We start from the raw sequence: 144,179 nt of genomic DNA on the forward strand, positions 1-144,179 counted from the left end.
CAGGTGATTACAGTTCATATTAAAAGCTCATTATACCTAGAAGGAAATGTCTGCCTGTTGGGGAATGTTGACCGGTCCCCAGCGGTGACCCCAGCCTTGGACAAGCATCAGTCAATCCTGACAGCTGCTCAAGAGAGTTATATCTCCTCCTGGCCAAAGGGGGCTGTCTAACCTAGGTCCCTAAAACACCACTTAGTGAAGATTCAGCATCTTTACCCTGATGACTCAGGAGCCACAAGAGCTTCAAAAAGATTCTCCAGGAAAAATAGGCAGAGATAGCGATTTCTGAACTAGACAACACAAAGTGGGCAAGGTGAGGGGATGAAGAAGGACTTAGGTCCTTAGGGCTGGTGGTGGAAATAGGCAAAATTCTCTGCTCCACACCCATATTCACAGTTCAGTAACAAACAGCGATCTGATTGTAATTCCCAACACAAAAAGTATTCCACAGAACAACCAAAGTCTTTTCTTCCCCCCTACAACAAGACTGCTGCTGAACACGGAGCTATAAATACCTCAGCTCACAGGTACAGTTCATTGTACTACAAGATTATTCCTTTTTTAAATATCAGACTCCTCCAGCCAAAGTAAAGAGTGGTGAGAAACTGGGAATGTAACATTCGGAAATTCCTTCATATTAGCTGGATTGAACAGTGGACACATTCAAAGTGACAGGGTCAAGACAAAGTGAGAGTTGCCCAGGCTTGTTATTTACAGAGACAAGCAGAGCATCTTGGAAGCTGACAGTTTTTTCATTACTTAATCACTCCAGCTTGATCCCTCTGTTCTCTATGCAGGTCTCCAGCCAAGAGTTCCTTGTTAACTGCTTAATGTGCATCTTTAAGGAAACTTGACCATGTTTTATCTAGGAACTGTGGAAAATTTGGTTCTGCATGACTTGTTAAAGTATTTAAATGCTTTCTATCTGCCTGATAATCATGGTTCAAATAAATACAGCAGCACTGCTCACTTACTCCAGCACTTTTCAGTGAAAAATTACAAGATTGCAAAACACCAGTTGTCCTAAAACCTCCCAGCTCTAAAAACTGATGGACTGATGTAAGCAATATTAGCATCTGCATTTAATGGACACAAGGGCAGGAGTAGCCTCAGCAGCATTCCTCGCCTTGAAGGTAATGTCACTTTGAACTTCACCCTGTAAAGGAGCAGGCTGATTGGGGGAAGGGAAAAGGCTTCAGAAGAAAACGGGTGGGATTAGCAACTGGCCAACATCAAAGCCAAGATATCGGCCTGACCCAGCACCTCCATTATACACCCAGAACTGCTGTACTTTGACAAGGTTGAGCAGCTCAGCATGTTACCTACCTGCAAGTCCAACCAGGATCCAGAAAATAGGCAGCTTTCTCATCTTCTACCTTAGTCCAGTAAAGTACACCCCAAGGTTCTTGCACACCATGGGCAACCCCGTGAAACACAAAATGGTCACGATTGACTAGCTTCTGAATCGGAGCGTTCTCCCAGGGCACAGGAGAGCCAGGTTTAATTCCACCTGGGCTGCTGGCATTTCCACCTCTCCTGCTGAAGCTGTTTCACTGTGTAATGAATTCAGAGAAAAGAGGCTCAACCCTGCCCTGGCAACCAAGCGCCACTAACACTGGAGCTGCAAGTCCCCTTCCAAGGGCTGGTTGCTTTTTCACATGTAGGACTACTAGTGTTGACAGTTGCAACTGCAATGCATGTCTTCCCTTCCTGAACAGTCCCTCTTCCACCCTTTTGTTGGCCCAAAAAAATCCTGAATGAAGTCACCTTCAGCAGCAGCTGCTGTGAACGTTCCTCTGGGCAAATCAGCACATGGCTCAGAGTATCCTCCTGGGAGGGCTGAGTTCGAAACCTGGCTGTCTCAGCAGCCTAGAGCACTCCAGCCACTCGGCTGTTACAGAAGTACTCATCGTCACATCGTCCTCCAAGTAAACTTTTTTTTCTGGCTGTCTCCTGGTGATGATAAAGAATTCCGATCTGTTCTTTTGACAGAGAGACTACTGAAGGTTGTCTGAAGTACGCAGCATGGAAATCCCCTGCTCCCAGACTCCCCCAGTCAAAGCTCCAACAATACAGAGGGTCTGAAACTCACCTGTATTCAGCGTTTTCCTTTCTGCATGTTTTTTGACGTCTGAAACACCATTTCAGCTCACCAGTACCTCAGTGCTCAGTGTTCTTCTCCTCTGTATCCCATAATGAGGTACCCAACTTTCTGCACAGGAAATAGGCACCTGATCTACCTCTGCTTCAGAGTCCTTTTAAGCAACTCCATGTTCAATGGCTCTTCTCCTTATGGGGACCCTGCCCAAAACTACTAGAAATGTAAACTTCCTCAAAGAAAGGCTGTATAATACATGTAGAGTGCTCCAAACCACACAGATACTGAGCTTGACTGAGACATCACTAATACTGGAGGAACTCAAAGCTCAGCATATCTAAGCTGACAAGGCAAGTCAGCAGCAGATCTTATAGTGTTTTGCTCTAACTTTTCTGTTTCCAGGGAAGCAGCCAACATTTAAACAGCTCAAATGTTCTATCCCTGATTGTTCGAAGGCAAAAACCTCATCCCATGATTTCATAAAGCATGTCTAGCACAAGACAAGCAGATGTTACAATGAATAGTTCACAGAGAGGCATATAGCACTGAACTGGTGTAATGTAGCTTCAGTAAAGCCCTACTCACCCCTTCACAAGAGGGAATTTCAAGGATTTACTTCTACAAGACTTAATGAAAACTACTTTCTGGCATCACTATTATTTATTTGCCTGCAGAATGCCTTAGAGGTAACCTAATTCTGTCAATTGTTTGCTAAAGTTTCAGCATGGGTTTACACAGGACAATTTAGAAACCAGCTGATCAGAAGCCCAAGGAAAGTAACTTATAAATGTCTGGAGTATTGATATTATTTAAATCACTACAATGGCATCTTTAAACCATTAAACTTTCTGTGCAGGCTAAAGGGAAGATGGGCTGTAGGTAGGCAAGAGTCTTCTACCAATTTCTTTCCAAACACCATTTCCACAGATCCAGCAGCACAGAATGATCATAACAGACTTCAAAGTCACTGTAACCCCTTGTCTTGCAACAAGGCAGGATCAACACAGCAAAGATGACAGCACGAATACACACCACCTATGCACAGACACATACTGTGCTCAGATCACACGCTGAAAACAGCATCAGAAGTCCTTGTCTGAAAACAAAAATAAATGCTCAAATTCTCACAGAGTGTTTGTTTGTAAAGGCTATTAATCTGAAAATTCAACTGCTTTGGTGTTTAAGTATCTGACTCTAAGTGTTTCACATTGACTTTGAGTCTATGTACAGTCAGAAATCTTGGCGTACGAATATAGTCATGAAAACTACAAAACAAAATACATAAACTCTTCCACTCCCCGCCACACCAGCTCTTACAAATGGGCATTAAGACACTCAAAACTTCTGACATCTACTACACTAAGATAAAGAAGTAAGGAGTACGGGTGTTGCCCGGTACTTTGCTAATGTATTTCCGAGTTACGTGCTAACTGAAAGCCTGAATGATAGATGTGCCATAAATCTAATACACAGCAAGACCCGGAGACACTTTAGTAAGTGCAGGTGTGAAGGTTTTCATGAAAACTGAATGCTCCAACCACAAAGGTAGAAGCTCAGCAGCAACGGCTGTGGCCCCCTTCATAATCGGTTTTCAGCAAGTAATGTCACGGGGATTGCCAGCAGGAAAACCTTTTATGTTATTTACACTGAGATAAGACAATTTCTTCCCTCCTAGGTTTTCAGTGAGCATAAAGGCAAAGGGCTTCCCTTTAGGAATGAAAGCAAAAAAACCTTAAAATACATTGAGCGTTTAAATGTTTTGCTGAGTCAGAGTTTGTAACAGCTAATTGTTAGGAAAGTGTTTTGGAATAAACTGTGGGCAATACTATGAAACAATGCTTTTAAGAGGAATAAAGGGAAAAGGCGGAAAGTACCTATCACTTACCACACAGTCCTTTGTATTAACATGAGGTTCAAGCAAGCAAGCAATTTTTTTCTGGAGGATTTTGGAATTTGGAGAATTGTCATCTTTTAGACCACAGCCCTGTCTTCCAACTACAGTAAATAGTTCGTTCTTTCTCGTTTAGGTGTCATTTTTGTATCACCAGGGAGCAAGATTTTAAGTCACCAGCTTCTGTGCTTTTGAAGCCTTTTCTAAATTCTTTTCAACTCAACATGGCTTAGACAGGCAGAAGTGGGTGGATTAGCTTGACAGCCTGCATCCACTACTCAGTTCCAAGGTTTCAGTGCAATATGCATCTCACACGTACCAAGGCACCTGTCATAGCTCCTAAGCCCTTTGAGTCAAAGGCGTTAGCTGGTGCCAGAACACTGGAGCTTCCACCAGGGGTGAGAAAGATTTTTACATAAACAGCAAAAAACCCCAGGGTATATCTGGGCAATCCCTTTTTACTAATTAAACATTCAAATAGGATTAATGTACACAGATCGTTATTATCTGAAGAGCCTGCCATGGAAAAGAAAGGTTTATGTCTATTTATGCATACCATCATAGGGGAAAAAACCCTTTAAGCACTGATACTGGACTGGAGATCCAACTACACTTCCCATCTCTGCTTGAACATTACTGAAATCTTAGCCTAATATAGCTCTGAAACCACAAGCCCTGAAATTTGAATTGCCATTAATTTTGACTAACAGTCAGTACTTCAGGTGCTATTGAAATTAAGTTCCATCTGGGAGTGCTGACTCAAAGTCAGAGAATGACCAGTGGTTTGTACAGAACCATACCAAGGATCATATGTCCCTGTACCTATGGAAATGTACCCAAGATGAACTTCTCAATGCAATATACTTCTGTTCTTACTTCTTCTTTGTTGCTTTCTCTTTGTTTGGTGTTTTGCAATAATGTTTTTAAAGCTTCATTTTTCACATAAAGAGAAAGAAAAAGTATGATCACTAGATCTTTAAACTGTGGCCAGCAAGGATTTCTAAATTGTAATTGTTCTTAAAAAGTTTAGATAGCATTTACTGCTGCAAATGTAAATACTCAAGCCAAGAAATTAATCAGGAAAGCTTCTTGGAGTAATCTCAAATGCAAAATACACATAATTATAGGAAAAAAAAGCCAAATAAAGATCCAACTTTCTTAATTCTTGACTTCTATACAGTGCAAGTGACTAGCAGTACATTTCATCAATGCACATTTTTAATCTTCTAAACACTTGCTTAAGCAACAAGGCTTCTTTAAGAAGCAGCACTTAGTAAAGAGTCTTCTGGCAGACAAAAGCAATTACAATGAAATAGATAACTATTACTGCTGCTCACGTTGCTCTATTCTACAGTAGCATTTCATTTTTACCCATGTAAAGGGTCCCACTTCCACAACATTGAGCATAATAACAGGTTACTAAGTTTTTGGCAAAACGTAATTATTCAAAGAGTTTGTTATGTGTACAAAGTGGCTCCCTTTTCAAGACAAAACATTTCAACAACTAAATAATACTCCAATTATGTTTAACATGCAAATGCATTAATTTAAAAGGTTGCTAAAGGAGACTACAGTTTGTTGGCAACATTGAAATCCCAGAAGTAAAACAGTGTCAGTATGAACTGACACTCTGGACCCAACTTGTAAATCTCACTCATGCAGTCAGTCACATACAGCTTTCAGAAAGTATTCAAAAAATAAGACAAGATCAAGTGATTTTAAAAATCTTACAGGTTTTATAAAAATGTTATTATACATTACAAAAAGCCTTTTACCAATTAAAACTTACAAAACACTTAAAATGTCTAATAGTCTTTTAAAGAAAGATTATCTGTATTTCAATATGTACAGGTAACAGTTTATATCAAAACTTGATCAAATAGAAGACAATCCATAACTTTCATACCTATCTAATTAGACGTATGAACACTGTCAAAAAGACGTGTTTAGAAATTACTGTCCTTGTCTATAAAAATAGAAAAGAGAGATACTCTAAGTATCTCACCTGAAGACTCAAAAATTTCCAAACATAACAAGACTCAGAACACAGCAGGTTTACAATGGTAACCTAAAAACACCAATTAAAACCTCTTAAAATCAGAGAAACTAAAAACACAGAAACTATTTTTCTGAGTATTCCAGCTCAGAAGAATGATGATGTAAATTAACAGGGAAGAAGAAAAAGAAGACTGGAAAAATACCCCTGAGATAAGGCAGAAACATTATTATTTTTTCTACTTGTTTGTTTCTTTGGCTTTTTGTTACTCGCAAGCTACCACATAGGTTTGAAAGGAAATTTGTCCTGTGGTAGGTTTTAACAGTTACATCATCACCACATAGGTAGTTATTCTGACACAATACAAGTGATACAAAAAATAGCGTAAGTTGCTCTTTTTCTTCAGACTCTTCCCATTTCTGACCCCAATCCTCTATTTTTCTTTTTAACAATTTTTTAATCCTGCATAATTTTTCTCATTACCATTTCCCACATCTTCCTTTTTTTCTTGAGGGTTTTTTATAGACAAGTTCTTCAAAAGTCATGCTTTCATCTTCTACTTCATTTTCCAAGTCTCTGTCATGCACAAAGCCTATATTGAAAACAAGAAATTAATGCAGAATGGAAAACCCCAACACCTTTTCCTCTTAATAATATGACAAGCTATGTCATTGCTATTTTATATGTCAGCAATATACCTTCATGTGTGTATAATCATGTTTCAGAAGTATTGGGCTTAATATGACAATGTGCCTAAGAACTCTGCTAGGAGGCAGAGACTGCTAAGCCACTGGCTGCACTTGTAATTAATTTTTACACTGAAAATCTGTTTCTATTGTTACTGCTTTTGACTTTTTTAAGAAGTATGTCTCTCCTCTCTCAAGGTTCAGATTCAGCAGAAAATACATAAGCTTACTCACTTGAAGGACAAACTGTATTGCTGCTTGTGAGACTATGAGAGCGCTCCTGTGTAGTCTTATTAACTATATCGTTCTTGGAATAAGACGGTGTTAACACAAGACTTTATCACAATCAAATTTTCTAAAATAGAGCTACTTTAATGCTTTACATATAGTGCAATTTGTAAGCCTGATCACTTCATTGCTGCCTTTTTGTGCAACTGTTGCAATCCCACCACCTAAATATATGCTTAAACCTAAACATACCAGTAGGCACAATGAAGGCTTAAACTTGTCCTCAGAGGTCTGTGATGCAATAGACTGCATCAATGTATGTTACTTTTAGTGTGAAACCAAGTGAAATGGAAGTGAAAACAAAAGAAAACCAACTGCATATAATATTTTTCCACAGAACTCCTAAAAACAAGCTAAGGATTAGTTCTGTTAGGAAGCTAGTTTCTGAGAACTTGGATCCACACTGCCCATAAATGCACTGCTGCAGCAGAGTTAAGAAACAGCACTGTCTTATTGGTGAAGATGAAGTTAGCTTCTCTTCTGTGTCCCCCCCTCCAGGTTTCTATCCTGAAGGCTGCACTTGAACCATAGTTATGTGCACATCTGTGCGTGCCTGTGTGCGCAAACGCATGCATATTTTATGCAGGCTGGGATACACTGAGGGCCGGGGAGGAGGTTTGCTCCATTCTGGCCACCCTGTAACCAGCTGCGAGGCTCATGCTCTGTTTTAAAGAGCCACTGAGGAAGGACTGGTTAACTCATGTTTTCCAGAGTGCCCCGATGGAGGTGCCTGTTTCTTGTTGCCTAGAGGGTAAGTGAATATCCACAACACTGCTGACTTGGAGACTAAAGTGATGCTAAGAGACCGTTACGGAACAGTGATCTCTAGGGGGCACAGAAACCTGTGTAATTTGAAAACATACCTTCTTCTTTTATCCTGTGAGAGTCCATTTTCTTCAGCCACTTACGAGCCTCATCAATGGTGGCAACCAATTTGTTGGCATGTTCGGTTATTATTTCTTCAGCTGAAATGGAGCACAATTAACATTCTCTAAGAACACTAGTGGAGAGATGGACAGTGGCTAAAAGCCAAGCACAAAACCAAGTTACACAGAGCTGTGTTGTATGATGATGCTGCAAAGCAAGAAGTCTCAGCTATCAGTGATCTCACAGGCAGGCAAATTCACTACTGGGGATGAAGATGCTGTATGTATTACTTCCCATTCCAATGAACATTACTAGCACTATGAGAGGAGAAGCTCTCCATCCTTGTGCTGTCCCTTTTAAGGTATACCTGAAACTCCTGCAAACATTCTGGTTTATCTGGTTTGGGTATTAAAGTTCCTGGCTTTCATTGCCCCTCTGAAATTATATGAGTCAAAGTAAAACATGGACCCAAAACGTTGCAGCCCTTGCTTAACTGTGCCATTAAGGACCTGAAAAATGCTTGTTATAAAGTGAGGAAAAAGTAATCTCAAAGGCAAATAATTTCTGTAAACATATTTTCACTGAGTGGAAAAACAAGGTAACATTCATCAAGCAATTGTCATAACAAAATCCACTATTACCTAATTAAGCCTACTACATCTATCATATTCATCACCATCATAGTTCATTGACCCTAAAGCCAACTAAATAATAAGCAAAACTTTATGGAGTTCATCCATATGTAAAAGCTTTTCACTAGGAGTAAAGAAAAAGCTTACACATGAATACCACTATTCAGTTACAAATTTAACGTATTTCACTGATCACAGCAGATGAACATATCAAATATCACAGTTTTTCGCTACTGTCAGATATCACAGGCAAAGTGACAACTTGACAGGGTTGGTGGATTTCTACAACTAAAGCCAGTGACAGTGTTTTGATTTAAGATGTCACTTTCCCACAGCAAGTACCCCAAACAATTTTGCTCCTAGGCCACTCATTCAGTGGTTCAATTTCACTTGCAAAATCAGCATAGAATAATGCTTCAAGCTTATGAAGGGAAAAAAAAATCAAATATCAAAATATGTATCTCTTAAGTACCATAGTTTACTGGACTTCATAATACCAGGGTTGCCTTTGAGTGCCTGACACCCCACAGATTTGTAGTTAAGTATCCACTTTTATTCAGCCCTAACAAAATTACAAGTTCAAGGGCAGACTAGTCAGAGATATCCTTAACCAAAGACTCTAAGTATTCATAACACTCTAGCCCTACACATCCAAATTACTATGGCTGGCAGAACTAAGTAAGTACAAAATAGTATTCACTTTACCCATACTATCTGATGTATCACTTTGTGTTTGGAAAAGGTGAGAAAATATTTTTTAGTACTTTCAACTCTCTCGGTTCTTCTTTTCCTCAGCTACCTGAAATACCTGGACACACCTTTCCCTTGACCACATTAAGATTTTCAAATGGAACTTTGTCAGGTCTAGAAGTTTGGCCACAAATGACATACTAAATTGTTTAAAAGAAAACTGGAAAGGTCCTACCTTTAGCCCAGGCTTTTCTCTCATAGATTTCCTCTACTGCATCTGAAATCTTCTTAATATTCTCTTTGATTTTTCTCTGGCGTAAGTTGGAACCTTCTTTATATGCTAAGTAGTCTCGGGTGTAAGTCTTTTCTGTAATGGCCTCCACTACTTCCAGTCCATCATATATTATAGGATCTATCTTTCTTCTAAAAAAGTCGGCGTAGTATTTGTAGGCAATGTTATTATTTTTGTGTTCATCTGTGTTTCTGTGCTCTACATAAGCCTCACTGGCCACAGAAACTGCATTTCCTTCTGCATGCAACTTTTCTTCCCCGCTGATCTCTGTTGGTGTCACAGCTTCAGAAGTGTCTGCCTCCATGTTTTCTGACCGGCTGAAATAGTTCTCAGAGCTCTGGATAAATCTGACTCCACAGAGGTCACACTGGGTTTGGTCAATATCTGCTTTTTTGAAGATCTCTGATAAAAATTCCTCTCCTTCCATTGCAACAGGCTCAGCTTTGGAGCAGGCCTTCCTTTTCCACTTCATGCATAGAAAAACAAAATGGAAGACACGTCGCAGCTGGCGTTGAGCAGATGCTTTCTGCTCTTGCTTCTGTTGCTTGCTGAGTGCAATGACTTCCAGGGGATCCTTTTGGTCCTCTAAGCAATGAACCCTTTCAAGTTCCTTTTCTAGCTCATCAGTGTATTCTGTCTTATCCAAAGAGGTCATAAACCTGTCAAGGTTTATGGTTTCATACAGGATGCCCCGTATGGGTGGATGCCCCTGAGTGTATGCAGAGTCCCACTTCCATCGGCAGTCAACCAAGTACTCTGCATCTCGCTCTGTCAGCAGCTCTTGCAGGCCTGCAGCGATTTCTCTTACGTGTGTAGCATCACTCACTTGTTCCACAACCCTTAGCAATCTTTCAGGCACTTTAGAGGGAGAGTCTTTTCTCATTGATTTCAGCATCACCTTGATTTCAGGGAAGTGGTGGCGTAAGAGGGATCTATATCTAGAATTCTGTACCTGGTCAGCATTCAGTAACATCACTAAGCACAGCACTACGGTCCGCTCAGCCTCCCCTGAAGTTATGCAATCAGGATCCTCGAAAGCATCCAGAAGGACATTGAACTTTCCATGAACTCCACACAAAACTTCTGCTAGATAACAGAGATGAAATCTGAAATTCTGTACAGCTACATATGCATCCTTTGGTCTATACTCCTGTATAATAGAAAATGTGTCTCTAAGTTCTTTGTTATGGTCCTTGCTTCTGAACAAAAACTCCCAGTAATGAATGAGAGCAATGTAACTCTTCGGAAAGCAGAGAGTAATGTTCTTGGAGAGACGCATCAGGACAGCACAACAGAGCATATACTGGAATTCCAACAACATCACCGTGTTTCCTATGCTTGGAATCAGGTATCTTGTGCATTTCTTGACCAGGACATTCATAAAACGGAAAAAAAACCTTTTACAGTTTTCCGGGTTCTTATGAACATAGAATTGCTCAAGTGAATTTTCAAGAAGTCGAATGAAGCACAAGTGCGTTCTTCCTGCATTTTCGGCATTTTTGTCAGGCAGCAACATACCATGTCTGCCCTCTATTCCTTTGGCCCTTCCTCCTTGGCCTTTACTCTTTGGGGAGTTTTTTGCCTTTGACAACACAAAGTTTAGCTCTTTGTTATAATCGTCCTCTTCCTTAAAAAGAAGTTTCTCAAATTCCTCAGGATATCCTGAAGATAAGATGAAAACTTGCATAGCCCTTAGCCACAAGTCAGTTGATTCTCTTCTGGCTGCAGTGTCTTCATTTTTAAACTTAGATGTGATGTACTCCTTCAACACTGCTCTACAGGGTTTGGAAATAATGTTACTGAATTCCAGTATTTCTTTGCATGCCTTTGGGTTCTCAGACAGTATTCTCAAATGAAAATGATTAGGAAAAAACATTTCTAGGAGGGCTTTACATGATGCATATTTGTCAGCAGTCAAAATATCATCAAAGCTTTTGCACTGACTCAGTAGCTCTTTAGGGAAAGTGCGTGTGGCTTCCAACAGCAGTCCGTTTATTGCCACCAGATGCATTTTACACTGAAATATTGTCTTTGCTTCATGGCGCAACAAGGGCTTATGGTAATCCTCACAGGTTTTATCTTCACAGTTCAAGCCAACAATGAACTTCATACAAATACCAGGGTAATGCCTGTTCAGTAACACATGGGTGATAGAGCACAACCTGCTTAACAAGTGCTGTTTCAAAGCTGATTTTACCTCCTCTGTGCTTACTGAGAGATCACCTTTTGTCTTCCTCTCTTTTAGACTTGGCTTGTCTGGCAAAAACTTGAGAATGGGTTCAGCTTCATTTTGAGACACCTGGCAACTGTCACCTGTTGGGACAATCCCAAAATAAGCAAAGCATGACTTCACCATATCTTTCTCCGCATTGGTGGCTGCTTTCTTCAAACCCCTAACCAGACTCAGAAGAGCCATTAAGCCACGCGTTGCCATAAAGAGGATGTTCTGGTTATGAGTGCTGCAGCGAGATAATGCAAAGAGAGCTTCAACTGCACCAGCAGAGTGATTCAGAGAGAGGAACTGACAGTATGCATTGCTCAGCTTTGTGAAGTCTCCCTTCAGAGTTCCCTGCAAAAACACAGCCTCAGCAATGCCAGACTTCTGCTCAGTTTGTTCACAAAGTTCGAGGGCTTCTCTTAGGATGACCTCCAAGTCCACCAGGTCCGATTCTGAACAGCGAGTCACACCGGCACGTGCTGCAGCAAGCAAACACAATGCACGAAATTCTTTTATAGCTGTGAGGTTGGCTGCTTCCAGAGCAAACCCGTGTTGTTTCATTAACTTTGCAGCTTCTTCCTCTCGACCTTCCCTTTTCAGCAAGTCTGCTGTTTGGCGCAAGCATCCACGAGACTTCAGAAACTCAAGCTGATCCTCTATATCAAGTTTTGAGAGGACTTGCATCATTTCCTCAGTTCTGTTCATACTCAGGTACTTTGCAGCTGCTTCCAAATACAACTGATTTGCTGTACATGAGAGTTTGGAAATCATTTGTCCTTTTGTATTTAACATCTCTTCATATCTGAAATAATAGATACATCAATTTACTACCATAGATGACTAACCTAGGCAAAAAACCACTGCATTTTTAAAAAGCCCCTAAAACACTAAACAAATAGCTGCCCCCAGAAGCCCTTCCTTCAAAAAGGCCAACTATTTCAAATTATATGTCTGTCATGCGAAAAACAATCACAACATCTGAAAAGATCTAGGGAAAGAATTTAGTTACAGCATAAGGCTGTCTGAAGCAAGATCATTAAAACTTCTGGTACAAAAAAGATCACAAGGTTTATGGCATTAGTGAATCTTTCTCCACGCTGTCAAATCACTGTACTAATTATTTTAATCATATTTTGCCAGTGATAATCTTCTGTTTATTAAAGTTAGCCTCAATATAGAATGGTTGTTTACATGAACAGAAGCCAGAATGAAATAAATGTGAATTTCAATAAATTCTCCATGTACCAATATAGATAATATTATGTAAAATTTACATAAACCGGTCAGTTTAGAGAACTCTTTCAATTCTGTCATGTGGATCTACATATACTTTGCTGCTTACTGAGTGCCTGAGCAAAGTACCTGGTTGCATCTTTCAAAACATGCACTTTAAAACACTCAGTTATTAATTATTATTGGCTGACGTGAAATTATTAAGATATCTCCTAAGCCCGTCTTGCAAAAGTATTCTCTCCTGTACACTGAGAATGAGTAATTTTTTCCTGATGAGTGAGTAAATTATCATTAGCCTTTTATTATCACCTTTTTCATGATATAAGTGGGAGTGCAGATTTTTCTACCTATGCTGAAGAATTTGCATGAATGATTTGGGGTTGCTGATTTAAAAAACCGTTAGTTGGTAAGGTGACTTTAATGCTTTAACTTTTTGATCAAACTATCTCTACATATTTAATAAACTTTAATCCTTCAAAGAAAAGTTGCCATTACTAAAGGCACTTCACAAAGGATTTCAGTGAAGGTGTGTAACTGTAGGCCTTGCTAGAATTCTGACTGGTGTACATATTCTTTAAAAGTCATCAATCAATTTAGGTGTAAAGAAGGGTGTGGACAATAAATTAACCTTTTATGTAATAATGTGCTAATGAGGTCACAGGGATGGTGCCAGATGCAAAGTTTTGTCAAAAAGATACTAATAAAATCAGTTTATCAAGCACAGTGCAAGGCAGTTCTTAACTGCCCTGAGCCAGTACAGGGGGCATGGTACAGAAAAGTTCACCTCAGAGAGTGGGACCAAGAAACTGTCAGGCAGCACAAGCTGCTCATTTAAATTACTGTTCTTTGCTCTTAAGTTAGAGATTTTGAGAGACAAATAGTTCATTTGCCACAACGACTGCTGCATTATATACCATACATCTAATGGTTATAATCCTACAGAAGTCAGTGACTAACTGGCTAAATCCGTTACTATTTCACCCTTAAAAGAGAAGTACTTAATACTTCCATTAAATGTTTTTGTCATATTTACCATGAGAACCTAGTTCAGAGGGCTGGCTGAAGAAGACCTTGCGTGACTAGTAATACAGACTGGAAAAAATTCCCAGGAAAATAAAGCTAGTTACTGCTCCAGCTGTGAATACATTACAATGCTTTCACCGTGTTGTCATTACCCAAGTGAGAATTCTGACAAAGTTAACTTCATGTAAAACAAAGTCACCAGCCAAGACTCTAGTGAAAATTTTATGGTGAGCCAGCTATATTATGCTGAATCTGGAAATGGAAAAGAGAATTATATTCCAATACCATCTTGGAAGACATACCTTTCAACTGCCTTTGCTGCCTCTTCATAGAGTTCTTCCTGACAATACATTTTAATTGCCAGATCAAACTCCTCAATTTGTTCGTAACATTCAGATGCTTCTTTGTAGCACTGGCTTTTCTGATAGTAAACTGCAGCATCTTTCATCTGCAATGTAGAAGTCAGTAATGAAACTGAAGTGCTCCAAAGAGTCATAACTACAGGAACAGAAAAAATTTAGTAATTCCATCATGTAGGTGTCTCAGAGACACACACTTTGATAAAATGTAATTAAAGTATCTGAATATAATCAAACACATATTAAAGTAACTGTCCTGGTTTCAGCTGGGATAGAGTTAATTGTCTTCCTAGTAGCTGGTACAGTGCTATGTTTTGAGTTCAGCATGTGAAGAATGTTGATACCACTGATGTTTTCAGTTGTTGCTAAGTAGTGTTTAGTGTAGAGTCAAGGATTTTTCACCTTCTCATGCCTAGCCAGCAAGAAAGTTGGAGGGGCACAAGAAGCTGGCACAGGACAGAGCCAGGGCACCTGACCCAAAGTGGCCAAAGGGGCATTCCATACCATGTGATGCCACATCTAGTGTATAAACTGGGGGGAGTGGCAGGGGGGGGAATCAACGCTTGGGGACTAACTGGGTGTTGATTGGTGGGTGGTGAGCAATTGCGCTGTGCATCATTTGTACATTACAATCCTTCTATTATTGCTGTTGTCATTTTATTAGTGTTATTATCATTATTAGTTTCTTCTTTTTTGTTCTATTAAACTGTTCTTATCTCAACCCAGAAGTTTTACTCCTTTTCCCGATTTTCTCCCTCATCCCACTGGGTGGGGGGGGAGTGAGTGAGTGGCTGCGTGGTGCTTTGTTGCTGGCTGGGGTTAAACCATGACAGTAACCATCATTAAAACTGAACAGATTTAAAAAAAAACTTCAAAATATTTGTGTCCGAAAAACTAGAATGTAAAATTAAAGGTATTATACAGGATTTCCAAAGTACTTTTTATTCACCCAGCTCTGCCTGTTGTTAAAAAACACCACACACACACTTCTGTTGACTTTCAAACTTCTCAGAATCCACAGGATTAAAGTAAAACAGTTATGGATGCAGAATGGGAACCCTAACCTTGTATCTTAAGTATTTGGGAACAATTACTTTACATTCTTGTAGTGAAAATGCCCTGCAAATAAAAAATGTTAAATATCCTCATACACTTAGAAAATTGTTAGTACATTACTTAACCCTTGCAAGTTTCAAGGTTTCATTTAGATGGCTGTCATCAGTGAAGTTTCAGTATCATCAGAGTATTGAATGAAGTTACAGCTTAAGTTTCATGAAATCAGTCATTGATTAACTTTCGATTGCAAAGCAGAAATGACTGATGGTGACATCAGAGAAAAGCCAAAGAAATAAACCTTGACTGAGAAATTGCATCATTATCCTCTTCCTTCCTCTTCTGGCTGTTCTGTGACAAATGCTTCCTCTTGAACAGCCCAGCTTAAAGAGCTGTTTTAGTTCAGCTACTACCATGTCACAGAAAAGTACTATTACCTTATGCGTAGTATGAGGGGAAAAAAAGCTGTAGGAAAAGGAAAGTGGTAAGGAAAGGATAGTTTAGAGGATATAATACCTTTCCTAACTTTCTACACAGTTCTGCACAAAGCCGGAACTCCTTTGACTGAAACAGACATTTTAGTGATAGTTTTGGTTCTCCACATTCCAAGTAAGTTTTAGCCAATGTCATATATTCCATCTGTTTTTCCCTGTAGAAAGTAAGAGAAAATTACCGCTTACATCCAAATTAGCTTTAGTATCACATTATCTGTCACTGAATCCAACCAGCACTGACATCATGTGTTCCTCTTCATAAATAACCTGATGAGGTATTACCTTAGAATTAGTTATATTTTGGGCTGAAACTGTTCTGTCCAGAAGTCTGTTCCAGAATCAAACTGCTCTGGCAGTAAAAACCTTTCTTGGTTTTTTTTTTTAAATTCTCAAACTAAAGCATACTAGTGCGGTTTTGTGCTGCTTCTCTTTTCTAACTTAACTTGCTCCTTCTTCCTTTCTGCTGTTTAGCCCCAATGCCATTAAAGACAACAATCAAATTTGTTCTCAGCCTTTGTTCTATATAACTAAACAAGTCTAGCCTTTCCGGTATCATCGCAGTATGTCTATTTTCTTTCCAGACCTATTCTGAATTAATCATCCTTGAGCCTGGAGGATCAGAACTGTAGAGAGCATTTCATATCATAGAGCACGCAGGAATCTTACTTATGCTTTGTACATCAGCATTAATACACCTACTAAAAAAAAAAAAGCCACTTTCACAGCTTCATTATTACATATGTTCTGTCAACTTAACACATCCCAACATACCCAATTTCTTCCCCACAAATTTTATCCAGTTGACAAGCACCCCAGCTTACAGCCAACTGAAAAAAAGTTTTTTCAGTCCCATCAACAAACTCTCTATGATCATGAAATTTTATGAGTATCCTTATACTTCTAGCCAGGGCCACTAATATAAAACAGGTAATTAAAAAAGGTAAAACCTTGATTATCTCCAGTAATAACATTTCTCCAGACCTTCCCCCTTCTCCTTTGACTGCTAGCTTCCTCTTCTCTAGTCATTCCTTACCCACTGTGCTATCACTGCTAGTTTTTGGCCTCCCCAGCATGAACAGGAATTAATTCACTTAGGTCTAGAGTACTCGCCATAAAGTTTTTTCCTGTCCTATTTGAGACAAATCCCAAACAGTTTTTCAGCCTCTTCAGGAAACTGCAAACTTTCTCCCTTGTCAAACCCTTCAGCTATTTTGCCCAGCTGACAGCATGAACTAAATGATTCATCTCACAATCTGTCCCTTTAAAACTGCCCTTTGGTTCAGAGCTAGTTCTGCTTGTTTAATTTAGATTGACTCTAACACTAATTTTGCCTCAAAGCTCACTTTTTGTTAGCAGCTTTTCTTCCCAAATGTACAACACCATTCCTTCTTCTTTGTTAAATGAATATGCAGTGGGATTAACGGGAGTTGAGCACTGCTGATGGCATATGCTCTTCTAACTATATCTAAGAATATAAAGCTTCTTGAGGTAATGCAAATCCTGTTGCTTTTCTCTCACATAACCAGTAAGCCCTTTCAAGGGCCACATTTGGTTTGGACAGCCTATGGCATACAACTGCTTTCACTACTCCCCAAAGGGAGCAGTGCCCCAGATCCTGTTGGAGCTGTGCTAGACTTTCCAATTTCTTAAATCCCTTTTGCCACCCACAAACAAAGAGGTGAAGACACCTCGCCTGTGTGGTTCTCCGATGTCTCCAGTCCGGTCCTGCAACTGTGGTGGGAATCTTCCCCTGCACACACCCATGAGGTCTGGCACTGCAGAATGACACTCGTTCATCTGTGTTTATGCTTACCTGGGGCTGCTTTTCTTTGAGTGCACTTTGAGAACAGCATCGTGTGCCAGGGCCAGTTTTGACTTCTCAGCTGCTCCTCCCTTTTGGTAACATTTGGCTGCCACCTGGGGTGAAATCATACGCAGCATTCACACATGTGCATCCAGCCCATGGCTTATCACATAAAAGCAATACTTTATTTTACAGTCACTGTAATGGAAAATAGAAAGACTGGCAGGGTGCCTGGAAGAAGGAAAAGGTAAAACATTGCAGTGTATTTTTCAGGACAAAAAGAAAGGCTTTAAAGTCAGTCCACATGTGACTATCACAATTAGAATTTTAATTACAATGTTTTACATGGAAGTAGTTGTCCTGGTTTCAGCTGGGATAGAGTTAACTGTCTTCCTAGTAGCTGGTACAGTGCTATGTTTTGAGTTCAGTATGCGAAGAATGTTGATAACACTGATGTTTTCAGTTGTTGCTATGTAGTGTTTAGACTACAGTCAAGGATTTTTCAGCTTCTCATGCCCAGCCAAGGCACAAGAAGTTGGCACAGGACACAACCAGGGCACCTGACCCAAACTGGCCCACGGTGTATTCCATACCATCTGACGTCCCATCTAGTTTAGGAACTGGGAAGTGGGGGCAGAGGATCACTGCTCAGGGACTAGCTGGGTGTCGGTCAGCGGGTGGTGAGCAATTGCCCTGCGCATCATTTGTACATTCCAATCCTTTTATTACTACTGTTGTCATTTTATTAGTGTTATCATTATCATTAACAGTTTCTTCTTTTCTGTTCTATTAAACCGTTCTTATCTCAACCCAGGAGTTTTACTTCTTTTTCCCGATTTTCTCCCCCATCCCACTGGATGGGGGGGAGCGAGTGAGCGGCTGTGTGGTGCTTAGTTGCAGGCTGGGGTTAAACCACGACAGTAGTGAAAGCAAAATTCCTGGTAGGCTGATAGAACGAATAGCACATGCAATTTGAATGATGGCCTAAACCATTAATTGGTAAGTCACCAGGCATCTACCACATAAATTCTATTAATAAAAGTTAGGAAAACCAATGTATGCAAAGTTAAATTGAAAAGCATGGAACACTTATTCGTGCTTTTACCATACCAGGCCCTTTCTGTGATAAGCTAAAGGGAATCAGCGGGAGCTACCAAGCTCCTAGCAAGGTTTGCTTCATTATCACCTTGCTCATTCTGCAACACCATTATTTCTTTATTCTATCCATTAATTTAGTAATTGCTTCTGTTTGGAAATTGCATATTGCAAGCCACTCTTAGAACTGCCAAATTCACCAGATGATAATTTCTTCTTAATGTACCAATGATAAGCAAAGATCAGGGTTATAAAGAAAAAAGAACAGCAGATAATGCCGCTAATACATTTCAGATTTGAAGATTAAATTTTTTCAGCTGTGTGGTTTTTATCTTAACACTTTTCTGTCCATTTAGGAAACTGCCTTTTTTTTTCCAAGGGGAGATAAAGACTGTCTGTATAGTGGCAGGTGATTATTTTGATTTTTGCCTTGTTATAAATATCTATTTTCCATACAAAAAATTATATGTTGCTATCAGCAAAAATTGGAAGCTTTCCTTCTGCCATGATCAAAAAAGGCATCCAAAATTTTATTTCATAGACTCACAAAATATCTCAAGTTGGAAGGGACTCACAAGGATCATCGAGTCCAACTCCCTGCTCCTCCTTACCTAAAACTAAACCGTATGACTGAGACCATCGTCCAGATGCTCCTTGAACTCTGATAGGCTTGGTGCTGTGACCACTTCCCTGGGGACCCTTTTCCCATGACCCACCACCTTAGTGAAGAACCTTTTCCTAATGTCCAATCTGAACTTCCCCTGATGCAGCTTCATTCCATTTCCTCGTGTCCTATCACTGGTCACCAGACGGAGGAGGATCAGCACCTCCCCCTCCACTGCCCCCGCTCCCCGTAAGGAAGCTGTAGACTGCAATGAGGTCACCCCTCAGCCTTCTCTTCTCCAAGCTGAACAAACCAAGTGACCTCAGCTGCTCCGCCTAAGTCTTGCCCTTGAGAACTTTCACTATCTTCGTCACCCTCCTCTGGACACACTCTAATAGTTTAATGTCCTTATATTGAGGCACTCAAAACTGCAGGCAGTACTTGAGCTGGGGCTGCGCCAGTGGAATGTAGAGTGGGACAATCATCTCCCTTGACTGCCTAGCTACACTGTGCTTGATGCACCCCAGGACATGGCTGGTCCTTTTTGCTGCCATGCCAGGTCACACTCTTAGCTCATATTCAACTTGCCATCAACCCAAACCCCCAGATCTCTTTCCGCAGAGCTGCTCTCCAGCCTCTCGTCCCTCAATTTGTATGTATAACCAGGATTACCCCATCCCAGGTGCAGAATCTGGCACTTGCTCTTGCTAAATTTCATACAGTTCATGATTGCCCAGCTCTCTAGTCTATCCAGATCTCTCTGTAAGGCCTCTCTACCCTCGAGGGAGTCCACCACTCCTCCTAGTTTAGTATTGTTGGCAAACCTACTTAATGTACATTCAATTCCTTTGTCCAGATCATTTATAAAAACATTAAAGAGCACTGCACCTAAAATTGAGCCCTGGTGACTGGCCACCAGCCTGATATAACCCCATTTACTATAACGCTTTGAGCCTGACCCGTCAGCCAATTGCTAACCCAACATATTATGGACTTGTCTAGCTCTGTGCTGGACATTTTGTCCAGAAGGATACTGTGAGAGACAGTATCAAAAGCTTTGCTAAAATCCAAAACCACCACATCTACTAGCTTCCCTTGGTCAGCTAGATGCGTGATCTTGTCATAAAAAGAAATTAAGTTGGTTAAGTAGGACTTTCCCCTTGTGAACCTGTCCTGGCTATGACCAATGACTGCACTGTCTCTCAAGTGTTTTTCGGTAACTCCCAGAATTTTATCAGGCACTGAAGTGAGACTGAGACACCAGGGTCTTCCTTCTTACCCTTCTTGAAAATTAGGACAACATTTGCCAGCTTCCAGTCGATTGGGACCTCTCCAGACTCCTAGACTGTTGAAAAATAATGGAGACAGGTCCCGCAATAAAATCAGCCAGCTGTTTCAGTACCCTGGAATGAATCCCATTGGGACCCATAGACTTACGTGCATCCAGCTGGAGCAGCAAGTCTCAAACAAGTTCAGTCAGCTGGGAGTTTATCATCCCCCCAGTCACAGTCTTGCAACCCAGGGCTCCAGGAGTCCCAGGGCCCACCATCGGTGTTAAAGACAGAGGTGAAGAAGGCATTAAACGTCTCTGTTTTGTCTACGTCCCTATTTGTTAGGTGACTGACCTCATCAAGTAATGGACCAATGTTATCTCTGATCCTCCTTTCACTGTTAACGTATTTAAAAAAAGCCCTTTTTGTTATCCTACACAGTGCTGGCCAGCTTGAACTCTAAACAAGCTTTGGCGGCATGAATTTTCTCCCTACAGTGCCAAACAGCATCTCTGTAGTCCTCCTGTGCCACCTGTCCTTCCTTCCAATGTCCATACCACTTTCCGTTTCTGCCTAAATTCTAGAATAAGATCCCTGCTCAGCTAAGCTGGCCTTCTGCCTCACTTGCTTGACTGCTGACACTTTGGAATCGCCTGGTCCCGTGCTCTTAAGAGATGACTCTTAAAAAGTGACCAGCATTCCTAGACCTCAAGATCTTCAAAAGCAGATTCCCGGGTGACCTTACTAACTAGCTCCTTCAGCAGCCCAAAGTCTGCTCTCCCCATATCCAGGGTCAAAGTTTTGCTGGCAGTTTCTCTCCTATCACCAACAATTTGAAACTCAACTACTTTGTGGTCACTGTGACCAAGACAGCCACCAATCACCACTTTGCCCATGAGTCCCTCTCTGTTTACAAACAACAAATCTAGGAGGGCAACTTTCCTAGTTAGCTCCCTTAGTACCTGCACCATGAAGTTATCTTCAGCATGCTCCAGAAATTGCCTGCACCTGTTTGTGTCCATTGTATGGTATTCCCAGTTGCTGTCTGTCCCAAATCAATGCTGGCTTCCCAGCTGACGTCTGAGAAGTTAAAATCACGCATAAGGACAAGGGCAGTTGGTCTGGAGATATCCCTTAATTTTTTGCAGAATAATTCATTGGTGGTGTTGTCCTGACTGGGTTTTGCTTCCATTCCATTAAGTGTCATCCCATATCTGGATTGTAGTAACTACCAATTTAGGAAATAAAAGACTGTAAAATCTCTATGTTCTTTAAATAGCGAGGGAATGAAACCATCATTTTGCTACTCTTTCTGTGGTCTTCTTAGTGCTCCCTTGGTTCTTACATGCTGTTCCTTAATGTGTTTTGTACCCATCCCTAATTACTGTCCAAAAAACCATAAAAGGGCTCTGAGATCATCACCCAAATCAATATACTTCCAAGAAATGTTTTCATTTTCCTGCAGTAATGTGTAATGATATTGTCAAGCACATGGTTTAGATTCACAAATTCCAGTCAATGCCAGTTGTTGCTAATAATTGTTTTTTCCAACCATTTTTCGTTCATGCACATTAAAATGTTTTTCCCTCGTTGAACTGCAAATTTCGAAGCAGTGAATTTAAGATTACAGACAATAGGCTTGCTCTCCCTGCTTACTTCTTGCAAGTCATTTACAAGTAGTCTGTAGACACCTACACAACTACAAACCATAAACTAAGACTGCTACAGAGCAACTAAAGGTATACAGATAATTTTATAGATGCAAAGAAAAAAACAAAAAACAAACAAAAAAAAAAGGTTTCAGAATAGACAAGAACCCTTATTTCAGATAAAGATATGCTCCTACCTCCCAGAACTGATGTTTAGCATAGTAGTCTCCCTGTGCAATCCATTCTTCTGGAGTTGAAGTTTTAGCAAACATGCTGTCATCTAAGTCTAGAAGGTCAGGGGTAATCATTTTATGTTAGAATGGATAAACCACAGAAACCACTTACGTACCAAAACTAAGCATTAACATCTCATAATACTCCAAACTCTAAGAATTGTGCTCACGTCAGTAATGGTAACTATTAGTTAAATACATTTTATCCTTCTCAATCAGCACTGAAAATCAACAAATTGAGTTTGGTTTTGAAAGACCTTTAAAAATCATGCTTGTTTTTTGGACAAAACTTTGAGTAAATCCCCTGCCTCTATAGAAACCAAATTCTTTCATTTGATAAATCTCTTTTAGCTGGGATGGTTTTCCATGAACAGCCTTCATTACTATGCAGATGTGACAGATGCATTCCTCCTGTTCAAACTAAGTGAACTTTGGTCCAGGCAGATGCTCAGCAACTAGGCCTATTAGTTAACCCTATTGTGTGAGGCTATCAGTGAGAACACACCACCAAAACAAACAAAAAAAACCCAGTTTGGCTGGAGACTGGGATGGTAAGTGGCTGAAACTGTATAAACACAGCAGAAAATCTGACTACAAATCAACCACTTTATGCTATAAATATCTGCACTCATCACGGTCCTTTGAGCTCTGGCTGGCTGAGTGGCAGTGATCTCCTGTTGAGTAGGGACACCTTTCAGGTAGGGTTACACCTCGAGGCTGAGCAATCCCTTACCTGACAGCAGGCATCGACAGGTTGGTAAGTGACATTTTTGCATGCATGTAACATTTAAGATACGTATAGTAAGCTTATGTGACAATTTTTGTATTCCATACTAACTTTAAGTGTAGTTAACAGTAGAGTATTGACTGCCAATCCATCTGTACTTATTAAATATTTTACATACCTAAATTTACTGGTTAGAACTCAATAAACTAACTACTAGATCAGATCTGTCTGAATGATCTCTGACTCTTCTCCTGCGACAGCAGGAAAACTTATATTAATGAATTAGCAATGAAGTTATGTATTAACATATACAACTGACCTTTACAGACAAAAGAAATAAGACCCACTGAAACCAGTGGAAAATTGCGAGGGCAGTTATCGATGCAGAGTGTTAGAAGGACAAAGGAATTTAACCTTCTTTATTATACAGCCTAAAAGCTGAGCAGACTGTCCTGTTTGAGTCTTGTTTTAGGATAACTTTACCTTTCTTTTCATCTGCTTTGACAACCTGAACAAATTCTCTTTTGATGAAATACTTAAAAGCTGGAGCCCGTTTATCACTGTCTTCATCGAAAATCCAAAGATTGACTCTGGCCCTTGTAACGGCAGTATACAATTGCTTTAGTTCTCCATTCAGCATCTGCAGCAGAACAAAAAAAAAAAGGCAACACACTGAAATAAAATAAAATAAATGAAATGCCAGATGAGCTAAATTGTTAGAAAGAAACATACTTTGCAGTTATAAGAAAACAGCTAATATATACAGAATGTATAAGAAATAAGAAAGTATCTTTAAGTAAGCAAGTCTAAATATTAAATATGTGATTTTTCAATTACATAAACTATTGTCCAGCTAATTTGCAAGGAACTACTGCTACAGCAAATCTAGCAGCTATAGGTGTGACAGTCCTTTTTCTTTCTAATCACTTGCACATATAATTATTCATTTCTTACCATACAATCCTGAAAATATCTGACTCACTCGATTCTAAGAAGTTTCATAATTTTAAGAGTGACACCGATCCGAAACGAGACTGAAGTAATAATAAATATTGACAGGCTGATTGCTATTTGCTTTAACCACAGCTGTTCTGTAAATACACCTGTCTATTACAGATAGTTTTTGTTCTGTTATCAAATTATATTTGCAAAAAACCTCTTATCTTTCAAAATCAAGATTATATTATACAAATGTGAACAACTACCAAAAAGATAAAGCAACCTCGATAAACACAGAACTACAGGATAAAAGAATTTCTTGAAGAAATTTCCCTACTTTTAAGATTTAAGAATTTAGTTCATCCTATTCCCAGGGTTACCAAAAACTCACCTTGTACATTTCTACATTAAAAGGAGTTCTTTTCTGCATACCAGTAGCATCCTCTAAAGGCATTTCGATTAGCAATTTGCTTCCTACTTGCACATCCGAATCAGGAGTATAAGAAGAAATTATCTTCCATTCTTTACTAGCCTAAAATGTCAAGAGAATGAGGTTTACTCATATGCAGCAATCACTACTAACCACATATGCAAAATATAAGGTCTTATGTTGTGATAGACCAATGCATCCCCACAACTGAAGAAGGCTCAGAGGAAATGAGTGGGGGAAAAAAATTATCTCAGGGAAGAATGTAAAGAATAACCACCAATTTTCATCAACAAAGCTGAACTTCATCTCAACGCAAGTGGGACTCTAGGGTAACCTTTGTTTGAGATACATGTCTGTACCAGGTGGTCATCAGGTTGAATAAACAACTTTCCCTAAAATAGCTAGTAGAGAGTAATGTCCCCCTGAGCTGCCCAGACCAACGTGGGGCAAAATGAATACATGGCTCAGTCCAACAGAATGTGTAAAAACTGAGCAACAAACAAACACCTGGAAGAGTGCAACTGGCTTGAGCTGGCTTCAAGTTCTGTATTACTTCCCAGGGACTGGGGATGCCCAGCATCATGATGGTGGAGCACATAGGAACCACTAAAGGGAATCACATTTGTATTGTGATTCTGCTGTATACTGCCATTGTTATATTATGCTTGCCTTCTGATTAAGGGATACTGCTATATCACTCTTCTAAATCCAAATCACATGCAATGCCTAATATATCAAATAACTAAATTTGATATTAAACATGAAAACCTCCTTGGGTGAACTATAAATTTTCAACTTGAAGATACAACCCTACATGGCCCACCTATGGGGAAAAGGAGGAAATCAGGTTACCCTCACCATGGACGAGGTTCAAGGTTTAGTCCCAGGGCCAGGGATTCTCCTACAAACCCCAGTACTGCAACAGGCAGACTCACTGTGGGGGTACACTGATTGCTGGACCAGGCAGCTCCCTGCCAGCTTGGGGCAGGGTGAAAGGTAAATGGTGGTGGGATAATGCTCATGAGCTGCAATCTGTTGTGCTAAGATCTGCTATCTAAAACATGTTGGATTGATCTTAGCCTGTTGGTCAGGATGGGCAGCCACCAAGTCTCCTTGGCACTAGAAGACTGATGAGCTCGGTGAGTTGCAGACCAGCTGGTGCACAACTCACCAACCTCCTTGTCACTGTAGCACTAAGGAGACTTGGAGCAAGGAGGATCCAGACAAACAGAGCCAAGTGGTTGCTGTCCTTTGCCTGGTGCCCTGACAAGGCAGTTCTCTGAACAGGGACCAGATCATTCACCTTGGCAGGAAAAGGCAGCAGATTAACAAGAGGGACATTTGAGACATCATCTTTGGTTTGCAAGTCATCACCAGTGCTTGTGTAAGCCATGACGTGGTAGAGCCCATGGACAAAACAAAGGGGTTGAATCCATGGAGGTGGACCCACCAGTATCCCATACAGGCATATATTCTCACCCTCATGGTGTCCAGGCAAGAGGGCTGGTGATTCATGTGATTAATGTATTAAGGTCACTGTACAACACCAGTAATCACTAGTGCTGGTCTGAGCCAGGGAGCAGAATGGCATCTGCCAACGCACCCCCTTGGAAGAAGGCTCAGAGATGAGCAAAAACCCGCTCATGGGGAATATCTAAAAAAGCCTGGTCAGTGAATACTGGACTCTGACATGTGTACATCTGAGAAATGTCTATAGATATGCACAGACATACTTAATATATGTTAAGTGTGGTGGCAGATTGGTGGTGTGCACTCTCATGCCATGTAACAAATGCCAGCTCCTTATCACACCACTATGCAGGTTCCTGAACCCCCACAAAACTAACAACCCAGAAAATCCTAAGTATATTTTAAGTTGTTATGTTCACTTTTTCCCCTTTTTGGTATTTAATTGAAACCTGATTACATAGTGCCAAGTTTCTGAGGAAATGAAAAATACTCATAATAAGGCTGAAGCAGCTTCTTTTTTAATCTATGTAGTTCAGAGCTTTAAGCAACCTGATAGAGGTTAACTGTCTTCCTATGGGGAAAAAAATGTAGGAAACTTTTCTTGCAAAATGTATTTTGAAGTTAAGATTGCAATAAATCATCAATCAAAACATTCCTAAGCCTGTCATAGATTACAAAATAACAACCAGCTACTGGTATCATTTTGGTCAACAGCTTGCTGGGTCTTGGGGGTTTGGGTTTTTCTTGCTTTCAGATTCTTCATTCAAATCTGCTTCTTGAAACAAGACTCATTTCAAATCTCATTTTCAAGCCCAATAAAAAGAAAACCCAACACATTACAAACAGCACACAGCCACACTTGCTGTGTTTACAACAGTTCACACATTCAGCTTTTCAAAACCAGAATACCTCAGGGTGAGCTGCTTTCTTGCCTACTTGTTTAACTGCTCAAATCAACTCAGTTTCTTGGGACTCGCAGGAAAACAGAAGAATTGTATGAAAACAGTTCTCCAGGCCTGACATACTAGGTTAAAATGCTCTACACAACTCAACTCTGTTAAACTGATTTTGCTAAATTCTGATAAACGGTTCACTGTTTTTTTCTGAGTACAACTTGCATCACCAAATCCAAATCAACTTTGAGAAATCTACCATGACAGCCAGTATTGTACTATCCGCGAATCTCAGACAGATACAAGGTCATTTACCTCAAGCTCCTTCCTTCTGCCCTCATCACATAACGTACACTAAGCTCCACGAAAAGCCACCAGTAAGCTGCCCTCAGTTTTCCTGTGGTTTTCATCTGTTGAAGACCATATCTGAGACACTGTTTTGAAGGCTAGAGGCAGAGATGTTCACACTGAATGTTTAATTGCAGAGCAACTAAGTAGTGGGCATTCTCGAGTCTCTGCAGGCATGTTCAGTAAGGATGCTGCCTGCTGCCTGGCTGGGGGCGGGAGTGGGGTGAGGGGGGCTCAGTGATGCTCCAGCAACAACAGGGAGGCTGCTGTGGTTGATAGCTCTTTGCAAGGAGCCTCGAGGACCACACCCCTGGCAGGTCTGGAGTTACAGAAAACCCTGGAGAGACAGGGTCTGAGCTCCCCAGACAACCACAAAGGTGGAAAAAGGAGTACATAAGAAATACAAAACACAACACCTCCAGGAAAGAAAGTCTTCTTTATCTGAAGCCATTCTATGGGCGATGGTCTCTGCTATAGACTGTGGGACCTTCTCAAGTTTCCTGACAACTCCTGAGCTAGGCCAGAATGAGTTTTCTGGAGCTAAGTTGTGGATGGCTACAGAGCACGCTCCTCCCCTGCCTCAACCACATACACACACTATTTGATTCTAAACATAATTGTTTTACAATTTTTTGCTGATGCAAAGCAAGGGGTCTAAGGTGCTTTTTTGGGACCCAGAACTCCAGTATAAGTTAAAAAGTATGAGAGGGTGATGGAGTGTCCCTCCACCAACTGTTTTGACCTGAACAGGGAGCAGCCAGGAAGGACATGCCATAAGCTAGCGCAGTCTTGGTATGCAGCAGAAGTGTGTGTGTGTGCATGCGTGCATGAACTGCTGTGTGAATCCCAAGGCTCTCCCTTAAATTGCAATAGCCAACCTGAAGGAAAATGCAGCACTAAGGGAAGACAGTCTCAACTCATAAACCTATGAGCCCTGTTTTCTACTGTGATGCAACCACCCATCTTCAGAGGAAACAGGGAATCCTTCCCCAGCTTAAAGCCAATTAGACCACATGTAAAATCAAGACTTAAGAAAAAATGAAAAAATGCAGAAAATGGCTAAGAATTATATACCTCTGAGTCTGTGAAAAAGTTGTAAAGGAGTACATCATCAAATTCCAAGCCCTTTGCTTCATAAACTGTCAGTACAAGTGCTAAACTAAGTTCCTCGGGTATCTTCTCCTTTGCAGTTTCATTTGCCACTAATACCACCTGTCATAATATAAATTAATAAAAAGAATGTATTAGGAAGCAAAAAAAAAAAAAGGTAACAGTTGCATAGAGAAAGCATACAAACATGTCACGATAATGCAAGAGCCTTCTCAAAAACAGGCAACATTTAACTTGGACATTCCAGCACACTCCGCAAAAAAGGTCACAAAGCTGCCACTAGAAGACTGACAAATGCTGGTATGTGCAGACAGCTGTAGATCTGGTGTAAGTAAATCTGGAGTTAGAGAGGAATGGGACAGGCAACACCTGATGCAAAAAAGAACAGAAAGAGCCAGACGTGTATTAAGAAGAAACAGAAACCAACACAATAAAGGTTTCTAAGTTTAAAATGCATAATTTATCAGTGAGATACATGGGCTTAAAAAAGAAAGTTGTGGGCAGTCCATATAAAATGATGATTTAGAAATAAAGCTGGAAGAATCTGCAAAAAGCCATATACCCAAGAAAAACAAACCTGATGCGCTCCAAATTCAATGGGCTGTGTTTTCCTTTTGTTGCCCCTCAGCAGAATTGCTAGGTCACTAACACTGCAGGACTCCAAGACCGTAGGTTTCGGTCCATCAAAGAGACCGCAGTCCTTAGGAAGCCGATCAAAAGATTCTGGGAAATAATGCTGAAGCAAATCAACCACTCCAGATGCTAAATGGAGAATACCTGTAATAAGCAGAACAGAGACTTTAAACTTCAGTCTGTCTCACACACTCTCGCAAGCACACTTTTAAAAGATTTTGTTCGAATGTTGAAATCGAGAAATATCATGACAAAAACACTAATCAAGAGAAGAGAGAAGCTGTAAGGTCCACTTTGTTTCTGCCATTTTGAGTGGCCTCATTCTTGGGCCTGGAAAGACCAAAAGCATGCTAGAAAGGCTTAGCAGCATCCTCACAAAATGAAGGTCATAAATAAGAAAAGCAGAAGTAGCACACCAAATGCTGCAAAGTCTAGTGATTTAGGGATGGGACAACAGAAATGGGTACAATTATTTCAGTTTTCCTTCAAACAAATACCATCAAAACATGCAGTAAGCATGAGTGTTCAAAAAATGACAATTTAAAAATGTTCATTCTGGGTTTTCCAGTTGAGGTGTCAAAATACAGAATTTGCAAATCAGAAAAAGCTGACCATCTGATCTCTTAAAAAAATAGGCCGCTTAAAGATGCTTTGAATTGGCCAGTAAAAAACTTCAATCATTAGTGATATCTGAAGAGCCCAGGCACAGATCATAAATAAATTTGTTACTCTACCTGAATGGGACCTGTAGTTCTGGTACAACTGATATATCCTTTTCGGTTTTCTAACACGCTGCTTCTTGTTCACGGAGTTCTTGCTTGCATAATGAAACAATGACCTCAGATCACTAAAACGAAAAGCAACTCCTTTCATTATGCTCTGGGCAGTGTCACCAGTTAGAAACATGGCATTAGGATCATTGATGCATTTCATTAACAGTGCCAGCTCAGCTTGGGTGAAATCCTGTATCTCGTCACCATAAAATTCATGGATGGACCATGGCAGCTCCCTGAGCTTTAAGAGTCTTTGAGATAAATTATACAGCAAATCTTCTTCATCGAAGTAACCTCTCTGTGATCGTATCTGTTGATAAAGACAAAAGAGGTGATAGATTTCACTCCTGTCTTCTGTGAAATTCGGTGATCTCTTTCGGCCTAGCTTTTTGTACTGCTCCTCAGTAAGTTTACCTCCAGAGCAACTCAGTGCCTCAAAAGAGCCTTTCAGAAATGATTTTATTTCTTTCCAAACCAGTGCTGGATTGTACAAGCTTTTACCTTTTATCATTTTTGGCCATATTTCATTTGCAAATACATCATAAGTCACAAAAGTCCGAGGATCACTTTCCCTAGAGTACACATCTGCAGCTCCTTCATCATCACCATGTTCTGCTTCAAAATTACTTTCTTCTTCCTCATCTTGCCAATTTGGTACAACCAAGTCTTCCCGAGGACTCCAACCAACAATGATTCTTTTAAGGCTTCCATCCTCGTTTCTTGGAAAAAATGGGTCAGGCATGGATGCATCCAGTAACAGCAATAACTGCTTGGAGGTGACAAACAGAGGAAAATTTTCATCTTTAATGTCTTGTAGCTTGTGAACATTTGGCTCCAGAGGCTTGAAGTGACTGGTTACCTTGGAAGACTTGCTAAGTTCAATGAAATTTTTCTGAACCTCCTGGCACAAGACGGGATTTTTTGTCACAAAGATCTGGTGCAGGTGCTCCAGCCTGTTCAATGCTTCTGCACTACACATTTCGTCTTCTTCATGGTCATCACATGAATTCATTTCTGCACCAGCTGTGCCTGCAGGAAAATTTTCATCCTCGCTGTCCCGGTCTTGCTCGTCGCTCATCTGTTCCTCACTTGAATCATCACTGTCCTGTTTTAGTTCACTCTCTTCCTTCTCTAACCCAGCTTTTTCAACCTCACTGCACTGTCTTTGCTGCCATGTTTGCCTCTCCAGCAGAGGACCATTTGCCAAGGTGGATTTTTCCCAGTACGAATAGAATTTCTTCCAAAGCCTATACAAGCAGCAAGTCGTCTTTCCTGTCCCACTTCGCCCTATTAAAATGATTGGTTCCATGGGCTTTGGATTGAGATCAATTACTGCATACTCCAACTCCCCAACCCTGAAAGGATATTCAACAGAAGAATGTACATCATTTATAATGTTAAGCGCCATGTTAGTACTGAAGCTGTGAAATTTCATTATATTGTATTCCAACTCTGCTGCACTGGCTGGAGGGAAATACTCAGGTATGGTATGTTCTTTTGACTTTTCCGCCTCTGGGTCTTCAACATAACAACGTGGAACACGCTTCTGTGTTGTCACATTGTGGTTCTGACGTCCTTCATTTATGCCCTTGAGCTTTTTCCTCAAGATGCAGGATAAACCACGATTGTAGGAAATACATATATTATCTAAGACACGGTTCAGCTTGCAGTGGTCAAGAACAATGGCCCAAATTCTGATTATTTCCGTGTAAACTCTACCAGATTTTTCTGGAAGACATTTTCTCTGTTCTGTCTCCATGATCGTTTCCGCACTCTCGCTGCAACGAGGAGAAAAGTCAATTGCAAGTTCCCATAGCATTCTTGCACCTTTGCCCAACTTGGCTTCATACAGCTGGATATCAGCTTTCAAGTGTTTCAGTGGCTTCTGAAGGCCCCTAGTCCATTCCCCATTGCCAAGCTGCTTAATTGTCATTATAGTTTTAGTTTTCAGATAATGAGGCACACCTTTGCTGCCCAACGTCTTCAGCATTTCAGGAGTGCACTCTATTTCCCAGGTCATATTATCAAACTCCTGCACATATGCCTCAATATCCAGAATCTTCCCCTTCTCTTCCTCTGGTTCTTCCTTCTCTCCATCAGGCAGGTCCATACTAAATTCCCCTGCTCCCTTCTTTTTCTCCCAATCACCTCCTTTTCCTTCAGGATAAGCTATGCTTCCACAAGGTTGCAAGGACTCACTTCTTTCCTCTTCCAAATTAGTCTTGGCTGAAGATGGCTTTTGTACCAGAGGATGATCCTTTCTCAGGGTGTCACCCAATTTTAATTGCTGAATTAAAGCTGTGATTGCCTGCACTAGACTTTCCTGCAGCGTTAAGGGGCTATTTATTCCTTCTGTTTCCTGCTTTGCCAACTGATCTTTTTTTGTCTTTACAGAACACAGGGTTTTTAAATCATTATGCACTGCACTGCCAGATGGTGCCTTTAATGAGGACCCAGATGAAGAACGCCCTGTGCTCTTTGGCTGTGAAATCTCAGAGGCTGGAATGGGCTTAGATGTTTTAACTGACTGCCCTGCTATATCCTGCCTGTACTTCTTTTTCTCCAGTGTAGCATTATTCCAGGCAAGTAGCAGTGGGTCATTTTTTTTAATTCTATGCCTCACATCTCTTCCTAATTTGTTTTTTATATTAAAGTTAACATCAAATTTTGCCAATGACTCCATTATTCTCTTAGCCTGTTTTGAAAATCCTCTCTGAAAAACAACATGCATCACTGTATTTCCATTGTCATCTTGTATGTTTGGATTAAGATATGGAAAGTCAGAAGGTCTTGAAGCAAAGAGATCAAGCAGATAGTTCAGGATGTTTAAACCAGTGCCATCTGAAAGCAAGAGAACAAATAAAAATTAAAACAAACAAACAAACAAAAAACCCCAAACCACTTGATTTACAAGGCTGCTTTGTAGGCCAACAATTTTTGATACTTTTTTTCTGCAGCTATTAAAAGAAAATCAATTTATTTTCAAAAGAAAAGAATCTACATTTCATGTTTGTAAAACATGCTTATTTGGAATGGCTCAAAACTGAACTTTTCTAATATTCAGGGAAAACAATACAATGGCAGCAAAGTTTTAGAAATCCCTAGTGTTGCAATTGTTCCTATAGCATCAGTCAATTTTTAACCTCCAGGTGCAGACAGATTCGTTCATCTTCCAACATCAGCCCCGACTGCGACCCAAAGTAGGCTGATGACTGGTTATCTGGACAAGCAGCAGCTCTGGGTACTGCTCTGGGGTCATTTCATTCATTTTAATATGCCACCCAGAACTAATCTGCTGCAGATGACTCTGATTTACTAAAATAACCTGTGGCAAATCTCAACTATTTCCTGATATCTGAGGTCCCTAGAGCAACCTCCTACAAAATAAGATTAGTCCAATACCACCCTGGGGAGAAAAAAAGGAAAGAGATATTCTACAGCTTTCTGGATTTAATCCAGATAATGTATGTGATTTAAACCAGATAATATATGTGAAACATTTCTTTCCTAACTGTAAAATAGTGACACAACAAAATAACTGTAAAGAAATTCCACCTCAAAAACTTTACACAGTGAAAAACACTTAAGAGAAGATACTGTCATTGGACTTCTTAATCTTTTCATTTAAAATTTACAACTGGCATTATCTATGCTTTTAATCTCTCTAAAGCTACCGAATGAAATGTTTCTGCTTTAAAAATAAATAAATTCAGTATTTTTAATTATTTTAATCTTCAACTCAAAAATGCATTTTCCTTAATTTAAAATCAAACCTGACTTTGAGGCTTAGTTTGACAGTTTATCTTTATTTCTTAATTTTTTACGTAAGCCCTACAGTCCTCTCTTACTCCTTCTCTGAACAAAACTTTGCTTGATTTACAACTGAACAAAAACTGGGAAACAGATTTCAGGTGTCGTTGTAGGATTTCCTTCAAAGTCTGCTGCCATTGCTCTGCCTTTGCCTTTGTTTCTTCCTAGATCCTTCCTATTTACTTCATTCACACCTAGAATGCATTTTACCGGGTTTCAAAGAGGAGCCTTCCTTTCTACATCAGCTTGATTAAACAAGAATACATTCACAAAACAGTAACATTAGAGCTGCTTGCGTCCCTCTGGTCACCTGAGCTGCCATTAACTCTCCTCATAGTTCCAGCCACTGCAACCAGAAAGCAGAACACATCAGCTCAACAAAGACCAGTGCATACCCTCTGGCCCGCAAACTTTGGGCGCTGAGACACAGTCAGATATCCAGATCTGCTGCCTCTGCTATTACATCAGTAAACAGCAGCAGAAGGGGCAGTGGGCTAGGCAGGTAAGAAATGGGATGTTTGCAACAGCTGCTGTGAAATCACACCATGCACATATGCTGGAGCTCTCTGTGTCCTCTAGGCCTGGGCACACACAAGCCTTACCTCTATTATTTAAACAGATGGAAACTGCAGCATGCAAAGGAGTATCTCCTTGTGCAATGGAGACATTTTGAGGATCTGCACCTTTGGTCAGCAGCAAATACACTAGTTCAAAATAATTCTTTCTGAGGCATATTTGCAGTGGTATTTCAGAGTTGGTTCCAATCCCATCGGGCAGAGCTGGTGTGAAGGACATGAAAATATCAGGGGTTAAATCTAATGGGCCAGATCTGAAAACTACAGAAAGTTCTAAACAGACTAAGGTACATGTTGACTGCTGAGCAGGTGGCTTTTTTTTTTTTTTGTCAGCTTTTTACATGTATCTGTTAAAGAGTTTTTGACTAAGAAAATCTTCAGAATCTCCTCTTATCTCCTATTAAGCTGAGCAACCAGTCCTCCTGTTGTGATAGGAAGACAGAAAGGCCTGAACATATCTGCTTCAAGTCAGTCAGTCATTGACCAAAACAAGAAGCCTCCTTGCACCTCTGGCACTCACAAGGCTGCAGCAGGACTGTATGTCCATAATTTATAGCCAGCATCAAGTTATAAAATGAAATGAAAAATGCCAGAGTAATCCTAGGAATAAACCTCATGCAAAACAAGAAAAATTATGATGTCTGCACTAAAAAAAGAAACACATCTGGTCATGCCTTTGAAATCATTGAAGTAGTCAATTACTTGTAACGTAACAACAGACTGAACCCGAAGACTGTGGCTTACAGTTTCTATCAGGATTAATATTGTGGCTGAAGACAGAGAAATTAAAAAACAAAGAAACTATAAGCGAAGGAGTAACAATAATCTTTGGCCTTTTACCAACCCTGACAGCCAAATTTAATTTGAAAAACATCTTCCATCCCATGCAGCCTTATTAGCTTCCCCATGTCGCACACAGCAGATACAGTCAATGGACTGCACTCCAACAAGCTGCCGTGCTTACACATAGCCACAAAACACATGTGTTGGTATTTCTGAAACTATGTTGCTCCAAACATGCCAAATAAAATACCAGATCTTTTATAACACATTAATGTTGAACAGTTTTTCACCTCCTCGTTCAATCAAGCATCTTATGAGGTGCACTTGCTTATCCGATCTGTCACACTGTTGGATAACGTTGCCGATGTCAACATCTGAAAGACTGCAGTTTTTGAAGAGTCCTCCACCTGACGGCTTTTCCCCACTGGCTTTCCCTGTTAGCAGCAGCAAAACTTTATGCCACATTTGCTTCTCCAGCAACTGTTTTATGAAGCTGTTAGCGCAGGCATGAGAGATGTTACAAACCACCCCTTCAGGGATTTCTGCAAGACAGTCAAGACAACGTAACTCACTCAAAGCCACATAATAAAAACCATCTCACTGTAAACTAATTTCAGAATAACGAACGCAATAAATTCAAAGTACAGAGCAGCAAAATGCAACACTTGCATCTTTCCATCCTCATGCTGACAGCCAAGTAAGTTTGAACATTTTGACTCATCATACTGAATTTTTGTGCATATTCCGGTGGTTCTAAGTTCAAAACACAACAGTAAAAATAAGTAAAAGCACGTTGTTCCAGTAATACCAGCTGCAGAAACAGGGAAGAGAAGGAAGGGTAAAAGAGCAAAAACTGTATGTTAGCATCAAACACATTTTTCACAGCAATTAAGTTTTGTGAAGGGGAGAAATGGCAACTCACTGTACCTTTCACAGAAGATAGCAGTTTCAGAAATCGCTTAACTGCATCTTCCTTCAAGACATTTTTATGATATGCTCCATTTTCAAACTTGTAGAACTGGACAAACTGTTCAAGAACATCCAGGAGAGAATCTTTATCAGCTATGGCTCTGCTTTCACTCCCCCCTGCAAAACATTACAGAAACTGAAAATCCAGTCCCTTGGTGGCATGTTTTCAGGGCAAGACTTTAATACATTGCATCTCAGGGCTCCAAGAAATGTGTAGTGGCAGGTTAAAATCAGATGGCTGAAACTCTTACTGCCAAAGCCAGTCCTGTGATGGATTTCATATCCCAAAGGATATTTGATACACTCATCAAACACATTCTTTACCATAATACACTAGATTGAAAATTGTAATAGTTCACAAGTTGATCTGCATGCAGGCAGGACACTGCTGCCTTGTAGTGATATCACCATTCAGAATTTTTAGAGTAGATGAATAAAACCAGTAATGTTTTCAGCATACAGTTTTAATCAGATGTCCTGAGCTTGTCTGATTCCTCAGTGCCATTTAAGAAATACAGCCATAAAATAATTTGTCTTCTTAAAAGAAAAAAACAAAACCATAAAAACCCAACACACCAAAATGATACCTACAAGTTTAAGAGATACTGAGGTAATGGGCAATGGCAGATTTTAAATTATGTCCCCATAAATGCCCTTAAATGAAAATTGAAAGACTTGGCCTGACTCCTAAAAGCTTTGAAGAATTCAAGTACATCAAAGGCCAAATAAAACAGTAGCTTTACCTCTTAGGACAAAGAGACAGACAAGGCTGGTCATCTTTTTAGCAACAAGGATTAACCTCAGACTGTTACCCATAAAGCAGTCGCTTATTCTCCAACCTCTCATTTTGCACCAAGCCTAGAAAACTCTTGCAGGCTGTGCATTGCAAAAAAGAAAAAAAAAAAAAAAAAAAAAAAAATTGACCATAAAAGACAGGCTGAGCTACCTAGAACACCAACCTAAGCAATTACAACCGCAGGGGTATTGGTGTTAACATCCTAACTGAGAACCACTGTGCTAAAACCTTCTCCAGGGCAGAGATCTCTGCAGTGAAGGAAGAGAAACTGTGGGAATATGCTTGCCAGGAGCCATAAGGTGCAAGTACAATGAAACCCAGTGCTTTCCAGTAAACTTACATGCAATACACACATGCAGAGATGTAGCCTAAAAACTATGCTTTTTGCCAAGTTTGGTCTACCTGTGCACTCTTTTGCTCCATCTGTGCTTTGAGATTTGAATGACACAAGCAAGTTCTGGTTTAAAAAGGTTATGTTTTGGGCTAATACAGTAATGCTAATACAGGTGTTACCTTAAAGTTCTGGCTGGTTAGTGCCATGGAAAACAAGCAGATCAGGCACCAAGCCATCTCAGAAAGACTGTACTGAAGAAATGTTTTCAACATGAACAATGTCCATGCTTGGGACTTATTTTTAAACAGCAGTCTAAACCATGGCTTGAAAAGATCAGCTGCAGGATCTACCTCCTCAGTTTGTGAACCTCAAAGTCCTGCAGGAGCATCTTGCCTCGCTGGCCAATCCGTCAGTTCTCATGTGGATGCTCCCAAGAGCTTCTCCGAATGATCTCCTATGACTGGATCCTCTGCTGGAAATGTCTGTGGCCCACTACAGTCTCTTTCAGAGCTAGGATATAAGTAGCAACTGTAGTGCCATACTGCCAAGAAGGTGCATCCTACAGGGACCCTCCCAGTTCTGAGGGTAGACAGCTCCCCATCTCCTGCCCCAACTAGCATTTCTCTGACCATACTGCAGTTCAGGCAGCTCAGGCTCGCTCCATTTGTTAGGGCAGACAAAAAAACTATATAAGGGTTAGCCAGTCTTGATACTGTCACACTGGGGTGGTATTGTACAATTTTTATGTTTTCTCATTCTCATTTATTGGCATGGAAGAGGAAATTCCCATTATTTGGGCAAACACACTTGATACAGTAGTTTCCAGAACAGAAAATTATAAAAAAACAGACAAGTCGGAACCCTTTTCATAACTGACGGGCCATTATAAAAAAGCAGACTGGAAACCAGTTTATCACCCCAGTTCATGAAATTTCATATTAGCACTGGGACAATTAAGATTTGTGCCTTTCTGTATGACAACAGGTCATTTGCAAACTGCCTAGAAATATCATTAATAATTTTTAAAATGCACTTCAACATTTCCCCATATTTCAAGAGTGGAACTAAATTTTAGCTCCCCTATTTTAGTTATGAGAGGCTCTCATAGCTTTAGTTTGACAGTCTGCTCTGCTACTCTTTTCCCTTAACATGTGCAGAAGTTAAAATTTTCCAAGTAATACAGGAGTTTTAGCTGCTTATTACCGAGATAGATCAAAGATGGCTAAAACTTTGTGAACAAAGAGCTCTTACTAAAAAGTTATTTTGTTTTTTAAAAATGTCAGCAACTTTTCACTTATATTTTCATCATTTCAGAGCTTCTCTTTTTTTGTCAATATTTTTTGGTATTAAAAGCATTTCAAATGTGCCACCAATATTTTAACAAAATGTTTCATTTTCCAAAAAATAAAGTGAAGGTAAAAAGTTAAAACTGAAAAAGCATCAAAAAGAAGCAGTTTCTATGGCAGGGGGAGCCTCACGTTAAGGGTGAGAAAGAAAAACAGTGGCTTAGAGTAACTTTGGGCAACTTGTAGTTACTTATTGCATGATATACTAAGAACATCAGTTGGACAGCAGTCACCTTCAGGCAAGGATAAAATGTTCATCATTGACTGGCAGGAGATCAAGGTGACAATATGTAGCAAAAGTTACATAAAAAACACCTACTACTACCAATTACAAATAAAACAATTTTGTATCTAAAGGATAAAATTTTAAAACAGGAAAAGCACACAACCCATGTAGTACCTGTCCATTTCTCAGGGGAAGGGTGTTTCTCAATGTGATTGCTGACTGCTTTTACAGCATCGAAGTTTTTGTTCTTTTTCAAGATATCTATGACATATCTTGACCGCACATCTGGAACAGTGGGATCAACGCCAAAATTCAGGAGCATGTTCACATCTTCTGTTTGGCCTAAAACATTACATGAATAAACATTAGAGGAAGAATAATTCTCATTGTTCAGGGGTTTATGTTCTGTTTTCCTTTGTATTTTTTTACTTCCTGGCACAATTTCTAGCATAATTTTAATTAAAAAAAAAAAATCTAAATTTTTCAGCATCATAACAATGAGGTATTGTTAGGTATTTTTCCCCGAAAGAAACCCCTTCAAAAAATTTAAAAGTCTATCTTCATTATTATTAATTGGGAAATGGGAGCACAGAAACACAAAGTGACTGGGTGCCTCATGAACATCTCACCGGCCAGAGGCAGTATGTGGAATTCACTTCCTCCCTTATGCCCCAGCCCTGTTCTCCAGGCTCTAGGCAAACTGCTCTGTACATAAAGAAAAAACAAAACAAGGGATTTTGCTACTGTTTGGAAGGTGACTCAATAAACCAAAATATTTCACATATTCAGGCATGAATATACACAGCTATGCACTGAGTTTCTTTCCTATGCAACACAGAACACATGACTTTCTTGGTAATAAGCCTTATAATAAAGATACCTAGTTTGACTAATGGTAGGTACCATTGCCTTCAACAGAAACTACTATCCTCTAAAGCATTTCAAAAGTATTACAGATTATGCACAAACACAATAAATATAATAGTGATTTAAAGCCTTGACACAGTATCTAATATTCTAGAAGATGATACACTCGCTTCTTAGTATGTCACACTGTGCTACTAGGGGAAACTTTACAGCCCTGCAAGCAGCTGCCTGTACTCCCCTTGCCTCAAAGAGGCACATTTGCTATAAGCCATGCCCTCAGAACAGCTGGGAGAGCAGAGGAGCACCAAACCACCAAGTCATGCAGGAGAAGCCTGAGCAATGGTGAGCAAGTTAAGTGTCAGACCACCACCCATCCCCTAGGCACACTGCTGCAGCACACAGCCTCTGTTACTGCATGTGCCAAAGGCAAAACCTAGGTGAGGAAAAAATCATGCAGGCTAACACAAGTGCCTTGCTTTGTTTGTCTAAGCCTTACCATTCAAGCTGCTTTAGGGATTATTTTTTTGTTAACAGATGGGTGTGAGGGTTTATTTTTATATGTACATTTTTATATATTTATAAATGTACTGTATAGTTTGTATATATACACTAAATAGAAACAAATGAACTTTAATAAATACATATAAAAATATATACACTATATACAATATATGCTATATAAATATAATTATACATAAATAAACTTTTATATATATACACATACACACACACACATACACGGTCTCTCCTGGAAGTGCAGGAGTCATTTAGCAACAGATGGAACTGCTGCGAAAGATGTGTTACACCTTTCCACAAAATGAAATCATTTAGCTATAGGTTGTGCACGTTTCATTCATAGTATTGAAGAGAACCACCAGAATGTCACCGCGTTTAACGACCTAGAAGTCTGGTGTTACCTTGGCACTGATGCTTATTTCTTTTTGCCACCTAGTGGGCAGAGTAAGAATTACAAGAAAAAAAGCCAGGCCAAGTTAACATTAGAGAAATCCCACAGAAAACGTGAAGGAAAGCATTTCATTTTCCTCCTCTGACAAAGTACGCTGCTACTTAGGTTTTAAATCTTCACCTATTTAAAAAAACAGGATAGGTCTTCAGGTGGCCTACCATGATTTTAAGGGCACATCATGATTCTAAAAAATGCAGCATACTTGTGGGAAAATCATAACCAGTCAAACCAAAGAGCAAAGAAAATGGTCACAAATCAGGTATACAATTTTAAAAGGGAATTGTTGAAACGTTTAAATATTAGTTACCATTACAAAGTCTACATTCAGATAAAAGGACTTTCTCATCTTCTTCTTTTGCATGAAATAGTAAACACCAGGGGTTGAAATCTTCTTCCATTATTAATTTTTTATATGAAAACAAAACAACACACACACACACACACACAAAAAAAACCCCAACAAACCCAAAAACATATATTTACTGCGTTTCTGGGAATATTCACTGGAAGATGCCACAATATGCAGGAGGGTACACCCATCTCTGTCTTGCTGGTTGAGCCTATCCTTCAAGTCTGGCCTCTGAGTCAGTAACCACCTGAAGAGATGGTTCTTTCCTGGAATGATAAACACCCCCCACTTGTTATAAATGGTAAACAGATACAGCAGAAACAGATGCCGGTTTTTTCCCCTATGGAGTGGCAAGATGCATCTGTATAAAACCTTTTCTCAAAAACATGGAGTAGGAGAGGGAAGAAATATGTGAAAGAAATCATGGTAAGAGCCAGCTGCATTGTGGGAGACATGATCCTACGTTCTCTCTGACTTGCAGCAAGTGCAAATCTGAAGTTGACTCACGACTCCTTAGCATATATAGAAACTGTTGCTCCACACTGAGGTGGCAGGAAGAAATACTGTATTTTTGTCAAGGCTGATATATTTAGGTTACGAAAGACCCACATCAATGACACTTTCGCTTCAAACCATGGAAGAGAACAACCAGATTAGGTTTGTACCACTTTTAATATAGTGCCTTATTGGCACATGCAAGGTTATGCCCAGATGATCTGATCTCATTAGTATTTAAAAAAAATAAATTTAAAAATGCTTTAGCTGTCAGTTCTCTGATGAAGGCCACCACTGTATTATTGTAGCTGCGGACGTCACTCACTTGCTTTGATACACAGTCTGATAACAGCATGAAGCGGATACACTCCAATGGTTTCAACTTTTGCCCCAAGGGAAATTAGCCACTTGACTAACTCCGCTACTTCTTGCATCTTCTCGCCATGCCCATACAACTCAGAAGTCTGATAACAAAGAGAACAATTACAACACATTATTTTTACATACACAAAAGGCATTTATTTTTTAATCCTATTTCCATGCTTTTTATGACAAGAATCAGTGGAACAGTAACAATCAAGCCATATCCACTACAAAATGAAACATTTCTTATATAGGTAACAATTCCAGTAGAAGCTCAAAACAAACACTCTTCGCTTACGAGATGTTCAACAATCTTAAAAGAATCTTGTCCTGCTCGGAAGAGCACTGAACCTAAAATCTATTTTATAATACATTTTTCTATATTTCTTCTCTGTAATTGACTGCAACTTTCTGCCTGATGCTTTTCTATTAAATGTTACTGTATTTCAGTGCTGGATATTGTGCCTTTTAAGCTTGGATGAGGCAGCTTATGCAGGCAGTTACCCCAAAGCAAGAAAAGACTGGAGAAAATACTTGAAATTGGGAAAAGGGAGTTAAAGACTGAGGGAAGGAGGTTCAGGGAACTCAGGTAACCAAGCCCTACTCTCATCCAGCTCAGGAAGCATCTGGCATTAAGATGATAAAATGACTGCTCACACAAAGAAAAGGTGTTAAGCCTTAGGAGACAGATTTTTGGCCAAATAAATTCCTAGGTGGTTATCTGATAAAAGTATGGAATTTACAGGGGACTTCACAGACCAAGACTGAAAGCACACAGCCTGAGCAGAAGGTAGCTGAACTGAAAAAGGATGTTCTAGCAAGGACTTAACATGAAGCACAGTCTACAAGAGGTACAGTAAAGTGGGGAACTCTGGAGGTGGGCAGAGGAAGCTCAGATGGAAATTGAGACAATATGCCAGAAGGATCAGGACATGAGGGGGTGGTCGGAAACAGTGCTCAGACATAATTTCTCCATTTGTGCCAGTCATCTTTTTAAATAGCAGTCTTCACACATGCTTCCAACATCCACAAATAAGTCTTTTTTTCTAACACCTCATGCCAAATTTTGACTGGCAAGAATTACTGTTTGCGTAGTTACAAAATCAAAATACAACAAATTACAGGGAGAATGTAGTGGCAGCAGGGGAAGTTCGAGTTGTCAGAAAGCCACATTTTCTAATTTTTGCAAAAGAGAAGCAGCACTTAGGGATCTTTCATCTTGATTCTTTCAGTCTTCCGCATGTACAACAAACCCACTAGAATAGCTAAGACTGGTGGGGTCAATTGAACAACGAAGGACATACTATTTTGCAAAGGCAACCCACCTTTATCCTCCTCTCTCAATGAGGCATTTTGATTTGTTTGTCTAGAAAGGAAGATTTTTTGCAAAGACACCCTACATGTGTCCTCTACTGCATTGCCATGCTTTACTGTCAGTGTGAGGAGCACGTTGACCCCTTGCAGGACTGCTTTGTTGCTGTGCCCCAGGCCAGGCTGCTGCTAACCACGTGCAAACCATGGCAGTGGCAGTGGGCACCTTCGCTTGGGAGCTGCTTTAAACTGAGGCTCTTTTACCTTTTTCCACACCACAGTTATGCTGCCCTAGCACCACAGCCATGTCACCGCCTGGCCATGGGCCTGGCTGATCTGGGACTGAACCCCGACCCAGCCTCCCCTCCCGCAAAAAACTAAGCAAACACACAAGGGATGATGGTAGGTAGCATAAAGTCCCGTATGGGCTACTCTGCTGGCACTAACACAGCATACCTGCCTAATGATAGCCAACCAAGGCATGCTTGCATATATTCATCCACTAATTGTTCTGCTATCACTATAAACAAGCCTATGAATAGAAGTCAGTTCATTTCCTTTGCATTATCCTTTTTCAGAATTATTCCCCTCACTCTGTCAGGCACCTAACTGTAATACATTTATGGAAAAAGCCCCAACTTGAAATTATTATGACAAAAGTACTACAAGCACTGCAGCAGCCAAATGGCGAATTCTGGCATATTCCATCAATATGCCCTAAACTGTCAATTTGCCAGCCATTAAATGCCAAGCAAATGTACTGTGTAGCCTACATTTAACATCTTCTAAAGCTTCCATCAGGAAAACCACAGTGCTGTAAGAAATCCAGTATACTTCAGCATAAAGCCTAACGAAATTTCTCAATGAATGTATAACTGTATCTTTTAAAAGTAGGTTACATACAGCAGAACTACAGTTAATTAACTTACACACACAAAGAAAAGGAAGAATAAAACTGAAAAAATGTACACAGAGAAGAATTTTTTAATGATCCATAAGAAATGCTTTACTTAACTGCAGTTGAAACAGGCTGGGCATCCACTGTGGGGTAACAGACACATACATTGTGAGATGACTTTGGGAAGTTGGTATGTTACTGCTACAGACACCGGCTGCTCCTGAGTTGCAGAGCTGGCGAACTTCCAGCAGCTCCTGGCTCACAGACAGCCTCCAGCTACACCCTGGTTCCCATGGGGCCAGAGGCAATGGCTGCACACCCCTTCATGCATTCAGAGCATTTTGGTGGGATACCCACGCACAAAGGCAGGGGTTAGCAGCAGCGAGCCCTACTAGGCCACCTAGCTCACACAGTGATGTGGGCAGAACCTCTGTGGTGTACCAGTGTGTATGGCACGGCACATGCACCAGGCAGGCACAGCCAATCAGCAGCAAAGTATGAGTGAGCATGGCAGTTTCTGACAGCTGGAAGATTTTATTTTATCCTGCCAGCATAGAAAGCTTTAGAGGTTCCCAAATGCTGCAGAACACAAGGAATCACAAAATAAAGAAAAGAGCAAGTTTCAGAAAAGCAACATAAAGATCAAATTCTGCTGCCTGCAGATGCCATCATCTCAGCGATAGGCATTAGGAATTGTGGCTACTTGGTCTACGACTACATGTTTCCATCTTGCCAAAATCCTCTAAGTCATTTGGAAAGCATCAAAGCCTTTAGGGAGAAAGTTTAGCAGTTGCTGCCTAGGTATAAAGCAACCTACCAAAAATTTGAGGCATTGAGGGAAGGGAAAATTTCAACACTGCCCCCACCTCAACTCCATGTAATAATACTCAGCACCATGAAGCAGTCGAGAGACAAGCTAGCAAAGTGTAATAATATCCTATCCCCAGGGATATCATAAATTGTTCTGGCTGGAAAACATATCCAACTTAACTGATGCCAGACATTTTTCTACATTAAATTCTCAGGTTCCAAGCATGACATGAATAGCTTGCTGTACTTTAGAGGAAGATGACTTCTTTTGATCAAATTACAGGAAACATTACATTACATACAGAAGTTATGCAAATTAAAGATTTTTTAACGTTCAAATGAAAAGGGAAAAAAATAGATGATTTAACATAATCATACAAAGTCCATGTATTATTTTCCATTTTGTTTTTCTTCAGTCTGTTTTGGCTTTGCACACAAGATGGAAAATCTCTCACTAAACTCAACAGGAAGAAAAGAAATAGCCACAGGAAAAAAAAAAAAAAGGATGCTACTTTACCTCAAAGAGATTCTTCAGTGATAACTGGTTGACTCTGAGATTGGTGGGCAACTCTTTCTTCTCTGACAACAACAACAGACAAGACTGGAAAAAACCCAAACCATTAGTGACCTTATAAGCACACTTAGAAACTTTGTTTTTCACTGACTCATCAGATCTTGTAGGAAAGCAAATGAGGGCTAACAATATTTCAGATTTATTTTTTTTAAGATTGTAACAGATTACTGAATCTTCCTTTCCATTTTTCAACTGAATTAATGTAATATACAGTGGACTGTGGGAAGCTATAACTGATGAAAGCTTCCTCAGAAATAAAAACCATGTAGAAAGGTCAGGCTCTGAAATTCTCTCCCATACACCTTGCAAGTGGCCCTTCGCTTTAGGAGTGGACCTTTACGTTCATGGGGATGAGACTCCCCAGCTACACCAACATCCTGAGCACAAAGCAAGAAATGCATACTGTATCTTTTCCCATTTTCTCAGTTTCCCTAAGAACTTTTCTCCTTCAAAACCCACCTAGCTTCATCAGAGTACAAAGGAAGAACTACAGATGTCATCTACCTGGACTTCTAGAAGGCCTTTGATACAGTGCCCCACAACATTCTTAGCTCTAAATAGGAGAGACATGGGTTTGATGGATGTACTGTTGGATGGATAAGGAATTGGCTGGATGACTGCCTCCAAAGAGTTATAGTCAATGGCTCAATGTCCAAGTGGACACCAGCAACAAGTGGTGTCCCTCAAAGGTCTGTACTGGGACCAGTACTATTTAGTATCTTCATCAATGACAGACAGTGGGATTGTGTGGTGCACTCAATCACTCAGCAAGTTTGCAGATGACACCAAGCTGAGTGATGCAGTTGATGATACACTTCAGGGAAGCGATGCCATCCAGAGGGACCTTGACAGGCTTGAGGAGCAGGCCCATGAAGTTCAACAAGGCCAAGTGCAAGATCTTGCACCTGGATCAGGTCAACCCACAGTATCAATACAGGCTGGGGGATGAAGGGATTGATAGCAGCGCTGCGGAGAAGGACTTGGGGGTACTGGTGGATGAAAAGCTCAACATGAGCCAGCAATGTGCGCTCACAGCCCAGAAAGCCAACCATATCCTGGGCTGCATCAAAAGGATTGTGGCCAGCAGGTCGAGGGAGGTGATTCTCCCTCTCTACTCCGCTCTCATGAGATCCAACCTGCAGTACTGAGTTCAGCTTTGGGGTCCCCAGCACAGGAAAGACATGGAACTGTTGCAGCAGGTCCAGAGAGGGGCCACAAAAATGATCAGAGGGATGGAATACCTATCCTATGAAGAAAGGCTAAGAGAGTCAGGGCTGTTGAGCCTAGAGAAGGTTCCAGGGAGACCTTATTGCAGCCTTTCAATACTTAAAGGGGGCTTAAGAAAGACTTTTTAACAATGCCTGTAGTGACAGGACAAAGGGCAACAGTTTTAACCTGAAAAAGGGTAGGTTTAAATTGGACATAAAGAAGAATGTTTTTTACAATAAGGGTGGTGATACACTGGAACAGGTTGCCCAGACAAGATGTGGATGCCTCATTCTTGGAAGTGTTCAAAGTCAGGGTGGACAGGGCTTTAAGCAACCTGATCTAGTGAAAGATGTCCCTGCCCACGGTAGAGGGGTTGGATGGGGAATGTGGGGCTGCAGTCAGTCCATAGCAGTCCCTCTGTCACTCCCTCCTCCTTATGCTTCTCCCCTGCTCCAGTGTGGGTCCTCCATGGGCTGTGGTTCCTGTCAGGAGCCTGCTCCTGCAAGGTCTCTGCACAGGCTGCAAGAGAACCCCTGCTCCGGGCCTGGAGCACCTCCTCCCCCTCATTCCTCTCCTTCTCTGACCCTGGTGCTCGCAGGGCTGTTTCTCTCACTTTTCCCCCCCCTCATTCTGCCAGGCAGGGTTTTGCCCCTTTTTAAAACACCCTTTCTCAGAGGCACCACCATGGCGGCCGAGGGGCTCAGCGGTGCCCTTGCAGAGGGGCCACTGCAGCCGGCTGGAACCAGCCGTGTCCGGCACAGGGCAGCCCTGGCCTCTCCTCACAGAGGCCCCTGCAGCCCCCACCGCCAGCACCTCACCACCGACATCTGATACAGGTGTAATCATGACAATGAGAGGGGCTTGGGTTTTTTTTGTTTTGGTTTGAGGGTTTCGTTGTTTTGTTTGTTGTTTTTTTTTGGGGGGGGTGTTTGTTTTGTTGTGGGTTTGTTTGTTTGTTTGTTCGTCTTTTACACAGTCACTATACAAAAGAGGATTAAAATTATTTCAGGTGAGTCACCTTCTGATGTTTCTAAATGATCTGGTTTTGTTTACCAACCATGTACTTCCACTGAGATGCTCCTTTATTTGTGGGTCTCTCACAGACAGCTTCAAAAATCCAGCTTGTCATACAGAAGGAAAAGTAAAAGGGACCACAAATAAACACTTTTTTTTTCCCTCTGATTTCTTTCAAGAATAACAACTCTAGATGGCACCGTAATTATAACAGAGACAACAGCAAGAAACAAGGGGGATTTCAAGTTCATTGTATCCCTTCGAGAACTGAATTTCTGAAATTATTTATCACTAAAAGTATTTTTCAAGTCTTAAAAATCAAGACATTTGAAGCAGGGAACAATAAATATTCACTGTTTTGGATTTTAAAACGTAACGCAAGCTTACCCTGAAGAGGTAAGACATGAGTGCCTACTGCACAGCAGTAGGTAACGCAGCAACAGACTTACCCGCCACTTCCCTTTCTGGGCCAACCTTTCTATCACCGCTTGCCAAATCAGTGCATCAAACCTTGCACTGAAAACATAATCATATGCAGGAGGAAAAGTTGGTGGGAAGACTCGTTCATCTGCAAGAATAAGCAATTGAGAAAACTATTTAGTGTACACGAGAACTACTTAGTATACACAGCACTTTTAAAGTTGGGGTCTCCAACTAAATTACTTCATTGCACAGTGACAATTTTAGCACTGACTAATACCCAGTAAAATGCCAAATGTGTGTTTAAATATCCCTGGCCACCCAAGTGATAATGCACCTTGTTATCAGTGGCCAGTTTTCATTAAACAAGGGGAAAAAAAATTAATCCCTGCCCTCCAGAAACACCTCTAAGCCCCAAGACACTGTGAACCTTGTGGTGGTTTTTCCACTTGTGGGTGAACCCAGCTACTGACACTACTAAAGCTAATCATCATCCTTAACATGGGGCTACAAGCTCAATTAAATGCAGCAGGGACACAACCTGAAATCTCCTGGCACGCCTGCAGGTCCCATCAGGCAAAGCCTGTGAACTGGACAAAAAAGCAAGTAGAAGAGGAAAGACTGAGGAGACAGCAAGGAGACATAGGGTGGACATTGCTCAAAAAACCCCACACCATACCACAGAAAAGTCAAATTCCCTCTTTTCACTGCTGCCCATTACTAGCTGAGGGAAAGTCCCCCCACGCTGGAATATACTGCACTGTAAACTCAAGTTTAAGCTGAGTGTCTTCTAATTATTTTCAAATCTACAGAGCTAAAAGAAAAGCTGAGTGGTCTGGACAAAAAAAACTAAAGCCTTAGGGGTCTGGGCTCCCAATCTCCAACCTTGTCTCCCTGACTCTGAATTTCAACCTTCTCTAACTGTTCCACAATTGATGTGCTCCTGTGAGACAACACACTCCCCTGCACAGTGTTTTGGGATTGTTGGCATCTGCTGTATGCAAACTGGACCAAGTTCACCACATCTTTCTGATTATGCCACTCAACATATTCATGATCCTCAAACAGACCTGAGGCACCAAGGACCAAATGAACAATCTCATGAAGGACGTCCTACCAGGACTTGTGTTGTCATCGCTACTGAAAGGCTATTAGAAAAAATAAGCTCTTAATCTGAGTTTACCGTTGACACTCATGAAGATTCCTGCTACAAAATCAGCAACTTGAGTTCGATCTGCAGAAGCATTTAGGAGAATCAAACCTTTATGAAACATAGAAATTGCCTCATAAGAGTCTGATAACATGATTAAGGAGTGGCCAGCTCTGTAATAAGCCTGAGAAAAAAAGGAGAACAAAAAAAGACCATTGTAGAGAAAATATTCAGAGATCTTTACTACAAAGCAAAATGTTACCTTTTTTTCCTAAATTCTCTAATTATGCTATAAAAATGAAATGTAGTGCTATTTTTACAGCTTCTTACACACAAATCTAAAAAAAGTGCAGTAAACATCCCTTGAAATTCACAATATGCTACTGATGTCATCACAGATACTAAGAGTGATAAATCCTGGAAAACAAAACTTGGAAAATAACTACAGGATGAAAGACATACTGTTAGCAACCTCCTCTGGAAAGGATATTTTTTTTTTGGCACAGGGTCCAGAATATATATTTCCGTCTCCGTGCCACTGCATTTTGCAATATTTACCACAATGCACATATTCTTCAGCCAACGGCACCTGAATATGTTCATATTCACCACTGAACTAGGTTGTACTGGCTCAGAGTCACAGTGGAATCAATTTGTTCAAACCAGATAACTGGCATGCTGCAATACAGCACAAGTTAAATTGGTATCTGCATGCAATTTTACCATATCTAAATCAAATACCTTCTACTAAAGTCTCTGGGATTCTGTAGTGGTTAGTCCAGAAGACTATTTATTGTACATAACAGTCAATCCAAGTGTATGCCTCCATATCATAAATACTGTACAACCACTACTTATTCCTAACAGATGAGTCTTTGAGTCAATGTGTACTTAATCACAAGCGTATGTGTAGTGTATTGTTCTGTCCACTGGAAATACAATATGACCTTGATCACCACACACTGTTCCCAGGAACTGCAGGCTTATTAACGTTTAAAGAATATCAGGGCACAGTGCCCAAGGGAGCCTTCAAAGCTAAGTCCCCATTCCACACCTGACTGTTGTCCGTGACTGATGAATCTGTACCATGACCAAGGCTCTGCAAGACTACAAGTGAACACAGAGCTGGTGAGCCTCACCACGGACAGGATCTGTGCAGTGTGCCATTGACTGACCAGAGACCTGGCCGGTGCTGCATCATTCCCAGGTCTCCAGCATCACAACGGCACGTAAGATTTTATTCCTTGCTATCGCCTTGTCTGGGATATTAATAAAATAGTTATCTTTCTTCAAAGCATTGGTGCCTCTCTTGTTGGGACCCAGAAATAACCAGCATCTCCTGGTACAAAAGAGAGCTGCTTCATTTTATTAAAAGTACTATTACAGTAGTAATTCTGATGCTCATGCACAGAGTCAGACACCAATTCTGGAATTATATGCTATATTTGCTTATCACACCTCAAAATCAAAACATAATAAAAAGCAGATATTCACAATTGTTTTAAAAAATAAGGCATGCAAAAACTGCCAGCTTAAACATCTGAATACCTTAACATACTCCGGATCCCAGTGTAAGCTCTGGTAGGCTGAAAACACTGCTTCTCTCCATTTACCAAGACTGTACAAGGCAGTTGATTTGTTGCAGTGTAACACAGCTATGTCCCTGGAACACCTAAAAATATGTTTTTAGCATAACTGTTTATTTGCTTGAAGAAGGCGGCATTGTACTTTACAGTTAGCAACAAGAAAAAAAGAAAAAAGTCTATGTCCTGGTTTCAGCTAGGATAGAGGTAATTTTCTTCCTAGCAGCTGGTACAGTGCTGTGCTTTGGATTTAGTGTGAGAATAATGTTGAAAACACACAGATGTTTTAGTTGTTGCTATGTAGTGCTTGTGCTAAGCTAAAGATTTACCTAACAAAATTAAAGGTAAAAATAGAGTTGTAGAAAATAAAGATCATTTGAACATCAGCTATAAAATCTCTTAGTGACATCCTAAATGATACCATAGTGATACCCTTAGTGATATCCTGGTCTCCTCTGAAGCAGAAAGCCAACCCACAGGAATAAAGCAGTATGAGGATTTAGAAAGAGATTAGACCATCTCGACACACCTAGATATGGCTCAGTGAAAACCAGTGGCCAAGAATGGGAGAAAAGAGACACATGAATGGAAGCTGCTAGATGGAAAGAATGCTAAACATATTTTGGTCACCAAAAAACAACCTAAACGCATTTTACTGTATCACCAGTTGATGAAGTCAACAGAATTATCCACATTTATACCAGCTAAGAAATAATGTATTTTAGAGAAAATAATGTACTAAGGTATATAAAACATCTGCTGGATCCAAGAGTTTCTGGAAAAAGCTGCATGCAAATTACAGGACTACAGTCCACGGTGTACTGGGGAGCCTGGAAAGTCTGTCTTTCCTGTGCTCAAACAAACAGTACATGCCACAGAGCGGCATCCTTCATCTTATTCCTATCTACTAATTTACACTCAAGAAAGTTGCTGCAACTACACTGACTGTGTTCAGAGCACACTCTTGCATGCGAGCAAATCCTGACAAGGCTACCTATGGCAAGGGGAAAGGAGACGCTCAGGAGCAGGTCCCTGTGGTATAACAAAATCCCACTGCTTGCAATGGGCAGGCGCTGGAGGTAGCCTGCTCGGCTCTGTCCTCGTTTGGTCCTCCTCCCTGCATGTGCTCCAGACTTATTTGACTACTTAGTTTAAATGGCTAATAGTCAAAATAAATGAATGGCTGGTGTTAAATTAGGTTAACAGCAGTGTTAATACATGGTAGTAATGAATATTTAATAGTTAACATAATACTCAACTATTTAATCACTAATAACATTAGCAAATGATGTTAACTAATAAAAACAAGCACTTAACATTTGGAAAGAAATACCCAAAGAACTCTTCTGCTGAAAAATTATTTTTTAACAAATCTGAGAATACCAAGAAAGACCAAAGAGCAATAACAAAGTAACTTGCATGAATCATTTCAAAGATAATCAGAAGACCCATGTTACAACAGCCCACAGACATGACCAGTACATGGCAGAATTACAGCAAGATTAATCCACAGCATGTCAGCTAAGAAACAGAAGTATTTTAACAGAAACCAACACGATTTATGGAAAATTTATTTCAGCTTTAATTACACTAGTTTATAATGGATGCTTATATAAAAATATTCAGATTACAGTCACTAACTAATCTTCCACATATATGTCAGGAAGAGCAATTCCTCTTTATTTATAAAACTGGTACACTGAAGAGTGTGACAAAAGAGAAAAGAAAATCAGGTGTCAGGGCAAGAAATACAGTTCTGAGCTAACTGTACTACTGTACAAATTTCAAACCTGTCTTACAATTTACATCTGGTAATTCAAGAATACTTACGGGACCCACTGCATTAAACAACCGAGCATATGTAGAGCTTGATCGTACTTTCTGATGGCCAAAGAGTAATTTCCATTTTTAAAATCCTGGTTTCCAGCTTGTCGCATAAGCTGGGCATATTCCATGGCATCCATGCTAATTAAGAGAAAAAAAAATTAATCAAACAAAAGCACTGATTTATGAGACACTTCTTTCCCTAAAATCCACTTAAATTTTCACCTTAGTTTTTGCGTATTTGAAAAGGAGGACAACAGAACACATCTGTTTTGTTTGCTGCAGTTGGAACAGTAAAATATAACACAGGTGACAGCCTCATCTTTGATGCCTCAACTTCCCATCTATTTTTTAATCAACCTCAGCTAACCAGATCTACCACTGCCATGCAATTTTTTCAGTTTTTCTCCTCATGTCTTAAACCATATTTTTTAGATTAAGATTTCAAACTATTTAAATGTGTGCACACACACTGGATGTGGCAGGAAATATCCAAGAGAACAAACAGAGTTCATATGCTTAAGAAATACATGAAGCTATACATCTCAACTAAACACAAAACTCATTTACTATCTTTTTATTAATCTTTATAATTTTTTTGTCCAGCCTCTCTGGCTAGATATTGAGTAATCCAATCTATACAAAACTGCATTGAAATTTGATTACTTCATGAAAATACCGTAAATATATTAATAGTGCATGCGAACCCTGAATCAGATTTAAAACAGTTGTTAAAATGAATATAGCAAGCACCTGAAGAAAACAAAGGCTGAAACAGGCATCAACTGCAATTGATTGAAAAAATATGTCACCATTAAAATTATGAAATTACATAAAACTAATCACATGGTCAGGCAGCTAGGTGAAGGAAACAAATACAAGAGGAAAAACAGCTATGTCTGTTGAGAAACAGCACATAAAAATCACAGACCACAAGAAAAATCCAATGCTAAAACCTTGTGTAGAAACATTCTTCATAAATGGATTTATGATTAAAAGCCATTTCCATTACCTGTAATAACCTGTATGAATCTCACAAATCTCAGTACTATTAAATAAGATTAATTCACCAAAAAGGAATGCACAGATTTACTTATTATCCAGGCATTAGCAGGCCTGGAACAAAACCAGTAACAATGCGTAACTTCACAACCTGCTAACATAACATTGTGGTTTAACCCGGCAGGCAGCTAAGCACCACACAGCCGTTCACCCACTCCCCCCCTCCCAGTGGGACAGCAGGGAGAGAATCGAAAAAAAACCCCATCAAATTCGTGGGTTGAGATAAAGACAGTTTCATAGGACAGAAAAGAAAGGGAAAATAACAATAATAATCATCATAATAATAATGCTAAAAGAATTAGAACATACAAAACAAGTGATGCACAACGCAATTGCTCACCACCCACCGACCAATGCCCAGCCAGTTCCCGAGCAGCAGCCCCCAGCCAGCTTTCCCCCAAATTCATCTACTGGGCAGGACATCATACAGTATGGAATATCCCGTTGACCACTTTGGGTCACCGGTCCTGCCTGTGTCCCCTCCCAGCTTCCTCTGCACCCCCAGCCTCTGCTGGCTGGGCAGTGCAAGAAGCTGAAAAGTCCTTGACTTAGTCTAAACATTACTTAGCAACAACTGAAAACATCAGTGTGTTATCAACATTCTTCTCATCCTAAATCCAAAGCACAGCACTGTACCAGCTGCTAGGAAGAAAATTAACTCTACCCCAGCCGAAACCAGGACACACAATCTGCAAGATCTCTTCCCAACAAAGCAAACTAGGTATATGAACCTACGGACAAACCAAGAAATACTACTGACCTATTTTCTCTATAGTACTCCTCATGACAAACCTGAAACGTCAAGAATCAGCACTGTATTGTGAACACAGAGGCACAAAGAGACTCGCTATGGATGGCACTGTGCCTCCCTCATTTATCCAAGTGCAAGAGGCCATCCTACACTAAGCAGACAGGAGAGCAGCAGCCCAAAACTCTGAAGAGGCAACTGCGGAAGAACCAGGTGCAACCACAAAGCTGAGATCCAGACTGCTTCAGGCTGGCTGGGAAAAGGCCTGTTGGATGTTATGTTTTAATTAAACAAATAAACACTCTGTGATGATGTCTGCAATCCAAACAACACCTGCTAATTCTAGGGAAGCACCAAGAACAGATGAAATTCCTGGCTATAAACTAAACTGAAGAAAAATAGGTCCCATCTACATGGGGGAGGTACGAGGACCAGTCACACGAGAGGAGTAATTATGAATTTACCCTAGGCAAATTAAATCATCACTTCATTGAGCAATATGCATACAGCATGTATTTTAAAAATACTGCTTATGCAGACAGCAAATTAAGTGTACTCATAGTGTAAGTGGGACTTCTTTTTACACTGCACAGTATGAGCACTATTGAGAAGAAAAGGAAAAAAATAGAGCAACAGTGCAAAGAATAAAAAGCAAGTGCTAAAAGATGGTTCTACCACATATTTTTGTAATTCTTTCAGCTTTCAACTTTTTAGCATCAGAAGGTTAGATAAATGATTTGCACCAAGAATAATACCAAAGCAGTTCAACTACACAGGAGCTTCTTCATGTAGGAATACACATTAAACTGTGGTTTTCTAAATCATAGTTGAATTTCAAGCTTTTTCTTATTTTTAAGAAGGTTATGCTTCTACTTAGGGTGAAATTTTTACCCAGAATTATATTTACCTTACTTTTCCCTGGAATTCACTTAAAGTACAATTACAAATAAAAGGTATTTACTTGACGTTTAAAGGATTGTTTTTCCCACAATACAGCAATACTTCCAAATGTGTACTGTGCTGGGAAATTTTGGAACTGAGCTCCCTGTTTCAGATCAGGAGGCAGCATCCCCTCCCTGCTTCAGGTGGCAGGATTTCCAGCAGAACACAGATTCCCATCCTTTTCCAGCACTGGAGTTTCCCAGCCAAAACCCCAAAGTGTCGGTCATTTAAATAACTGGGATGTGTGCTGCAGGCTTTAGCAACTACACCCAAGTTTACAGACCCAAGAGATACGCAGACATGCAATTCTGACATCTAAGTTAATGATCCAAAGAATCGCTGTGCTGACTAGTACAGCATGTCTTGCTATTGCCTAACATCTTCCTGAAGTACAAACAATTTTAACTCAAAACTAGTGGACTAACTGAAGACCTATTGTATAAAGTCTACTGAGCATGGCGAGCATTAAACAAAAATGTTGTCTATTACTGTGGCTTAACCAGCACAGGTAAAGGTCATAACTGCATCTGAATACAACTACAGAAAGATGTTGTCCTAGCGAGTGCTGTGGGTTAACCCTGGAGAGCAGCTAAGCACTCGCTTCCCCCCCATCCCCAGTGGGACGGGGAAAGAGGAAAGGAAGAGTAAAACCAAGAAAACTTGTGGGTCAAGACAAAAATTGTTTAATAAGCAAAAGAGCAGTGGAAGAAGAGAGAAAGAAAACAAAACAAGTGATGCAAAGGCATCATTCACCACCTCCCACACACAGACTGATGACCAGCCAGTTCACGAGCTAGGGATAGCTGATCTCCCTAAGCCCCCTCCTCTCCCTTTTTATTGCTGAGCATGATGTTACATGAGATGGACTATCCCCTCAGTCAGTTTGGGCCATCCACCTGGTTGTGTCCCTTCCCAGCCCTTTGGGCACCCACAATCTAGTCACTGGGGGGGGCAAAGCAGGAAACAGAGAATGCCCCAACGTTGTGCAAAATCTGCTCAGCAACAGTTGTCAGTGGTGTTTTGGTCACAAATCTAAAACACAGCGCCATATGAGCTACTATGAGGAAAATTAACTCCAGCGCAGCCACAAACAGTAGAGTAAGACAGGTTCCCCTCATTAAGTGGGAACTTCTCCTAAGCTATGGAGTCCATGAAACACATAAATGTGCAGGTGTTACCGTAAGTCGGCACTTCAGAAACTCTCTAAGACTCAATTTTGGAGTTTTAGAAAGCAGGCATTCTTTATTGCAGCACTGAGTACATGGGGCATTGCTCCACCTATTGTGCACACCCGCCAGGTCTAGTCATATAGTTTATATACAAGTTCTATATGCATATTCATTAGATTTCCAAGACTTGTTATACATATTCATTAATTTTCTGGGAAATTATTAGCACATGTAAATGTTCTTCAGGCTCTATGGTGGTCTTCAGGAGTCCTCTGGTGGTCTTCCACAGTCCTCCTCACTTGTCCGCTACCTGACCCCTTTCAACGGATTCTGCGCAGTATGGTCCTTCATATATTTTGGAACCAATTATCCTAAGGAGTGCTTGTTAGTACAATCTTATCATAAGGAAAGTTATGCTTTCCTTTGTTAGTGCTTCTCAAGTTTACATTAGTGATGCTACCCATATGGTACTTCAAGCTAAATTATCTACAAGGACAGAAGTAAGGATAAAAGTTCTTATCTTTTCCAGCCTTACCTATCAAGCAAAGTCCTAGTTGTGGTTTTTCAGTAAAGATCATAAATTCACCAAGCTCCCAGTTTAGTTTTAATTACTTATGCTTCTGTTCAGCTTTTCTTTTTCTAACCTTCAACCTCTACTGTATCACAGGGACACCCTAAGGTCTGGGACACCCTTCCAAGTGCATTGTTGAGACCTTGTCCTTCAAAGAAAATAAACAACCAAACAAAAAAACCCAGACAAGATGGTCTGCTTCTGTTCACTTTTTTAATGGTTCCTGAGGCCACCAGCATGACGGTGACAGCAAGATGAAGCAGATTAATTTCTACTCAGAGAATTAAAACAAAAGATTATACAGTTAAGTCAGAAACAATCGGCTCCAACCCCTAGCGCTGCCAGTGGGCAAAACGCCCATTTACTTCGCATGTTGCCAACTCTTACATTATTGTAATAGTCGGTGCCCCACTGAACAGCTTCAGTCTGACTGTCCTCAGAAGTAGGGCAGTTTGGGGAGTTTACAAGGCCAAGTTTTGACTCCTCTTGCTTCAGCAGATAAGCTTGAAAACACAAACAGAGACTACCCAGAAAACCCATTTGTCATTCTTGAAAAATGTTGTTTTCCTTATGCCAGCTATCAGTCTCAAGAGGCCAGCTTGTGCTTTCTGAACATCTGAGGTTGGCAACACTAAAAACTTTATAAATCTGAGAATGAACCCAAGCAGTTGCTTTGTTCTGTCTGCATCTGGTTTACACGATTTAAATGAGAAACTGTGTGACACTGCTTATTCACAGAGAAAGAGTGGAAGGTCTACACAGCCATGCTTTTAATTATTGTTGATACTGAAAGTTAAGCTTTAAGGTTCTGTCCCTATGGCATCACTTGGTGGTACAATAATGTTTTTATTCTTGAGGCACAGTAGCTTTCCATAATGCAAGTAACAAATGAAGTATACCAATCTGGGGAGCTCTGCATCTGAATTAAAATGGTGGTAAAAATTAGCATCCTCCTATTTCCAGGAAATCTGACTTCTAAGGGTTGTGCATTCCTCCTTCCTATTAAGCAGAGAAATAAATAATCTCTCCTTCTTCCCCCTTAACCTAACAGGAAGACATTACCAGGTAGGGAGAGAAAAAGCCCAACAACATATCTAAACTGTGGTTGAGTGACAACTAAATACATTTCATCAGGATTTGAATAATGCATGTTTTCTCATCAGGAAACCTCCAGGCTCTCATTAGCTTTTGCCCAACAAAAGCACACTGGCTCAGAGAGCATGGTGCCACCAAGAAGGAATTGCCATGTCACCTCGAGCTGCTACATCAGAGGGACCCCTCCAGCCACATGCCCACCACTGGCACCGTCCATCCAGGCAGTCCTGCAGTCATCCAGCAAAAGGACACTGCATATAGGTCTTCCGAGTAACACGTTCAGTATGTCCTGGTATAGATGTATGTCAGGGCAGGCCCAAGAAAAGAGGAAAAATATAGGATGAGAAGGCTCTAGCCAGCCATAACTTGAAGATGCAATGCTCTACCTGCTAGCCAGTTTTATTTGCTTTCCTGACAATAACAACAGCAGCTACCAAAGACATATTTACAGAATGCAGCCTCCTTTGAATGCATATAAGCATAACCCTGACAGTGAAAAGCAGAAAACTGTGCTTCTTTCAGGAGCTTTGCTTTTCCATCAAATGCTGAAATGGTGAATGAAAAATCTTGAAATCACCTGTACTTTCAGAGGAGGCCTTGAAGAAACAGCAGAGACAAAAATACAAGTTCTGCAATCAGGATGAACAGGTTATAACTGGTCAGGCCATAAGCTGACACATTAAGAAATCTCATGCAGAAGAGGGGAAAGAAGTTGAGATTTAGACACGGCCATCTGCATGGATCTGTTTAGTCTGGAAAAAGTTGTAGCGGTATTTGTGAGATTATCTGAACATTTTAATTGAATGTTCAGGCAGTATCTCCTGGAGAATGTGTTCAGCCCTTGTAAAATATGTCAGGTCACCTTGGAGAAGCTGGTCAATTCAAATGAAAAGCCTATCATTTAGGTAGCTTCTCATCAGACATCCCTATCGTTAGGGATAGATAGATTCAGATAGATAGGGATAGCCTATCATTAGATAGATTCTCACTCTGCCCTATGAAACAAACAAAAAAAACCAACACCCCCCACCCCCAAACCATTTCTGTACCAAGTCATATTGCCAGATCTGTACCAGAGCTTGGAAGTGCTAAAAGACCTTTTGCTCCCAGTAAAACCCAGTATGACTTTCAAAACAAAGAATGAGATTCTAGAGCAAATTTGAAATAGAGTAGGGCAAGCAGAGAGAGCAGCATTGTGATAATAGCTTCTTATCGGTGTATGTTGCCCTAAACTTAGCACAAATTGGACCAAATGAAGTTTCTTTATTGCTTCTCGGCCCTACAGCTGGCCAGTATCCTATGCATCGCAGTACTCCAGAGGTGAAGACAGCATGCATCTCTCTAGCTGTGTTCAGTTCCAAAAGGACAAAGAAAACAATTTCCTAGGTGAATGGATAGAGAGAAAACTTTATCAGGTTGTTTCAGTCTGAATTGGAGACCTGAACACAATCTCCATAACTGAAAACAAACAACCCTAAACACCACTGTCGTGGTTTAACCCCAGCCAGCAACTAAGCACCACGCAGCTGCTCGCTCACTCCCCCCCCCCACCAGTGGGATGGGGGAGAGAATCAGGGAAAAAAAAGTAAAACTCCTGGGTTGAGATAAGAACAGTTTAATAGAACAGAAAGGAAGAAAATAATAATGTTAATAATAAAATGACAATAATAACAATAAAAGGATTGGAATATATACAAAACAAGTGATGCACAATGCAATTGCTCACCACTCGCTGACCGATGCCCAGTTAGTCCCACGTAGTGATCTGCGCCACCCCCCCAGGCCAACTCGCCCCCAGTTTATATACTGGGCATGACATTGCATGGTATGGAATACCCCTTTGGCCACTTTGGGTCAGGTGCCCTGGCTGTGTCCCCTCCCAACTTCTTGTGCCCCTCCAGCTTTCTTGCTGGCTGGGCATGAGAAACTGAAAAATCCTTGAGTTAGCATAAACATTCCTTAGCAACAACTGAAAACATCAGTGTGTTATCGGCATTCTTCTCATACTGAACCCAAAACCTAACACTATACCAGCTATTAGGAAGAAAATTAACTCTATCCCAGCCGAAATCAGGACAACCACTTTCGGAGTTTTGCTCCTCCAGATACCCTTCTCTCCTAAGTCTTCAGGCAGAACTAGTACTAGGGGAATTCAGCCTACCTTTTCGTAGCTCCGCCAGTACAGTACCATCCTGAATCAGTGCATCTTGCCAGCACAAAGCACATCTCACTCTTGAGACGGGATTCATACCCGCACTGGGTCTAGCATGCAAGCACTACATCTGTATTTTGAAAGTCCGCTGTGAGACTTCTGAGTTCTGGCTGTGCTTTCAAGAGATACTAAACGGCTGTGGGTGCACCGAGCGAGACAGAACATCCCAGGCTCCTCTTCGTTTCATACCAAGTTTTCCCCTGGAAACATGCTCTGTAGTAAACTGATGGTTGTACAGTATAGACATTGTCAGAAACAAGACATAAATCCTTACCAACATTTGGCAAATGCACCCAAGGATATGATTAACACAGACATCTCAATGGCCTGTTAATACCTCAAACACTATGTCCAAACCAGATAAGGAAGAGAAGTGTGCTACGTAAGGGTAAAACAAGGGGAGAGAGCAAGTAGAATACAAACACAAGAAAACTCAAGCTCTGGCCCAGGACCCTGCCCTGAGCAGGGCTGGCCTGAATGACCTCCCAAGGTCCTCCTTCTCCAGATTACCACTGAACACTGGTTTCTGTTTATGCAAACTGTTATAAAGCAATTATTACTAATAACTAAGCCTAGCTGCCTGATGCCTCCAGCTAGCCACATACCAAACTCACAAAGCTGATGCTGCTTAGCAGCTCAGTTCCTCTTCAGATGCATCACCAGCAAACAAGACCACAGAAACAGGACCCAAACCTGGCTAGAAGTACTGGGCCAGCCCTGCTGACTCTCAGTAATCCAAGCAAAACTCAAGACAAGGACACTACTAAAATGTTATAAATAAATCCTCTAGAGTAGGGATTTGTAGTTGACTTGCACACAGGAAAGGTACTAGGCCAGGAAGCATCATAGCAAGGAAATGGAAATCAAAAGCACATCACCAAGAACAAGACAACACTTTCCACAAAACGAGATGGGTGCGTGCACCCCACGACACCGGCTCTTTATCTGCTTCATACCATGAGAGCTCCCAGTGAAACCGGAGTTCTACATCCATGAAGAGAGCAACAGAAACCTGACAGACTGACTCCTACAGACCACTTGGGATGTCCTGAGCCTGTCCATAAGGTATCTTCATGTGTCGTGGTTTAACCCGGCAGGCAGCTAAACACCACACAGCTGTTCACTCACTCCCCCCCTCCCAGTGGGATAGCAGGGAGAGAATCGAAAAAAAACCCCATCAAATTCGTGGGTTGAGATAAAGACAGTTTCATAGGACAGAAAAGAAAGGGAAAATAACAATAATAATCATCATAATAATAATGCTAAAAGAATTAGAACATACAAAACAAGTGATGCACAACGCAATTGCTCACCACCCACCGACCAATGCCCAGCCAGTTCCCGAGCAGCAGCCCCCAGCCAGCTTTCCCCCAAATTCATCTACTGGGCAGGACATCATACAGTATGGAATATCCCGTTGACCACTTTGGGTCACCGGTCCTGCCTGTGTCCCCTCCCAGCTTCCTCTGCACCCCCAGCCTCTGCTGGCTGGGCAGTGCAAGAAGCTGAAAAGTCCTTGACTTAGTCTAAACATTACTTAGCAACAACTGAAAACATCAGTGTGTTATCAACATTCTTCTCATCCTAAATCCAAAGCACAGCACTGTACCAGCTGCTAGGAAGAAAATTAACTCTACCCCAGCCGAAACCAGGACATCATGTTATTGAAATTACACCCCATTTTGGGAAGCCCCCTAGAAAAATTACAAGGAAAAATAACATTACTGAAAGACAAAAAAAAAAAAAAAAAAATCACAGCTCTCTCAGTTTATAGGCAAGACCACCTCAACAAGTTGCTGATTAATTTGGCAACAAAGGTCTTGACACAAGGCCACGACACACCATCCTGGATTTAAGGTGGCATCTTGGAACATCCTTCTGCCTTTCCTTGCAAGCTGAGCTCACACCGAGCACATGTGGAGTAGCTTTCCTTGAACACTGCTTCACAGCTCGCACTGGTGACAGTTTGGCCTTGTTCCCCAGCATATCCTGTTTTGGTAAGTGAAACAAAACAGGCTTTTTTTGCTTTCAGTTTCAAATGAATTCTCCCCTCTTTGTAACCTACCAATAACAAGTTACACCTAAGAGAACATACGACTAAGGCAAGTTGTAGAGTTGCATTTTCAAGAAAAACTCTGTATATACATATATATACTTATGATTTCCGTAATCAGTAAACTAAGAAAGGACTTGCATCTCCCATTTTACACAGGGAAAAACTGATGCAAAAACATTTTCAATATTCTATCTACACAGCATCATTACTGCTTTGCAAAACAAAAAAACTCCAAAACCTCAGGAAACAGTGGAAGAAGTTAACCCTGCTTCTTATCCTCTGAAATAACAGCAATCTTGAAATCCTTAGTCTAGCTCAGCCATGCAAGACCTAACTCAGTCCAAGAGGGAGGTGTTTACACTGCTGCAGTTGTTTGCTCAGCCTAGCAATGTTCCTGTCATCAAACAAAGCTGACTGCGTATGAAAGCAATGGCGACAAACAGCCTCAATATTTCCTTTGTATAGATTAGCTCAAGATGGTATCACATCTGGAATGAAAAAAACCCCCCACTAACCCAAAACATCAAGATTCTGCTAAGAGCAAGGTTTTCAAGCTTGTGCAGTTCACAGCCAACGCTTGGCAAGTTTAATTGCATGCTGGTAAAAATACTGGTAGGAAACACTCCCTCCTGCATGTTTTCATGGGAAAGCAAAGCCTCTTCCCATTTGCAATAAACCCACCGTATCAGCCTGAAGTTCATTTTCTGTAAAGTGGGCAAAAAAAATACAAAGACTGATGAGAGAGACCTGTTTGCTTTTTTCCCCTCCCGAAGCGCACACCGTGCCGAAACTCCTCTTCAAACGACGAAGTCTGTTTTTTTAAGTGACCACTCCACGACCTCGTACAAGAGTTTCTCTCTCAGGGAAGGGATCCCAAACCACTGGAGACAATGCTTAGCTCAGGGCTGTGCCAGAGGAGTCCTCTTTCTTCTTTTCAAGCACGGATTCATCACCACCTCTCCCCCACCTCCTCCCCGCAAGCCGTACCAGGCCAACACAACCTCCCAGATGCCCGGCCGGAGCAGGAATGCACTCTTCCCTTCTTCTCCTCCAACCACCCCCACGCATTCCCCGGCGGGCTTCCCAGCCAGCGCAGCCCCCCTCGCCGCCCGCCACCCCGCCCGCCAAACCCCGCGCCCCGTCTCAGGGAAGCACGACCCCTTCTCCCGAACTGCCGGAGCCTCCCGGCTCGGAACTTCACGCCAGCTCGACCCGGGTGGGAAGCCACCCCCAAGGGGCAACGCCTCCCGCTGCGGTGCGCGCGGAGCTGTGCAGCGCATGGAGAACCGCGCGATGCAGGCATGCATACATGCAGGCATGCATACATGCAGGCACGCCTGCCGGCAGAGCCGCGCAGGGCGGGCGGGGGCACCCCCAAATCCCGCACGGAGCGGCGGCTTTGCCGTGCCGGCGGGTGGGCACGGGGCGGCCGATGCCCCCGATGCCGCCGCTCACCCGCGCACATACTCCGGGGGGGGGGGGGGTGGGCGCTGCGCGCGCGCGCACCTACCTGCCCGCCGCCGCCGCGCGCCGAGGCACCCGGGACTCGCGCCGGCCGCCGCCCCTAAACACGGGCGCCCCGCGCCCCGCCCACACCCCGCTAACCCCCCCCCGCTCGCGTCACCTCGGGAGTGGGGAGGGCGCGCGCGGGGAATCGAAACCGAGATCGTGGCCCCGCCCCCCGGGGGTCCCGGGGAGGGGGTGGCGGCGGAGAGCGGGGGGTTGGTGGCAGGCAACCGTCTCCTCAGAGCACACGCAGAAACCTGCGGGCTGGCTGCGTGCTCCCACCGCAGCGGGAGTGTCCATGCCATCTTTTTTAAATGACGTAGCGGTGTCTTCAGCGTACGTGGAAAATCGGCGTTCGTCCCCGCCTCCGTCACCCTTTCGTCCCGAGGCGCCTTACTGTCACCGGAGATGTCTCAAGACAACCCCTGCTCAGGGGAAGGAGCCACTACTGCTTTGGTCTTCCACGGTTCAAGGGAAAACTAGGGAGTCAAGTCTTCTCCTGTTGCAACATTCTTTCCTAATCCATCATTTCCCCGTGTCTTTTCACACGGGGGAAAGCGGCTCAATAAGCCAAAGATGAATACTTTACAAGAGAGCGTTCAATAATTCACTTCTCTGTGAACCACATTTCTAATCGGCTTTTTCTCTGTCATCAGATATCGTCGTCTGCACATCTCTGCGTTGGCTCTGGCGGGGATGGTGTTACTTCACTTCTCCCCCCCCCCCGGCAGCCCCTGCGGTGCTCTGCAGGTGTCCTCCGTGTCGCTGACTACAAAGGTGTTGATAACCCACCGGTGTTTTGGCCATGGCTGAGCAGTGCTCACGCAGCCTCAACACTGTCTTTCCAAAGTCCGTCCCCGTCCCCCCTCACCAGCGGGCTAGGGGTGGGCAAGATCTTGGGAGAGGACATAGGCAGGACAGCTGAGCCAAGCTGACCAAATGGATATTCCATACCATATGACATCTGCTCAGCAGTAAAAGCTAAGAGAAAGGAGGAGGAAGCGGGGGGGGGGCATTCGTTATTACAACATTTGTCTTCCGGAGCAACTACTATGCATTCTGAAGCCCCACTTCCAGGGAAGTGGCTGGACATCGCCTGCTGATGGGAAGTAGAGAATAAACCTTTTGTTTTCCTTTGCTTCCACACGCTGCCTTTGCTTTTACTTTATTAAACTGCCTTTATCTTGACCCACGAGCTTTTTTCCATCTTATTTTCTCCCCTCCTGTCCTGCTGAGGAGGGGAGTGATAGAGCGTCTTCCTGGGCACCATGCATCCAGCCAAGGTCAACCCACCACATTCTCATATAAGAATGAATTTCTGCTAATCCATCTTCTGCGCTGAGTTTTCACATAAATTTTCCTGCTACCAATTTAGGGACTGGAGAAACGAAGTAACGTTAACCTTAGCGTGGGTGTTTTTATCACTTTGCTCCAAGTGGAATGCGTCAAAGTGACGGGCAAAGCCACTTTAGAAAAAAGGTAGTCAAAAGTACAGCCACAATTGTAGTTTTGGAGCTGCATCGATACGAGATGGGAAAACTGCATGCTCCCCAGTGTAATCTTGTTTGCTAAGTGACTTAAAGAAGTCAAAGTCCATGGGTGGGATTTTGCAGTTCTTACTCAGGCAAAAGTGCTTGTGTGAATCAACAGAACAGAAATGTTGGGAGGAATGAGTGGCTGATGGGGACTACTGTACCTGGCATTTTTTGTAACCTCTGAACTCCCTGTCATCGTTATTTAGGGGTGTTTCACTTCAGTGCAGAGAAACCAAGGACCAACGCACCTCAATTCTGGTGCAGAAAGTGGAAAACACTGCTTTTCGGCTTGGAAGGAACTCCGACTGAAACACTGGCACAACAAACAGTCTTTGCAACATCTGTTTGCAAGCCAGGGGTGTGCTTGTCAAACCAGTCACAAGACAGAAAACGAAACTTTTTTTTTAACTCAGCTGTAAAAATGAAACTTGGCCGCTTGTAAACCTTTCACCAGTGTGCAGTGGGGCGTTTCCTTCTCGTGCAGAGCAAAATACTTCCAAAAGCTGCGTCCCTGCCATGCGCACACATTATCAGTGAATTACTAAGTCTGCAAATTATTGCGTCTCCTGATTCTGAACAAGTGGAGAAGGAACAGAAACTGGAAAGGGTGGACCCGCGTGGGGAGGCAGTACCGTGTGTACTGCAGTTCGGCGTATGGGCTGATACAGAGTGCTTCGGCACAGAAGAAGGAGCACTGGGAGGAGGTTCTTTATAAAGTCCAGAAAGGCAGCATAAAATGATATACAAAGCCCTTTCTACCTAGCTCCTACACCCCTTCAGTTGCAACTGTAGAGCAGAGGTGTTGGTGTGGGTACATTTCCAAGGGAAAACTTTTCTACCCTCCACTTCCTTGTCACTCCACACATGAACCTGCGCATCAGAGCTCATGATGGAGGTGCATCCATTGCATGGAAAGGATGGGCCTTGGCACAAGGCTGATGCTAGAAATCATGTTTTTTAGTTCTGCTCCTTTTTCAATGATGGGAAAACCTCACTTTGAGGGGAAGAGCACCCTTTGTAACACATCCAGGAAAGAGAGCTGCAGCATGTGTCGCAAGCCCTCAGCCATGCTGAGCTTGAGGAGCCAGCATCTCCTGGCTCCTGAGAGCACAGCGCCGAGCCCAGGTCAGATACTACTGTGTCTTACCAGATACCTGCCTCTGGTGGGATGCAGGCTCAGCTCCCAACCGAAGGCATTGCATGTATCGTAGTGACAACATGCACCCGACACTGACACAACCTGAACGGGTAAATCGACATCATTCTCTCTCCCTCGAGGACCCAAGCAAACCATACCGTACGTCAGGGCCCTGGGGCATCAATCAGCCTGAAGGGCCCTGACCAACCTCACCTGGGTCACCCCTCAGCCCATGGGCCCGGTGATCACGGGGCTCTGTCTGACGCTGGTTCCCCTCACTGGGCCTGATCCTGACCCCCACCCATAGGCTGAAATCCCAGCCTGGCCTCAGCTCGTCCCCATCCCCATGGAGCTGCCCGATGCCCTGTGCTGGGGTGTGTGCCCGGCTGCCCCCCAGTCTGCCCAGCTCCCTCACTGCAGGTGGTGGGACGGGCCCTGGCTGGGGAAGCCCCTACCCAGCCAGTCCCCTGGGGATCCCCACATCTCCCCATCCCTTGGGAAGCAGCTGGCCCTTACTGCTCCCTGACATCGTACATGGAAAAACATGTTTTTCCTGGTATAACTGCTCTGCATGAGAGACTTAGTCAACAAAAATACACTGGCCATAAATGATGTCTCCAGCTATTGCAGCTATGAGGGCAAAAATTTGTGGTGTAGGTGTGGTTTCTTGGAGGTATCCAAGCTGCAGATATAATCAGGGTGATTATTTCAGGATGTTTGCTTGACTTTAAAAGCATATCTCCAAACTGATGTAGTAATACTGGTGATGAACTTCTGTTTACCCTAGTTTATTTCTGAGGTCAAGAAACCTGTCCCAGAGAAATCAGCTACTTCAGAATAGTAGCTTTAAAAGAACTTTTAATGGAACCTTAAGCATATAATAAGTAAAGGATAACACAACACAACTGACAGCAAATACATGCCTATTCTGTTACTTAGTTGCCCTAATGCTGAAAAATCCCTCCACATCTCTCCTGTCTAATGTATCTTGCCTATTATCCTTTCCTGTTACTCCTTTTCCTTGAAGCCTGACTGCTTAACCTTGCCTGCATCAGCTTCATATAGGCTAGTATACTTGTAAACCATCTGAAAGTCTATCAAGGCATTTTATAGCCCCCCCAAGAAGAGGTCTGTATCCTTGTACAAGCAGTTGTCAGTGATCCACACACAATTATTGGTGCTCTTTGCAAAACTTTTTGTTTTGTTTCTTCTGTGTTTGCCATCAGCATGGTCCACAGTCATTTTCTGGTGTTATTCTTTATACACTTAAAAAAGTAGTGGCACAGTATGTCCTGAGCTGTGGCTGAAGTCCTGCTCTAGGGATGTCTCAGCCAGACTTTAACCTGGCTATTGATAGCAGCATTAAAAGCTGCAGAAGCATAAAACTCATTTAGTACCGCACAAATAGTTACCTTCCTTTACTATCTCCTTTTATGGCTGCTAAACAGTTTGGAATAACCCAGCCAGTTCAAGACTGTTTACATGAAGTATAGTCACTCCTGCGAGAGCAGTTCAAATAGTCTTACAAGAGGCAGAAACTTGAGCCAAGGGAGTGATGAAGGATGGGTAGGGAGAGCAATAGGTGTGACCAGGGTAAAGAAACATGCTCCTTCTGTGCCTGCCATCTCAGTCTATTTGTTTTGGGGGTAAAACAGCTGAGCAAGGGGGAGTGGGGGCAAAGGAGGAAAGAGAGAAAGGTGGAGAACGGAGAAGTAGATGAAGGTTTTGGGAAAGGCACTCCCTGAGGCTTACTGGTACAGGCGGGGACCGGTGAGTCTCCCCAGCAGCAGTGCCTGAAGGAATCTGGAGAAAGGGTAACCAACAGCTGGCAGCAACAGAACATATGAAAACACAGGGCTTGTCATCAGAGATGAGTAATCCTGGGAGAAACCCGTAATAATAATAATAATAATAATAATAAAAACAAACAAAGATTCATACTTTTGTACTCTTTTGTTTTGAAGTAAATCTGTAAATTTGCCCCAGTTCTAGTTCAGGTAATTTTGAGCCAATAACTTCAGATCTGTGTCCCTGTGCTTCCATACCAGTATGTTTTAATGGGGTGCAGCTGCCTAAGGATGGTGTGATATGGGAATGCCAACGCCCCCAAGATAACTAAGATTGCATGAAGCCAGTCACAATAACAGTAGCAATGAGCCACTGGCTGCTTTGGAGCATGAAGGCAAAGCTTTAATCAGCAAAGAACATGTCCATCTACAACACCAAGGAGTGGATGGGATTTCAGCAACAGAAAGTAGCATTGAGCCTTACTTCATGAGAAACAGAGGTGACAGGCTTGGTGACAGAGAGGAAGAGGAATGCTCCTAGGAAGAGTCCCTCACTACAGGAAAGACATTGAGGTGCTGGAGCATGCCCAGAGGAGGGCAACCAAGTTGGTGAGGGGCCTGGAGAACAAGTCTTATGAGGAGCGGCTGAGGGAGCTGGGGCTGTTTAGTCTAGAGAAGAGGAGGCTGAGGGGAGAACTTATCGCTCTCTACAACTACCTGAAAGGAGGTTGTAGTGAGGTGGGTGATGGTCTCTTCTGTTAGGTGGCTGGAGATAGGACGAGAGGAAATGGCCTCAAGTTGTGCCAAGGGAGGTTTAGATTGGATATTAGGAAAAATATCTTTACTGAAAGGGTTGTCAGGCATTGTAACAGGCTGCCGAGGGAAGTGGTTGAGTCACCATCCCTGGAGGTATTAAAAAAGCGCATAGACAAGGCACTTCAGGACATGGTTTAGTGGGCATGGATGATGGTTGGACTCGATGATCTTGAAGGTATTTTCCAACCTAAATGATTCTATGATTCTAAGAGGTGCCCAAAGGACATGTTTTTGCATCAGGAAACCAGCCAAGAATCTGCACAGTCTAACCAGGACAACTAACTTAAACAAGTTGCCATCCATGTCTCAGCACCAGCACAATCCTAGCTCCACACCAGAAGAGACTGGCAGGATTTTGTGTGTTTGTTTTTGTAATGAGTCCATGCCAAGTTTTAAGCAGGAGGTATTTGTTTTTACTGCCAACAGTTGGGACTGCCATCATGGGTGCAGAGGAGCAAAGAGCTTTTCCAAATTTCTCTTCTCCCCTTATGTGATTCAACCTCTCAAAACCAGCTCATGGCAGTGACTACTAAAAAGGACACCTTCTGCCACCCATCCTTCAGGACCTTCCAACTGAGCCAGTGTGATCCCCTCCATCCCAGGGGTACAGCATGGCTGGCACAGCCGCTCCTGCACAAAACTGAGCATCCAGCCACCGCACCCCTGTGTCTGTTCCCTCCAGCTGCAGGACTGCTTGTTCGGTCTGTATTGAGACTTTTGCCTTGTTCTGGAGTTGCTGGCAGGATTTCTCTTCCTGAATTACTTACTCCTTACCAAGCACTATACCCAACACTCTCACTTACATAGGAAGTGGTGAAAAACAGATTGCTTTTGGGTCCATTCCAGTCTGTCAAGAAAAGAGCCTTATCTGCAAAAAGGCACGTCTGGTTTACACATTTACTGTCATACTACTAAAGGAAGACAATATATCTGTGATCTACTCTGATTACCTTCGAAAGTGGCAGGGATCTCTTTAAGTTAATGTCTGAATACTACTTACACAAATGTCTCAGCAAGCTTTCCACAGCACTTTTAACTCTCACAGGCTTACAAACCTATTTAATTATCGCACAAGCAGGCAACAAATTCTGAATGACATGCTGCGGATAATATTACCTAAAAGCCCCAGAAGTCTCTGCAGAATGTGATGCAAATTTTACGCAATTCTGCGGGTCACTCTGCTCTTCTGGTTACGTGGCTCCTCTGAACAACAGCCATATATTGCAGCACAGGGTCTGCCTCTGATTGGGCATGTAGCCATTTACTTTAGACTTCTTTGTCATTGGGAGAAAGATCTCTCTCTGCAGAAGTGAAACTCAAAACTGAAAATTTGGCAGAGCTTCAGCAGCCCATTTGCCTTCCACTAACATTAAAGCTTCTTTTTACCTCTTATGATTTCCCCCTCCTTCCTCTCTTCCTCCTTCCCAATTACAGCACAGTAAGAGGGTAAACAACATGCAAACCCCAGGTCATGTTTATCCAATTACTGATGGCAGCATAGTCGCTGCAGTGGTGCAGAGGTGCAAACCTCGGTGCATCCAAAACCCTGCATGTGTTTTCAGCTGACTGAAGTCCATGGTGCTCTTGCTAGTCTTGATGTCCATCCAACAGAAACTAAATACCCCGAAACAGTGGTGATAAAAATTCCCCAGACCCTGCCCAGTAACTGAATAGTTACATATTTACTAAAATGTGACTTCTGAATTTTAGAGCATGCAGGTCACTGACTGGAGGTGAGAGACTATGGTCTATCCCCTGTTGCACTTCTTTCTGGAAATTAAGCATTTTGATTTATTTTTTTTTTTTTTCATTTATTTTACCTTAGGAAGTTCAGGAATGTAGAGATCGTTAGAGAGCTCTTGGCCCTCATGAGCTAGTTCATCTACTAAAGGAAAGGCTAAGGTATTGAAACTTCAGAGTATGTATCTTGTCCATTTTTGTAAGGTATTTAAGTAAAAGGGCAAAATCAAAATGGGGCTTTTTCATTCTCTAGTAATCACAACAAAAATTAGGTTAAAACACCCCTAGTATTTACTGCCAAAGAAAATATTAGAAAACAATTATTTTTCCCTGCAGTTCAGTCATGCAATAATCAGAGAACCATAGAAGAGCCCAGGTTGGAAGGGACCTCCAAAGATCATCTGGTCCAACCTTTGGTGGGAAAGGGAGCCCAGATGCAATTACTAGCACCCTGTCCAGTTGCACCTTGGAAACCTCCAGCAGTGGGGGCTCTTCCGCATCCCTGGGGAGGTTGTTCCAGTGATTGACTCTCATTGTAAAAAATTTATTTCTTATAGATCAAGATGAGGACACCTGTATATAATTTAAAATATGTTTATTCTTCAATTTATTTATATTAATATATAATAAATCTATATAGTTAATATAGTTCTTTTAAGTTCATGTTAAGCTTCCTCTAACTGAGACTACGCCAAAAGAACTGATCTTTCAGAATATACTAAATCCCAGAGGAAAAAAAACAGCGACAGAATACATACGGTGTTATGCAGTAGTATTATACCATCATACAGAAGTTACCTCCCAGAGCTCACAAAATATTTTACAAAGTCTTACATTCTGCAGAATACACAGTCACACAGAAAATAAGTTACAAAAATGAAGGAAAAAGCTAAGGCTTTTGTTTCATATTCCCTGACTGGCCCAGAAGATTTTTTGTTTCAAAGGAAAAGGTAAGTAGAATATCAGAAAACCTAGCATCATCATGAACAGTAGCTTGGAAAAATCTAAACACTGTGGAACGATGCCATTACTGGAATGGGGGGGGGGGGGGAGTTGGCATGAATTTGGTCTCATAAACTCCATCTTTATACCATTTTAGGAACATGGAAAATGCTGCCTCTGAACCAATGTGTGATTAATTTACATAAGCGTTCTGCTTGTGACAGTTTTTAATGTCAGATGAAAAGAAGAGATAACAAGTAAATGTTCTGGTATGTTTGCAAAGGACAATTACAGAATGCCTTGCCTACAGCAGTCCCCTCCCTAAGAATCAGGACTTAGTCTGCAGCCAAGTAAATACCATTTTTGCTATTATAAGAGAAAGGCTGAAGGATTTGCCCCGTCTTGACAGTGCAGGGTCTCAGCACTTGTCTGGGTTATGCCAGCCTAAGCTGATTTTGCCTTATTTTAGTGGTGATAGCAATTATCTAGAGGCCAGGTTGGGTTTAGGTTAGCTTTAGTCTATTGTGACAACATGTAGTTATTTTTTGTTGACCATGTGGTCTGTTACCTTAAAAAATGGGGTGGTACCAGAGGTCCCAGGCTACAAACACAAACCACAGTGATCATTACAGGAGGATAATCCTGTTAAACCAGTTCAGATACAAAAGAAAGAACAGATAACTGAACAACTGAGAACCAATGAAGAGCAAGTTCAGATCCACAGACTGCATTAAGAGAATATGTAAGAATAAAAGCAGGTAGTCCCCAAGACCAAGGAGGAAAGGACCTCCAGCCCAGCATCATCCTCCTCCCAAGGAAGAACCTGGGATGCTGGTCTCTCGGTGACACCCTCTGCAGCCTCTCTGCCTGGAAGAGGGAGCATGACACCAGAGAAACAGGGTAGGTGCTAGGAAGATTTTTCTGCAACTACTTTAACAGTACTAGTGAGACTTCTCTATATTAATCTGGACTACAAATGGTAGTAGTATTGCAACTGGGCTAACAATAATGCTTTGTTGGATGTTGGTTAGAATTAGACTGACAATAAATGCTTAACTCCACATGTACAGGGTGTCCCATTTGACCTGCAAGACTTGGAGTGTAACAAGTCTTCAGCTTGTACAGTGGAGTAAATCTTTTTTTCCTAGGAAATGCGACTATGGATGTTTTAAGGTCTACATAAATAAATGCCCATATTCTAGGTAGAGAAGTGATTTTATGGTTAACGTATGACAAAAGAATGAACTCTGATTCCAAATTCTATCAGGCATGTCCTATAGGGCCTTGCACAAATCATCCTGCTCATCAGGGTGCTCCAGGGTCCTATAAAGTGGACTTAATAATTCCTTACCTGACAAGACTGCATGCACAGGTTATGATGAGGGAATATAAATACATAGCATATGGACTTCAAAGTTATTTTCTCATCATGAGCTTCCAGAACCTGCTTTCCTTCAGAACTATAAACTACGGTAAAAAATCTTAATTGGGACAATATTTTCTAGCAGAACCTCCTCTTGCAGTATGTAAATGCCTGAGGCTATGTATAAAGGCATGCAACACATAGTCTTGAGCAGCTCTTCTACCCGCAGAAGCACATTTTCACCTAGTCCTGGACCGTAAGATACCAACTCAAAATATAATTACTGCAGCTTAACAAGTGATCCTGTGTCAGGTGAGCAACAGTAACCTTCTTGAACTATATATGGGATAACTTGATTTCACTGGAACATGAGTCTGATGCTTTTTTCTGTCTTGGGATGGGGGGTTTTGTGTGTTTGGTTTTTTTTAGGTAGGCACTGTGTTAACTTGGAGCAGCTCCTTCTCTGTAAATAGCTTTAGTAATGTATCAGTACTGGCAGTGCTGTTGCTTCTGCTCTTGATATATAGCCAACCACTGTAGCACAAATTTTGTGTTAATATTTTATGCAGCGTTCTAAAGCTGCATGAAATTCCCTGCAAGACAAGTGCAATGATAAGAGTTAAAAGAACTGCCTGGACACTCTGGGTGCTTGTCAAGACAAGCTGAAAAGAAGCAGAGGTCTGTGAATCAAGGGTCTGGTTTGTATTCTTTCAGTTATCTCTTTCTAGCCAACTGGAGACAGTTTTAAGAAACTATCATAAATTTTGCTGCTGTTTGGCAGTAAAAACTGTAAGAAGGCTGAAAGATACCATTTCCCATTAACATGCACATCAAGTAACATTATTTAAGGGCAAATGAGAAGACATTTCCAGAGACTGGAATAGCACCTATGAAAAAAAAAAGCTGTTTCTTACAAGGAATTTCATAAAAGTACTAGCTTAGAAAAAAACCTCGTACTTACTGGAATGCTGCTCAACTTGATTCTCTTTAAAAACAAACAAAAAAAACCCCAGGCTTTTTTTGCTCAAGCAATCCTCATCTTTTAACCTCCTATTCTGCTTGAGCTGCAGTCTAAAACCCTAATAATTTTAACCCTTTAAATTTATTTCATCACTCTTCAGTCCTTTCTTCAGTGTAGCAGGTCCCTGCCTTTTTGTAGCCTTGCCTCATGTTACAAGGTGTAGTCTTGGGTTCTTCTTTGGTAAGGAAGTTAGTGTTATACCAACCAGGATTTACCTGTTTCCCCTCTGCTACAATCCCATGCTCCAACTCTTTCTTAAACCTTATTTACCATTTCTTAATACTCTCCCTTAACTGCTCAAGCCAAATAAAGCAATGTTGACTTTGAATGGGTCACTAACAAATTACAAATAAGTTTAAAAACTGTTTTCAGGGCTTCTTAATACATTTGAGTTGGAATAGTAAGTACATGCTGCAGATAATAAGTGGGTAAGACTTGAAAATGGTATACAATATAGTAGATTATCAGACCCCAAACTAGACAGATCTTTGCATTTTTTAAAAAGCAAAACAGATTTTATAATAAAAACCAACTAATTCAAAATCCATATTGTTTACTGGCACCTGGGCCACCTCTTCTCAGCAGTGAGAAAGATTTTGGTAAGATTGCAGTTCTTCCACTGTATTTTTTTTTTTCTTTTTAATTAAATGGTCATCTGTGTCTCCAGGGGAAAAACTCACTACATTCCTCTAGTGACTGTGGGGCTGTTTCAGTTTCGTGTGTTTCTAAGAAACTTTCTTGCCTTCTGAAATTTCTTAGCATTGATTGCTAAATATATCAGCTTTCCTCTTTGGGATCTTAAAAAGCATTGAGATTCCAACAGGCTTTTTTTATTCATTCTTCTCCACTTCTGTTGCCCTGACACCACTTCTGAGCCCTGGCATCAAAATACACTGGTTATATTTTCCTAAGCTATTCAAAATGAAATCTAGATCATTTGTTTTTGATTTGCTTTAATAAAAAAAATCCTATGTTCTTTATTTTCTTAGTGAAAAAACAAATATCTAAAAATCAAAGAAGTATTTTACCATGACACATATGTCTCTACCCTCTGGTGAATTATTTTTAGTGATTAAGTTCTTACTGATGTTTCCCTTCTTTAACGGATTGTCACACAAAGCAACAGTTTAAACTTGAATGTGTAGGAGCAAAGCTTGTAGGGTATGAACAGGCAGGGCTGACCTCCAGTTGGAGCAGTTGTGATGCAAATATGAAAAAGTCTTTTGATGGCTACTTGCAGCCAAACAGAGAAATAGACTTATTCACACCAGCTTCAACAAGGAAACTGGGAGTTTGCCACAGACTGCATAAGATTTTAAAGCTTCATGCAAGCAACATCCAGTAAAATGAACTGCATCTGTACGATACAAACTCTAACACAGGTATAACTAATAAAAGGTGGAAATTTTCCTCCTGGCTGGTCTAGGGCAGATACTGACAGCACAAATAGCTGTCAGCAACAACAGGGACGACTTTGGGTAAACGTGTTCTGTCCCAGATTGTGCACTGAGCTCCAGCAGATGCCTTCTGCTTTCCCGCTCCCGTTACCAGCTGCTCTGGTTAATGCTGGTGGCAGACTGCCCGAGGCCACCGAAACCAGATTCCTCCCCTGGGTTCAGGTCCTGAGGGAGAGCCAGATTCATCTGCTCTTCAGAGCTCAGTGCTCCCCATGCTCCTGATGCTCCCCAGGTCCGTGCACAGTCCAGGTGGGTGCAGAGTTGTTCGCTCTCTCTTTGTGCCTATTAACCCTTTGCCACCTGCCCTTCTCCTGCTAACAGGGGGGCTTCTACCAAGGTCCAGAACCTCTTCCTGCAAGTCAAAGCAAAAGTGCACCATGGCCTGGGTAGTTGTCACTGCAACCAGAAGGTTCGGGACGCTGGGGCCAGGAAGGTGACAGGGCAGGACTACTGGCCCCCGCCCAGGTAGTTTGCCAAGGACAACAAGTGGGGAACTGGAAGTTGGCCTCAAAAGTGGCTTTTCTGGAGATCTTTCATGCCTGGGGGCACTGCAGGCACCTGTCCATCAGGATAGACAGAGTGACACTTTATAGCAACCACCCTGGACAGCACTGAGGACAAAAATGTCCTCGCAAGGCAAAGCACCTTATAGTGAAGTGCCGCCAATTCACGTTTCACACACTTAATCCTTAACACTCACAAAAAAATGGTTTGCTTCATGCTTCACACGTTCCGTGAAGGGCCCGTATCTTCTTCATGTCCTTGGCTAGGGCACGGCTGTGGGCATGGCCGTGAGCCTCTTCTTTAAACTGACACCTGTGAAGGCGTACTTCTCAGGTGGTTATTTTTTTTTCCTTCTGCAAAGTGAAAACTGCTTTATTGATTGCTGTCAACATTTTGCAATTAATGTATGATCCCAAACACAAAAACAGGCGTCGATGAAGAAGGTGAGAAGTTGCTGAAGTTCCATTGCACTAGATGAAGAGATGCCAACAGAAGAGCATCTGCAACCAGAATGATGTCCACTTCTTGGCATTGCAGCTACCAGCAACTCATAAATGACATGACCATACCGTGGTGTTTTACACAGCGGCGTGCCAGCTACACCACCCTGACACGGTGCTGCGGTGACACTGCCCTCCTGGAGAAGCTCTTGCTTCGCTGAAGCTCCGTTTGCAGCCTGCCCAAGAGAAGCAGTGCTTACTGCGCTTAGGGAAATGCAGTGAAGAGCTGTTTTGCACCAGAAGATGCTGCTCTGTTACGATCCCAGTGCCATCTCTTACTGGAGATGGCACTATAAAGAAAAAGACAATAGTACAGGTAATTTTACGTTGCTTTTGGTGCCGGGAACCTCAAGTTGTGCAGCCCTCTGGTGCATGTGCAGCGCACCACGCAGACCCTGTCCGCAGAAAGGGATACCTCATTTTGGTCATTCCAGCTATTGTAGGGTTTTCTTGCATGAAAACAACTCTGTTCATCACTTCTGCTGTCAAACAGAAAGGATGTTCACATGAGAGTGTCTTGGTGCATTTCCAGATAAGGGCAAGGCCATGCAGGTGGTACAATGGCTGGTGTGGAGGGGGAGCTGCCTGCAGGATCCTGTTACCGTGAGCTGAGGTCGTCCCGCGGACAAGGGATATGGGCAGCACAACACGGGCCCAAAGGCCATGCCGGGTGTGCAGCAGTTTGATTCTTACGTGGCCCATTAACTCCTTCGCGTGCAACCATCTCCCCGTCAGGATCGCTGCCGTGAGCCAACGGGTTTCATCGCACGGTGGCTACGGCCCCTTCCTCAGCTGCCATCAAGGGACGAGGCTTCCCGTCTCTGCCCGTACAGCCGCCATGAGACCCCGCGCGACTGACAGGCCCGTACGTGCTGGCGTGCAGAGAGCTCCGCAGGACCAGCGTCCCCACAGCGCGAAAGATCCCAAAGCGCGGGTCTTGCTGCCAGCTTCTAGCTGTGCTGTGGGTAACGGTCAGCTTTGTGGTCTTGAGCAATTCCAGAGCTTGCGCGTACTGCGACAGCACGGGCGTGTGTCGCGATGCACGCGGTGACCGGGGCTATCAGGGAAAGCTCGTTGTGATCAGAGACATATCGTGGACATGTGGGGCGGTCTGCGCTGCTGCCGCAGACACGCTGCACAGCCTCAACTGCCACCGTAACCACATGCCGCGGCGTGTTCTGCCGTCACAGACGTGTCACGGGGGGTGCGGTGACACAGACGCGTAGGGAAATGCGTCCTGCGGGCGCAGGCCTGTAGCCTAACCTCCGCTGCGACCGCACCGAGGCCGCAAGGCGCGCCCCTCTCGGAGCCACGCTTCGCACCCCACGCTGCCGTCACGCACCGCAACGCCTACGCCGCAGGAGGCACGACGCCACGCGCGCCGCACAACCTCCTTGCCGCCAGGTGGCGCGCTCCTCCCCGCCCCCGCCCCTCTCCGCGGCATCGCTCCGCCCCCGCGCCGCTCAGCCAATCGCAGCGGGGTCCCGTCGTCTCCCTCCCCGCCCCCCGCCAGCAACCACCTTCCGGTTCGCCGCCCGTGTTTATTTTTGCCGCGGGAAGGAAGGAAGGAAGTGTGATGGGCACTTGCGTCGCCCAATCGGAGAGCCGCTCGCTCGAGGAGGCGGGCAAGCGGCGGTTTGGCGCCAGCGGCGGCCGTGGGGCCCTGCGGCCTTTCCTCACGCCCGTCCCCCCCGCCCCCGGCCGGTCCCTGCCCCTCTCTTCCCTCACCTGCCTCGTCAGCTCCTCGTACCGGTCTCCCGGGTCTCCCCTGTCTCCCCTTTCCCGCCCGGCAGCTGCCCGAGCCGGGCTCCTGTCACGACAGCCATGGCCGGCGTGATCCGGCGGCTGGATGAAGCTGTGGTGAACCGCATCGCGGCCGGCGAGGTCATCCAGAGACCGGCGAACGCCATCAAGGAGATGATAGAAAACTGGTAACGCGGGGGGGAGGGACGACACGGAGTGGGGGGGCTGCGGCGTGTAAGGAGGGGTAAACCTCGTTTTGGGTGCTGAGGGGAGGCAGTGCCTCTGTGCTCTCCTATGGAACGCGCGGGAGGATTCAAAATCTAAATTTGCGTCTGGGTTTGTTTTGTTGTTGCGTGGTAGGCTTAGAAATCGTTTGCTTTTATTGTCAGGTCGGTAATTCGGTGGTTCGCCTTGAAGGTAAAGTCTGGCTGGGCTCAAAATCACTGCCCTTCGGCCAGTAGGCGCAGGGAGCTGTATGGGCTATGTGGCAGCAAGCCCCAGGGTCTGCAGTAAAGATCTATTTGAAACAGATTGAATTCCAGTGTGAGTGACGAGTAGAAACAAGTTATCACTCATGTGAGAAAAAACTACGTTTTCAAGTCACGTAGTGCTTTATTCTCTAGAGCTGCTGTCCCCTAGAATGCTTTCTTGGTTTCTGCAGTTTGGATGCTAAATCTACGAGTATCCAGGTTGTAGTTAAAGAAGGTGGTCTGAAGCTCATCCAGGTCCAAGACAACGGCTGTGGTATCAGAGTGAGTAAACAAAGTCAACAGCTGTGTGCTGATGTCTAATACTACCTTTTAAAATTTAATTCAATTTCTAAATGTTTCTGATCTTGAAAAAACTTGGAAAGTGACTATTACTTGTCTGTTTCACATAGAAGGAAGATCTGGACATTGTATGTGAGAGATTTACTACCAGTAAACTACAAAAATTTGAAGATTTGGCTACCATTTCTACATACGGTTTTAGGGGCGAGGTAAGCTCTTCATCAAGGTTTTGAAACTGTTCATTGCTTGTTGTTACCCTGTCGTAGTGGGGCTTACATACTGTCTCATTCCCAGTACTCTTTACAGAAACTTCCATTTTCTGAGTCTGCCACGTGAATATAGTTCAAAATACATTTCTAGGTCTTTCAAGATTAGATGGATGCCTAGGGAGAGGTATATATTCTTTTTGCTTCCTGGAGTAAGGTTTTTGTTTTTTTAAGTCTTCCCAAATGCTGCTTCAGGAACCTACAGGTAAAAGACAATGAAAGACTTAAGCGGAAGGTGAATCTTTCTTGTCAGACGTTCGTCTAAATACAATACTTAAAGCTAAATGTTTGAAATGTTCATTTGTCTTCCTTTGCTTTTGCTCTTTAGTCGAAGTTAGTATCTCTGACCCCTCAGATACACTAGTTCTCCATATTCTCACAGGCTGTACCTAGACTTGTCTGAAAGAACAGTCCAGGATGAGTTCTGCTTTGCCCTCCAGATGGACAACAAGCGACAGAAGTATGTTGCCTGTGCTCAGATACATAGATCCTTGCATGCTCCAGAGAGCAGACTGCTTAAGTCCTCTCCTCACGCACTTTCAACAGAATCGGCTCCACAGCCAGCGGAGTCTGGTCCTGAGGCTGGTTTCAGCAGGCTGTGTAGACGTGTCCATTGAGTTTTCCAGGAAAACCATTGTAATGTAACTTTGTAGTATTACTTACAGTCAGGAGGAGGACGACTATGTGGGCAGGGATGAGGAAGTAAGGGCTAAAACCTTCCAGCTGTTTTTTGTTAACATGAAAGAAGGAAAAGGGCACAACTGTAATAACTTTGCAGATTTCTTTTACTTATGTTACACAGTTAGCTGCTTGTAATGTTAGAGAGAATGAAATGTTAGAAAAGCCTAAAGAAGGTCCTGGATAAAAGTCAGCATTATAGGGACTAAAATTTGTTAAAGCTTTACTGACCTGCAAGGTTTTTTATTAATGACTTTCAAGTGGTATAATAAAATTTAGTGATGCTGTTTAAAGCGTGGACGCTCCTTCAGCAGTCAGTGGTCTCCAGAACAAGGTTTACAAAGATGCTTTCTCTTTCTCTAGGCATTGGCTAGCATCAGTCATGTTGCCCATGTTACTGTAACAACTAAAACAGCTGATGCAAAGTGTGCATACAGGTATGCTACCTATTATCCAAGTGACTTCTGCTGCATGTAATAATGAACAGAGGTATTTAATTCTCTTTTCAGTGCTCTTATTAAAGAGGAGTGTGGGATATTTGTTTCTAGGTTAGTTACAAAAAAAGACCTAGAATATGAGAAAACATAGTTCAAGTCAATTTTTTTTTTTTTATTCTGAATTGTAAAGGTAAGCTTTTAGCTAAACCATGTATTTTGAAAATAGGGGGGAAAAAAAGATAATCTTAAAAGGAATTCGACTTCAGCAGCCAATGTAGGGTAAACTCTTGTCATCTTATTTTTATTTTCTCCCTAGAGCTATTTACAGTGATGGAAAAATTAAAGCCCCTCCGAAACCCTGTGCTGGAAACCAAGGAACTCAGATCACGGTAGGCTTTTTGTTCCTGTTCTGTCTTGTCCCTATTCTGTTCCCTGGTCATTATGCTTGCACCACTTATTGTTACGTGTTAAATTGTAAGGTACATGACATATCACCTTGTAGAATATTTTCTAAATTATGTTGTTCTGTGGTTTTGTTGTTTTTTTTGTTTTGTTTTCTTCCCCAGAGACAGCAAGGTAAACTTCCTAAGAGCCTTTTTGTTTTTTCCTTCCTTCTGAGGATAGCATAGTTATATACTATCAAAAATACTTCATAATCCTGCTGGACTGCTGAGAGCCTGAACAGACAGTTAGGGCTACAAGAAAGTCAGAATATGGAGGAGTGGACTATATTGCGTGAGCCAGAGTGGGAAGATGAAGGCTGGCACAGGAAACTGCATAACAGCTGTTTGTCTTTCAGTCATATCTTTCTTACATCTACCAAGCTTTGAATGTGGGTTGGGATTAGGATTGGCATTAAGCTTATGAAGAATAAGGAGCTCAGGATGGGAAGGAGCGTGCGTGTTGCACAGTGTAGGGTGGAAAGTGGAAGCCTGGCCCGGGAGTCTGCAGGTGTGGGTTTGTCTTGCAGTGGGAACATACACCCAGCTAGCTTCACACATCAATGTGGAGGATAATGTGTCTTAAAAAAGAAGCTGAACTTTAAACTTCTACCTTTCTCACTCTAGCAGAAAAATAATTTGCATATTGTTTAAATAAATAGTGAGAACGAACAATTTAAACTGCTGTTTTAACTACATTAATAGCTTTGATTGCAGCAACTGTTTTGACATTTACTTGCATTTCATTGAAACAGTGTAATCAGGGAATCCATTGTCATCTGCAATGGAAAGCACATAACTTCCACTGAAAAGTGAGTTGTAGAGTTGTTATTGGTAGAAATACTGATGTACCAAAATACTTGAAAACATATGTTTTTCCGGAGTTGCATTTTGTTAGGTGAACCTAAGCAGGAAAGGAATAAATTGAATGTTGATCCTTCATAAACTAAAATGTTTTCAGAAAATTTTGTAGTATCAAGTTAGATGAATTATATAGTGAGAGAAGATTTTAAAAATTACTTTTAATTGTGATCTTTTTCTCTGTAGGTTGAAGATCTTTTTTACAATGTAACTACAAGGAGGAAAGCTTTAAAAAATCCAAATGAAGAATATGCAAAAATACTAGAAGTTGTTAGCAGGTAAACTGAAATAGGAGGCTCCATTTTTTTTCTGCCGCCTTTGAGAGTACCGGGGTTTTTCAGAGGGACTGGTGTATGTGTGTGTGGTGTCGTTTTTGTTGATTTTGAGGGGTTTTAACTGTTAGTATACAGTGTCAGGTAACAGTCCCATTTGATACAGAAAATCCAGCAGAGAAACAGTGTATTTGGTCTATGACTATTATTAGTAAGAATTCCAGCAAACAGTGATAGACTTGAAAGAGTGAATGAACTTGGGCTGAATAGAATAAAAACTGTGCAAGAGCATTGAGATTGGCTGAGTATGAAGAAAAAATAATACCACTTTAGTTACCACATATTCCTTTCTGGGGTCCTTTATTGCATCTTTGGCCACGTGCAGAGCCTTTGCAAGCAGGATCTACACAGTTTAACCAAAATAATTGCTTTACACTTCAAGTAAACACAAAAGCTAGCAAGGAGTAGCAAGACTGTATGCTAAGCGTTAGCCTGCTCCCTGAATGAGCTACTTCAGAGTCTTTACACTGACAAGGCAGGCTTCAGCCAGGAGGTGAAGCGTCAGGTCCCGCTGCTCCGTGGAACAGGCTGGTCTGACATCTTGCTGAGTTACAGGCTTCCAGCTCATTGTTTTTTCTGTTGGTTTGGTTTTGGTTTTTTTTTCCCCATTAGGATTTTACATCTTGTTCATTTGGGGGTTTTTTCCCTCTTGAATTTTTGAGTTACTAACTGTCCCAGTCACAACAGTCTAACCTCTGTCTGCAGTTTTGCATTTCTCATCTTGCAAGATTCCACAGTCCGTTCTTTCTCACAACTTAGCAACTTCCCTAGAAGTTTGAGCCAGGGTTACGCAGCTGTTGTGTATCAGAACTTGGCCCTGGGGTCACAGACGGCTAAACCATCTGGGTAGGGCAGGTTAGAAGGGCGAGCCAGCCATTTTTCAGATCCTTCTCCGTACTTGATTCTGTTACACTAAGGTTTTGCTGCTGTTCTAGTTAAACCTATGCAATGAAACTGAGCAAACTAGGTCTATAGAAGTTGATCAGGTTTTTTTTGAGAAATAAGCCAAGCTGATCCTTGAATTTCATGTGGTTACAGGTGAGTTATAAATAGAAAACATTTATATTTATAGCTGTTTAGTCTACAGAAGCTCAGTTTGGCTCAAATCACATTACTGTGTAACGGGAAATTAAATTGTTTGTCCCTGTTAGTAGCTGCTTTTCAGCATTCAGGAAAGTAACTTTTTCTTTCACATACTGCAGTCTTATGTTTACCTATTTTTCAGGTATGCCATCCATAACTCGGGCATCAGCTTTTCAGTGAAAAAGGTATGTAAATAAAGTCTTTATAACTTCTCCATGTGTCTGTATCTATGTGTGTGTGTGTATATATATATATTGTGTATATCTGAAAATGCCAGAAAATTTGCAGTGCATCTTTTGCAATGGGAATAGTGTATAGAGCCTTCCCTTGTACTGAAATGTTGAAGTGTAGTTGATGCAGTCTGGATAGAAAACACATTAGTTAAAGTAAACAAGACAAAAATATATTTGTCAGGAGTTTTCTATGTGGTCAATGTTTTATTTTGTTTTAGCTTCATGAGCTGTTTCAGTTTCTCTTGAGAGTCTGGTTACCAATTACTGTATGAAAGACGATGGGTTAGAGTACCTTCATTCTGTGGCATTCTTGATAATTTACAGAACTACTTATGTTCCTCACTTTCCAAGATGGAGTTCGTAGCCTGAATGGGTCTGATGTGATCTAGCAAATATTGTAATCCTGTGCCATTTACCACCTATTGTTTTTCTGAACACAAATAAGTAAATAATAATACAAAACATTATAACAATGTTATGTCCCATGCCTTTGTGTTAGAAATGTTAAGTTTAACCTATTTCTAAAACTTCAGCCAGAACTGTGAATTGACTGATACTCGTTTATGCTCTTTTAGCAAGGTGATACTGTGTCAGATGTTAGAACCTTATCAAACGCCTCAACAGTGGACAACATTAGGTCCATCTTTGGAAATGCTGTTAGCAGGTATGTTGATGTCAAGTTTCCTTCTGACATGAAGTTTTCTAGTAAATCTCCCTCCTCTTTCTCTTTTAATGAACATGGGCTGTGCTAAGTTTTCCTGCTTCCTTCAAGGCAAATTACAGAGAAGAGGGAGCGTTGCAATAATAGACCTCTCCCTTGTCTTGCAGAACGTGTGACTGTTTTTTTAGTATCTCAAAGGAAAGAGGGAGGTTGCAAAGCTGTTCCTTTAATGCACTAAAAGGGACCCATCTGCTTGTAGCTTTGTGTGCTCATTTAAACAGAGCAAGCTGTACCTGTGTTCTCTACAAGTTCCTAGCCTCTTCCTACGCCGTGAAAATCTTACCACTTCTTACTGCAGTCTGCTATCTGATAAATTTTGAAGTCTCCTCAAATTTGTTTTTCTGAAATCTTACAGTTCTGTATTTTGACAAAAGCTACATTAGCTGAGGCTGAGTAAACCAGGCAGAAGAGTTGAGAACAAATAAAACTAAGCATCTTTTGAAAATTTATCTGCCACTTTAGGAAACATTCTCTCTTTATAAGACATTCAGCTATAAAGAATTCATTGAATGGACTTGTGGAATGGTTTTGTCCTATGAATACTTGGGTGTCAATTTGATTTGGTTACTAAAATTACACTTCATGTGTAAGGAATATAACGTTTAATACACATAAACACCTTTATGAAACACAGCAAAATAGAGAGGCTGTTTAGTGATAAGGCTTGCAGTTGCTATAATATTATGGATACTGTGATACATTAAGGTATTAAAAAGATACGGTGAATAATTTTACAGATGCCAATCATACTGTATTACTATTTTACTTAGAAGAAACAATGCAGTTCAGGTTAAATAATTTTTGTGAGCAGCAATAAATGTTTGAACTCTAATAATTCTAATTAACTGTGATATAAATAGAATGTAGAACTTGTACTGTTTGAAATTTGCATCAACAGAAAAAATCATTTTTTATGTGTGTTTCTGTCAAACTTTCAATAGGGAACTGATAGAAGTGGCTTGTGAAGATGCAAGTCTGGCCTTTAAAATGAAAGGCTACATCACAAATGCAAACTACTCTGTGAAGAAATGTACATTTTTACTCTTCATAAACCGTAAGTTTAAATAAAATTAAAAAAAAAAGCAGCATGTTGTACAGTCACATGTTGCTTACATAATGATCAGAAGAACAAAACTTTTTGAAGAATTGAAAAATGCATGAGCGTTCTTAAAAACACTGAAGAATAAGCATTACAGTTAATTGTTGATCTTAAGGTGTTTTTCTATTTGTAATGTGCATCATGCTTTGCACTCTGAATAGTGAAAAGCAGCTAAAATGGGGCCTAAAGAAGCTTGTGGAGTATCAAGGTTATGATTGTGTCCTGCTGACTTACACAGAATGGTCTCTCCATGCTGTAGCAACATTGGCATGGGGTGCAACAAACCTTGACTGTATGAAATAATGAAAAGGTAGTCTGGTTATTTCAGTATTTGTGGGAAAAACTACTTCTAAATATAAAACATACTAAGAAGATACTGCCTATTCCTGGGTTTATATGAAGAATAAATAGGTCTCGGGAAGAACGGGTATAACAGATGCCCTTTGAAGACAGAAGTGTGAAGAAGTTGGTCTGAAGGAGTAGTTGGGCACTGTGCAGTGTATTTCAGTGGGGTCTTTGAAAATAGCGTTTTGTTCTGTGTTTCAGATCGATTGGTAGAATCGGCCGCTTTGCGGAAAGCCATAGAAACTGTGTATGCTGCTTATTTGCCAAAAAGTACGCATCCATTCCTATACTTAAGGTAAAGTAATAGGAAGAAGTCGCCTTTTAATACCATCTTGTGGGATATAGCTAGGGTGAGTAGGTTCAGAAGGACATTTGTGTTCCTGATAGTAGTGATAGGCATTGCCAGACAGGAGATCATTAATTGCCAGACAGGAGATAATTAAATCATATTAAAGAAATCTTAAGACAGGCCTTATTTTCAGAAGTAGTGAGTGTCTGCAGTTTCAGCTTAAGTCCTTTCATATTAACACGTGAGATGCTGCAAGTAAAAGATACTTCTAAAACCTGTTTTTTGTAGTAGTGCCATGGGGAGATTGGCTTAAGCTTGCCTATGTAAGATGATTTTGGTGAGTTTGGAATATAGGGTTCTTCATATTATTTTTAATATACGAAACAAATCTGAGTGTAGTGTAACTTTAGCAGGTTTCAGGACCATTTTGACTTCTTCGCATGGAGTAATGGCCCCAAGCCTGAAAAATTTTGTACTGAACCAGCTTGTGCCCTCTCTGCCATCCATGGGAAATTTTAGGTTATCTTCTTTTAAAATGTTTTCCAGCCTGGAAATAGACCCCCAGAATGTTGATGTAAATGTGCACCCTACAAAACATGAGGTCCATTTCCTTCATGAAGATAGTATTTTAGAGCGTGTGCAACAACATGTAGAGAGCAAGTTATTGGGCTCTAATTCTTCAAGGCTGTACTTCACTCAGGTGAGAGTATGTGTTTGAAGTGACTAAAGCTCTGCACTATTTTAACTACTGTGGAGTGATTGATAGTCATCAATGTTATACTGGTAGCTTGAGATCTTTGCTCTATGTTTCAGGGATGAAATTGCTTTAATATACCAATGTTAACAATGTGGCAGCGAACTTACTGGAGGAAAAGTGCATGAAAACATTTAAAATACTTTTCTGTCAAGTATCTGTTCAGTCTTTTTGATTTTACAAGTGTATTAGTCTTGACATGTGGTAAATTGTTTTTATTCTGCCCTGGTTTATGTGAAAGACGTATGACTGAGGAAATTTTTCTATGTATTTGAGAGCACCTTGGATTTAATCTAACCAGAAAAAAAATCAGGAAGAAGAATTCCTAATATCTCTTTATATAGAGCCTAGTTTAAGATTATAACTACAATCTTTAAAAAAAAAACAATTTTCTGTTTGCTTTTTTACATTAAAGATTTTCCCTTCGAGATAAGGGAATGCTAACTAATGATTTCATTAATTGCCAAGATGATGACATTTACGCTATGGGTCTAGTAAGTGCAAAGCTGGTGGCCTGTTTAAGCAGGTGACACTGCCTTTGTGGGACTTGAAAGTTACTTGCTGCTGAGCAGTAAGATCTTTGTGGGTTTTTTCTTCTTGTTTTTGAATCTCTTCTCTTTACTTCCCTGTATCTGAACGAAGACATTGCTTCCAGGGGCTGACTGTTCTTCCAGTGAGGTTGTAAAAGCATCAGCAAACTCTTCTGCGGTTACCAAAGGAACCGGTGATAAAGTTTATGCACATCAGATGGTCCGCACTGATTCCCGAGAACAGAAATTGGATGCTTTTCTTCAGCCGGTGAACAACCTCCTAAGTACAGGCCCCAGTGAAGTGATGACAGAGGTTAATGCAGGACCTCCGGAGGGTGCAGTCAGGCCACAGGATGCTGAAATGGAAGATGTCAGTGATCTAGTTGAAATGGCTGATGTTCGGGAGGACGAAGTGATGCCTGGGGGGCTGAGTGAGAGTGGACGCTTGTCTCCTGAGACAGTGCCTCCTCGGTAAGTCTAATCTTGCCCGAGGTCATGCAAGGCTACCTGTTTATTTCGCCGCACGGCCCTGAAACTGAAGATTTTTCTGAGCTCTTTGGACTTCTGCTTTTTCAGAAGGATAAATTTTCCTAGAATAACTTTCCATGGTATTTTATTGAGAAATCAGACTTCATCTCTGAACTGTGAATAACAACCTGTGATAAATTTTGTAACTGGAATGGGCTTTCCATGCATACTGAAAGTATAAATAATGACACTAACTTTACTTTAGGGAGATCATACTGGTCCGCCTCTCTTTGGAGGCCCTCCTTTTGTGGGGGGGATAGAAACTACATGACTGAATTTTGCAGACATTACCCTAGTAAAGATAAAAGTGCTGTAATCTTTTTATAGCTCCTGCAGGAGCTGTTATGAGAGGCCAAAGTCTTCAGAGGTAATCTGATCCCCCTCCCCCAGTGTAACAGAAAAATGATAATGAAAAAAATCATTAGAAATACCAACATTTTTTGATGTATTCTTTAGAGCCCAATTTGCTTGGTGCTTAAACAACAGATGCCTGATATGATTGGTATTGGAGAGTCATAAATTGTCTTATGAACTACCTTTTCCTAACAGATTATGCCTTGGAAGTAAAAGAAACCAATCTTTCTTTCTGGGAAGCTTTGGGAAACTTTCTGCATTTCCTGGGTTAATGTACAGCATGTGAACTGAGCATCCCATCTATTGGTGTGTTTTGCCAAAGTGATAGGAGAATTGAACATAATTCCTTTTGTTTTGGTATTGCAGAAAGAGACCACGGGAAGATGCAGATGTAGAAATGGAGAAAGTTGACACCAGAAAGGACATGACTGCTGCCTGCACCCCTAGACGAAGAATTATCAACTTGACCAGTGTATTGACTCTCCAGGAGGAAATCAGTAACCAGGCACATGCAAGTAAGCAAGCCTTTGCTTCTCAAGATTACTGTTATTCCACCAACTAAATATGATTGTTTGAACTGCTGAGGAAAAAGATATTTAGAAGGCGGCCCAGTCAGCTCACTGTGCTGCTAAGCGAGCTTTTAACAAAAATGCTTGTTAAACGTCAAGGGCCAAACTTGGCAGCTGCCATACTGAGCCACACTGGAGGACTGTTCTAAAAACTTCATGTACCTTGTTTGTTGATAGACGTTTTATGCATTCTTAATATTTTGCAAACCTTAACTTGCATCATAACTAATAACACTATAAAATCACAGCTTGAAAAGCTAAGTTATTTTGTAATTTTCAAACAGAAATGGCAGCTACGATATTGTCATTACAAAAATTTTGCTTGGTTGCATGATTGTGAAGTAGACTGGGACAGGCTTGATAATCAGTTTTTGTTTACTGCTTTTGCTTTTCATTTTCATTTGTATCTGTCCCACTTATATGAAATGATGAGACTGGTGAAATATTATTCTGTCTTCTGGCAAGTCACTTTAGAAAAAGGGAAAAGGTTTGCAATTCTTCCTAGAGTTGTTTCCCTTTTAACTCTTTGAGTTACCTTCAGAGTCACACTGAGTCACATAAGCCATATTATTCAGTTAGTCTAAAAGTTGGGAATCTTGTGTTCTGGGGGTTTTGTTGAATTTATTTTGATTTTTCTGGTAGTAAGAATTGGGGATGCTTCACAGCTAAAATGGCTAGACTAACAGATATCTGTAATAAATAACTTTTTTATAACTTACTAAAAACCTATCTTTAGAAAGCATGTACTTACACCTTACTTGCACTCCAGAAAGTTTTGCATTAGGCTGGTAATTCTGAGCTGGTAATTGTACATCTGACTGTAACTGGTTAAATACTGAAATCAGAGTTGCCCCTGAGCCATAAAAGGTACAAAAACGTCATAGTAGAACTCGTGCAGTTGCTTGAGGTTGTGTCTTGTCTTCACATGTGTAAGAAATACCTACAAGAGACCTTTGCAAGAAAGAAATACTCCTCTCACAGTACCATTCCTTTGGAAAAGGTAACAGTGGAGTTTGGGTAGCGTAGTGCTTTGTACGTGCTGTGACTGCAGTGCCAAGCTCCTGTAACGAAGCTGCCCCCAAGGACTGCAACTAGTGACATTTTTTTGTGGAATGCCTAAAATGAACTCTTATTATGGAATCTGACTTCCTTTTTTTTTTTTTTAAAATATTATATAAATGAGAATGCCAGAAACTTTTTTTGGGGGAGAAAAATATGTGGACCCATTCTATCACACTTTCAGAATTCAGTCTCACAATACTAGATTTTGTTGCAAAGTTGTTTTACATCTGCAGTTTTCTTTGAAGTATGTCTGTGCTCCCTTACTAATCTCCTGTGGCTGGAAACGAATTTTGAAAGGCTATTCAAGTCAAACACAGAGATTTTTATTTTTGTGTTTGTAGTTTAACTGTTATATAACTATTCTCACACTTTAATATATATATGTATGCACACAGATGATTAATAGGTAGTACAGGCCTATAAGAAGAAGCAGGGGTGTAGCAGTGACTGAACAGTAATCTGAGACTTTAAAGCTAAGCAGACCCAAACCAGTCAACTAAATAAATTAGGGCAGGGGTGCAAATATGAAATCATATCCTTTTGTTTCTTCCCCACCCCTTCAATTGTTTCAGACCTTCAGGAGATGCTACATGATCACTCATTTGTTGGCTGTGTCAGTCCTCAGTGGGCTCTGGCCCAATATCAGACAAAACTGTATCTTCTCAATACAACAAAACTCAGGTAAAGAAGCTGTTAGACTTGTTGGCAGTTGAATTAAGTACCAGTTACCAAGCTAATTAGAAGAAGGAAGGAAATGACAGGAAAAACAACATCCTTTTCTTGTTGCCTATCTGAAAAGTTTTGAGGCTAAAGATGAAACAATCGGTTCAGAAGAGTGGAAAGAAGTCTGGTGTTCTTGGGGGAAGTTGCAGGGAATCAGTGTAATTAAAATGCCAACTACTGTATTGTGTGCTCACAGACTGGGGGAAGGGAAAGACACTTTATTTGCTTCATGATCGTCTACAGTACACTATATAAAGGTGAGGAAGCAGAGGCTTCAAAAAAGTAATGTAAAATGTTATATCCAGTTGGGTTAAGAGAAGCTGCAGGACACGATCATAACGCAAAGTTTGTATTTTCGCATATGCAGCCTTACAGGGCCAGCTACAGAAATTTTATAACAGAAAAGAGAATATATTTAAGATAGACATGTCTGTCCATTTCCAAGCTCCTGTGCATTTCTTGCAGTGCAGCAAAGGAGTAAAGAGGTTGAAATATAAGGTATCGGGAATAAAGTGATAGCGGCTGCATGTTTGAGTATGTAAAATTTCTACGCCAATGTAGCTGATGATATCAGAAACCAAGAAACAGATCTAACTGTAAACATCTAGATAGTGCATGTGAATCTTTAACTAAACAGTTTAAGTAAGATCTTTGTTAATATGAATGGATATGTATGTCTGGTGTTTCTAAGATGACCCTTACTTTCCCCTCTTAATTATGGTAACTTGGTGATATGTGATCCTGTCCATATAACTAGTCTCTGTACTTCAATTTAGCCAAGAACTCTTCTACCAGATACTTATTTATGACTTCGCAAACTTTGGAGTCTTAAGGTTGTCTGTAAGTATAATTTTACATTATATCCTATATAAATTTTTTTTTTTTAAAAATTATTTACAATAAGCCTGTCTTCTCAGACAAATGTATGGTTTTACAGGTTGGTTTTTGTCCACTACAAGAGCGATGTTTTGTTTCTTTTACAATAAGAATACAATGTAGAAAATTCTGTTAGTAATTTTGTAGCTACTACTGTAAGTTATCATCCTGGCTGCTTGTTTTTAGTGTAATCTTCTAGATATTCACCAAGTTTTGCTGTTGCTCATTACATTGGGACAAATAATCAACTTCAATACACAATCTATCAGAAACATAGTGTTGATTGCTAGCGTTTATCCTGTAAATACCACAGCACTTTGCAGGATTGTGGACTGCACAGAAAATTACATCAGAAAGAAATTAATACTTTTTAGACTGGTTATGATAAGCAGAACTGTTTGCTCTGCAGGCCAGAAATGGTATATTACAGTTTGTTTGTATACATGAAGGAAGAAGCTATAGATTTCCAGTAGAGCATGTTGGTCATGAACAACAGTTTTGCCTTCTCCATTTTTAGGAGCCAGCTCCTTTATATGAGCTTTCAATGCTTGCTTTAGAGGATCCTGAAAGTGGCTGGACAGAAGATGATGGCCCAAAAGAAGGACTTGCAGAGTACATTGTGGAGTTTCTGAAAAAGAAGACTGAAATGTTGAAAGATTATTTTTCGCTTGAAATTGATGAGGTCACTGCTGCTATTAACTTCTGACAGTAAATGAATGGTGGACCAGGCAGTGTTAGCTTTACAGTTGGACTCTTAAGATCTTAAAGATCTTTTCCAATCTCAATGATTCTATGATTCTACATTTTGGTAACAGATAACTGCAGTAGTTTGTTTGCAGTACTTGCTACCACTAAGAACTTGCCCCAGTAAGATCTAGGTGGCTTACCCCTTTCATTAAAAATGCTCAGGCCTTACGCTGCTTTTAGAAGGGTGCTGTACAAAGAAGTTTATATTTAATTAGTTACCAAATAAAATAATTCAGTCATTGCTTCCATAACTAGAATGCAGATCTCTTTTCCAACAAGGTGTGCAGCTTAACCAGCTCTCTAGCCAGGCAGGGCTACAGCATCACTATTGCTCTCAATGTGGTGTGGTTTTGGTTTTGTGGGGTTTTTTTTGTGTGTGTTTGTGTGGCCTAATATCTCCCTTACTCTATACGAAACTGAACAGCTTCACCAGGGGTCATATATAACCCAGACATTTCACTCAGATATTCTCTGGGGAAGTGGGATCTGTGTAGTCAGCAGCTGGAGGTAGAGGAGGAGGCTGAATTCAGGTCTTCCTGAGCTGAGTGGCTTAAATCCAGGCCTTGTGAAGTTAAACACCACCACTAACCCTCTTCCTGCAACGTCTGCCTGGCATTAGGCTTTAAAAACTTGTAACTTCAGATACGCCTAAGGCTCACTAAATTCCGTAAGAATCAGTCTTACAATATTTAACAGTTTTGGTGCATTTATTGCAAGAAAGAACATTTTTATTTTTTTTTTCACTGAAGCAGCAGCATTGCCTTGCAGGAAGGAAACCTTATTGGGTTACCACTTCTGATAGACAACTATGTGCCGCCGCTGGAAGGACTGCCTATGTTTATCCTTCGCTTGGCCACAGAGGTATATTCTCTTAATTATTTTATTCTTTAACAAATGACATTTTCTATTTAGGAGATAAGGAAGTGAATCAAATTAATTTATCAGAAGCTGCAAAGGAAAAGTTGGAGTTGGTTGATGTACTGTTAGCTCCTGACACTGGCTATGGTTACTGATAAGCTGTGCTTTGCTTCTGCATTCATAACCACTGATTGATGAGTGAGGATATATTTTGATTTGAAAGCCTGCATTTCTACCCTTTTGGGTTTTTTTTCTTGTTCTGTACCTTTCCCTTATCAGCACAAAAATGGCTGAGACATTATTAGGACTTCTTCATATTAAGAATCTCCATCAAGTCTCTGACTGCTACACAGATTTAAGTGACTTCTTTTTCTTGTAACAGGTAAACTGGGATGAAGAAAAGGAGTGTTTTGAAAGCCTAAGTAAAGAATTAGCTATGTTCTACTCCATTAGAAAGCAATACATAATAGATGAAGCCAATGTGACAAACTCTCAGGTACAAGAATATGTAACTAGTCATATGAACAAACAGCTATAACACTACCTAGGAAACAACTTCTTTTTCAGCTATAGACTTCTAGTCCCAGCTCTACTTTCAGTGAAGCGAATCAAGTAGCAGCACAGCAAGATTCTGAAAGACTGTGGCTTAAATTTTCTGAAGGATTATATGTATTAAGAGAACCTTTTAACTTTGGGTATCGCAGTGTACTTAATATTATAACAGTCCTTGGCCTCTGGGTTTGGGATGTATTTTTTAACCTGCTGAGCTATGATAAATTTCTATAGAAGAATAAGGAATCAAGTTAAAAACATAGTCTGCTTGTGTCTAAGTATCTGCTTAGTCATTCAGTTAAGCTAGCCCATTCTGCAAGTGACTTTCCAGAGCTTAAAATTAACTTGACTGTATAGAATGAACTACTACTTTAATACTAGCATAATTTTACAATTGCTGTTGTTTTACATAATGAAGTTTCTTAAGGAGTGCTCTCCTCTGGTAAAAGAGAATTTCAGTTTAATTGTTTGTCCCTTCCCCCCCTCCCCTGCCCCTGTATTTCAGAATGAAGATTCTGACTGTGGTTCAACAACATGGAAATGGACTGTGGAACATGTACTTTACAAAGCTTTTAGGACTCATCTTTTACCTCCCAAACACTTCACAGAAGATGGCAACATTTTGCAGCTTGCTAACCTGCCTGACCTGTATAAAGTTTTTGAGAGATGTTGAGGAAGTATTGATCATAGACTGGTGTATATCTAAAAAACATTACCCTACATTGTTTTACTTAGTAGAAGATAAACCTGGAATCTTGATGGAAGAAAGAAAAAGAGGGATTTAATATCATACTAACATGACAGCAAATTGTCTGTTTTCCTTCTGTTGCTCAAAGAATAAAAAGAATCATTTTGACTATGTCTAAACCCAGCTGAAGTTCCAAAAATAAAATTTCCACTTATGCTTTGAGTTTCACTATTAAGCAATATGCTAATAGAATACAGCTTCTACTGAAGAAAACTAATTGGGTTAAGTAATTGTGAAAGTACTCATGTTTCAATTAAGTCAGCTTGCTTCTTGAAAGCAATATAGATAAAACAAAAGGAGGTCTAAGAATGACTGTTGTGTGACAGTACCTGCAATGGGAATGTAAATGCAAAGCACTTAAAATCAGCTGTTACTGCAGAGCTAGTCCTGTAATAGTTCAGAGCCCTTGCTGGAATAAGGCAAATCCCCTCCCTTTTAATCAACGAATCTGAAAATGGAAACAGGAATCTTCTGGGAGATAGCAAATGAGCATGCACGTGGTGTTCATCTCAAAGAGCTGCAGCTGACAATCTGACTACAGGCTTCAGTGTGAGAGGAAGCCATTAGTCTTGCTCAGGCAGGAAAAAAAATGCTGGAGGTTTAATTTGACCCTTAACCTTCCCTGAGACAATCACAAACAAGGGCCTTGGTGCCATGCTGCAGCTTCAGTGGGGTGGTTTAGAGGAAGTGAACTACAAGCAGGTGTGCTCTCCACCATATGCCCAATGAGGTTTTAGCAGATAGGCACTGTAAGAACAACTAATCAAGACCCTGATGGTTTCTTCTGAACAAATAGACAAAGTGAATGCAAAGAGTCAATGGCACAGACAAGGATCAGTGATCACTGAACTACAATTGTCTCCAATTTAATGAACAATTAAATAACAATTTACAGGTAGGTTTGAGAGGAGTGAACAAAATAATTTCAGATTGAGTGTTTTAACTCCTTTCTATACCATAACTGATGCCTTTTAGATTTCCAGGAGATACAACCTCTCACGGCAGCAACCAGAACTGTTTGTGGATGTGCCAAAGGCAAACTACCTTGCTGGCAAACTTTCCTTGGCAAACTACCCATGTGTGCAAGTGGGGCATCTCATTTAACTCTATATACAGAGAACCTGAACCATGCACCACTGGAGAAAAACATGCTGGTTTAGGAGAGGCTTGCAAAATCTTTACCTTTTGTTTGCCATATTTATGTTTGGTATAACAAAACAAACTTTTGGTTTGTGCTTTTAGTAGAAAAATCCTGTAAACTGAAAGAGTCACTACTGCTTCAAGGAAAAGCTGTGTTTGGAAGAGATAAGACCACAGCCCATCCTCTCTTCTAACCGCTATGCTTCTGTTCCACAGCAATGGAAATACCACAAAGCAATATAGTCCATCCGTATGAAGAATACATTGGTACTTAATATTTGCTGTGCAGGTTGCTAATAAAACCTAATGGCCAAATAAGGAAAGCAACAACACTTACATTCCTCTTTAGGTAAGAATTAGTGCATTACCTAAAGCTTTTTTGATCAAGTATCAGTTAACACTTAATATCTGTATCTGAAAATACATATCTTACACTTACACACCTAAATCGAACAATTGACTACCTTCCTTTCACTCCTGGCGTAATACCAGTGTTTGCAAATGCTCACTTACTCCAGTTTCCTCCTTGAACCTGAAGAACATCCACCACCAGTACAGGAGTGGGAACTAAGTTATTTCAAAAAGCTCCTAGCATCCTTTTGATATCGCATATGCAACACAGAAATGATGTTCCAATACCGCTAACACTGCATCCCTACAGGCAGCCAAACAACCCTGTAACACATCCTGCACAAATGCTGTGCAAACTGGAATCCTTACCCCACAAGAAATAAAAGAGTGGTATGTGCAGATTTCCAGTCAGTAAAGCAACAAAGTATCATCATGCATTACCCTTGTTTTAAGGTTTTTATTTTAGAAAGTGAACATATTCATTAAAAAAGAAAATGCATGGAGTTAAAAAAAGTAAACATTAAACTAATGACAAATTTGCAATAACATAAAATAATTTTACCTAGTGAGTCCCAACAATCATTAAATATACTTCCACCATAGAGAAGTTTTACTTCATTATATTACCAGTCTCTTGATTAGGTACACAAGACAACACTTTCCAGTAATTACCTAGTCATTAGAAGATCAACTTCAGGAATCACTGAATAATAAAATACATCATGGACAAATATTTTCATACCACCTGGGAGGCAACTTAATATACATATGTCAACAAGGTACTTTGTGAGGTATTACAGTACATAGGAACCATTCCCTTTGCTTTCTAATGAATAAATTCTCCTGTCAGCAGCTCCACCAGCAAGTCAGCCACAGACTCTGTTGCCAGTTTTCAAACCCCAACAACTTCCCTCAGAGATTTTCTTTCTGTAACAGATTACACAAGTCAAGAAAACAGGTAGTGAAAACAGGGAGGCTGAAAAAAGGTCATCCGAAGTTTTCAAATCAGAAGCTTCAGCTTCTCAAGAACATTTAATACCTCCGCTTAGCTTGAGCTTTGCCACGTGTGGTGAAGTGAAAGCATGGAGCAAGATAATTCCAAAAGTACATGAAGTAATTTCCAAAATAAGGAAATCATCTCTCATATTTAACCAAAGTACACTACAAAAATTTTAAGACGCAGGTGCTCCAGTGTGACCCATTTCTGGTATTAAGCAGACTGAGGAGGGGAAATACCAAAGTAGTTTTGCCCATGCAATCTTCAAGATGAGTATATTCATCCTAGACCTAAATTAAAAGCAAATCTCTTCCTACCACTCTTTCATTGCCATCTCCAAAGAAATCTGTCCCCACTTCCAAAAAAAAAAAAAAAAAAAGGAGCTTTTACTCATCTGTTCCACCGTTTTCCCTTCCAAGACAGCCAAGAAATAAATGCCAGGGGTGTTCCATCCCAAGCCTGCAGCCTTTTACATTACACTCCAGAACAGCTCTCAGACCCCTGGGCCCCAGGTAACGAGAACTCAGCAGCAGAGGACCCCAATTAGAGGCTCTCAAGAGCCTGGCAGGACTTCCTGCTTGAAGGTTGCTAAGACAGACAGACTGGGTTCAAAGACGGTGAACTCATAAGAGTTAGCACACCGTTCCAATTATTCGGGAAGGAACTGAGAAGAAAAAGATATTTTTAGGACTATTCGGGTTCTATGCAAAGGAACATACCTCCTTTTCCGTATTTGCTACACAACTGGTTTTTCACTGTCTTGTTTTTCTTCTGAGTCTTCATCAGATCCTGAAAAGGAAGACAAGAATGCTATTAGATCAGTTGAGAGAAAAGGGAAAGAAAAAGGCAAAGAAGCAATCCATCACTAGTAATGGCTTATCAAAAGGCAATTTAAAGCAACTATTTTCCATAAAAATATTTACTTTTTATTTTAGGTTTCTTATCTTTTCAGATCTTTTGTATTGAAGGCTTTTTGTTAACAGTTATCAAACCCAAAACCCAGCACTGGGATCATTCTTGAAACACCTACCCTGTCAACAGATTCAGTTAGCAAGTGCTTCAAGTTTTCACACTACCACACTCAGACAATCAACTCCACATTTGCTCACTGACAAGCAGATTTTCCCACTTGCTACATCCTGCCCTTTGGAAGACAACTTCAGAAGACACTTTAAAAGCAGCCAGAAATACTGCTTTACAAATTAATAATTTCTGTATCTAGTGTTCTGGCAAGTGATTGTCTCACTCTAAGCCAGAAACCAAACAGCTCCCTCTGCCTCTCCCTGCCCAGTTCTCTTGGTCTGTCCACTGCCTGTTCTCAGCTCTCTGCTGTGACAAAGCCCTGGATGGCCCCAAAAAGAAAGCTTAGCTGGTCACAGGGTTATGTGCCCAGAGACAGCTCCTGCTGGAAGCACTGCTTTGCAGGAACGTGGCTTGATGGATCAGTTGTTTCACGGAGAGCAAGAAGATACCAAGCAACCAGGGTGAGCAGCGCTGACCCACACACAATTCTGGAGATCCAATGCAAGCTGCAGATGTCTCTGCCCACATTGGAGGTGGCAGTCAGTCCTTGCAGCAGTCAGCCCTTGTCACGGATGACTGAGGAAATAAATTATTTTCACCATACTGGTCTTGGGCACTTTAAATGAGACTCCCACGGCAGGGGGCGGGGGGGAAGTTGCGTAAAGAACTGTCTTTGATAAAATGCCTGGGAGACTTACTTGGGCTTTTGCCATCAATTTAAAGCTGAACTATGGACCCACATTCTCTCCCACAAAGAAATAAAAAAAGAAAGACAAAGGTGTTAAGTGTTTTGGCCGAACTACTCTGAAGTCTTTCCTTTCTTGGAATAGCGTACCTGCCTTTCATTTTGAAGCTCAAATTGTATAGAAACTGTAGAAATTTACGCTTTTGAGGCTGATTTTCCACTTGCTACCTCTGGAATGATTACTTGGCAACCAAGTCTAACATTGAAGATGAAGGCTCAACCCATATAAAGAAGTGGATGGAAGAGGGTATGGCCCTGCATATGCCCATCTTCAAGGAAGACATAAAAAGATAAATATGCTGAAAATTCCAACAGAGCCTGTTTTAAATGTCACCTCCTGACAGCAAAGATTTGTTTTTAGACATTTTGCCGTATCAGCAGAGGGGTTTATTCCCCTCTGCATGATCATGGGGAACAGTTTATCTCTAAATATTTTTCCAATCAATATGTAAGACAAATTGTCCAAAAAATGCTTTTATAGAACAACCCATAGTTTGTCTTACCTGAAAGAAACACAGAATTTTGAAAAAAATATTTTTAATTGTGAGCTTTTTTTACTGTACATCACCTCACAGTTTCAGAATACTTTGTGACTCTCAGTGTGTGTGTTTTAGTTCAAATATATTAATTTGACTGTTTCTTTTGCTTCTCATACCCATAAAGGGTGCTTAAACAAATTTACTTGGCAGCTAGGGCAGACTAGGGAAAAGGCACATGAGCTGTTACTGAAATCCAGGTGGCAAGCATCTGTTCAATAAGCTGAAAGCAATGGCACAGTCATATACGTGTAGTCACCACACACATGCTGAGGCATGATAGCTCACTGCACATGCAACAGTGACCCAGCCAAACTGCAGAGGACAATGTGTTAACTCCACTTACACTTCCTCTCACACTGTATATTCGATTGCCAAAAAAATCCCAGGCTGAATCCAGTGTAATACTTCCAACACTTATTCCTCAAGATAGACTCACCGCTTTAAGTAAAATACATTTTCACTTTGAATCATTATACTCGACATTGTCTTAATGCTTTGTCATCCCTAGATGGAGCTCTAAGTCATTCATTATGCCAAGACACTCAGCAACCATAGAGACAGCCATTAAACTGAAAAATATCACCAACGTGTACAACTTTATAATGCAAGACAGGCAAATGTGTCTGTAGCAATTAGCAGATATTAATATTTTAAATATATTGCATAATACAGCACAGCTTTACAGAAGAGATTTACATTTTAGGGTAAAAATGCCGACATAGGATTTGGGGGTTCAAACTGCATCCTCGAATAACTCAAACCCACTCAACCCATACAGAAATGACTCATTTCCTTGAAATGCCTGCAAACACATTCTTAAATCTTGCAGTATTTATTTACTCAGCTCATACCTCAATTAGAACAAAGCACATGATATGCAGAGTTAAGATGTCATTAACACTCTCCCTCAGTTTAATATACCCACACAGCTAGACTTTTTATACAGAGAGGACTTTTTGTTATGAGAAAGGAAAAGAGCCTCTGACTGAAATTTCAGTTTGCTTTAGAGCAGTTTCAGGTTCACTGCCTATCCTAAGATACTGTAAAGCTCCAAGTTTAGGCTGGATTAATTAGTGCATTGCTGCATAAACACTCTTGCTAGCAGAAAAGAGATCACTGGATCACAGAATATCTCAAGTTATAAGGGACCCATAAGGATCATCGATGGCAGAAGCAAACAATAACTGCCTCCTTTCAGTTGCAGTACCATTTTCTTTCAGACTTACCTTGATTTTAACACCTTTGGGGCATGTCAGAAGCCGCACTAACTACATGTATTGTAATTCATCTGATAGGTAGTAACTAAACTGAATTACTGAATAAAAAAAGAATCTTTCATTTTAGGATTGTAAAATACGCTTTTCATTTAAAAATGAAAATATATTTTTTCCCTTCACCCTTCCTCTGCCTCACCCTCTGAAGGAGGTGAAATATGCATTTTAATGTCAATATGAAAAATAATTTACTACGCGAACATAACTACCTGCTACAGATTCAGGAGGAGAGTAGAACTGCCCATCAGAGAGGACTCCTGGGTGAAGAAGAGCTGCTCGTTCAGAAGCATCCTGTGCTATCAAAAATCCTAAAAGGAAGCAAAACAAAAAAACAAATCCTCAATGCTATCACATAACCTCTTAAAGATCAAGTATTGATGAAGAACCTTAAAAATTGATGTATTATATTAGCATTCCTAACAAGTTACTTCTACAAAAAAATATGTCTGGAAAAAAGCAAACTGTTAATTTAACATTTATGTCTTCTATGTAACTTCAGGCAGCTAAGGAGACACACTCTAGCAAAACAGAGGTACTGTACACATGAATTAAGGAATCCTTTCTTCTACTATGTGCAATTGCATGATTAGGATGCCATATGTAAAGTCATCAACATTCACTGGCTAACTAAAACTCTGAAATGTATTTTTAATGATCAGTGAGCTGTCATGCATAACAAAAGAAATTATCTTCTCACTTTGCCACTGTAAGACTCCTCATTAATGGCTTGCTTTCACCTATTTGTCTCAACATACCTAGCTACTCCAACCTTCAACTCCTTTTGGCTCGATTTCATCTAAAATCAGAAAAATTATTTGGAAATGACACGGGGCTATTCTGGTGTGTTTAATAGAGGACAAAAAAAACCAAAAGGGGTTAGGAGAATAGCTAATTCATCTCACCCTTACTGCTGTCAACAGGTCTTCTGATAATAACAGGGCAAAGATGGCATTTTAGGTCAACAAGGCTATTGAACTTCCATCCTTTACTCTCTGCTACATGAAGATTGATTAGGGGAAAAAAAAAAAAAGAAAACTTTGATGTTTTACTGAAACAGGAGAGCTACTTGCGGTAGCCAGCAGTTATTAAAAAAATCTCTTTCCAACTCAAACTATTATTTCTATATACCAATTTATCTTATTAACCAGTTCAAAGTCTCCAAAGACGACATCTATTTTACTTTTATTTCCACTCTGTCCAAAAGAGGAAGGTCAGTCTCCATACTTAACAATGAGTCACAAGATACTAGAAGACACATACTGGTTGGATTTTAGCTTTAAATCCCACTCACAGAAGGAAACTTTTAGAGCTGGAAATCTTCAGTGGAAAAACAGTTTTGCCCTTTTTTCTTCCTTTTTTTTTTTTTTTAAGTTACAGACAAAACATCTCCAAATTATGAGCACTGTTGCATTAGGCAGAAAATTGCTGTGGTGGGTTTTTTTGTTGTTGTTGTTGTTTGGTTGGGTTTTTTTAAAACAAAATAGTAAGATGGAAAAAAGTCAGCTTCCACTCCCACTAGAGATATGACAGAAAAATACCTCGTCAAAAAGCAAAAACTATTAAAATCTGTTTTCATTATCTGCCTCAGATTTAAAAGCAAATAAGGCACTATATAAGTACCACCACACAACACAATCCAAATGTGCCTATCATTATCTAACTTAATTGCTTAAAATCAGCACTTTTCAGTGAAACCCCATCTTTTTTTGGAAATATGCAGAGTTCAACTAAAAAGCATATATTTCTAATACCACCTATTTCAAGCTCAGCAGGAATGAAGAAAAAGAAAGTGTCATTGAATCCCACAGGGATTTAACAATAATATCTCAATTTTATGAACATGATCATCAAGTACTTACATGTGTATGTATAAAATACTTTCTTTGTCTATGAATATTCAGTATAAAAAAAATGCAAAAGTCTCTGAACTGGTTAGATTTCTTATCTATTGAGAAAAAAGTGTGATTCAGCTCTATTTCCTCACCCCATCAAAAGAGAAAAAAAATTTACCCTAACTTTCCCTTTCTCTAGGCAAAATCCAGTGTACTCATTTAACCAACTTCTTTCTTGGAGTGGTAGAAAGGAAGAGGGTAGGGATCAAAGTAGAAAGATTGCATTTCAGAGAACTAAAAAAAAACATAATGGAGGCATCCATGCCTGCGTAAAGTTTTTGTTCTTACCTAAGAGGAAAACATGCCCTTCCAGCAGAGTTTCAGACTGTATTTCAGTTAATAATGCACAAACAGGTTTGCTGTATAATTATTCTCCTGCTGTTGAAACTAACAAAACATCTGTAGCAGAAATCTATGCTTTCTTTTCCTCACCACTCAAGCAATATTCTCTTTCAACTAAGTCAATGGGTTTCCTCCATTTAGTTGAATACACCGAGTGTCAGATGACCTGCTGCCTCATCTTGAAGAGGCTGAAATTCATACTTGCTCTGGTCTCATTCTGTCTGTGCATGAAGCAGACTCTCCACAACACTTACTTGCTTTCCCTTTTCCACCTCAAAAGAAGAGTTAGTGCCACTGAGTTAGTTATTCTGTCTACTCTTCCTAAAAGAGGAACCAGACACTTATTCTATGTATTAGCCAGAAAATAAAATGTTGCAAGCCCAAGTCAGTTAAATTTTTGTCTTAAGCATACAAAATTATATATGTTCCTAAGTGCTTGACAGATCGCTGCTCTGGCCCTTGTAACTTTTAACTTTGCCTCCCTAAATTAATTAAACCCCTACTTCTTTGAAGGCATATGCTCCTTTCCAGAAAAAGAAAAATTATGCCGTATGATTTAATTTTTCCCACAGCTCTTCAAATTTTGAGAAGCTGAAAGAAGCATTCTTCTGCCAGATAACATGGGATCGAATGTTGCCAACTGCAGCGATTGAGGGGAAATATCAAAAGCTTACTGTTTTCTTCTTCAGCTTCTTGCGGTAACACTTTAAAGTCCAAAAACCAAGTTTCAATCCAGGCAAGTATGAAGGATATGATGGGCAGCACGTAGCCAAAAGCACCTTGTGAGAACAGCTTGAAGGAAACAAAACCACACATTACAGAAATTACCCTGAAGAATCTTGCTTTCAAGAAAACAACAAAGTAAAACAAACATTTGATTAGAATATATACCTTTGAAATAATTACTTTTGCTAATAAAAAGGCACTGGTCACTGCTGTTGTAAACTGAAAGAGACAGGGTAAGAACAGTTAAAACTAATAAATGGATTTACTTTCTCACTTCTGCCATTATCTATCAGTTGCAACTTCAAATATTTACCAACAGCAAGGTCATAGATTAATAAAACATAACAAGTATGATAACAATTAACTTGAAAGTGTTATGAAAATAACCTCCTTAATAAAGATAACTTTTAATAAGGACATCTCCAAATGTTGATTTCCACACAGCAGATAAGCAGTTTAGATGCTAAACAGATGCTAAGTTATATAAATTGTGATTTTACTGTATAATGAAGATGCAGTATTTTATTCGCCAAGTCCTTTAAAAAAAATATTCTTTCTATGTATTTGGAAAGAAGCAAACAGCAATTGCTCCAAATGTTTTTCACTACCATACAAATCAAAAGATCCATTTCAAATAACAAAACATTGTTGCAGGAGTAAATTTGAGTTAATACTCTAATTCACATACTGATATTGTGAAAAACAAATCACTATGAAGACTTGATACTCCCTGACATATTTAAAAAATGACAGGCTGAATAAAATATCTAAAAAAACAAAAAAAGCAGTGGACAAGTACTGTTCACTTAAGCAAGGCTTCTAACTATTAGTACATTCGGGTCCAGCAATTCTTTAAATAATAGCAGAACCTAACTAGCTTCTGGTAAGCACAGGTAGGATTCTCAGATTAATGGCTTCTGCAAAACCTTCAGTGAAGCTTTATATATCTAATTGCTGACTACCGTGATGGGTTCACTCTCACCACCTCAGAAACAACTGCATCAAGTTGGAGGATGTCATTGAAAGAAATACTCTAAAGCTACACAACTAAGAATAAGGGATTTTCAGAGGTGTGCACTTAAAAATAAACACAGAGCAGCAGTTACTTTTACGTGTTTGTACCATGCTAATAACACAATTTCAAAGAAACCATGGCATGTAATCTCAGACTACTAAACCAACTGCATGCTACTCACTTGAAGAAAGTTAGACATAAATACGTTCTACATGCACCTACCACAGTGTAAGGGTAAAAAAGTCTAAGATTTACAATGCAGTAAGCCAGCAATATGCCTTTGTTTTACAATCTATAGTACTGACTGCTGGAAGTATGAATTTGTCATCAAGTTTTGCATTATTTCTCATCCACACTGTACAGCTGCATTAAAGATATTTGCTCCAATCCACTGTGATTGCCTGCAGTTCTCAAGAACTTCCTTTCTAAGAATGGATACATACTCAATATTTTGTATTGGAGCATGAAGCAATACAGGTGCTAGTGCTCAGTGGGTGGCACCTAGAACTCTAAAAAGCTAAGAATGTGGGAGTTAATGGACAGCTGGATCTCCGGTACAATTAACGCCAATTCTTCTTTTTGAATACAGTTCACTATTTCAAATGCAAATATATTTCAAACATTAATTAACAAGTCAGAGGTAACAAGCAGTTACAACTAGCCATCCATACTGGATTCAAAATAAGTCTTCAATTTGTATTAACATGATGCCTAATAAGGACCACACCCACTGTGCTATTAAATTCTTGTCTTTAGGCTGAAAATCTTCCAAAACAGAAGTTTTAATCTGTTACTGTACAGTGAATTTTTATATATAGCATCAAGATGATTCTTAACATACAAGCGTTAAGAGACATCTAAAATTTTGTCTGTTTGATCCATTCTAGTTAAAACTCCATTATGCTTGGCCACTACTCACAGCTATTGCCCACCAATGGCGCAGTCTGCACATTGCATATGCAAGTATTAACACCTTAAATCGAAAGACTGCCAGTAGCTATAGAGAAAGGAAAAAAATATTTGTTGGTTAATTCAGAACACAGAAGAACCACAAGATTCTCAGCTCACTGAAAATACTAACTGCTTACAAAACAACTTAAAACAGGACAATCTAAGTTCTGTTATTGAGAAACAAATTTGAATGTGTGCTTATAAAACAGAAATAGAACATAATTTCCCATTTGTAAAGCAAATGGCACCATCGACATGCCTATATAGGCTCAAATATGCAAGCATGTGCAATTCCACAAATAAGTTAGAAACATAGGAAAGCTACACAAAGTATGTCCATGATCATTTTACCTGACTGGAATCTAAGCAGTTAAATCTAGATGCAGTTAATCCAGCAAACACCTTGAGCATTACTGTCCATCTCACTGATCTTAGTGGTGTGCTACTGCACAAGAATATCATTAAAAACTGTAAAGACTTCACAAATGCAATCAGAAAATGGGAAAAACTTTTAAAAACAATTTTCTGCTTACTAATTTTTTAGTATTTATTGAAATATTAATGTTACAACAATCAATTATTCTTTATGGAGATGTCTGCAATAGCAAGCTGTTCCAAATACTCTGCAGTAAAGAAAGGTAAGCTGTAGTATTTCTAGGCCAGAAAATGAAATCAATAGCAGACAGACAAGATTTCTGAATCAGGGACCCTAACCCTCAATTTCCCCATTTATTCTTTGATATTAGATTGCCTCCAACTTGTTTTAAAAGATGTGTTCAGAATCTAAAAGCTGTGAAACAAATGCTTAAAATGAAGAGAAGTCAAGGACAGACATGGCCAGAGGTATAATGAACCCATTTAATCTTATGCAAATATGTATGTTTCAGTGATGTGTAGCAGAAACACAAGAAATCCTATATAAGCCCACAAATCATTTTGCAGAATTCAATGACCTAGTCCCTTCCCAAGGAATAAAAGCCTATTATTTTGCATTACATGTTTTTAACCCTTGGTTCAACTACAAGGCAAAATAATTTCCAGAGAATCAACATTGACAGATGAACATTTTTTGCTTTCTGCAGTAACGTATATCATGGAGAATCTGCCAGCAAAATAATGAGAAAGAAAGGGAAAAGTAGCATAGTTTGCTAGCTTATGACATTTTTGTATCTAGTACCTCATTCCATTTGACACAGCAAATGGTCCAATGCAGAAGCAAGGATGGGTTTTTACACGAGTTTCAATGAGAGATTCTGGATATAGTCATCAATATAAAATGACTGATACCAAACCAACTCATCTCAGCCAGGCAAACAAGATCTGGTAGAATTAATGATCTTGCAAAAACACGGGGCCCTTTAGAAGAACTGTAAAGAAACAGCTTTTACTTGAGATCAGTAACTTTGTCCATGCAGTGCAAAATGCATTTCAACTACAGAGCTACAGCGTTGCTGAAACACAGAGAAATTTCCTAATGCAGTAGAGTTCCTCCCATGTGCCTAAGGTGCTTATACATAGTAAATGAGAATCATACTTCATGTCATCTGTTTTTAAAACAATGTTAAAAAAACTGTTTTGAGTTGAAACACAGACATCTGAAAAAAACTGACCTATACAGGCCAACCTTGGAACAAGTCTCTCCTCACTGCAACTCACTTATTTCTGTGGAAGGACAAAAACGTCGGTTTAAACAAAATGATTTTACAGCTGAAGGCCTATTGGTCTTGTCCTCTTAATGAACTATCTTTATGTTACATCAGTCTCACATTCTCAACTGAGTTTTTCATCTGCTTTTCTGTGCCCCAAAAAGTAGAGGATGCAATTTAAGTGTGCCTGAGCATCTCTATCCACAGACTTCATGAGCCTGCTGCCAAAGCAGAACTGGGCAACCCTTGGAAGGGTGAAATTTGGCCCAAGTCCTTCCAGTTTAAATTATCAAGAAAAGATCAACCCTTTCACAGGACTCAAACTAGGAAACATCTGTGGAAGGAGAAACTTGGGAAAACTATATGTTTGCTGCTTTTTTTTTCCTTTTTTTTTTTTTTAAAGAACACTTACAAATATATCAAAATATGAAGAAGAGTAGTCATATTGTAGGACTTCTTTCTCTAAGGTAGTCTCAATGCCTCCTTTTACCTACAAAGAAACAACACCACATGCAACTTTAGAACAGAAGTTACTGAAGCCAAAATACACACAAATCTGAACGGTGAAATTAATAGTCCCCACTGATGCACAAGAAGATCGTTAAACTAAGTACAGAGGACATATATGCTAAGAATGTCAATTTCAAGATTAGTGTCCTTGCTTGTTTTTCATGATTATATACAAATTTCAAAGTGGAAGTTTAGGATTATCACCTGGCCTATGCAAACTACATTTCAGACTGTCCCAAAATAAAAGCAATCCCAAAATAAAAGCGAACAAGTTGTTGAAGAAAGAAGAATGATTAAATGTAAGGTCTGTTACACAAATTCACAGAGCATTTTATGTCTCATAAGGAGAATCAAAACAGCTGATCAAAAAAACCACCCAGAAACTAGCTCTAGTTAGTCACATGTTAGTGTATAGGAAACAAAACAGTAACTGAATTAATACTCCAAATCTTTTTCTCATCAGCACACATGCTATTTAAGAGCATCTTCCTTAGCTGCTGTGTTTCTTTCCAGTGGAAAGATTTGTCACTTTCCTGTCCAATCTGGGTTAGTAAGAAAATAATTTAGTATGTATTGGGTCAGAAAAAGTGAAAGGAGTATATACCTTAGTCAGCAGCAAAAAAATTTAGTGTCCATATCCTATTGTTTTTATATTAAACTCAATTAACTAAGCACTGCATGAAATAGTTATGTAAAGCACTGGAAAACACCACCAACAGAAGGCTACTTTTAAAGAAAGGAGGTACCAAAGCATGCCAACAACATATGCTCACCATCTCAAAGCAATGTAGCCTAGACTCTTCCACTTTTCCCAACCATATTGCTGGACAGTGTTTTCCTGAGACTATTCGCTCCAACTCCAAATTTCTTCTCCTATCCCTCCCCTCTTTGGCTACCTGACAAGTAACTTTCTAAACATAGCTTCCCCCTTGTTGTTCTACTGCATCAGGTGTGATCATCTGTTTCCAGCATAAATAAGGAAGATCAATGTCCCCCCCCTCCAAGCTGTTCACTGTGTGGCTGCATGAGCACCATCTTAACATAAGGATGAACAGAGAACCACAACAGCCTTGATTTAGGGTTTGCTCAAACTGCCATGGAGCTACTCCCTGAAGTGTTTAAAAATAAATTACGCCTAAGCACACTGGATAATGGTGACAAAGAGAAAACAATACTTACAGAAGTCTGGCAACAATTCTGAAGTCCCACTACCAGTGACAGACAGTCCTAACGCAGTGCTATTTGACTTCCCAATGAACTAAACTTAATTTAAAAAACAGAACAAAAAAGCCTAACCAGGCGTCAGATCCCAGATAGCAAGTGAGGGCTTCTAATAGTATGACTTATGAAGACAAAAACCTGTTTTTCATTCTTGCTGACATTTGGCAGTATAGGACTCCAGTTCATAGTATGTTCTTCTTAAAACAAAGCTTTCAAGACCCTGTGAGTTTTCATTGTGAGGTCCCTTAATGCTACAGCACTCAAAATAAAATATCATGAGTTGGTAGCATTTTCTATACAAAGTCTTAAACATTCTGAGAGCACTAGTTTGATAACCTGTACTCTGAATCCTTGACAAGAGATACAAACCCAGACTCTGCTGCTCTTAGTTGAAGATGCTATTGAGAAACTGGCTTAAAACAAGAAATGCATCAGAACACTATGCTGCTTTTCTGAGACAAGCTAACTTTACACACTGGATACAATAGTCTTTCCACCTAGAGAGACAACAGAAGTCTAGTCCAAAATTACACCATTCAGGCAAGCAAAGTCTGTTTTCTCAAATTAAATCGTAAAGTGTATTTTTCACTATATCAATGAACTACTTGAACAGTCAGCTCCTGAAACTTCATAATGTCAGATCAATAACCAAGGTTATTTATCTTGTAAAGGAAGGCTGACAAAAAACATTTACTCAAAATTTTTCTTGTCTAAAAAATGGATTCCTCCCATTTTCCCTGTGTGTCCTTTCCTAAATGCATACTTTAGATACAGCTTAAAACCCAGCTCAAAACTTGGATGCTACTTATGAAATAATAACAAATCAGCTATCCTATTGCTTTCTGGAAATTTCAGAACTGCCTCGTTTTCCAAATAACAAATGTTGGTGTTAAAAGGTGGCAACTGTGGGAGTTTATGTCGTTTAAATGCACCCTGCCATAGACAATGTGTAGCATACTAAGTTCGTCTCAAAGAAAATCCATTACAGCAAAAGAATGGTATTGGCCATTGGAAGTCTTGCCAGAGACTAGCACCTCAGTGAAATATCACTGACTTTTGAGTTACTCAGAAAGCAAACTCTGGAATCCTGTTTGAATTTGACAAGAAGTGTGAATTTTAAGACATACAGTAATATTTTTGTTTACTTGCTGCCAGATTTTCAATGGTTTCTTCAGCGTGGTTCATAGACTACAGGCACATCAAAAGGTTTCATGATAAGAAGATAATAAACAATGTATCCTAATGACTAAAAGTCAATGCAGTTGAGTAGATACTATGTTCATGAAAGCTTAAAAGTAAGAAGCTGTTTTAATTTAAATAGATACAAAAAGCATGTAATTTGGGTTAGAAAAGAGCAACTTATTAACCACTCCTGAAGTGAGTGAATAAATTAATAAAGTCCAAGGGTACTGAAAAGACAACTCACATTTAATTCTATTATCCACAGCAAGGTTATGAATAAGAGATCAAATGTAACAAACAAACAGAAAGTCCTTCTGACATCTGATATGCCTTTCTTCTCTCTCCCTTCATATGACTCAATCCTTGCCATCAGCTGCGCTGGGTTGATGGAGTGGACATCGCGCAAGGAAGGACAGGATTCCACACTGCTACTGTGAGCATTTTCTGCATCACCTGGCACCCGATTCATTCTGGGTTTGCTTAGAGTGGTCTTCTTCCAGTTTCACCATCACTAGAAGGCTGATCCATATAGGAAGAATTTCTAAACAAAGAAAACCAAAATGCATTAGCCACCAAAACCCCAAAATTCTGGTAGGTATTTTCATCTTAGCATGTCAGTTCTCTTTTTGCTAAACTGATGACTCAGAGAATTTGGCAAGTAGGCTCTAAAAATTGTTTCTAAAATAAGATATATCTAGGCCCTCTTCATCTCTCAGAGGATTGTGAAACAAAAGAATTAATGTTCAATTAGACTGGTGGGAATAAGGGAGCACTGTCTAGATTTAGAAGGCTCCACTCTCCACATTGTTAGAGTGAGATCATTAAATGGGAATGAATAAAAAGCCTGATGCTGTGCATCTTTAAGATCTCCAATTCTGATTTAAACACTCTCAATAGGAAGCCAACTTAAAGGAAGTTCCACAAACAGTTCCTGAAAACTGGCAGTGTTAGCTACCAGCACATCCAGAGCTGACACAACCAAAAGATTAAAAGTCCATTAAAACCCCTGAATATCACAGTAATCATTCTATAAAGCAAATACACTGCTACTTGCTCTATAGATAAATTCAGCTGCTATGACAATTTATGTTGCCAGACAGTGTCTCTCTGAAGAAAGTGTATGCAAACCAGTGGTTAAAGGGAATGCAATTACTCTAAGTCTCTTCTGACTACAAGGTGTTTTTTTTTAAAAAAACCTCAGGTTAAATTTCTTATAAAACTGGAGCAGTTTGATTCACTACATTACTCCATGAGAACTTTTTTCCAATTAAAGCTTCTAGAAAGAGTTGACTAAGAAGGTCACAAAAGTTTCAAGGAAACACAGAGAAAAATTATTTTTATGCAAAATACTCGGAAGATTAAGCTATACATCCTGCAATACAAATCATATCAGACAAGCTTCCATAAAGCTGGGAAAATAGCTTTCTGAAATTCAAGAGCAAAACTTTGTCTCTTCCCATGTGGGCTGTCTTTCAGTAAACTGCGAAACAGAAAGAGAAACCCTGTCCACTCTTCTATTCCAACAGTATTTCAACTCCAAGTCTGTAAGAACACAGTCAGTCAAAGAACAACAGGAAAAACAGACAGGGGATCTCTTAACACACTGCTAGGCAAACATGAGGATACAAGGACACAGAGGAAAAGGAAAGTTTTGGGGCAGGGAGTTGCCAGTGCATAGCTGAAGAAGAGGCAGGCCAGCCACGGATGGCCAATGCCTAGGTCAAGTTACACATGGCCTTCAGGTAGTTCAAAGTTTGCTTTTCTTGGGCTACGTCATGAAAATGGTAACAGACCTGCATGAGACAGAAACTAGGCTGGACCAGGGAACAAGCCTGCAGGGAACAAGCCATCAGAAGCAAACCAAGCCAGTAACAATCACCATCTCACTCTGGGATCCAGCTGTGGGCTGAACCAAGCACAAGACCAAGCACAAGCACAGGCAGGCTACTGCCATTCTGCTCCTGCCTGGCAATTAACCCCAGGATGCTCCTGCCCATGGCTTTCCAAAGCCAATCCAAGGTATACGTCTTCTAGTTCTCAGTCGTAAGCCATGGGACCAGGAAAGCTGACAGACCTTTTGCTGGGCCTAATCTCCTTTAAAGAGGTGTTAGCAGAGCACACACGACCAGAGAAATTAAGAAGTGGGAATATGAGATTAAGATACTCAGTTTCTAGTGTTTCATCTCTTCTAGCTTTCCCAGTGTCTCATCTGATTGGGCACTTTCTCCAGCCAAACTTCCACAATGGAAGCTCAGTTAATGTCTGCTGTGGATATTCTCTTCCCTAGGAGGCAGACATCCATTTTGAAAGTGACTGGACTGACACCGCCAGCTTCACGTTCAGAGCCCACCCACACAACCCATCCATTACTCAGCCGGTCAGTGGAGGGCTGGATCTGTTAAAGAACAAAAAACAATGCAAGACTTCTTTCCAAGAAGAAGACCTCACCATAAACAGCGTAGAAGCAAATGTCCCCTGGAACGGTGAGGAAATCATGCGTGGTCTCTATGTCTCTGCAAAGTTCGTGCAGAGGGAACCAAAACCCTCTCTGGCATCACCACAAGCAAATAAACGTATAGGGCATAAATGCCCTTTGTTACCTGAATGTACACAGGAGTTTTGGCGCAAATATACCAAACGGCAAGAACTCTACCTTCCTTAGTCTTTCAGTACTCAAAATACTAAATCCTAAAGGAAAAGAGATTTGCCAGGGTTTCAGATAAGATCTGAACATCTTCCCACAAATCGAGGTAGGCAACTAATTCTCAGGAAGGTCAAAGTCACAAATGAGCTCTGAAAGTTTTACCCCATGGCTGAAGCGCATTTTGTATCTCACATAAACACGGCCGACTGTGCAGCTCGCTTTCAGCGGGAGAAGGGGATGTGATGGCGATAGCAGCAATGGGCTAGTTTTGCTGTTTGGAAGAGTTGCCATTTGCCTGGCTGGGCTTTGGGCATGGATCCAAATGTTCTAGGTCTGAAAATGACTGCCTTTTCCACCACACCAGGGTCACTTCCGCTCACTTGTTTTTCAAAGCCTCTGTTATTTCTATGGTGCTCTTTTGGCACCGTCCATCCCAGCCTATGGCTCTAGTTACGCTCTGGCTTTCCTCCAGGCTGAAGCTGCTGAAACCATCCTCTATTATCCCCCTGGAAAAGGGCTTGCGTCCCTGGTCCTCCTCTCCGTGTGGCCTCACAGCTGTTAGCACAGAGAGGGGACGGCTAATTGGGGTGGTTCCTGCCATGGCCTGAGAGAAGAGTAACAGCACCAGGTTTGTCCTTGGGAGCCGAGTGGCAGAGGATGCCTCGGGGACACCCAGCAGCTGGGCCCAGTGCATGGCCACCAAGGGCAGGGACAGTCCCCGGCACCTCCTGGGCACAGGGACAGCCCCCAGGGCCAGCACCCCAAAGGCCTTCCTCCGAAGGACGCTGGGCGGAGGGGCTGTGCGTGGGAGGCCCCGTCACCCCCGTGTCACGGTGCCACCACCCGGCAGTGCAGCAGTCACAATGCCCCGGGGCAGCATAAAAGGGGCAGCCTCCCGTGTCCCACTGCCAGAGCCGGCCCGGGGACAGCCCCAACACATCCAAGAGGAAGTCTTTGAGGAGCCCGTGGAATTACTTGGAGGGGGCTGGCGGAGGAAGACTGGAGGCTGGACCAGGCTTGCTGGAGGGACCGTGTTCAAAGCTCATCTGACAGATGGAAATCCTTCTCAGCTGGACAGCAGCGGCAAGACCAAGGGAATGCCTTCTTGAGTAGCCCTGCAGAGCCAGGGGCAGCAGCCGTAAGAAGTGGGATGCAGAGATGTTGCCAGGGGTCCCGGTGCTTTGGAGCACTCGCTGGCGTCCCGCCAGTTGCAGGAAGGATTCTTGCCCCCAAGGTCCATCAGGCCAAGGGCATTTGGCCACTCAGAAGCCCCTGAGATGGCTCCAGGTTGAGGGAGAATAGGGCTTGGGCCATCTCCTGGGAGGCGTGACCAGCCTGGAGGAGGAGGCAGGTCTTGCTCACATGCTCAGGGAATAGCCGATCCCCAGATCTGGGGTCAGGAAGGAATTTTCCCCCAGGGAAGATTGGCACTGGTCCCTGGGGGTTTTTTGCCTTCCTCTGCAGCATTGAGCATGACCACTTGTTAGGGCTCCTCCAGTCCATTTTGGTTAGGTTACCGCCTGCTGCTTGTGCCCCACGAAGATGGCCTCTCATGCCCTGCAGCTGGGGGGAGGAAGGCTTTTTTTTCCCCACGGTGGGCTAGCAGATGTCCCCGGGGTTTTTTTGCCTTCTTCTGCAGCACTGAGCACGGCCCCTTGCCAGGGCTGCTTTGGGCCCTTTTGGCTAGGTTGCTGCCTGCTGCTCGTGCTCCACGAAGGTGGCCCTCGTGCCCCGCATCCAGGGGAGGAAGTTTTCTGGCCCCACGGGAAGTGCCCAGGGGTTGCTGCTTGTCCTCTGTAGCACTGAGCACAGCCCCTTGTCAGGGCTCTTCTGGGCCCTTTCAGCTCCGTCCTTGCCTGCTGCCCTTGCACCTCCAAGGTGCTCTGGCTCTCTCGGGCTCTCTTGCACGGTGCAAGTCTGTAGCGGGAGCGAGCTTTGCTCTTCCCTTGGCTCCACTTCCCCAGGGATTCTTGCCTGGGCAAAACAGCCCGTGCTTGGAAGGGCTCCAGGCTTGCTGCACCTTTTCAGCTCTCCCTGCGTGCAATGCAAGAGCTGGGCAGGTACGAGACTGCTTTTCATGCGTCACTGGCAGAGAAGCACAGTGGAGCAAGTTTTGGAAGGCAAAAAGTATGCTTGTCATCGACACATGTCATACTTTTGAAAATGCCACACACCACTTCTTTTGTGTGTGATTGGTACTGATCCTCATTCTCGCTTGTCAGGAAACAGCGACTGCTTGGCCTGTATTCATGCTGCCATATTATTTGAGTTTTTGCATCCTAAGTGAAACAGGACATTGGTTATAGTCCTTTCTTCTCAAAGGTGAAAAGAAACAAAATAATTTAGAAACAAAAGAGGAAAAAGAATTATAAACCAGATGTGAGAATGTTTGGGATTTGCTTTTTTTTCAATGCCAAAATGGAAATCCATGTGAAAAAAATCCTTTAACCAAAACAAAAAAAAGAGAGAGAAAAATTACATTCTTAAAATTTTTGAGTTTGTTCTAGAAAGAGCCACCTTTGTGCATCGGTCAGTTATCTGCTTTCCTGTTTCTGGCAAAGGTCAATATTCAACGGTTCATTTTTGTTTCTTCAATATCAGTTACATACTTTCAGGATTGTTGTATGAGATGTGGGTTGACCCAGTGTCTGCCTCTGATTTGAAGGAGGCTGGGTTCAGCTGGCACCCCTTCTTTTGGCTCCAGGCGGTCCCATTGTTTGGGTTATTCTATATGGCAGGCTTCAGGAAGGATGTGTGGTCAAAATAAAGTATGCCCTATGAAGGAATGATGTTTACAGACCGGCATGTTCATTCGCTGCAGCGCCTGGGAGAAGGGATTCACCAGGAAGATAAACAGTCCGTAATTCATGGTACTGCAAGAAACTCCACGGCAAACTTGCCTGGAGAGCTGGAGTTCATAGCAACTGCGCTGGACACTAACCATGCCATTAACTCCTTGTCGCTGGAGACATGTCAGTGAGCTAGAAATCGGTATTCCCCACGCAGTCTCAATAGCACATGGCTCTCCACAAGATGTAGGGGATTTGTGACTTTCTGTAGCTCTCTGACTTTCCTTTGCCAGACTTCAAGTGATGTTTTTTCAAGCTAAACTAAGGATTGCATCAGCCTGCTCCTGGCTACGCTTGCGCATTGTGTTAAGGCTTGTGAGCACCGGCTCTGAAACAGAGTCAGAAAAATAAAAGAAAATCCTGTTGCCACTTGTATCCTTCATGTTGTGTGTCCTTGAAAGTGTTTTCAGAGCCAGCCCCCACGCACACCCCAGGATTTCAGGCAAATAACAGTCTCATCGTTGACTTATCATGAGTGCAGGAGAATAGAATAGTTCAGCTGGGTAGGACCTACAATTATCATCTAGTCCAACTGCCTGATCGCTTCAGGGCTGACCAAAAGTTCAAGCATGGTATTAAGGGCATTGTCCAAATAAATGCCTCTTCAACACTGACCGGCTCGGGGCATCGACCCCCTCTCCAGGAAGCCTGATCCAGGGTTACAGCACCCACTTGGTAAAGAAATGTTTCCTCATGTCAAGTCCAAACCTCCCCTGACGGATGCAGCTTTGAGCCATTCCCACACGTCCTGGCACCGGGTACCAGGGAGAAGAGATCAGCACCTCCCTCTCCTCGTCCCCTCCTCAGGAAGCTGTCGAGAGCAGTGAGGTCGCCCCTCAGCCTCCTTCTCTCCAAACTAGACAAACCCCAAGTCCAAGTCCTCAGCCGCTCCTCAGAGGACATGCCTTCCAGCCCCTTCACCAGCTTTGTTGCCCTCCTCTGGACGTGTTCGAGTACCTTCACGTCCTTTTTAAATCGTGGGGCCCAGAACTGCACACAAAAGCCAAGGGGAGGCTGCACCAGGGCTAAATACGGAGGCATAATCACCTCTCTTGACCGGTGCGTTATGCTGTGTTTGATGCACCCCAGGATGGGGTTTGCCCTCTTGGCTGCCAGGGCACACACTGCTGACTCCTGTTGAGCCTCCTGTCAACCAGCACCCCCAGACCCCTTTCTGCAGGGCTGCTCTCCAGCCACTCCTCTCCCAATTTAGAGATGTCCAGTGTTACTCTGTCCCAGGTGCAGAATCCAGCATTTGTTCCTGTTAAACATCATGCCATTGATGATTGCCCGTTGCTCCCATCTATCCAGATCCCTCTGCAAGGACTCTTGTCTCTCGAGAAAGTCAACAGCACCTCCCAGTTGAGTATCACCAGCAAACTTACTAATGGTGCATTCAACTCCTGCCTCCAGAGCATTGATAAAAGCATTGAACAGAACTGGCCCTAGACTCGAGCCCTGAGGAACACCCCTGGTGACTGGTCACCAGTCAGATGGAGCCCCATTCACTACAACCCTTTCAGCCCTGCCACCCAGCCAGTTCTTCACCCAGTGCACCACCTACCGGCTCACTTCACAGCTGGAGAACTTGTCCAGAAGGATGCTGCGAGGGACAGTATCAAAAGTCTTACTAAAATCCAGAAAAACTACATCCACTGCCTTCCCTTCATTCACTAGGCACGTGAAATGACAGAATTTACAAGCCTACTGAAATGTCAAAACTTTTAAGAGGGAAATAAAAAGTCTGAGATAAGAATTGACATTAGTATATTTGTGATCTACTTTCTCCTCACTCCTCCTGACTTCAAGAGGAGTCAGATTTTATCTTTTTTTTTTCTTTTCTTCATAACTGCATACATTCACTTTCACTTTACTCCTACCACCCAAATATTTAGCTAATTTAGCTGACCTCTTAAAAGTTATGAGCAACTGGGTTTTTTTCCTGCAAAGCAGCACAGTTTGCATCTATATGATTTAAAAATAAATGTGTGGTTTGTTTCCTTTTTTTTTAAATGCTTAATTGTTATGGCCATAACTCAGGCTTCCAAGCGGAGAATTACATTTCAACACTTACCCTAGAGAACTACAGATTTTACTTATTAATAGTATTAACTAGTGTAATAAGTGAAAAGTAAAGGAGTTTACTAAAATTAGCAAGGTTAGGACTGCGCTCCTTCCCTGCCCTCAGTGACTAATGAAGACTTTAGTAATCCATGGGGAGAGCTAGCCCATGATTTTTCAGGTTACACTTAAAATTAACACCATTATTTTCACTCATACTGACAGAAGCAGATGGCACACATTGTATGTGTCAGTTTTACATATATTTTAGAGATGCAGGATCAGAATGGTACTTTTCTATCATTACACTATCCCTAATCTTCCATTCTATCATCCTTGTTTTAAATTATATTTATGCTTACTATGTATATGTAATGTTGAGCACCTGCACAACTTATATTACTTTCTTCTTTCCAAGGAAAAAACACACAGCAGAATTAACTGAGAAGAGATAACAGAAGTGATTTAAAAAAAAACCCAAACAAAAAAAAAAAGGGCTTACTCAAAGGGCTAGCAACAGCTCAGCAAAATCAAAAGTAAAAGTGTCACATGAAGGCTATTTTAGGAAAAGGCAACAGTGTTTTAGTTGAAACTATCAGAGAAATCATACCTGCATAAAGGAACTACGCACACAAAGTAATATTGTGTCATGACTGCTGTTGAAACCTATCAAAAACCTAGAATTCTTTTTACCTATGTCTCTGACAACACTGAACACTGCCCAAGAATTCCTACCATAAATAGCTTTTCTGTGAAGGTTAAAAAAAATAATCTGAAAATATTTTTTTTATTTTCAATGAGTAAAATAAGATGACATGGCCAATACCGTGACCAAGATGCTAAAGTGCTGTGAAAACTACAAGGTTTTCCATATTAAAAGAAAGTCTTTCCTGATGAGAAAGCTGACACTGAAACAGTAGTAATAAAGTTTCCTCATATAGAGATAAATAGAACATGCCAGTTTTTTACCTCTCCCTCTCCTTACAAAATCAGTTATTTTCTGATAAAAGGACTCACATTCCTGCTTACACTACCTCTTAGTCTATAGGAACACCCTATGTGGCATAGTAAAAACAAAATTCCTTATAAGACCAGAACTTAATATGGTAACTGGTATTATAATCCTAACGTTCAAACATTTAAGTTATTCTTAAAGACAATTTCAGATAATTTTAATGTACATTTATGTAACATAAAACACAATGATGTATAAGCATAACAGGCAGCATAATACCTACAGGAAAATGGTCTTCAAGTCAGCAAGTTCTGAGTCAGCAACTGTTCAAGCAAGGAGGACCCTGGGCAGTATCCCACCCCACACCCAGCATGGACAGCATTCACCACACAGTGAACGCCCTGTCACAGATACTCCAGGATTTACCCAGACAGCATAGTAAACTATGCCGGACTTGAGTTCACGAAACACATCCTCTTGAAGCAAAAAAGGACCTCAGGGTCTGGGAACTAAGTGTCACACCAGTTTGCTCTCCCACCATCACAAACTCCAACTTCATTCTCTACCTAGGCATAGACACAAATTGGTCCAGCCAACATCTCAGACAGAATCTACAACTAACTGTAAAGACTGCTTTGGTACACCACATATAGAAAGTCTAATAAATTGAGAATATCTGGTATAAACCTGTATTAACCTGCAGGAGTATTAGCAGAATTCTCTCAAAGTGTTTTCTGACAGTCCCAGCATAAACACAGATTAAGAGCCAACACAGATAAACCCAACTTCTCTGAAGCTGAGATAATGCTGACTGTAAAGTAGGGAAAAAATAAACTCCCAAAGAGCTGGAGACTGCCTCCAATGCTTACCTGGACACATTTTTTGTACTGTTCTCTACTATAAATGAACCAAAACCATTCTGCTGACACACTCTCTCCCTCTTCCATTTACATAACTGAAAAAACTAATTTTCATGAAATCCACTTGTAGTGAACACATTACTAGTGACCTCCTGACAGTCATTGCTCCCTTTCCTGAAGGGCACTTATATCCTTTCCAAGCTGCACTCATTCTGTCTCTAGCTGTAACACATCATTGCCTCAGAAGCATTTTCAGGTTTCAATTCCTTTAAAAATACTTCTCAGTCTGAAGTAATGTTCTGTCTGAAACAAATGTTCCTTGGTAAACATGAGGGAGTATTTAAAAAAAAATAAAATAAACAGAGCATACATTTGAGGAAATACACCATCTTAATCTCAAAGCTGATTTAGTTACTTGATATTATAGCCTGAACTTGAAAGTATAAAATTTGGAAAATGGAAATATCTCCAGATGCACTTCCATTTTGCAAATTTGAGTTTGAGCTAAACAAGAACCAATATTATAAAGCCCTTGAATTTCACTACCACAAAACGCTAGTCTAGAGACTGGTCAACAACAGTCTACTACCTCCTGCACATTGATGTGAATAGCAAAAGCAGAATAAAAAGAGAAATTCATATAAAATCTGGCTGACATGAAGCAGGCACACAGAAATGGAGAGAATGAAAACTCAGTAATTTGTGTAGCCACAGAATCACAGAAGTGTTGGTTAGAAGGGACCTCTGGAGGTCATCTAGTCCAAGCTCCTCCCGAAAGCAGGACCAGCACTGCACTTGACCAGTGCTAACATTTAATCAGTTGAGGCTCTCAACAGCTGAGTCTTGAAAACGTCTAACAGTTTCTCGGGGTAACATGCACTAGTACTGCACTAATGCCTACAGAGAGTTTTCCTACGGTTCAACCCAAGTCTCCCAAGCTGCCCCTTGTTATGCTACCTGCTGCTACTGGGATGAGTTTGGCTCCATCAGTCACTGCTTTAAGACTCAAGCTCAGCTGCCAGAATTCAGGCATGAAAGGAAGCCATAAAAAAAAAATAAAAAAAATAGACATGCCATAGCAAAAATTAACCTGCAATTATTTTAAGGCAATTCCAGCTTTTCCTGAACTTTCAGTTTCAGGAAACTAGCTAAGGCTTGTTGGGAGACCTTACTGGCATAACTCTGATATCCAACAATACTCAGAGGTTTATAGGACCACCTGAAGACACCTGCCCTACACACAGTAGCTGCCTTTATAGTCATAAGAAGTTGCCTAATGAGTGATGCAACATGTAGTTTATAGCCCTGCTTACTCCTTGACACATTAGATCAGGCACAGCATCCGAATCTTGAATCAGGTGAAACAAAAACATTTGATGCTGTACTTACTCAAGTTGACCCCCAAAAAATGGTGCCATAGATACCAATTCTGATAACCGTTCAGTCCAAAGAAAGTTTTCCCTCGACCAAAAAGTCTGTGCTTTGTTGCTCCTGGCTTGCACAGTTTGTATTTCCTTCACATTTCATTTGTCTTCTGTGGCTCCCGTCCTCTCCTCTTCAGCTTTATTCTTATGAAATTCCTGCAAACTAGTAAAGCTCACCTTCCTACTCTGTCTGTAGGATATGGTATATCAGCTCCACAATGCCTACTCCAATGTTCACTCCAACACAGATTTCATCTAGTTACACAGTTAAAGATATACCTTATCTTACAGTCAATCCTCTAGACTGAGTTCCTAGCTAGTTATTTACTCAAAAAAAACCAAAAAAGCATTTAGATGGAGTTGAATTTGACAGGCACTGTAGACTTTAATCAAAATAAGATTGAAAAATTCAAACTGATGCATGCCCACAAAATTCCCCAAACATAAGCAGAAGATACTGTGTAACTTTTTGGCAATACTATAGATTTTCAATTAAGCAACATGGCAGGAATTGCAAGTTACAAATATGCACCACATTTAAAGACCAGGAAGACTTCCCATTGGGGGCAGGGCAAGACTTATCAGCATACAGGAGAGAACTACTTACTAGCCAACTAAAGTTTGGCTTTAGCTGAGTGTTCAGAACTACAGTAGCTCTGCTTGACCCTGAAGTAGCAGCTCTTACCTACCGCTCAGGTCAAAATAACATTTCTCATCCAACATGCAAGAGAAATACAAAAAAATATACTTGAGTACAGCTTGTATGGCATACAAATTACTCTTACATTTATAATGCACATCTGGTTTCATACCAATGTGCCCTGAAATAACTTATCACCAAGATTTTGAAAGATAAGCCACCAAGCAGATGGCTAGATGTCAGACAAAAACAAAGCAAGAAGAGCAATTAATTTGCCTTGGTTAGAAAGTGAGCGGAAACACAAGTATTCGTGCTTTTGCTAGCAAATTGATGTTATTTTGTTTTGCCTACTTCCTATTATTTCTTTCACATGGGGTTTAAGTTTTATTTTCTACAAAATGATTACACAACTTTATTCTAAAGTCATGCTATTTACTTGAGTAAGAACTGTATTTGAAAAATATTTAGATAACTTTTCCCTGTAAAAAAGACAACCCACTAGTTGTTTGGGGTCTTTTTTAAGTTTCCTTAAGAAAAATGTGTTCCCAATTTCCTATCCCCTAATGGTGACCTAGTAGAAGTAACAGGGCAGTTGCACACATTCCACATTAGTACTGAGCAATATTTTTCTGAGAACATTAGAAGAAGGTGATGAAGAGTGCAGGGGACAGTTTGCAAGCTAAAAGGAGAAAGAAAAAAAGTAAGTCAATATTTTGGGTCAGCAGGACATCTGAGGGAACAGCAACATCACCCTCCCCCGTCCCAAAAGTGAGACTCACAGATTCAGAAAGTCAAATCCATGTGCTCCAACCTTGGATTACTTTTTCCCTGCAGCTGAAGAAGCCCTGCTACTGAGCAGTGTCCTGCAGAACGCTGCTGTACTTTCACAATCACTTCACTTCTTGCTCTACAACAGCTGAGAAAAAGGCAGAGTAAACAGCTTGTAAATTCAGTATCGGCATTGCCTTACTTTTATCTCCATTGCCACCTTCCCGTCTGTGTTCTTCTTAACAGCACATCCCAGCCTTTTTTATTTCTAAAATGAGCAAGTAGACTTTGTGCCTGCATATGAGCATGCTCAAACCAGACACAGGAAACAGCATATGAAAGAACAGTTCTTCAGAGCTAAACCAAAGTGACCATATTGAAAATATACTCCATGCTGAATTCATGACACACTTGAAAATGCACTTGCCAGAACTCAAAAGGTATGGACTTCAGCTTTTGTTTAATCAGGAGTGTGATCTTAAATATGCAACTATATTCTAAGAAAAATACTAAAAACTAACATACAAAAAGAATGCACCATAATGCATTCCGAAGGTGTGCCTCGGATCTCAGCTGCATTCAAGATATTTAACCACTGCAAACTACAAAACTGAAGTGTCTGTGTTTTATCACTGTTACCTCCTTAGAACACACAAAGAACAAGTATCTCAGTTACAGAATTGACGACAGATCATCCCATTTGAGACCCATACATTCCGACTGTTACGTGATTACCAAAACTAAGTTATTGTTTTCTTAAAAATAAAACATCACCTCTTTTTTTGTTTATATGCTCTAGACTAGTCTTGCCAAAGACCTGAAACTACATCAGGATTTTAAGGTTAAATGCAATCAGCTCCCCACAGTTATATTAATGTATGTATACAGTATGTTTGTATGTTTTATGTATACGTACACATGCTAGTAACACGCAAAATAGTTGCATGCAACAAAAAAAAATTTAAAAAAGCAAAAAAGCCGCTGCTGATTTCTTGCCAAAGCAGGGAGACAGGGAGAAGCAGGCATAAAATAGAAGTGGTACAAAGACAGAGAAAAGACAAAACCTCTGCCAAATCTGGTCTTAATTCTTCTTCACACCTATTACCTGCTCTCTGAAGTTGACTTAGTAGCCAACCCAATATCAGCTCACAGAAATAAAGATTTCACTGCAAATTTTACTCCACCACACACTAAATACTAAGCAACAAGGGTTTAAGTGCCATTCAGTTTCCCAGAGTTAAAACAACTGTAGGCCAAATAAACCTTTTAGTATCAAAAGCATACCTATTTTATCATGTCAGCATTTCTCTGAATATAAAATACAATTCTTTAAAGAGACCAGACATCTTATTGATTGCCTGGAACATCAGGCACAACAATGGTTTATTACATAGGATACTAGTACACATTGTTTGTTTGCTTTCACCAATTCAACAACAAACATATGCCCCAGGGGGCTAGCCAGATACTACTTGGACAAGAAAAGCTCTTCTTTTGCTAGCACAGAATTGCGGGACTCTTCTTGAAATACGTCAGTCATTTTCTGTATTAGTGGGAAACACTCAGGATCTCATCACCCCCTCAAAAACTAGTCAACAAAATGGTGTGAAAGTTTTCTCCAGGCAAACTCAAGCCCTGGAAATTCTTCAGGGTTCCTAAGAAATATGGTATTCTAAGAAACTGACATCCATTTTAGAATACAGAATAAACTTTTGTAAGATTTTTCACTCTTAACTCCTATTTTATAGCTCTTGAAGATGCTTCAAAACAAAAGGAAGTATCAGGTTTTACGTACTATCTCCATTTTTCTCCTTACAATGCTTAAAGGACATTGTAAGGAAATAATTACCCAGTCCAAGCAGCAGCAAATTCTAGCAAAGATCTACATCTGAACTTTGAGCATAAAATATTTATTCTAACACTCCTCCACAAAATTAATTTAGTTTTCCTGTCAGTGCTAGGTAGAAATTAACTCCTGATGTCTGAAGTGATGCTGTTTCAGGGCTTCAGCTGACTGAGTAGCTGATCTTAGCATGAAAAGCGTGATGTCATTACAAGATATTAGTCTGGTTCTTTACTAAGATTTTTCTTTCTTTTCAGCCTTTCATTTTTAATCTTATTCCTAGCTAAATTTAACACAGCAAGGCAGAGAGGTAATACACAAGTTGTCTTTTAACATGATCACTAAGGGTTTCAAATCAAGAACAGATTTTTAGCAGATACAGTTAGAGAACACTTAACAAGCAACACATCTGTGATTCTTCAAAGTGATTCAGCTAACTTGCTGGATGCTGCTGGCTAACCATGAGAAATCACAGTTTCTGCTGTCACAAGTGTGATTTACCATTACCACGTCACCAGCCTTTTCTGCAAAAGCACTGATAATATTGTGCTTGCTGACTTAATTTGCTGAATGAAATCCATCAGTCCTCCTTACTAGAAGTTAGGTTTGGCCCTGTAAAACATTTCAATAAATACAGTTATTAAAACATATGTTTAACTAGGATGGTCTGATGAAGTTTAAAATGGTAAAGTCTAAATACAATTTTTTTGCGTGTATGAGGGCCTAGAACAAATGAGCTAAACTCATTTTGAAAAACTCATGGCTAAACGCTTGAGAATTCAGGAAAAGTAGAATGCATCACGTGAATAAAAACACATTCTAGCCCAAATGCATCAAAAAAATGCCTAATCCATCTGAACTAAGAGTTTAGCAATTCACAAATTTCAGCATCATTAAAAAGGTCAAATATTTCTCTTTCTCTACATACCAAGTCTACAAAGAACAACATTCATCCTGAAAAAGCCTAATACACAAATAACAGAAAAATACTTAGAGGGCAATGTCATAACAACAGGACCACTACTGCATTTTACCCAAAGTATCTGGCCCTGAACACTATCAACAAACAAACAAAAACCCAGTCATTCTGCATCTGGCCTACTTAAAACTGCAAAGCTGATGAAAAACATCTACTAAAAATAATAACCACCCTATTGGCTCATAAATAGAAATGAGCCTTCTCGCAACGTTGGATTGGCTAACAACCCCCCAAAACACTAGGATTTCCAGAACAAAATAACAGCCCTCATAGCAGTGCTCAACAAAATCCTACATCACATTATAAAAGCCAAGCTGACAAACATGCATAACAAAATGTACTGGCAACACTGTACAGAAATACTGTGATGGCCTTACACCTCTAAGCACACTAACGTGATTTTTTTTTAAGAGACTCTTTCTTCATGTTTAGTATTTGTGGTGAATATTTTCCATGTTAAAGTCAATCACTGTATCTACTTACACCTGACTACCACGAAATTGGGAACTGACTCAATGTTAGCACTTTATCAATGACTAACTTTTGACTGCTAGCGCAGATCAAACTGCTGTAAGCTTAACCAGTTGGTTCTGCAGACATACCAGTGTAACCCTTAAGAAACATGCAAAACGTTACATTTCAAGAATGAATGACCTGCTTTTAATTCGGGATGCTGAAATCGGGCAGTGCCTCTCCAGAGTTGCCTAAATTCAGCCCGACGCTAAAATTAAACCTCAGCATACCATTTTCCCATGATGGAAACCAGAGGTTTGCGTGCCCTGGGTTGTTCACACCGCTATCAGCAGAACAAACGGGAGCACTGTACCCCCCTGAAGATGTATTTGCCGACCGAGGATCTCAGAAAAGCAGGGAAAAAACAATCCTCCTCCAGCCTTCAGGTCCTCCAGCAGAAGGAGAGGTGCCGACGGTGCGGGAGGCCGAGGCGCAGGAGCGGCGGCACACGCAGCTCTGCCGCTGCGCATCCCCCGAGCCCCCGCAGGCACACCCCTTCCCGGAGAGGGGACCCCCGCCGCCTCCCGGCACGTCACCTCCTCCTCCTCCTCCTCCTTCTTCTTCTTCTTCCTCCTCCTCCCCTTCGCCCCGCCCCGGGAGAGCGGCGGCGGCACCGGCGCGGAGGGGGGGAGCGGGGAGAAGGGGAGGGAAGGGAGAGCCGGGCCGCGAGGGCGGCGGCGCCACGCGCTGCGCCCCCCGCCCGCCCGGGCCGCCCTCGCGCCGCTCCCCTCAGTCGCGGCCTCCTCGCCGGAGCGCCGGCTCCCGCCGGAGGCGAGGCGAGGCGAGGCGCGGCCAGGCCGCCCCTCCGCCAGCAACGCGCCCCGCATCCCTCCCGGCGTTTTCCCTCCCCTCGCCCCTTCCCCTCGCTCCCCGCTGCCGGGCGAGGGGGCGACGGCGGCAACGCTTACCCCGGGCGCGCCGCTCCGGCCCGAGGGAGAGGGCCCGCACCTCGGCCAGGCGCCGCCGCAGGCCCCGGAGACTGGCGGGGCGGGGCCGGGCGCCGGAGGGGGCGGGGCCTGCTCCGGGAGGGGAGGGGCTCAGTCCCCCGGCCCCTGGCTGGCGCGGGGGCGCGTGGTTTTGATCTTAATTAAGTGTGAGGGATGCGCCGGGGTGTCTCCGGGACGGTCCTGGTACCGCCATGGCCCGGCCTGGCCGTGGGGCGAGGGCTCCGGGGACAAGCAGAGGGCAGATGGCCCACGCGTGGCCCTGTGCCCCGCGGTGGGGGCTCTTCTCTTTAAAGGTGAACACCCCCCACATGGTAATGAAGCAATCAAAAGGAGCAGTGAGAGTGATTATCTGTCGTTGGCCTAAATTCCTCTTAAGCTTCTGTGTCTTGTCATAGCACGGCCCTTATATTTACGGAGACTAGCACCAGAAAATCCAAGCGTGACTGGCATCATTGTGAAAATATGACAGAAACTCAAGAAACCAGCCGCTGAAGAAAACCTTCCTTTCCTTTGGGGAAGCATGGTCTCCATCCTTACTGAACCCCAAAGCTTGTCAACTGCTTACATATATCGTAAGGTTTGTCTGCAGTTCAGTGTTGCAGGCTAGACCCATGATACATCTCTTCTAATAAAACACGTGCAGAAGTGATGTGCTCTGCTGTACATATCAAGTTATACAGAGAAAAGAAGAGCAAACTAAAATTCATCACAGCTGTTGCATTAGAGCAGGGAGACAGAGGAAGGAGGATTAAAGGAGAGGTCTAGGAAAAAAGGCTGCAACTATCTGGCTAGTGGTCACCCACCCACCCCCTGCCTGGCTCCGCAAGACCCCACGTATCTTCAGGGAGATCAGTGCACGGCAGCTGCAGCAAGGGCATCCTGACTGCTGGGGTGTTCGGCCTGGAGTTAGAATACAGCTGGAAACAGGTACCCTAAGCATTTATTATAAAAAACATTATGGTGAATGGTAGCTGAGGTGAACTGCTTCATCCCTGTTCCACAAACCCAGAATCTGCAATGAAATGCCCTGTCGCTACTGCCTGTCATTGATGGGAAGGGAGAGGAATTCCTTTAGCTGTGAGGAAAATCTTGCAAGATCTTTTTTTTGCTAAGCTTTTTTTCTTAATCAAAGTCTGTAAACACACAATCACTTTATGTACTTTTATGCTTTTTACATATGTAAGTTTGATTATCTTTCTTTGTTTTTTTTCAGAGCTATTGTACTAAAGATCACCTCAGGCTTTCAGGCAGGTAGCTATATTTAGGAATTATTGTTACTTTTCATACAAATGCAAAGAGAAAGACTTCTGAATCTCAGTGGCAGCCTGTATTTGAATTACCTGTCACCAAATAGTTTTGATACAAGTTGTTTAACACTGCAAAACAAAAGCAGCAGCCCTCTGTCACTGCATACATTGAAATAAATGTATCTTGAAATAAAGTGTGGTTGACATTTAGCTGAACAGACTAGGAGCATAATTTGTGAAAACACATGAAAAGCCATTGTTATTCAGGCCTCATGACTGGTTATCAAACTATAAAAAAGCCCACTGTTAGACCTTGAAAATATAGCCACAGAGGCTAGCTTTCAGCTAACTAAAGCCCATGCAGGCTGCATGTAACCTTTAACATCACAAGTAAAGCAGAACTCTCAATATTCCTGCACATTCCTGATGGAATGAGTTGTTATAAACCAATAAAGAAATATGATAGTTATAACCAGCTGACGCTCAGGCCTGGTAGCCGTACGTGTTCACAGAACCAGCCAGCTGGCTGGTTAATGGTAAAAAGGACATCTGGCTGCAAGGAAAGGACTAAGTGGAAGGCAATTAAATTGTAGCTCTAGAATGGCTCTTCTGTTTTGTAGTTCTGCTAGATATAGGATTAGAAGAATAGCAAAAATCCCCAACCCTAAATTCCTGAAAATGTAGACGTAATGTAAAGTAGCACTGAGATCAATAGAGAAAATGCCTTTTTTAAACTCTTCTTATATGCTAGTACAACTTGTCTTTCTCCTCAAGCTTCTTGTCCTGTTGACAGCTCTTCTAGAGTACTGGCTGAGAACTGGGAGTCATTAAGCTATAGAGAGGTGGAAAGCTAGAGAAGGAGGTCATTGCCATTAAGGGAAAGGCATGAGGCAGCTATGGAAGGGAGGGGGAAAAGGTATTCCAGATCAGATCTAGGAGAGAGGAGAAATAGCTGTCTTAAGATAACAAATTGACGTCTGAAGATCTGTTGGATTAATGTTTGAGTCTTTTCCTCCTTCTAGGTGGCCTATCTCCTCTCTTCTGCTAGCTTTGTCAAAATCCTACCTTACAGAATCTCACTGAGGAGAAAGCAGTGTTTGTTCTGCTTTTCCTATTCTGCAGGGTGCATGGAGGGTATCCTGATGGGTGAAGAACTGTTTCAATTCCTACTGCAAGGAGTCAAAGACATCACGTCTTGCATTATTCAAGGAAATTCCAGTAAAGTTTGTTAAGAATAGTTTACTAAGCTTTTCTAAAAATAGTTAGCAATTAAAGTGCTTAGCATAATATGCTAAGGCTATGTTTTAAAACCTACTGAAATTCTGAGAACCAAAATAGCTTCTTGTGGACCACACAGAGTGTTATTACTGGATGTCTTAATTTCAGATCATCTTAGTGAGCTAAATGACACCTTAATTTTGGGAGCTGATAATCAACTTCTGCTTTTGGATAAGAAATTGAGAGATTTATGGATTTACGTTCAGTAACCACTCAGGTAACTTTAGACAGATTAAATTATATAGAAGTTGGCTCTGAAAGTCCTTATGACCAAATTTAACCAAGCAATCTTATGATTGCAATGCTGTCCAAAGAGAGGATATTTAGCAGTGCAGACCTGGAAAAAATAAGCTGAGCATGGGCTAATGGGCTAGTCTTTCCAGGCTGTGCAGAGGTATTTTCCTAACCTTCAGTGGATCTGAATGTAGGGAAGGACAGATTTTACTAACAGAGGCATGTTTCTCTCTCCTGACACTGAAGTTTGAACAGGAGCAACTGAGTTTTGTGTGCAGGTAATGGAATGCCTGCTCCACCTTCCAAAGGAGTGGAGCAGGTTGCACATAGGTCTCAGACAACATTCCACCTAAATTGTTATGTTGGACTGTGTTCACGCGTGCCTATTACAGGGCATTAAGGAAAGAGTGTGTGTAATCTTCTGGAGCAAGAGAAATGGAAAGAGAAGCACAGGGTCAGGACTTGTAATTCACATCCTAAAGCCTTCCTCATTTAGTTTTCCTCTTCTATTTAATTTCCTATTTTCAGTCTTCAGTTCTGCTCCCACTGTAAAAATTGTGTGGCAATAATAGGTTCTTTGGCAGAATAAGCAGCCAGCAGTAACCAGGACAGGTTAATATTTGTGTGTTGTTCTCAATATGTTTATTCTCAGCTTTATATTCTTTCTTTTTGGGGAAAGACCATTAGGGTTCAGTGCTTCTTTGAGGTCTGAAGGAATCCTAATTCCATATTCAAAAGTGCTATTGCTACTTGACCAGTAATAAGTAAAATCTAATTAAAGCCACTGGATGTAAGTTGCTTTCTAAAGATTCCTCAGCCTTAAGCTGTGGCAGGGGTAGGGCAAGAGGGATGCCAAATGGAGGCAAATATGCCTGAGCTCTTCCTAATGCTGCTCTTTAGAAAGAGGATGTGTCAGTCTGCAATAGTGGTAGAGGGGAATTTGGGAAGGAGCAAGAATGCCTTCTTGTCACTTGGCTTTCCCAGGGGATGGGTTGTGGTATAGAGCTTCCTAGCCTGCATTGGAACTGAAATGTGGGTTGTCATTTCAGTGCGATCCCTCACCCAGGGCAATTAGCAGGTCTAAAGGCAGAGTGTCTCAGTTAAAGCAGGACACTGCTCTTCGGTGTCCAGGCTGGCTTTGGGACATCAGTTAATTGTTCTCATGGCAGCTAATGCTCTAAAGTGAAGTCTGGGCACTACAACAGTTATCTCTAATATGCCTCATTACATCAAGTAAATGGATGTGAGATGAACCACTTTCTGATGTAGGAGTCTCGAGTGTTTCTTCCTGCTCTTTCATGCTGCGGTAAACAGCCAAAATCTGTCAGTGGGTTCCTGCAAAAGAATATATACATACAATCCTGCAGTTAAACATAGTGTCTAAAGATAGACACTAAGATGCACAAAGTCACTATACCCCCAAATCTCCTTTGAAATCAAAGGAACTGATCTGCTTACATACATTTAAGGATGTGATAGGAGGTTCATATCCTGTGCATGACTGGTTCTCAAACCTCAAGCAACAAACCCACGACCAAAGACATCCCTGGCTAGCTAGCTGAGTTAACACCTCTGCTTCTCTAGCTGGTCAGCTCTTAATATCTATTCCTCCTTCAAGAAAAGTGAAGTAGGTTGCACTGGGGGCAATCAGATTGCCTCCCAAATAGATAATATGGGTAGGATGTGATTAAGTATTTCTACAGTAGAGCAAGAAGCAAAAAAATCTCTTGACTAAGAAATTAGGAAGTGAGTATAGAGTTAGGATTCTCACATAACTTATCCATTACACTTCAATGTTAAAGCTGATGTTAATGCTTTCTTCCATGATGTGGTTCAATTTAAGTGAATGAGCCACCCAGTGTAGGAACTGTAAGCTCACCCTGTGGCAAGAAAATGACTAAGTGAAACCGAGAGCCGAACTCCAACTGTTTGTCAGGCATTGAAATAAAACACTTTCTTTTTTAGATCTTTTTTTCAGAATGATGTGATGGTAGTAGTGCAAGCAGTAATTGCTGTTTAATATTCAGGGCAGTAGCTGAGCAGCACTGCTCGGCATATTTCATAACAATACCATATTAAAAAGCTGACGTGCAACTTGTGCAGGCACCTTTTGCATGCCACGAAGTTAGATAACTCCCACCTACACTTGTTTTCCTAAATGCTGAAAGCCCCCAAATTTCTAACACGTGCATGAATCAAAGTTTATAACCCTGTGCCCTAAAGAGAACCTCTCCTTCCCTAGAAAAGAAATAACCGCCAAATCCCACTCTCTCTGATGTTAATGGGAACTTTATTAGACTGAAGCTCACAGCAGTTTGCTAGTCAGCTGAGTGACAGAAATGTTCTTCCCTGAGCTCTTGGCTGTCACCAAAGCAAGACAAATCCTATCTTAAAGATAAGAGCTTATTCACTTGGGAGGAAGAAAGAAATGCTTGTACTTCAAACAAAAGACCACTTTGAATTTCTGTTGGCTTTTGGAAAGTGCTTTGAGCATCCAGAACGCTGCCGAGCCATTTCACAGCCAATTTCTCATTTTTTGGCCATGCACACTCATGTTCTATCTCTCTGCAAACTCCTTGTTTTTTCCACTTCTACTGCCTTATCTTTCTAAAGTGTATTATTATTTTCTATTAATTTTTCCTCATCAGTTCCTCTACATTCCATCTATAGACGTCCTGTTTCTATACATGACTTTTTCAGATTGTGCTTCCCTTTTCTTTCGCATTGAATTCCTCTGTCCCAGGAAAAGTGCTTTCATGCACAGTTAGAGTTTATGAGTTTAATGAGAACAAAATTGAGCAGTTGCAAACATTTAATGGAGTTTTTTTACAGTTTCTCTTCTCTAGAAACTGGTGATAAACCCTCTGCCTGTACCTAAAACTATCTTGCTATCTTTAGGAAAAACCTTCTATATGCAGTCCTTATATACATCAATAATTACCCCAATTTTAGCTATGTTTTTGTGCATAAACTACTGTATATACACTCAACTCTCTATCTGCTTTATTCTTTTTTATCTGTTTGTATGTATTTCTGGGTTTAACAGTCCATGGTTTCCACCTAAATAAGTTCCTTTATGCACAGGAATATATCTAGTAATGTTAACCTTAGGAATATGTGTATATGCTTGTAGGACCAAATAAACATCTGGTAGTTTCACGAAGCTTTAAAAGGAAAGCATTATTTTTGTCATTCTTGTGACCAGACCTAGTGAAACTAAAACATTTAAGTGAAAAATGAGAAGTAAAAATTAGAAAAACAAAAAACCCACCACCCTAGGCCAGAGATTTTAAGGGTGACCCTTTGGTTTATTTTATTCTGCTAAAAGAGGAAGTACGTCCAGATTACTGTACGGAAACTGCCCTGTAAGCAAGACAGGGTTTTTCACCAAAGTGGACTTTACCCAAGAAGTATTTATCATGCTCATTCTGCAAAGCCTGAGACAGCAGACCAACAGAGTTATGTACAGCTGCAGCCTTCAATAAACAAATTTACAGTTATGGTATTATCAGTATGACTATCATCATCTCAGTAGACAGTCAATACCTCTCAGATTTTAGACTTATGTGGTTAACAATGTAGTACTAACAAGACACTAACTGTTTCCCGGATAATTTGCATATGTGTCAAGTCCTTTGCCCCCAGTTATGTTCAATAACATTTTCTCAACATAAATGTACTGAACTCTAAGGAAATAATGTATATTGAAAGCACTGCCAATTCTAGACAGGTTGAAAATGCTGGCATGTTGCTTCAGCAAAAGGGTTACTTAAAAGGGTGTTTTGACAAAAGCTGTGCAAAACTATTTGAAAGGAGTGCTGACATGGCTGCTGGCCACTTCTTTAATCTTAAATGGCCATGGAAAAAAGTACTAAATCATGCAAATAAAAAATAAGGCAAGCAGAATTATGCAAGTGGCAAGAAAACCTGAAAAATTCAAATGACTACACCTTGTACTTTATTTTTTTTTCCTCCATGTTTTAGCACATGACCACATAAGTGGGTATCACCTTTTAAAATACCTACAGTCCTTTCTCCCCAAACAATCTACACAAATCCAGCAGAATGTACTGCAGAATCCACTCTTTAATTTTCTCTATTCAAATTTAATGAAGCTTGTGTATTCTGTTCTTTTAACTCACTCCTATCTGAAAGGTGCCATGTAATCTTTTCCATCTCTTTTACTGTTCCCTTGTCAAATTCCCACGCAGTTTAGGTTTGTTTTCTGAAATAATATAGATGGACCTCATGCAATGTATGCGATTCATTTTCAGTGGAATCTAGTTAGGCGAGTCACTCTAACCGGAGAGGCTCTTTTTGAAGCTCCTGCTCAGGACCTGCGCTGGCATGGCACCTCCTTTTTCAGCTTAGTCCCTTGCAAAGCCCCTTTTTGGCTCGCAGGGGGACGTAAAGTGTACCAGAGCTGCGCTCCAGGTGTGCGGTATCCAGCTGCTCAGAAACTTGGTGGTCTCTCACCCTGGCTGGGTACTTTGCAATTGCCCTACCAACAACTAACTCAGGGGAGATGCTTTTTTTAGGGGGGCGTGGGGGGCGGTGGTTTGGATTTTTTGGCCATCAGCCCACTTCAGGCGAGTGCAGACCCAGAGGCTGGGTGACGGGCGGGGCGGGGGGACCCTGAGAACCGGTGTCTCTGAGCCCCAGCTCAGGTGGCAGGGAGGGCGGGGGGGGGGTGGGGTGTGGATGGGGGGGTCTCCCCCCCTCTTCCCGGGGGCAAAGGCGCCCGAAGCGCTTTTTGGGGGCGGGAAGCCAGCCCCCTCTTCTGGACAACCGGCATGCTGCACTTTCTGCGAGCGAAGCCGAGAAAGGGCCGGCGGTGCTTCCCCTCAGCCCCGGGGTCGCGGGAAATCGGCGTTTTCTCCAAACCCCTCCCCTGGGCTTAGCCGGTTTTATCTCCGTACACGGAGACATTTCTCTTGTCCGTGGTTGGAAGGGACCGTTAAAGTCACTTGTGGCTTTGCACGGCGGTAAACACTAGCTTTCGAGGAAAAAAAAACCCAGCCTGTTTCATCAAGCAAAAGCTATCCTGAGAAGGATGGAAGTCAGAAATTCATTTGGCCCTGAAAGGGTAGAAGCGGGATGCTGGAGATGAGGCGAAGATGCATAAGAACAGCGTACGCTGACAAAAGGCCTTCAGATGCGTGAAATGTCTTGTCAGTGTTCACTTGGTTGTCAGCCAAGCTAAACCATGGCACTGTTCTTGTTCTTAGAGTTTAGTCGAGCAATCCTGAACCATTGCACTGTAAAGAGAAGGAAAAAGAAATCTATGACAGTTTAAAAAATAGTGTCTGACCCACTATAGGGCTGTATTTGAGCTACCTCTTGCAGAGGCTTTAAAAAAGAACAAGAAACACGATTTCCAGTTTTTTTGTCCAGGAGTGTTTCCTTCTTTCCAGGAAATAACACGCTGCAGGGGAAACTCCTTGTTTTGTGCAGCCATCTTTTTATCAGAGGAGGCATTTTTGTTATCTGTATCACAGTGGACTGCAAGTTTTGGAAAACAAGGCTGAATGCAATAGGTCAAGTTCACGTGCATTACAGACGTTAATGGATTCTTTAGTTAGTGAAATGTAGAAATGAAGCATATTGAATCTCATCATAATTCATACCTATGTAGATTAACTTGGATAAAGAAATTCATTCAAGCAGGCATTGAGAGCATTATCTTTCTTCACCTATGTATCAGAGAAAGATACTTCCTATGTAAGAGTAGAGACCCCATTTTATTCCTTTTTATGCTGAGGTTGCATTCAGCTGTAATTTATTTACAATAAATGGTTCTGCAACTTTAAATCATACAGATTTTTATAGTGATGTATTTTGTATAATCTTATACTGATGCATATTGACAGTAATAGCAGTGAGAGAACACAATTTATATAGACACTATGTACGTAAGAGATACAAGTTAAGAGGTAAGCAAACCATCAGCTTCAAAATCTAACCTTAGCTTTAGAAAATGAAGCTTTTCTATAGCTTAAACAAATGTTGATAATAATTTGTATTTTTAACTAAGAATTCTTAAACCTGATGAATAAAATTCCTAAAAGAAACTACTTTGAGTTTAAAGAGACTGTAAACATAAAGTATTGACAGTTTGAGACACTTTATATTAAAGCTAATTATTTTGGTTGCAAAATGATGTGCTTGGTAGAGCTACTTAAAAGGGCAGAGGGGCTACTGTTCTAATGCTGTGTTGAACTCTGCCCTGCACTGCAGAAATGGGGAAGGAAATGCTCATGTTCTTCAGTCTGTGATATGGAAGCCTAAAAGCATCCCTTGTTATGGTGGGAAATCCCATCCGTTAGGTAGGGACCATAGAGCGGCCCAGGCAGCTACGGGCTGCAACCTCTGTCACTGACTCTGTGGGAGCTGGATTTGATTTTTGAGATATGTTTTGACTGGTAGTTCATTTAGGTAACACAGCCAATTCCCTTTCCAGCACACAGGAGAAACTCTTGAATCATCATCTCGTGGCACTAAGCCCACAAATCTATGTCCCCTGTGGGGACAGGCTTTGATTTTGAACTTATTAACACCTTATTAATGATTGGCATTGGTGCCAGGGTTGTGACTTCATTCGCACAAGCCTCTTTTGCTCAGGAATACCTCATGGAACTTCTCTTGAAACCCTCCTGCCCCGGGCAGTGTTACGTCTTGCCGCACACCAGGAGGCCAGGGCAGATGTGGTGGGTGCATCGCTGCCAGAGTGAGGGCTGATGGAAAAGGTCCCTTCCTCCTGGCTCCACTGACTTCTTTCCTCTTGTTTACGGTAGAACTGTGCTGCAATTATCATGCATTTCCCAACTGGGTTCACGGTTATGCGTTGTTACTTCCTTGCTGGGAAATACTGTCTTGTTCTTTTTTTGGCGATTGCCCTTGAGGAAGAGACACATGTACGCTATTAATGGGTGGTTATTCGGCTCCAAGCTGGTACCTGTCGCTGCACAATGGCGTTGACAGCTTAAGCCTCTCCCACACCGGGCAGCAGCTCTGCCAAAAGCTGGTGTCTGACCACACGTGGCAGCAGATGCTGTCTGTAAGTGTGGTGAACATCCAGGCGAGTTACCACCAAGCCTTCGAGGTTCTGCGGGTGCATTGGCCAGCGAAGGGATGCTGAGGCTCATTCATCCTGGGGTCATTTCAGGTTTCGGGAAGCTTTGGAAACCATCTGCACCTCTGTTTTGTTAATCGCTGTGCTGGCAGGGAATGCTCCTAGGACCTTCTTCAGGGACACAGGATTTAAAAGCCACTCCGTTGAGCTGTTAAAGGTGCAAAGTTACTGTGTTTCAGGATGGTGGCTAGAAAAGGGGCTATTTCAGGGGGCTGGAAAAGGGACTCCCAAAGGTGGATTTTTTCCTGGAACAATGATTTAGCAATTGAGGTATCAGGTGAAGAGCAGAATAATTAACTTACTCCTGTACCATATAAAATATTGAATTTGAAGGCTACATATGAAGGCTGCAAAGTTAATAGGCCACACTTTACACAGTTCTGGGACAGAGACTGAGAGGTGGGGGCAGAAAGGCAGTTCGAGGACATTAATGCAAGAAGGGAGTTAGACAAATTAATAAACCATGGGCCCATATACAAATAGTAAATAAGTAATATGTAGAGACCAAATTTTATTCCCTTTTATGCAGAAGTTGCATTCAGCTCTAATTTATTTGCAATGAATGGTACTGCAACTTTAAATATCTTACAGATTTTTCTAGTGAGGATATGTAAGGATCTGTGAATGGAGAGGTGCAGAGACATACATACACCTCTATCGGTAAATGGTTTCATAAATATCCATAGATGTGCTCCCGTTCAGAAGGTGGCAAAGAGCTCAAGGCTGCAGCCAGAAGCAGTGGGACGTGTCCCGAGCACCAGGTTACAGCCTTCAAAGGGAAGATCTCAGCTTCCAAAGGAGAAAGTCTTTCTCAGACATATGTTTGTTTTAAAAGTATTATCTGCCTGAGCCTCTATAAAGAAGAACTAGGGCTGGTTGGTTTGTTTTTCTCCCAGCCTTTGGGATCTAAGCCTAGATTTTTTTAGCATGGTACAGGGAATGGGACCAGTTCTGCTCTGGTTAAAGCTAGTGTTTGCCTTTAGAAAGAGATTTCAAATGAAGCAAATAGTAACAAACACTAAAACGGGGATGTATAAGGGCCCAAGTAAGCTTACTTAATCTTCCTGTGACCTAAGCCATAAATGTAACCAAAACCTTTCTTCTTCCTAATTTTTGAAGACATAACTTATGATACATTTATGGATAATTAGAGAAACATTTTATTTTCTTGAACTGGTGGTGAAGTGTGAACTAGTTCCCTTGTATTTCGAATTCTGTTAGTTAATTCTGAAAGTCAATGAGAACAGATCACTCAGCATGAACACAGTAATGCTGGTGCTTTTTGAAGGGGGATCAGACTGCATCGGGTGTGTGGCAACACATTTGGAAAAAGACAATGGTTGCTATGAAAGTGCAGGTGAGGCACAAAGTACAAAACCCAAGATGTATCTCCAAGAACTGCTGCGACTGCAAGAGCAAGATACTAAACCAATACCTCAAAATCAGTTCATAACTGACTTACTGACTTTTGACCTGTATGCAGATCTCCCAGAGATTATTGTTAGGGTCATTCTGATAGTGAGAATGAAAGCATCACAGCATTACAGCAAATTTGTTATCTGTTCCCTAAATTCACAAGGTTAACAAATACAGCTGAGGGTCTGTTTAAGGATGGCAAGGTTGCCAGAAGTACAGAAAACAAAGCAGCAAATCAGTGGAGAAAAAAATGATAGTATGGGTAAATGGAAATGTGTCAGAAACTTTTCTATTTGATAGGTAAAGAGGAATTCAGCTAAGCATGTTTCATCAGACAGGTGCCATACAAAAAGACAGTCAGGAAAGGGAGCTTTAAAAGAGTTGGGCAAGTCAGGAAAGTATGTTCTACAGATGTATTAGCAGTACCTACTAACAAAGCAGACTAAGCTAAGCAAGCCATGTGTTGGGAGAATTATGGCTGTGTTTTTATACAGTGTTCTGCTTGCAACCTAAAAAAAAAAAGCAATAAAGACTTGAAAATATGTGTTTTTATTGATCGAAATCCTGTGTATTGGTCACTAGTGTAGAGTTACAGTAAGCCTGAACTTTTCACATCTCATTCACAAGTGATGGGAGGGGATAGAAAGCTGATGTTTCAGTTGTGGCTTGGTTCTACTCTATTGTATTTTATTATAATTGCACTGGTTTGAGAGTGAAATTACTGATGAAGTGGCGCATGATTCCCATGTCAACATAAAACCTCTACAAACAAGGTTTTGGTCTCTAAAATACACACATCACAACATACTATCCTATCATTTACATCTGACAAGACATATCCAGTGTTTTGGTTGGCCATCAAATACAAGGGAATAGCCAAATTTCCAATAGCTTCACTTTCCAAACTTTAAATGAGACTTCAAAAGCTGTAGAAATGCAATACAGGACCATGAAGTCCTATACATACAATATCAAATCTTTTGAGAAGGAATAACTGTGGGTGCAATTATTGTTATGCTAACTGACATAGTTTCTGGAAATTGCTTGGGATTTGTTATGAAGACTTTAAAAATCTTTTCCATCTGTTCTTTCTCTGGGTTATTTTAGGGTGCAGTTATAGAAATGCATCCACAATATATCGTGGCCACAATACATAGATAATATTTGAAATATGCATTTCCACTATAAAGCTATGTTTAAAGTAATATGAACACTGATTTCCCTAAAGAGGCATCCAAAGTAATGCTAGGACTGAGAGTGACTGAAGACTCAGACCGATAGTCTTGGCTAAATGATAGTCTGAGAAAAGAAAAATTCACTTGGACATTAGTCTCAGAAGAGTGAACATTGTCTTCCTGTTCGGTGCAGGTCTCAAGCCTGGGAAAGGACTGAGTTTTTCTTCACACAGGCATACTTCGGCAAAACAGGATCCAATCCATGGAAATACCCATCCTGCAAAAACTGATCATCTATCCCACAAAAATTAGGAGGCTGCACATCCTGTGGTAAGAACAGGATAATTATTACAGGTTAGTTATTAGCTAGCCAAGATGCTGACACTATGCAAAACACACTCACTGCAGTAAGTCTTCGGCTGTGGACCAGTTAAGCGCATGCTTTTCTGTTGCTGACCTGGTTATCCAAGAGATCAGGCACACCAGACCTTTTCTTCAGCTGCTTTTCAGGATGGAAGTGCTTATAACACTAATATGTAAGTGAGATACAGCAGTTCAAGTTGCAGATGAAAAAAATCCCCAGAGGACCAGGGCTCCAAGTCATGGTTTAGGCAGTAGGAGTGTGAGACACCTGGCCAGCAACCAAAGATGTCATCTTTAAGGGGAAGCAGTAGACCTCTTTCTGGAACAGGTATTGCATGTTAGGCACTGAATTTTGCAAGCATTGCTAATCCCATTGACAAAAACTGTACAGCAGGCTGAGGATTGATGCAGTCTCTAAAGTGCTATAGCCTCATCAGCAGGAAATTAACCTTGTGACGAGTGGTGAAGGAGTTGAAAGTAGAGACACTCAGCTGGCAAATATGGAGAAATGATTGTTTTGTTTGTTGGGATGCTATCCATAAGCTACTGCTAAGTTTCCATCACAGAAGAAGGGAAAGTGGAGGAGCTTGTAGCTGTTTGGTTTTCTCATAATCAAGGGCATTTGTACACTTCTGAAGAGAGAGATGATTTTTTCCTCCCGGGTATGCCTTAAGTCTTGAAGAACCCTAATGTTCCCATGCACTGCTGAAGCTCCTGCAGAGCTATGGTGCCAAGAGACTATCTGCATACCCTCAAGAAATTTTCAGAGTAGGAGTGGCAAGTTGGCATGAATCTTCCTCAGTCGATAGAGGATGAACATTGCTCCCCCTGTCTGGAGGACTTCTACAAGTAAAGCAATCGTAAAATATAATTAGAAGCTGGCAGGATCTTGAAAAAAATCACATTCTAGTCTATCATAGTTTGCTTTTACAAGGATGTGTATATGAGGAAAAAATTGCATTCCCTTGCCCTTGGTCTTAGGCACAGGACTGACATCCTCAAGCTATGGGCAGGATGTGTGCGGCTGCTCGGTCCTGTGACAATGGCTCAGTTTCTCAGCCTCAGCTTCTTCTTGTCCTCTGCCATCTCCAAATATAGTGTTGAAGCAAATTGTTATTTTTCTTTTTAGATACCAGATGCAAATCTAGGCATGCAGCCAACTTCATGTATCCTTGAACAGAAATAATAAGATAGACCTTCTGGGAAGAGCAAGCGAGGAGTTCAAAGGGCAGATATCCTTCCAGTTGCATTTATGTTATGCTTACACAAGCCTCAGCACCCACAGCAAAACTAAAAAAAAATTGGAAAGTAAAGTTAAGCCCAACTGCAGGTAGTTAGACTATCATCACAGAGGAGCAAACTGTTATTGATGCATTAATTACCAATGAAATTCCAGCAGCCATCATTGTTTGCCAATCATGCTAATCACAGCAATAAGTGCAGCAGCACATAGTGTGGAGGGTGACGCATGCCCAGAGTGTGAGGAGTATCCAGGCCCAGCAAATGGCCCTTGGGCTGCTGAGTTCACTCCACCCCATTGAACTGTGAATAAATATCATGTGTGGGCTGTGAAGAAAAGCAGACACCTCCTCTCTCCACTTGTAAGAGAAGCCCCATGGGACGGGTCAGGACTAGAGACTGCTGCTACCAATTTCTCTGAAGGAATGAAGCACACAGAATGGTGTTAATAAATTGCCGTTGGTTTGAGCTGCTTATTGCTGAAACTGATGGTGATAGAACTGCTTTTCCTGAAGAATGTAGCAACCAATATAAGGTCTGTCTTCTTTTTGTGCCAGCCTGGGAACTTGCTAGTGGAATTTCCTAATGCATTTCCTAATGCTTATTTATTTGTCCTTCTGGCACATCCATCAGGGTGGCTGGTAGAATTTAGGGACATGGTGAAATCTGTGAGTGCTGAAGGCATTGAAACAGATGTTTCTTGATGTGACTGGGTCTGCTAAAAAAGAAATGCCTAGAAAAGAAGGCTGGAAACCAAACTTTATCTCCACAAAGCTGTTGTATTGGCAGTCCTCAATGTTGCCTGTTGTGTGAGCTGGAGTTGTGCTACATTATAAGTCTGGATGGGTGGGAGGCCAAGCAAAGAACGTGGATCTGCGGATGAATAAGCTGGTGACCAAGTGGTTGTGGAGTACTGAGTAGCAATGGGATAGTGACCATGTCTGCATGGTAAGTGACAGGCTGAGAAGACAGTGGATAGGTACACAGTCACATGGAGGGTTTGGCAGGTACCTAGTGGCTTTTAGACATGTTGTTAGTAGTTAGTAGTAATTAGTAGAGGGTTGCAGAGGTAGCTGAGTCTCCATTGCAACAGCAAAACTGGTTTTGATAATGATTTGAAAGAGCTTTTTTTCCCCCCACATTGCTGACCCCTCTCACTGCACCAAAAGGCTTAGTTCTGAGGTTGTCCTGGCCCACACCTTTGCCAGCACTTTACTAGCTGATTTATTCAGTTGAGCCTCAGAAGGGAAATACACCTGGAGGACCACAAGGAAATATAGCGTATGATACCATCTGCAAGGCTGCTTAGCAGGAAGAGAAATGCTAACCAGTTTTGTTGCACACAAAGTCAAATGACCAGAACAGCACCCAATAGCAACCTACAGACACTTGCATCCTGCAGCATTGTGTGCCCTACGCTGAAAGTAAATTCAGCATGACTAGTGAGGCAATAGGAGTGGCCACCAGAAAAAAGAAGTGACATTTGGGGAAGTCAACTAGACTGTTCAAACTTGTAGCAGCTTGGTTTCCACTATGACAACCTCCATGACCACAAAACTATGTCTTGTAAGACCCTGAACCAAAGAATAACAGCATAATTGCAATAACATTCTAAAAGCAAGGTGGGTTTTTTTCCATCCTGAAAGACCTACTGACACGTAGCTGAACCACACCAGACAAAAAAGCACAAACCCATAAGCAGTACATATTCCACATTAGATATACACCAAGTGATTGTCACTGAATGCAGTACTTGTGTTGTTTCTATTTTATGAGCACAGGGCAAATATATCTAGCAGGGTCTGTTGATGTACTTGAGTTTGGATAGAATGTGTTGGGATATCGAACCTCTCTTAGTGATCACCCTTCTTTGTCAACAGGAAATTCAACTGTTCTTTAAGCATTAACACTACTACAGAGACCCATTTAAGTAACTGAAAAAAAAACAATGTTCATTTGCACTCAAGGATAACATTTACTGAAATGACACCTGTCAGATTATCTGCTGTTTCTCAGTTGCAAAGTTTTGGTTGACGTATTGAACTCCAGATGGTAATTACATCTACAGCTCAGTGAATCTAGTGAAAGTTTAGTGAATCGGGATTGAATGGTGTGGTTTTATGTTCACAAGCGTGGTTGAGGCACCCCAGGGCTGTCAGGCCCCTCTGTGGAGCTGACAGCTATGCTCCATGGCTTTCCCTCTATCTCTGCACAGGCTCCTCAGTCGTATAGAAAGAGGACAGACCTGCAAGAACAGTTTTGTGCCTCTCCAAGTCCTGAGGTCTTCCTGTTTGAGGTCTGGCAACTCCTGCTGCCGTTCAGTGAAAGGATTAGGGAGCAGAGCAAGGTTTTGGATTAGGAGCCTAAAATGAGAGCAAAAACATCAGCATCTGTATTTTGGCAGCCAAGGTCTGTAGCACCAGCTGTCCTTGACTGTTGTAAAGTTGCATTTTGGGTTTCACAGGATCCCCACTGATGGATCCCACTGAATGGAGCAAGCCCATGGACTCTTTCAGGCTCGGTGAGTTTATTTTGACCCTCCAGGTCCAACTCAAGAACTCCAAACATAAGCAACTGGATCAAAGAGTGCCCATTGGTGATGAATACTGAGGACTTCAATCCTTCCAAGTCTTATTCTTCTTGTTACATCTCTGGGGCTGAAGAATCTGAATTACATATTTCTAGCAGCCACTTCTGACTAGCCTTTAGAAACACCCTGGTTCAGATTTGCCAATAATTTGACAGCACTGTTGTCTCTAGGAAGTTCTGCTGGCACCCATCCATTTGACAGAAGTTGACAAACCATAGCAGGTTTTTTCAGGGTCTTCTGTGCTTCAGATGCCTACATAAATTTTGGCAGGACTCAGATATGCGAGATCTGAATTCTGATGTGGAGTTTCACTTTTGTCTCTAAATCCTGCCCAACACTTTCACTGCTGAAGCTTTTAAGCCAGTTGTCCAGGTCTAGCTTTCTATGCCTTTCCAGCCTAAGGGTGCTGAAGTTGTCTGGGGCCTCCACAATTTGATTGCCCTCTTGAATCTCTTACATCTTCATGGTTTGGGCAAGGAAACTGAATTTTCTTCTTTGCTCAAGAAACCCATAGGGTAAGGACTACTGTCACATGTGAAGCTTGTTGGTACTCTTTTGGGATTTGTCCTGGCTGAAGAGGACTTTGCCAGTTTTGTATACGAAAATATTTTAAATGCAAATCTATTTTTTTGTCCTTTTTTTAAGGCATATACTAAAGAACCTCAAATCCTTTCATTCAGGAGAATGTAATGCACAAATTTATCTAAACATGTGATAAAGTCAGGGACTATAAACATGGGAAATGCTGCAGTGAGAGCAACAGGGTTTTACTTTTAGGTTTTTAAATGAGGGGTTTGGGGTTATGTATTTGGACTATATGCTTATAACTTCCATGAAGTCTAATTAACCAGCCACTTGTAAGCTTTAACCCCTTCTAGATTAACTGTGCTTCATCCCATCATTTGCTGTGCAGGAAACCAGAACAAAAACGTCACTGTGCAGACACAGGGTCTTGTTACAATGATTAGGCATAAAATAAATGTATTTGTTTTCCCATGGTCAAAGTGGGGTTTGAAACTTTATATTACTTGTGGCCAAAAAATGTTTCTGAGAGGACTTTTGGTCACAAAGGGAGACTATGTACTCACATGGTTGGTATGGCCTGTATATACAATAGAGCTTGCAATATAAGCTTTTCCTTAGCTTATTAAAGGTTCTCATGCATAAAATGCATTAATATTTTTCAGTTTAATAAAACTGAAAAACTTAAATGTAACTAAGAATTACATAGCCA

The 144,179-nt window shown here is 41.3% G+C and overlaps 3 protein-coding genes across 16 annotated transcripts; 1 reads left to right on the top strand and 2 right to left on the bottom strand.

Moving 5' to 3' along the window:
* Nucleotides 1–5,714: 5,714 nt before the first annotated feature.
* On the bottom strand, nt 5,715–63,882 carry TRANK1 (tetratricopeptide repeat and ankyrin repeat containing 1). 4 transcript variants are annotated; one of them, XM_075056571.1, is made up of 24 exons: nt 63,838–63,882; nt 52,479–52,613; nt 50,614–50,737; nt 49,099–49,249; nt 47,945–48,063; nt 45,216–45,299; nt 41,642–41,780; nt 40,956–41,087; nt 38,813–38,980; nt 35,895–36,053; nt 35,258–35,509; nt 34,212–34,388; nt 29,761–32,640; nt 28,971–29,170; nt 28,358–28,495; nt 24,534–24,674; nt 23,687–23,843; nt 22,441–22,529; nt 17,634–17,737; nt 15,843–15,975; nt 14,217–14,362; nt 9,384–12,460; nt 7,823–7,924; nt 5,715–6,577 (listed from the first exon to the last, which is right to left on the bottom strand). In XM_075056571.1, exons 2-24 carry the CDS (start codon nt 52,610–52,612, stop codon nt 6,465–6,467), a joined length of 8,919 nt encoding a protein of 2,972 aa, XP_074912672.1. In that variant the 5' UTR covers nt 52,613; nt 63,838–63,882; the 3' UTR covers nt 5,715–6,464. The 4 variants fall into 4 exon arrangements, with proteins under 4 accessions (XP_074912672.1, XP_074912682.1, XP_074912690.1 ...); XM_075056581.1 differs by lacking the exons at nt 49,099–49,249; nt 50,614–50,737; nt 63,838–63,882; XM_075056589.1 differs by lacking the exons at nt 45,216–45,299; nt 47,945–48,063; nt 49,099–49,249; ... (1 more) ...; nt 52,479–52,613; nt 63,838–63,882 and adding an exon at nt 39,268–39,343.
* A 14,378-nt stretch (nt 63,883–78,260) lies between these two features.
* Nucleotides 78,261–94,353, top strand: MLH1 (mutL homolog 1). 4 transcript variants are annotated; one of them, XR_012654295.1, is made up of 19 exons: nt 78,261–78,567; nt 79,041–79,131; nt 79,260–79,358; nt 80,457–80,530; nt 80,847–80,919; nt 82,018–82,109; nt 83,389–83,431; nt 84,055–84,143; nt 85,142–85,254; nt 85,846–85,939; nt 86,480–86,633; nt 87,330–87,688; nt 88,466–88,614; nt 90,303–90,411; nt 91,230–91,293; nt 91,847–92,011; nt 92,826–92,937; nt 93,317–93,430; nt 93,992–94,353. XR_012654295.1 is itself a non-coding variant. In XM_075056607.1 (19 exons), exons 1-19 carry the CDS (start codon nt 78,461–78,463, stop codon nt 94,157–94,159), a joined length of 2,250 nt encoding a protein of 749 aa, XP_074912708.1. In that variant the 5' UTR covers nt 78,261–78,460; the 3' UTR covers nt 94,160–94,353. The 4 variants fall into 4 exon arrangements, 3 of the variants coding, with proteins under 3 accessions (XP_074912708.1, XP_074912721.1, XP_074912729.1); XM_075056607.1 differs by having other exon boundaries at nt 92,845–92,937; XM_075056620.1 differs by having other exon boundaries at nt 78,532–78,567; nt 79,003–79,131; nt 92,845–92,937.
* Nucleotides 94,354–97,441: 3,088 nt separating this feature from the next.
* STARD3NL (STARD3 N-terminal like) lies at nt 97,442–126,330 on the bottom strand. 8 transcript variants are annotated; one of them, XM_075056650.1, is made up of 10 exons: nt 126,233–126,315; nt 122,001–122,137; nt 110,033–110,329; nt 107,288–107,365; nt 105,198–105,275; nt 103,429–103,482; nt 103,212–103,329; nt 101,206–101,298; nt 100,513–100,611; nt 97,442–97,511 (listed from the first exon to the last, which is right to left on the bottom strand). In XM_075056650.1, the coding sequence occupies exons 3-10, from the start codon at nt 110,255–110,257 to the stop codon at nt 97,459–97,461; spliced, it is 798 nt and encodes a 265-aa protein (XP_074912751.1). In that variant the 5' UTR covers nt 110,258–110,329; nt 122,001–122,137; nt 126,233–126,315; the 3' UTR covers nt 97,442–97,458. The 8 variants fall into 8 exon arrangements, with proteins under 8 accessions (XP_074912751.1, XP_074912759.1, XP_074912742.1 ...); XM_075056658.1 differs by lacking the exon at nt 126,233–126,315 and adding an exon at nt 124,334–124,370; XM_075056641.1 differs by lacking the exon at nt 122,001–122,137 and having other exon boundaries at nt 126,233–126,330.
* Nucleotides 126,331–144,179: the final 17,849 nt, after the last annotated feature.

Source organism: Buteo buteo, chromosome 2 (assembly GCF_964188355.1).
Source record: "Buteo buteo chromosome 2, bButBut1.hap1.1, whole genome shotgun sequence".
Taxonomy (NCBI): Eukaryota; Metazoa; Chordata; class Aves; order Accipitriformes; family Accipitridae; genus Buteo; species Buteo buteo.

Bases quoted from the DNA above. Each gene is read 5' to 3' on its own strand.
- TRANK1 (XM_075056571.1), bottom strand. From the start codon at position 52,612: ATGGATGCCATGGAATATGCCCAGCTTATGCGACAAGCTGGAAACCAG. The intron at 36,054-38,812 runs GTACTACATGGG...AATGTTTTGCAG, and splicing joins TTCCCCTGAGAAATGGACAG to GGGGGAGTGAAAGCAGAGCC. The intron at 12,461-14,216 runs GTATGTCTTCCA...CTATTATTTCAG, and splicing joins GCAGCAAAGGCAGTTGAAAG to ATATGAAGAGATGTTAAATA.
- MLH1 (XM_075056607.1), top strand. From the start codon at position 78,461: ATGGCCGGCGTGATCCGGCGGCTGGATGAAGCTGTGGTGAACCGCATC. The intron at 83,432-84,054 runs GTATGTAAATAA...ATGCTCTTTTAG, and splicing joins TCAGCTTTTCAGTGAAAAAG to CAAGGTGATACTGTGTCAGA. The intron at 86,634-87,329 runs GTGAGAGTATGT...ATCTGAACGAAG, and splicing joins CAAGGCTGTACTTCACTCAG to ACATTGCTTCCAGGGGCTGA.
- STARD3NL (XM_075056641.1), bottom strand. From the start codon at position 110,257: ATGAATCGGGTGCCAGGTGATGCAGAAAATGCTCACAGTAGCAGTGTG. The intron at 103,330-103,428 runs GTATATATTCTA...GTTTCCTTCAAG, and splicing joins CAAAAGTAATTATTTCAAAG to CTGTTCTCACAAGGTGCTTT. The intron at 100,612-101,205 runs GTGAGATGAATT...GCTTCCTTTTAG, and splicing joins ACCTGTTGACAGCAGTAAGG to GATTTTTGATAGCACAGGAT.